A 110,901-nucleotide genomic window follows, 5' to 3' on the forward strand; every position below is an offset into this window, starting at 1 on the left:
CGACACCACCACCAGCCATACAGTCCAGGCAGCAGACGCAGGTACCACTCAGCAAATACCACTCAGGTACTAGTGTACCACGCAGCCAGCCAGTACCACTCAGCAAATACCACTCAGGTACCGTACCAGTGTACCACGCAGTTACCACTAAGAAAATACCATGCAGGTACCACTCAGCAAATACCATGCAGGTACCACTAAGCAAATACCACACATACAGTGCCTTGCAAAAGTATTCGGCCCCCTTGAACTTTTCAACCTTTTGCCACATTTCAGGCTTCAAACATAAAGATATAAAACTGTATTTTTTGTGAAGAATCAACAACAAGTGGGACACTGTAACGCCGAGTGCTCCGGGTCCCGTGGCTTCCCCGGAGCACCCAAGGCGTCCTGCGGGCTGCAGCGCTCCGGTCGGCGTCCCCGACCGTGAGCGCTGTTCCCCCGCATCAGCGGCACTCACCCGCTGGGTCCTCTCTGCTCAGACTCCCGGCGCACGCCGGGTTCCTTCCTCCTCCCGGCACGCGCGGCCCCACACTCTAGGGCGCGCGCGCGCCGCTGCATTAAAATTTAAAGGGCCAGTGCGCCACTAATTGGTGCCTAGTCCAATCAGTCCAAATCCCATAAAAACCCACTTCCCCTTCCTGTCCTTGCCGGATCTTGTTGCCTTTTGTGCCTTGAGAAAGCTTTTGGTGTATCGTTCCCTGCCTGTGTATCTGACCTTCTGCTGTTGCCCCTGACTACGAACCTTGCCGCCTGCCTTGACCTTTTGCTCCGTCTGACCTTGCATTTGCCTTGTCCTTCTGTACCGCGCCTGAATCAGCTGTCTTTGAGGTTGAGCCGTTACCGGAGGATACGACCTGGTTGCTACCGCCCAGGGGCGGACTGACCATTCGGGCATTTCGGTCACTGCCCGAGGGCCCGCGGTCAGGGGGGGCCCGGCAGAGCTGTCTTTCTGCATGGGCATGCTGGGAAGTTGTCCAGGGGGCCCCACGCAGGGTAGCAATTTTCCCCATCTGATCCCTCAGGACGCTGCAGTAGCAACTTTAGTGTGTGCTAGACTGGTTGCTAGGCTGGCCAGCCGCCTAGCATCTAGCAACCAGTGACGTGCGAGGAGAGGACCCAGAATGCAGAGCGAGGAGGATCTTCCTCGTTCTGCTCTGTGCCTAATATGGAATGTGTGGCTCCACCCACCTCCCTCCCTTCCTCTTCACTGTGCGGCCGAAGAAACTGCCTGACTGCCATCAGGAGACCTCAGAGCAGGACCGAGGCAAACTGCTGCATGAGGTGATATAATCTGTCATTCTATATCTTGCTTATACTTCTCTCTGAGGTAAATGTGGCTGTGTTCCAAAATGCATGTAGCAAAACGATTGTATTTTATCTAAAGACAAACATCTTCCCTCTGAGATAAGAAGGGACATGTTTACATCTACTTACTATGACTGTTCTATCACACGTGCACAGCCTTATCATTCCCCATCCCCACAGCAAATGTCAGAGATGGCACTGTTCAGTGTTCACAAAAAACTACACTGTGTATGGCTAGAATAAGATTTCTATATTTCTAAAATATTCATATACAACAATGTGACAAAAGTTCTTCAACTACTTTGCTTTTTTTTTTTTCCCAAAAACTACTTTGCTTTCTAACAGACACTTCGTTTTTTACCTAGAGGGCAAGAAGTGTATTTTCAGTGAACCATATACAGTACAGTATGTTGAATTATTTTTGTAATGTTTCATTTTTAATGTGACCTTCACAATTTGATATGCTTGCATTTCCACAATTGTGCCAATGTATTAATTGCAGAGATTTGTAGATGAGCCACTAGATCTATCTCTCCCCCTCCCTCCTTCCTTCCCACCCCCCTCTCTCTCTCTCTCTCTCTCTCTCTCTCTCTCCTTCCTTCTTTCTTTCCACCCCCCCTCTCTCTCTCTCTCTCTCTCTCTCTCTCTCTCTCTCTCTCTCTCTCTCTCTCTCTCTCTCTCTCCTTCCTTCTTTCTTTCCACCCCCCTCTCTCTCTCTCCTTCCCTCTTTCTTTCCACCCCCCCTCTCTCTCTCTCTCTCTCCTTCCCTCTTTCTTCCCAGCCCTCCTTCTCTCTCTTTCTCTCCTTCCCTCTTTCTCTCATTCTTTCCACCCCTCCTTCTTTCTCTCTCTCCTTCCCTCTTTCTTTCCACCCCCTCCCTCTCTCTCTCTCTCTCTCTCCTTCCCTCTTTCTTTCTCTCATTCCCTTTTTTTTTCTCTCCTTCCCTCTTTCTCTCTTTCTTTCCACCCCTCCTTCTCTCTCTCTCTCTCCTTCCCTCTTTCTTTCCACCCCTCCTTCTCTCTCTCTCTCTCCTTCCCTCTTTCTTTCCACCCCTCCTTCTCTCTCTCTCTCTCTCTCCTTCCCCCTTTCTTTCCACCCCCTCCTTTTCTCTCTCCCCTGTCCCTCTTTCTTTCCACCCACTCTCTCTCTCTCTCTCTATCCTTCCCTCTTTCTTTCCACCCCCTCTTTCTCTCTCTCTCTCTCCCCTGTCCCTCTTTCTTTCCACCCCTCCTTCTCTCTCTCTCTCGTTCCCTCTTTCTTTCCACCCCTCCTTCTCTCTCTCTCCTTCCCTCTTTCTTTCCACCCCTCCTTCTCTCTCTCCTTCCCTCTTTCTTTCCACCCCCTCCTTTTCTCTCTCCCACGTCCCTCTTTATTTCCACCCCCTCTCTCTCCTTCCCTCTTTCTTTCCACCCCCTCCTCCTCTCTCTCTCTCTCCCCTGTCCCTCTTTCTTTCCACCCCTCCTTCTCTCTCTCTCTCGTTCCCTCTTTCTTTCCACCCCCCTTCTCTCTCTCTCCTTCCCTCTTTCTTTCCACCCCTCCTCTCTCTCTCTCCCCCCTCCCCCTTTCTTTCCACCCTTCTTTCTCTCCGTCCCTCTTTCTTTCTACCCCCTCCTTCTCTCTCTCTCTCTCCTTCCCTCTTTCTCTCTCTCTCTCTCTTCTTCAAATTGCACAACATAAAATCCTAACACTAGATTCAAGAGCTGTGCCTAATGCCTATATTGTTCTCTCCCTCCATCCCTCTTTCTTCATCTCTTTTTCTTCTCTTGCCCTCCATCCCTCTTTCTTTGTATCTCCCTCCATCCCTCTTCCTTCATCCCTTTTTTTTTCTCGTTCTCTCTCTCCATTCTTTTTTTTATTTTTCTCTTCCTCCATCCCTTTTTCTTTCTTTCTCTCTCTCTCTCACCCTCCATCTCACACAGTAAGGACTTGATTACATTTGCAGATTGGAGTCGGTAAAACCCCATAGTTGAGCCCTGTTTTTACCACCCCCAACCGCACCCCCCTTTAACTGCAGTGGCCAGGGGTGTACACATGCCACAGCAGGAATTATTCGCCCTGTCACACTTAACAGGTGTAGCACCTGCAAAGTGTGACCCATTATAGTGAGTGGGGCTGCTCTGCAAGCGCTCTGCAACCTTGTGCAGTACAGTGAAAGAGAGGGTAAAGGAGGTGGTGAGGAGGAGTTTTATCACCTCCACACCAACTGCTTTACCTCTTTGGATCCAACGCTAGCATGCAGAAACTGCATGCATTGCACACAGTTGCAGGGCCTTTGCAGAGTGGCCCCATTCACTTGATTAGGTCACACTTGGCAGGCGCTACACCTGTGTGACAGTGTGTATAATCCCTGCTGCGACTGCGACATATGTACACTCCTGGCCACTGAAGTTAAAGAGGGTGTGGTGGGGGAGTTAAAATAGGGATCAAATATGGGGTTTTACTGCCCCCAAACTGCAAATGTGTATACCTCTGGCCAGTGGGTGAATTTAGGGGAATGGCAAGTGGGCAGGCCCTAGGGAAAGTCGGCGGTCAGGCCCAGGGGGCAGGCCTAAAGCTGTGTAAGGGCCCTCAAAATGTCTGAAGGCTGGCCTGATCACACAGTTTAGTGTGTGTCTATAATTACCAGCCAGGCTGAATGAGTGTTCCTTCTTGCCCAGTGCCACTCATGGCCACAGTGGAAAGAATGTCCCTTACATTGGAGGTCAGTGGGAAGAATGCTCCTTACATTGGTGGTCAGTGGGAAGAATGGCCCTTAGATTGGTGGTCAGTGGGAAGAATGGCCCTTACATTGGTGGTCAGCGGGAAGAATGCTCCTTACATTGGTGGACAGTAGGAAGAATGTTCCTTATATTGGTGGTCAGTGAGAGGAATGCTCCTTATATTGGTGGTCAGTGAGAAGAATGCTCCTTACATTGGTGGTCAGTGAGAAGAATGCTCCTTACATTGGTGGTCAGTGAGAAGAATGCCCCTTACATTGGTGAGCAGTGAGAAGAATGCTCCTTACATTGGTGGTCAGCGGGAAGAATGCTCCTTACATTGGTGGACAGTAGGAAGAATGCTCCTTACATTGGTGGTCAGTGGGAAGAATGCTCCTTACATTGGTGGTCAGTGAGAAGAATGCTCCTTACATTGGGGGTCAGTGGGAAGAATGCTCCTTACATTGGTGGTCAGTGGGAAGAATGCTCCTTACATTGGTGGTCAGCCGGAAGAATGCTCCTTACATTGGTGGACAGTAGGAAGAATGTTCCTTATATTGGTGGTCAGTGAGAGGAATGCTCCTTATATTGGTGGTCAGTGAGAAGAATGCTCCTTACATTGGTGGTCAGTGGGAAGAATGGCCCTTAGATTGGTGGTCAGTGGGAAGAATGGCCCTTACATTGGTGGTCAGCGGGAAGAATGCTCCTTACATTGGTGGACAGTAGGAAGAATGTTCCTTATATTGGTGGTCAGTGAGAGGAATGCTCCTTATATTGGTGGTCAGTGAGAAGAATGCTCCTTACATTGGTGGTCAGTGGGAAGAATGTCCCTTACATTGGTAGTCAGTGAGAAGAATGCCCCTTACATTGGTGAGCAGTGAGAAGAATGTCCCTTACATTGGTGGTCAGTGGGAAGAATGCTCCTTACATTGGTGGTCAGTGAGAAGAATGCTCCTTACATTGGGGGTCAGTGAGAAGAATGTCCCTTACATTGGTGGTCAGTGAGAAGAATGTCCCTTACATTGGTGGTCAGTGGGAAGAATGTCCCTTACATTGGTGGTCAGTGGGAAGAATGTTCCTTCCATTGAGGGTCAGTGGTAAGAATGTCCCTTACATTGGTGGTCAGTGGTAAGAATGTCCCTTACATTGGTGGTCAGTGGGAAGAATGCTCCTTACATTGGTGGTCAGTGAGAAGAATGCTCCTTACATTGGGGGTCAGTGAGAAGAATGTCCCTTACATTGGTGGTCAGTGAGAAGAATGTCCCTTACATTGGTGGTCAGTGGGAAGAATGTCCCTTACATTGGTGGTCAGTGGGAAGAATGTTCCTTCCATTGAGGGTCAGTGGTAAGAATGTCCCTTACATTGGTGGTCAGTGGGAAGAATGTCCCTTACATTGGTGGTCAGTGGGAAGAATGTCCCCTACATTGGTGGTCAGTGGGAAGAATGCCCCTTACATTGGTGGTCAGTGAGAAGAATGCTCCTTACATTGGTGGTCAGTGGTAAGAATGTTCCTTACAATGGTGGTCGATGGGAGGAATGGCCCCCTTACATTGGTGGTCAGTGGAAATTATATAAAATAAATAAAAATTGTTAAAAAAGACTGTAAAGAACATTCAGGTAGGGTGTTATGTAGGACGAGCACGCGCATGAAAACAATAATGGCGGCACATATGTATGGTATCGTCAGGAACGTCGGAGTGAGAGCAATTCTAGGGCCATAATTTTGTAACATGCTGGTCAGCGCTTTTTATTTTTTTTGTATCTTTTTTTATTAAACTGTTCAGCTAAGAACACATTTGTTACACCTGTTATATTGTGTTAATTCATGAAAACCTTATTTTTGGAAATGTACCATTGTTGCACTTTTTTAATGTAAGTTTATTTTTCTTTTTTTCTATAATAAACATTTATTTGAACATAGTGTAGAGAAATTCTGTGACGAACAAATGTAATGTGGGCAGTGCAAGATGTAGGCGGGGTTTGTGTGGGTGTGGCTTGAGTGTGGGCAGGGACACAGGGGGCCCATGATCTCTTATTGCCCGGGGGCCCCATGAGTTGTCAGTCCGCCCCTGCTACCGCCGCAGCAAGTCCATCCCGCCTTGCGGCGGGCTCTGGTGAAAACCGGTAGTAACTTAGAACCGGTCCCCTGGTACGGTCCACGCCAATCCCTCACTGACACAGAGGATCCACCTCCAGTGCAGTCACCTGCCGCTAGTCCGGACCCTGACAGACACAATCATTAAGTGGAACAAAATTTATTGGATATTTCAAACTTTTTTAACAAATAAAAAACTGAAAAATTGGGCGTGCAAAATTATTCAGCCCCCTTAACCGGTTGCCGACCGCCGCACGACTATATACTGCGGCGGTCAGCCCCGGCCAGGCAGAGTGACGTATCGGTACGTCACTCGCCTGTCACTGACTTGCGAGCCTATAGCGAGCGGGCGCGCGCCCGCCGAGGCGCGCGCCCGCCGCGGCTCGTTCACAGGCAAGTCAGTGCGTGTGACCGGCGGACTCGATGTCCGCCAGTCACACTGCGATCGCTCCTGTGAAGGGAGAAAGACAGAGCGGCTTGTGTAAACAAGCTGCCTGTCAGTTCTCCCTGTGTAAAAGTAAAGATCTGACCGTTCTACTATGTAGAACGGTTGATCTTTGCTTTTACACCAATAGCCATGTCCCTACACAGTAGAAAGCACGCCCCTAGGACACACTTAACCCCTCCCTGTCCAATAAAGTTAACCCCTTCCCTGCCAGTGTCATTTTTGCAGTAACAGTGCATATGTATAGCACTGATTACTGCAGTAATGTCACTGGTAACCCCAAAAGTGTCAAAAATGTCAGTCAAGGGTCCGATCTGTCCGCCGCAATGTCGCAGTACCGAAAAAAAAATCGCAGATCGCCGCCATTACGCGTTAAAAAAAAAACACCAAAAATGACAAAAATCTTTCTCTTTGTTAGTAAACGCGATAACTTTTGCGCAAACCAATCAAAATACGCTTTTTGCGATTTTTTTTACCAAACATAGGTAGCATAAAACAAATTGGCCGAAAAATGTTAAAAAATTTTGATTTTTACTTTTTTTTTTGGGGAATTTCATATAAAAAAATGTGAAAAATATTGTTATTTTTGCAAAATTTACGCTCTTTTTTTGTTTATAGCGCGTGATCAAAAAATCGCACAGGTGATCAAATACCACCAAAAGAAAGCTCTGTTTGTGGGAAAAAAAGGACGTCAAATTCGTTTAGGTACAGCGTCGCACGACCGCGCAATTGTCCGTTAAAGTCACGCAGTAAAAAATCGCAAAAAAACCCCTGGTCCTTTAGCAGCCAAATCCTCCGGGGCTTAAGTGGTTAAGTTAATACTTTGTAGCGCCATCTTTTGCTGCGATTACAGCTGTAAGTCGCTTGGGGTATGTCTCTATCAGTTTTACACATCGAGAGACTGAAATGTTTGCCCATTCCTCCTTGCAAAACAGCTCAAGCTCAGTGAGGTTGGATGGAGAGCGTTGGTGAACAGCAGTTTTCAGTTCTTTCCACAGATTCTCGATTGGATTCAGGTCTGGACTTTGACTTGGCCATTCTAACACCTGGATATGTTTATTTGTGAACCATTCCATTGTAGATTTTGCTTTATGTTTTGGATCATTATCTTGTTGGAAGAATAATCTCCGTCCCAGTCTCAGGTCTTTTGCAGACTCCATCAGGTTTTCTTCCAGAATGGTCCTGTATCCTCCAGCCATCTTCCCATCAATTTTATCCATCTTCCCTGTTCCTGCTGAAGAAAAGCAGGCCCAAACCATGATGCTGCCACCACCATGTTTGACAGTGGGGATGGTGTGTTCAGGGTGATGAGCTGTGTTGCTTTTACGCCAAACATAACATTTTGCATTGTTGCCAAAAAGTTTGATTTTGGTTTCATCTGACCAGAGCACCTTCTTCCACATGTTTGGTGTGTCTCCCAGGTGGCTTATGGCAAACTTTAAACGACACTTTTTATGGATATCTTTAAGAAATGGCTTTCTTCTTGCCTCTCTTCCATAAAGGCCAGATTTGTGCAGTATACAACTGATTGTTGTCCTATGGACAGAGTCTCCCACCTCAGCTGTAGATCTCTGCAGTTCATCCAGAGTGATCATGGGCCTCTTGGCTGCATCTCTGATCAGTCTTCTCCTTGTATGAGCTGAAAGTTTAGAGGGACGGCCAGGTCTTCGTAGATTTGCAGTGGTCTGATACTCCTTCCATTTCAATATTATCGCTTGCACAGTGCTCCTTGGGATGTTTAAAGCTTGGGAAATCTTTTTGTATCCAAATCCGGCTTTAAACTTGTCCACAACAGTATCTTGGACCTGCCTTGTGTGTTCCTTGTTCTTCATGATGCTCTCTGAGACTATCACAGTGCAGGTGCATTTATACGGAGACTTGATTACACACAGGTGGATTCTATTTATCATCATTAGTCATTTAGGTCAACATTGGATCATTCAGAGATCCTCCCTGAACTTCTGGAGAGAGTTTGCTGCACTGAAAGTAAAGGGGCTGAATAATTTTGCACGCCCAATTTTTCAGTTTTTTATTTGTTAAAAAAGTTTGAAATATCCAATAAATTTCGTTCGACTTCATGATTGTGTCCCACTTGTTGTTGATTCTTCACAAAAAATTACAGTTTTATATCTTTATGTTTGAAGCCTGAAATGTGGCAAAAGGTCGAAAAGTTCAAGGGGGCCGAATACTTTTGCAAGGCACTGTACAAGGGGCATACACGTTATTTGACATATTTGATTAATTTTATAAAGTAACGCGATAGTTACTTTCCCTGGTAATTGAGTTACATCAGTAAACTAGAAGTAACTATAACGAATTACTTTTTTTAAGTTACATGACCAACACTGCCCTGAACACACCATGAAACATGGTGGTGGCAGCATCATGTTGTGCTTTTCTACAGCAGGGACAGGGAAGCTGGTCAGAGTTGATGGGAAGGTGGATGGAGCCAAATACAGAGCAATCTTAGAAGAAAACCTTTTAGAGTCTGCAAAAGTCTTGAGACTGGGGCGGAGGTTCACCTTCCAGCAGGACAATGACCCTAAACATACAGCCAGAGCTACAATAGAATCGTTTAGATCAGGGATATGAAAACTGTGGCCCTCCAGATGTTGCAGAACTAAAAGTCCCATGAGACATAGCAAGACTTTGACAGCCACAAGCATGAAATCCAGAGGCAGAGGCATGATGGGACTTTTGCAACAGCTGGAGGTCCACAGTTTGCATATCCCTGGTTTAGATCAAGGCATATTCATGTGTTAGAATGGCCCAGTCAAAGTCCAGTCCTAAAGCCAATTGAGAATCTGTGGCAAGACTTGAGAATTGCTGTTCACAGACACTCTCCATCCAATCTTACAGAGCTTGAGCTGTTTTGCAAAGAAGAATGGGCACAGATTTTACTCTCTAGGTGTGCAAAGCTGGTAGAGACATACCCAAAAAGACTTGCAGCAAAAGGTTGTTCTACAAAGTTTTGATTCAGGGGGGTTGAATACAAATGCACACCACACTTTTCAGATATTTCTTTGTAAAAAAAATGTAAAACCATTTATCATTTTCCTTCCAATTCACAATTATGTGCCACTTTGTGTTGGTCTATCACATGAAATCTCAGCAAAATACATTTACATTTTTGCTTGTAACATGACAAAATGTGAAAAATTTCAAGGGGGATGAATACTTTTTCAAGGCACTGTAGAGCCATATGAATGCAGTACAGGATACGGAGAGGCCTCTGCTCCGACTCACAAAATGTCAGTATTTGCTTTCAACGCTTTAGGGGTCCGATGTTGTCTTTTTTTTTTCGGGAGTTTACTCCAATAACAATGGATATTGAGCTAGCTGAGCAAAATGTTGCTAGGTAAATATCTGATGAAATCTGATGCTTTAGAAACTAGAAAGGCTGAAGTTAAGCGTCTGTCACTTGTGATTCTTTAGCAGGACTTCATACAAGGTGAATTCACCAGAAATGTCTCCTTTCATTACATAATCGGAGATAAAAAAAAATCTTCATATAATAAATGACCTTCACTAAGTCTATAACTAGTTCACTCCTGTCTTTCATAATTATTGGATATGGCCAATGCTGAATTGTCCTAATGTGTCTGTAAAGGCATCCACCCCTCTGTTTATCCTGGTGATCATCGTCATCGAGACAGAACTTGAAGTGAAATCCAACATTTCTGAGTTGTACTCAGAGCAGAATTGAGGGTGAACATCCAATGAGAACAAGTGTTTTGTTGTCTTAACCAATTGCCGACCGGTCACGTTGACCGCACTGTGGCAAAGTGGCTCGCTCCCGTCCAGCAACGTAGACCTACGTCGCTGGACTCCTCCCCTTGTGGGCGGCGCGCGTGCGCCGCCGGAGGCTCGCATCCTCTCTTGCTGAATGTAACAGTCATACACTTCCTTGAGCGGCTCTGTGAGACAGCGGGTGATTTCACGGCTCCTCCCTTCCGCACGCGTGACGTCCCATAAGGGAAGGGACTTCCTCAGCGGCTTGTGTAGGAGCCTATTTTAACCACTTTACCCCCAGCCACTGTGCTGCTACTGCGGCACAGTGGCTCGTTCCCATCGTCGCTGGACTCCTCCCCCTGTAGGCGGCGCTCGCGCCGCCGGAGGCGCGCTCCCGCTGTTTTCATTCACAGCGGGAGTCGGGCCAGGGGAGGAGCGGCGGTGATCACCGCTGCTCCGGGGAATCAAGTCTGGAGATCCGCCCACTTGTGTAAACAAAGCGGGCGGATCTCCTAAGTGACAGACAGGGTCAGATTGCAGGGTTCAGCATAGCTGAACCTGCGATCTATCCCTGTGTCACTCAGTCACCTCCCCCCACACACGTCAGTAAGCACCAGGCATACATTAACCCCTCCCTCTCCAATAAAATTAACCCCTTCCCTGCCAGTGTCATTTTTAGAGTAATAGTGCATATTTATAGCACTGATTACTGTAGTAATGTCACTGATACCCCCAAAAGTATCAAAAATGTCAGTCAAGGGTCCGATCTGTCCGCCGCAATGTCGCAGTCCCGCAAAAAAAAAAACGCAGATTGCCGCCATTACTCGTTAAAAAAAACCCACCAAAAATGACAGAAATCTTTTCCTTAGTTAGTAAACGCAATAACTTTTGCGCAAACCAATCAAAATACGCTTATTGTGATTTTTTTTACCAAGCATAGGTAGCAGAAAACAAATTGGCCAAAAATTTAAAAAAATTTTGATTTTTACATTTTTTTGGGGGGGAATTTCATATAAAAAATGTGAAAAATATTGTTATTTTTTCCAAATTTACGCTCTTTTTTTGTTTCTAGTGCAAAAAGTAAAAATTGCACAGGTGATCAAATACCACCAAAAGAAAGCTCTGTTTGTGGGAAAAAAAGGATGTAAATTTCGTTTGGGTACGGCGTTGCACGACCGCGCAATTGTCAGTTAAAGTTGCACAGTGCCGAATCGCAAAAAGTGGCCTGGACGTAAGATAGCAAAATCCTCCGGTGGTAAAGTGGTTAAATGGGAAGTTCCCATACTATTGGGAGATTTCCTCTAATTTCCTGTTGCACCTCTACCAGGGACATCCTCTGTCCTTTCCTCCTCAGGTGTCCCTCTTTTTATGTCCAATTCATAGACCTTTATAAAAAAACATACTATTTAACTGATGTGTTATACTGGATTAATATCTGAGCTCTAGGGAAAGGAAAAATGTTCCTTTGCATTGGGGCACTGCTTCCACACAGCAAGGGAAGAATGCTAGTTTAGGTCTACATGACTGCAAAAAGCACTTACTTACACAATCCTACACTCCCCTGGCAGCCAGCGCTCTCCTCTACTCTCCTATGTCTGGCAGTGGACTGTCTTTTGGCGCCCCCATGTCCAATAAAGGCTCTACATTGAACTTCATGATGTCAAAGGACCTTTGATTGCTACAGGCATCGGTCTTACAGCCTGGAAAGAGTCTGCGAGAGCAGAGGATAGGGTAAATAAAACAGAATTTTTTTGACCCCCTAAATCTAAATGAGCATTTAGCCCAGGGTTTCATGGAACCCTAGAGTTCCTCCAGAGGTTGCTAGTAGTTCCTTGAACAATGAGCCAATTCTGCCTCTCAGATAAGTTCCCAGTGACACCATTGATCTTTTTAGCAATCTGTAAGGGGGTAATTCTTCCCAATGACCACAAGTGTGTGGAGAATTCTTCCCACTGACCATTACACTATTGCACATGTGTCAAACACAAGGCTTGTGGGCCTAATCTGGTTGCCAGGCCTTTTTGTGTGGTCCTCACACCTCTCCAGCTGCAGAACCCCTTTTGTCTCCACCCACACCTTGTCTCAGCAGTCGGCAACAGAAAGGAGGACAGGATTCCTCTGCCAGATCCTGTGCCCCTGCAGCCACAGCACCCCCTTGTCTCTGCCTCCCCTGGTCTCAGCATTCAGCAGAATCTGGCGGCTGACTCCAGCCCTCCTCTGGTCCTCCTCCAGATTCTGCACGTTATGCTTCCCAGCTTCATCCCGGCAGTAGCACAAGGGGGGGTGCACTGTGAATGTAAGCGAGTGTGGGGGAATCATGACTTTGGATGATGGGGAGGCTCTTGGCATCTGATGTAGGGGGAGGGGTGTGTGCTCTGGACATCTAGCCTTGCAGATACCTTTAAAGGCAACCATAATGCTGATGCGGCCCGCAATGAGATTGAGCTTCACACCCCTGCACTAATGTATCATGAAAAAAGTATTTTTTTAGCAGAGGTTTCCTGAGACCGAAATGGTATTTCAATGGTTCCTCTGTGTTGAAAAGGTTGCGAAAGGCTGATTTAGCCTTTGTAGTGTCAAGGCAGCCTCACTGCAAGGATGTATTTTCCTTTCCCTGGAGTTCAGCTTCATTTATATGTGGGTGTAAGAGAACGTTTGCTGTACAAAGACATGTTCCTGTCAGAAACCGGACAATGGCCAATGCGCATGCGCGAACTCGCGCAACCGCGCACGCACGTCCGCAAGTACACGAACGTGCATTGTGCACGCATGTTCGCGGGTACGCGAACGTACGTTAGACATTGGTGCCAAAGGGACTATTTAAACCCAGCCATTGCACTGCTCTAGTGCTGCTTTGTCTTCAGCCTTGGATACCTGTTACCGGTTTACCTGCATCTTGTTCCTAGTTCCAGACCCGGCTTGTCCTGACGATTCTCTGATCTCCACCTGCACCAACCTTGGCTTGTCCCGTGACCTCTCTTCCTGTCTGCTCCTACTGGCTTCTACGTTACCGATTGGCTCCTGACCTGGCTTGTCTTACCACGCTTCTGTCATTCCCAGATCCATCCATCCTGCATAGGAAGCTCCTCCTGTTACCCAGGAACCCCTGCTCCAGCACCTGCTGCCTGCTCAACACCCTGCTCATCGGACTTCCCTGGCAACCTGCACCAGTAGCCATCGTCCGCTCCAAGCAAGTCTCCAGGCGCTCGTGCTACTCTACACACCGGTGTCCCCTGTCTGCACTATCAGGGGTTCCGAGTCGGAGGCGCAAGGGAGGCCTTCCTCACAGTGTCAGGCTCATCTCCAGGTACGTGATAGTGGGGTAAAAAAATATCACAACAGGTAAAGTACACCTGATAAAACCCAGCTGTGCGCCCCATTGTCCAAGTCTATATTCTGTCTTTTTTGTTCTTTTTGTCTCAATATGAGGATTTTGAAAAGGATCAGAAATTCTTGTTGCTGTATATTTTATAAGAAAAACAACAAATGATGAATTGATTAAAAAATTGAGGTCAGACGATTTGCATTTTCCCCCCTCTTCTCATAATGTGGAAATAATTGTGACCATAGCCACAAAAATGTAAACAAAAAATTAGTCTAGCAATCAAAGCTAAAATCTGAAAGCAATTTTTACATACTCTAAAAAGCTTCTCTTGCAAATTCCTTCCAGGCTGTAAGACCGGGCCCTGTAGCCTCTTCCTCACTATGCTCTGGCAGTTGCAGGTCATTTTGTCATCAATTCCAATGCAGGGCCTATAGGCCAGCATTGGACATAAGGGCGCTGAGGGTCAGTCCACTAATAAGGGGAGCAATAGAGAGCACCGTCTGCCACTGCCCCTGAAAAGGAGCTTTTTTTCTTTCCCTGGAGATAGGCTTTAACCTTTTATCCAACCTTTAAATGATTATGTTTGTTATTTTGAAAAGCCAGCATAAAGGAAAACTAGTAGTGAAAAAAGCATACACCAGTGGTCTTCAAACTATGGCCCTCCAGCTGTTCAGGAACTACAATTCCCATCATGCCTAGTCATGTCTGTGAATGTCAGAGTTTTACAATGCCTCATGGGATGTGTAGTTCTGTAACAGCTGGAGGGCCATAGATTGAGGATCCCTGGCATACACTATATTACCAAAAGTATTGGAACGCCTGCCTTTACAAGCACATGAACTTTAGTGGCATCCCAGTCTTAGCCCATAGGTTTCAATATTGAGTTGGCCCACCCTTTCCAGCTATAACAGCTTCAACTCTTCTGGGAAGGATGTCCACAAGGTTTAGGAGTGTGTCTATGGGAATGTTTGACCATTCTTCCAGAAGAGCATTTGTGAGGTCAGGCACTAATGTTGGACAAGAAGGCCTCACTCTAATTCATCCCAAAGGTGTTCTATTGGGTTGAGGTCAGGACAGTCAAGTTCCTCCGCCCCAAACTCACTAATCCATGTCTTTATGGTCCTTGCTTTGTGCACTGGTCCAAATTATTTGGTGGAGGGGGGATTATAGTGTGAGGTTGTTCTTTTTAGGGGTTGGGCTTGGCCCCTTAGTTCAAGTAAAGGGAACTCTTAAGGCGTCAGCATATCAAGACATTTTGGACAATTTCAGGCTCCCAACTTTGTGGGAACAGTTCGGGGATGGCCCCTTCCTGTTCCAACATGACTGCACACCAGTACACAAAGCAAAGTCCATAAAGACATGGATGTTCATGTGTGTGTAAAGGCAGGTGTCCCAATACTTTTGACATTATAATGTATGTAGCTATAGACAGAGTTTGACAAGTTACAGGATTGGGTTATGCGGTCAGTGTGTGATGGACTTTCCGTGTCATGACTTTCTAGAAGCTTTGGCATTTAAAGCTCTAATAAGAAAATGTAGCTTTGTCAACATTGACACAGAATCATCTTATGCTGGAAAGGGCAACCCCACAGCTTAACTGAAGCAGAACTATTTAATACCACTGCAGTGACTGCAACATCACAAACCCCGTTACAAACAGAACCCTATGCTGATCATAGGTATAGTGTCCGAAAACTGGAAATAAACTAAACAGCCTAGTGCCTTTCCTTACCATGAGTGCCAAAGTGGCATCCCGCTCCCCAAGAATGCCGCTTAGGAACATAAACATTATACTGCACAAAGGCTTCCTGGGTAACTTGGGACTGTTCATCAATAAAGCTGTGGCAAACCGACATTCTCCAAAAGAGCAAGTGGATAACTTGTCAGAAAGCTGGAGTCTCCATTATATTACAATAATTGTGAACACGTTGCCTAATAGAAGCCCGAGCCCACCATCATAGATAACACTCCAATCTGACCTTAAAAACCCCAATCAGCATTCAAATTAATAAACCAGCAGTTCCTATTTTAAATGTCATGGCTCCAAAGAGCAGGGGTTCTTTTTACTAAAGCTCAGGTGTCCATCATTCCACTTTTTTTATGCTTCACGTATAAGGCCCCTTTCACACATGCTGTCCGTTTTTCATCCATCCGTTGACGGATGAAAAACGAACATCAATGTATCTCTATGTAAAAACGGATGACAACGGATGATTATCAGTTAACATCCGTTTTCATCCGCTTCCGTCAATGTCCGTTTTTTTGAACGGATGAATGCCCTATTTTTCATCCGTCAAAAAAACGGTTTGGGCTAAAAACAGATGACAACGGATGAAAAACGGATGACAATGGATGAAAAACGGATAACAACTGACGAAAAACAGATGAAAAACGGATAACAACTGACAAAAAACGGATGAAAAACAGATGAAAAATGGATGGAAAACTGATACATTTGACGTGACTGAACTGATGAACTGAACAGACCGTATGTGTGAAAGGGGCCTAATTGGTTTAGGCAGTGATTGCCACTCACAGCTCTCTATAGGTAGGTCTTTGTAGAGTTTACTTCCTGATTGCCATGGACCTGCATTATGGAACATGCAGAAAAGGCAGGGGTTTAAAAAATTAGAAAGGAAGTCCTGCATACAATAAAGACATCGGCAATATATCATAGGACTGGGTTATTTCGAACCCTAGCTATAAGGTCACTTCTGTTGTGGGTTCTCCAATACTTATTTAAACAGAGGCAAGATGAAAACCCATAGACCCATAAGCCCAGAGAGCATTGTAATGGATGATGTAGGTCCAACTTTCTAAAATAGAAAAGAGGAACACCTTATAGCTTTGTTTCTGAACCAGGGTTCTGCGGAACCTGTAAGGGAAATCACCTTTAGACCACAAACTGATAAAAGGAAAGATTTATTTCTCATATATGAGGAGACAAGTACAGGAGATTTTCAGATATTCACCCACCGGTTCTAGCTGCCTGTGACACGTGGTATAGGGCACCATACACAGTAGCTAGCCTAGTTGGCTTCTTATCTGAGACTTGTCTGCCTTCTTAAACTAGCTGGCACATATATATACAGTTAAACGTCCTGACTTCACCCTTCCCCCAGGACAATGAGGAATGTCTGTTTTATTGCCATTTCCTTAAAGGGGAAGAAACTTCATCTTACAAACTCTGAAATCTAGCCATTACCATATATAGTATAGGGCATTTAAAACCAGTTAGATTGTATTCAAGCAGAACAAAATGGAGTCACAGTCAGCCTTATACATAAATGATTATAAAAACATTCTTAATTTCTCTAACAAACCCTAGGGTTCCTTCAGAGGTTGCTAGGAGTTCCTTGAGCAATGGGCAATTTCTCCCTCTCAGATAAGTTCCCCTTGACACTATTGATCTTTATAGCTATCTGCAAGAAGGTAATTCTTCCCAGTGTCCACAAGTGTAAGGAGTATTCATCCCACTGACCATCACACTAATGTATCAGGGTTGTAAATATAGTCATTTTTAGCAGGGGTTCCCTGAGACCTGAAAATTATGTCAAGGGTTTCCTCTGTGTTGAAAAGGTTGAGAAAGGCTTATAGCATTTGGGTTTTTTAAGCCATATTCCTGGTCACAAGTACTCTGGAGCCGAAAAGGCTTAGACGCACTGTAAGCATCGGTCTACATAAACTTTATGGAAACCATAAAAAAAAACACATAAACCACATAAAAAACAGAAACTGTAAAAATACATACCCAGCAATAAAAAAGTTAGGCATACCAACCAAATTCCAGCATATTTTACAATAGGAAAATTAAACCAAGTATTACCCACCAAGGGGGTACACATCTCCAGTTTTTCTTCTTGCATTTGAAAAAAAGCAACAATAACAATTTACAATCAGTTAATAGCAATGTAAACTATTTTCATAGTCATGTAAAACATTTACAACGACTGATACATAAAAGAGGGACATGGACCTAATGAAAGGGCTATCATTCCAAGTGAGGGATTGCTGGGAGGTAGGTAGATGGGGTTTAGGACACATTTATCGCTGGCTTTTTGAGAAGTCAGGACTGTTTGGGTCCAGCTATGATGAGGGAAAGATTGGGAGTGTTGTGTTACAATCAGTGCTAACGTTGCTTCGTCAGCACACGCACAGGCCCGGAAGGCAGGGAGCTGTCTCTACTCACCCAGGTGTGTCTCACATGCCAAGAGTCAGTTAGTAAAAGGGAGGAGGCCTAAATTCAAATGTAACTGTGAAACTTCTCTCTAATAACACACAACAGTCTGTCAATGTGTAACCAGACAGTGGTATGACTGACAAGGGAGAATACTCTGCGACTTAAATATTTCTCATACTTACACCGTGGGCGGGTTTCAATTACATTGCCTGTCTTTGAAGAAAGGGAATACTGTGGCATACATGGTTTGAAACTAAAGACTGCCTAAGAGCAAACACCAGAGGATCCACCAGCTATTACCTTGATTTATACCAATGTTTCCTAACCAGGCTGCTGTGGCACCCTGGAGTGCCGTCTGGGTTCTCCCAGGATGCCATGAGCACTAGTGTGCCCTTGATCAACATCATGAGTTGTCTGTTTTCAGGCAGGCATATGAGGAGGATTATTGTTGTTGAGGTTGTTTTTTGAGGGTCATGAATGGGCATCATGACCTATGAATGGCACATACTTTAAACCATTCATAGGCCTGCCTCCATATATGTACAGTGGATTGCCTGGAAACACATTACCCGGCTTCGTGCGATTTTGTTCCCCATTGTCCAGAAAGGTGGACTCCATGGTTGAGTCAGGACAAGTGAGTCCGTATGGGATTGAAATAAACTATAGCACATGAGCCTGGTTATTCTATTCCTCTAGAACTATAAACCAGGAAGGAGTAATAAACTTTCACTAAGGACAAGATGGAATAACTGCCACTGATATATGGGGGTTCCTCACTTTCTTACATAAGAGAGCAGTATAGACAGAATTCAACACCCACAACCATTATCTAACTTCAGGGATTGTGACTCTCCCTACCTGTCATGTAATCGTCATTTACAGCAAGAAATATCGGTATTGCTCGGTCTCTCTGGCCCTGACGAAGCCTGATGCGAAACGCGTTAGCTCATTGGGACCCACAAACCGAATATCATCTAAGACTTCATGCACCAACATCAGCTTGAAGCATGTATTGTTCCCAATAGGGAAATATTTCTGTGCTGTGGTTTTTAATGTATGTTTTGCATATAAGGGATGTTCTAGATGTACCATTATACATCCCTATATGTATACCTATTCTGTTTTAATACATTTAATATATGAATTTGAATTTTATTGTGTTGGTTCTCTGGTCTTCCTTCTCCCTACTAGCCTGGAAACCCCTACTTTATCTTTAAGACAGTTGTGATTATATTTTTTGGGGCATGGGCCTACCTACAAGGTAATTTCTCCAATCATGAGTTGTCATGGTGTGCGTGAGGCAGCCGCCAGCACCATACCAGCCAATGATGCTCTGTGTCAGAATGCGCAGTGTCATTCATTGCTATGGCATTAGTAGTCCACCTGGGCACAGCAAGTGGCATGCAGGGCCACCCCCAGCACACCTGCCTCACTTCCTACCTTCTGCCTTGCTACTGGAGCCAAAAGCTAGGACTCTGATATGAAAAGAGGACTGTGTGATTTAGGAAGGGGGTGCTATGATTGGGTGTGAAGGGGAACTGTGTAATTGGGGGGCTCTGTGATAAGGGGACTGTGATGTGATGGAGGGACTCTGATGCATTGGGGGTATTCGGTCATGTTGGTATTCTGGTGAGATGGGAGGCTGTCATGCGTAGAGGGTCTCTGATATATAGGGGACTCTGATGTGATGGGGGAACTCTGATGTAAAAAGTGGGCTTCTGAAGTTATTTCATTAAACTGGATCCCCTCAAGCCTGAAAATACAGATGACCAACCACAGCACCTGGTCAGTAGCCTTTTTGCGCTGTCCCATTCTTGCAAAGTACTGACAAGGCCGCTTCCTCAAGGTTGGTTAGCTCTGTGGAAGAGGGCTCAAAATGTGTCAGAACTTTGTACAATTGTGGGAGCACAGAGTGTAAAGTGCACCAGTCTGTCAAAGGTTTTCATGAAGGCAGGAAGCCTGGCTAGTAAAGTAATATTGTGGTCCACCAAACTCCTCCTGCTCTTCTGTTTTAGCCTACAGAGAGGAGCTAATGAAAGTCCTGCATTGCCAGGCTATGGAACACTTGTTTAGAGGCCAAATTCTAACAAGAACTAACTTGTAGTTATAGCCGTTTGCTTAATTGCACGTCTGAAGCGTAGGGTTACCACTTTACAGCTTCAGCAGAACCAGTCCTCCCAAGGTAGAGGTGCCATGGTTGGTTCTCAGAACATGCTGTGGAAAAGTTGGTTTGGTTTAAAGTGAACAGTAGTTATGTAGAAATCTTTAAAATAGTGTAATTTAGACTTAAAGGACATCCTAAAATAGGAGATACATTCTTGTGTATTGAAATGAACCTGGTGCAGAAATTCAGGTCATAAGGCCAAGAGCTTTTACACATTTACCATGACACTCCCAACAAGCTATAAATTCAGCCATACATGTTGAAATATTATAGTGCAATATACAATTCCTTTGGGTTTACCAAAATGCTTTATTGTCAGGGTTTGCCTTAAAGAACTGATTCAGTTTGTATCCAATCAGATGGGACCTCATGGCTCTTAAGGCTATGTTTACATCTTGGCATTGCTATTTTTACAGGCGTATTTGCAGTGTTTTTGTGCTGGCGATCCCTGGTCCCAATGGTCATGTAATGTTGGTGGAGTAATGTAATTTACCATATACAGTAACCCAACATCCCAGGACCTTTGATTTACTTATAGATGTCTCTTATGGAAAAATAAGCCTACCTGTTCACAAGATTTCATTTTTTTTGATGGCATGTTTTAAGGGTAAGGAACTTAGGACATAAATCCATGGAAGTCCACCTTTGGGTATCAGGAACTGCGCCAAAGTTGAAGACTTTTATTACGAAACATGTTCAGTGTTGCTTCAGCCAAGCAACAAATGGGCCTAACATCAGTTCAATAATGTGCATACATTCGAGGAGTCAAGCAGGACAACACCTGCCCTCTCGACCACCAATGTAGGCTATAGATGTAATAATGAAATTATAGCAAACTCAGTGACAGTGTTTTGAATGTTAACCACTTGCCTATTGGGCACGTTTACCCCCTTCCCGCCCAGGCCAATTTTCAGCTTTCAGCGCTGTCACACTTTGAATGACAATTGCGCAGTCATGCAACCCTGTACCCATATGAAATTTGTTATAATTTATATCACGCAAATAGAACTTTCTTTTGGTGGTATTTAATCACCACTGACTTTTTTTATTTTTTGGTAAACAAATGAAAAAAAGACCGAAAATTTTGAAAAGAAAAAAAGAATTTCATAGTTTGTTATAAAATTTTGCAAACAGATAATTTTTCTCCTTCCCTGATGTACACTGATGAAGCTGCACTGATGGGCACTGATAGGTGCACTGATGAGTAGGCACTAATGAGGTGGTGCTGATGAAGCTGCACTGAGAGGTGGCACTGATAGATAAGGAGGCTCTTCCCAACGTGTTTCGTCAAAGTGACATTGTATATTGGTGTTTACACTTGTATTATAAAGGAGATTACAAAAAAGGGTAGGTGTATTGTAGCACCACACTGATACATGCTTTATCTACAGCATGCCTTGAATGTAATTGTTTTGGGAAACTGTTAAATCGATGGGTTTATTTTCACTTTAAAGTCCATTTAAAACTACGCATTTATTCAAAGTTTAGGCTTGTTTGAAACTTGTGTACTTTTATATACTTTTTTAGTAAAGTTTATGGGCAAAAAACATGCAATGTCCAACACCAAAAAAAACTTTTTTCCCCAAACCCCATGCAAGAGAAACACACAAGTGTGAATGAACTCCTTACAAAATAATGGTAATTCTCTTGTCATGCATCGGTCAACAGATCTACCAGCAGGATCAAGCAGTCGGGGGAAGGGGGGTTACAAATTTAAAACAAACATGGCTGAGTTAATAATAATGACAGGTTGCATCACATATGCCTTTTTTATTTTCCTTATAGTTCCATCACATTAAAGAAGGTTAAAAAAATCTTGCATTAGGGTCAGAGGTGACCCCTCGGGGTTATGGGCTGGGTTCTCATGTTGCTATTATATTGGTTGTTTTTCCGTGAACCTTCTGTTTTTTTCTCATTTTTATCACTTATTTCCTTTTCTCCCCTTAACTAAAACCAAACGCATGGAGCCTTGTCATTACAAACATCAGCATTTTGTGTCGGTAATCCCGGCTTGTGTTATGACTACACAGTGACAGATTTCCAGTGAAACTCCACTACTGGTTACTGGTGTCTACTTGCATTTCACTGCTAGGCGTAGGAAGCCAGTGAATACTATGACCTAGCTTGAAAGTGATAAAAGTGATAAGCAGTAAACATGACTCACTCTGTTCCACATACACAACCGGCGTCATCTATTTTATGACTTCTCACAACAGAACTCCATCAATAGACCCTCCGGGGCCTCTACCGAATCCAAAGGAGGTGAAAACAAGTGGAATTCCCATTTTTGTTTTTTAGTTCACTGCAAGTTATGCCCTCCATACATGTTACAATGTGACTGTATTCGTTTTAGTAGATCTAAAGTTATGTAAATTATGAGCCTACTTAACCTGTTCCTGTTGGTCAGATGCCAGATCTATGGGCTGTAATGTACAAAAAAATGGAAACCACCCCAACTTATAACCAGCCTTTGCAGCAAGGTGCATATGGAAGGGCAATGTAATGGCCATAAGGGCCAGCTGCCAAAAATACAGAGCCTTGAAAAAGTATTCATACCCCTTGAAATGTTCCACATTTTGTCATGTTCCAACCAAAAACAAAAATGTATTATATTGGGATTTTATGTGATAGACCAAAACAAAGTGGCACATAATTGTAAAGTGGAAGGAAAATAATAAATGTTTTTTACATTTTTTTACAAAGAAATATCTGAAAAGTGTGGAGTGCATTTGTATTCAGCCCCCCTGAGTTAATACTTTGTAGAACCACCTTTCACTGCAATTACAGCTGGAAGTCTTTTTGGGGATGTCTCTACCAGCTATGCACATCTAGAGATTGAGATGGTTGCCCATTCTTCTCTGCAAAATAGCTCAAGCTCTGTCAGATTGGATGGAGAGCGTCTGAACAGCAATTTTCAAGTCTTGCCACAGATTCTCAATTGGATTTAGATCTGGATTTTGACTGGGCCATTCTAACACATGAATATGTTTTGATCTAAACCATTCCATTGTGGCATTGGCTGTATGTTTACTGTCGTTGTCCTGCTGGAAGGTAAGCCTCCGCCCCAGTCTCATGTCTTTTGCGGACTCTAACAGGTCTTCTTCTAAGATTGCCCTGTATTTGGCTCCATCCATCTTCCCATCAACTCTGACCAGCTTCCCTGTCCCTGCTGAAGAAAAGCATCCCCACAACATGATGCTGCCACCACCATGTTTCACAGTGGGGATGGTGTGTTCAGGGTGATGTGCAGTGTTAGTTTTCTGTCACAAAGCATTTTGCTTTTAGGCCAAAAAGTTACATTTTGGTCTCATCTGACCAGAGCATCTTCTTCCACATGTTTGCTGTGTCCCCCGCATGGCTTCTCGAAAACTGCAAACGGAACTTCTTACAGCTTTCTTTCAACAACTGCTTTCTTCTTGCCACTCTTCCATAAAGGCCAGATTTGTGGAGTGCATGACTAATAGTTGTCCTGTGGACATATTCTCCCACCTGAGCTGTGGATCTCTGCAGCTCCTCCAGAGTTACCATGGGCCTCTTTGATGCTTCTCTGATTAATGCTCTCCTTGCCCAGCCTGTCAGTTTAGGTGGACGGCTATGTCTTGGTAGGTTTGCAGTTGTGCCATACTCTTTCCATTTTTGGGTGATGGATTAAACAGTGCTCCGTGAGATGTTCAAAGCTTGAGGTAACAGTAAAAATCCGGTCACGATGCTGTAGTGGTTGTGGCTTCCCCTGAAGCCTGTCTGTAGTCCGAAATCCCAGCTGAGTGATGCGGTACCTCGCCTGGCTGGGAGGAGGGAGAGGTGTCAGCCGGGTGGGTGAGCGATGTGGTCAAACTCCGAAGCCTAAAGGGGGCTCTTCAATTAGGCAAATTATTTGGCCGTAATGCCTAAGGAGATCCACTAATGTTGCTAATTAAAGGCTTGCCTTTGCCGCCCCTCTCAAAGTGCCACTTGGGACAATGGACCCAGCAGTACCCATGGCAGGGATGGTCCTGCACAGCTGCACCAGATTTTAGCCAAGTGGCTCTCAAAGTGCCACTTGGGACAATGGACCCAGCAGTACCCATGGCAGGGATGGTCCTGCACAGCTGCACCAGATTTTATGTGCTCCAGTTTTAGTAACTCTCTCCATGGTCACCTACATTTCAAGTTTCTTCAGTTTTTCTTCATGGATTATGGCCAGCAGAAAAATTTGAAAAAACCCTTCAGATCACTAGAGATGTTGCATTGGTGGATATATGTTGTATCAGTGGTGGTTGGAAGATTACATGTAATATTCAGCATTATTCAACCTGGAAGACTGAGGCCATCCTGTGAGTGCAAAGGATCCATTCCTGAGATGGCATCATCATGGTGGGATTGTGCACTGACATACAACGAGAACAGCATGGACATTGGCACTTCAGCACACTCCCTCTATAACTGAGAACCACCCATCTCTAGAGAGGAGCCAAACCGAAAAAGGACCCAGGGCATCAAAATAGAAAATCTTTACACTTTCTTCTCTCCTCCATCCCTGCTGATGTTTGGCAGAAATGTCCAGCCCCCAAGGATCTGCTATTTCACTGGCATTACCAAGCAGCGTTCACCTTCCTTGATGACATCAGAGCCTGACTTTGAAAAGTTATTGGTTTTAGCTGCATTGAAATGGTTAGGTAAATTTGGCTTTTCTATAGCATGTTATATTTTAAATAAAAATTTGCTTTATTTTATGCATTTTTTCCCAATACCTTGATTTATAAAAAATATATATATGTGCCCCAATCCATAAAAGGAATACTATTCTCTATATAATCAGGTGGATTTCCCATTACACGGGACATTCAATTATATTGCTTTGTTTGAGATATTTATGCCAATGTCACATACCTGGTGACATCCTGACGTGGAGAAGCAGGCGATCTCTTACACCTCCAAATCCTGGTAAAGTAACAGGAGGCACAAGAGGCCGGAGTGGCACCAGTGGCTGGCAGTTCTGGTGATGGCGGCTGCAGATTAGAGGTCTGTGCGCCCTTGGATGCAGGCTGGATCGTGACGCTTAGCAGCAGGAGCAGCAGGCTGGAAGACAGACAGCAACTTGACGGCTGGCAGTTCACAGGCAGCAAGCACTTGGCAGGCCGGCAGGTAGCACAGAGCACCCTGTCTGCTACAGGGTCTCCTAACCCCTCCAGAAATATCATGCCCTATAGGGTTACCAAATCTGCTGACCCCTCCAGAAACCTCATTCCCTATAGGGCCACCAAGTCTGCTGCAGGGTCCCCTGATCCCTCCAGAAATCTCACCCCCTACAGGGCCACCAAGTCTGCAACTGGGTCTCCTGACCCCTCCAGAAACCTTATTACCTATAGGGCCACCAAGTCTGCTACTGGGTCTCCTGACCCCTCCAGAAACCTTATTACCTATAGGGCTACCAAGTCTGCTACAGGGTCCCCTGACCCCTCCAAAAACTTCATTCCCTACAGGGCCACCAAGTCTGCTACTGTAGACTTGGCCCCTCCAGAAACCTCATCCCCAAAAAATGTCATCCCCTACAGGGCCACCAAGTCTGCTACAGGGTCTCTTGGCCCCTCCAGAAACCTCATCCCCTATAGGGCTACCAAGTCTGCTATAGGGTCCTCTGACCCTTCCAGAAACATCATTCCCTATAGGGGCACCAAGTCTACTACAGGGTCTCCTGACCCCTCCAGAAACTGAATCCCCTATAGGACTACCAATCTGCTACAGGGTCCCTTGACCCCTCCAGAAACCCCATCCCCTATAGGCCAAGTCTGCTACAGGGTCTCCTGACCCCTCCAGAAACCGAATCCCCTATAGGACTACCAATCTGCTACAGGGTCCCTTGACCCCTCCAGAAACCTCATTCCCTATAGGGCCACCAAGTCTGCTGCAGGGTCCCCTGATCCCTCCAAAAACTTCATTCCCTACAGGGCCACCAAGTCTGCTACTGTAGACTTGGCCCCTCCAGAAACCTCATCCCCAAAAAATGTCATCCCCTACAGGGCCACCAAGTCTGCTACAGGGTCTCTTGGCCCCTCCAGAAACCTCATCCCCTATAGGGCTACCAAGTCTGCTATAGGGTCCTCTGACCCTTCCAGAAACATCATTCCCTATAGGGGCACCAAGTCTACTACAGGGTCTCCTGACCCCTCCAGAAACTGAATCCCCTATAGGACTACCAATCTGCTACAGGGTCCCTTGACCCCTCCAGAAACCCCATCCCCTATAGGCCAAGTCTGCTACAGGGTCTCCTGACCCCTCCAGAAACCGAATCCCCTATAGGACTACCAATCTGCTACAGGGTCCCTTGACCCCTCCAGAAACCTCATTCCCTATAGGGCCACCAAGTCTGCTGCAGGGTCCCCTGATCCCTCCAGAAATCTCCTCCCCTACAGGGGCACCAAGTCTGCAACTGGGTCTCCTGACCCCTCCAGAAACCTTATTACCTATAGGGCCACCAAGTCTGCTACTGGGTCTCCTGACCCCTCCAGAAACCTTATTACCTATAGGGCTACTAAGTCTGCTACAGGGTCCCCTGACCCCTCCAAAAATGTCATCCCCTACAGGGCCACCAAGTCTGCTACAGGGTCTCTTGGCCCCTCCAGAAACCCCATCCCCTATAGGGCTACCAAGTCTGCTATAGGGTCCTCTGACCCCTCCAGAAACATCATTCCCTATAGGGGCACCAAGTCTACCACAGGGTCTCCTGACCCCTCGACAAACCAAATCCCCTATAGGACTACCAATCTGCTACAGGGTCCCTTGACCCCTCCAGAAACCTCATCACCTATAGGCCAAGTCTGCTACAGGGTCTCCTGACCCCTTCAGAAACCGAATCCCCTATAGGACTACCAATCTGCTACAGGGTCCCTTGACCCCTCCAGAAACCTCATCCCCTACAGGGCCACCATGTCTGCTACAGGGTTTCCTGACCCCTTCAGAAACCTTATTCCCTATAGGCCAAGTCTGCTACGGGGTCTCCTGACCCCTCCAGAAACCTCATCCCCTATAGGGCTACCAAGTTCCCTTCAGAAACCCGATCCCCTACAGGGCCACCGAGTTTGCTACAGGGTCTCTTGACCCCTCCAGAAACCTCCTCCCCTGTAGAGCTACCAAGTCTGCTACAGGGTCCCTGACGCCTCCAGAAACCACATCCCCTACAGGGCCACCAAGTCTGCTACAGGGTCTCCTGACCCCTCCAGAAACGTCATCCCCTACAGGGCCACCAAGTCTGCTACAGGGTCCCCTGACGCCTCCAGAAACCGTATCCCATACAGGGCCACCAAGTCTGCTACAGGGTCTCCTGACCCCTCCAGAAACGTCATCCCCTACAGGGCCACCATGTCTGCTACAGGGTCTCCTGACCCCTCCAGAAACCCTATTTCTGATGTCTACAGACTTCCAGCTTTTTAATACCTATTTTGCATTCCCACACTTTTTATTTTTTGTGTTTGAGTGTAAACTTTTTTATACTGTTGGGGCATGGAAGGGTTTGAAAGAATTTATCGAGCCCTGGTCTCAATGAGGTTGAGAACCTCTGGCATACATTGTATGATCTTAAAGTAGCCTGTTCGCTGCTTTATTTTTTTTGGAGTTCCTGTGCTATATTGCCATCTAGTGGCCATTATAAAGAATTGCATCTTTAAAAATTGAATAAAAAGTAATAACCGCGCTAATGGTACAGGAGAACAGCAGCAACTTCAAGTGTGACCACACCCCAAGCAATATTTCTATAAAAAGTCGCGCTAACTTGAATAATGGAAAATAAAGTCCATAAAGTCCATATAAATCAGGAACACAGTATCCAAACAGGCTCCCTATGGGTATACGCTTACCAGAGCTGGTAAATCAAAAGGCAGGTTCTCAGAAGCTAATCTCGTCTCTTTGATAGTAGACTGGAACCAATATCTCGCGTAGACTCAAAAAATTGGAGGAAAAATAAAAACGCAATAGCATAAAACCCAACAAAAACGGATGAAAAAATATATACACCAGAGTGAGTGACTAACAACTGGATGAATAGTGTGAACTCCGCCAGTGTATGGAAATCAGAAAAAGGAAAAAGAGAAATGCTCTATTAGGGACACCCTTACCAAAGATAGCTGAAAAACATGCAATCATATAAGTGCAATCCTGTGACAGCCGGAGTCGCCTCTTACCACAGTGTAAAGATATGTTTGCCAATGTGAATAGAAAATCCTAAATGGGTGTCTTCTATGTAGATAACCACCACCACTCGCCTCTTACCAGATAGAAATCAGATTGAGCCAAATAGAGCAAGAGAGTCAAGTATGACAGGACGCCAGCCTTCACCAGTAGGATTTGCCTCTTACCCTAAGGGGATGGTAAATGAGCCTATAGGAATGATGAGCTTCACGGAACCTGCAGTGGACTCCAGGGCAAGTGACTCCAATACGAGTGACTCCAATAAAGCCAGGGTAATCACCACCAAATGAAAGAAAAGACCTCCATAGTGTAAAACCATACGATTTATTGAAGAAAAAGAGAATAAAACTTACAGAAACGAGGAAATGGGGAGCATGTATATCAAGGCCGCCGGCCGGACGGTCTCCGCTCGTCCGCACTTCCCGATCGCGACCAGGAAGTGCGGACGAGCGGAGACCGTCCGGCCGGCGGCCTTGATATACATGCTCCCCATTTCCTCGTTTCTGTAAGTTTTATTCTCTTTTTCTTCAATAAATCGTATGGTTTTACACTATGGAGGTCTTTTCTTTCATTTGGTGGTGATTACCCTGGCTTTATTGGAGTCACTCGTATTGGAGTCACTTGCCCTGGAGTCCACTGCAGGTTCCGTGAAGCTCATCATTCCTATAGGCTCATTTACCATCCCCTTAGGGTAAGAGGCAAATCCTACTGGTGAAGGCTGGCGTCCTGTCATACTTGACTCTCTTGCTCTATTTGGCTCAATCTGATTTCTATCTGGTAAGAGGCGAGTGGTGGTGGTTATCTACATAGAAGACACCCATTTAGGATTTTCTATTCACATTGGCAAACATATCTTTACACTGTGGTAAGAGGCGACTCCGGCTGTCACAGGATTGCACTTATATGATTGCATGTTTTTCAGCTATCTTTGGTAAGGGGTACCTTAGGTGTCCCTAATAGAGCATTTCTCTTTTTCCTTTTTCTGATTTCCATACACTGGCGGAGTTCACACTATTCATCCAGTTGTTAGTCACTCACTCTGGTGTATATATTTTTTCATCCGTTTTTGTTGGGTTTTATGCTATTGCGTTTTTATTTTTCCTCCAATTTTTTGAGTCTACGCGAGATATTGGTTCCAGTCTACTATCAAAGAGACGAGATTAGCTTCTGAGAACCTGCCTTTTGATTTACCAGCTCTGGTAAGCGTATACCCATAGGGAGCCTGTTTGGATACTGTGTTCCTGATTTATATGGACTTTATGGACTTTATTTTCCATTATTCAAGTTAGCGCGACTTTTTATAGAAAGAAATCTTTAAAAATTGAAAAGGATGTTAACAAAAGTAACAAATCAGAACATCTAATCTGCTTACATGTCCTAAGCCAGTGAATTGTAAAATGTTGCGACCATTGGCTCAGCATGCAAATTAGGGCACTGATATGTTTTGGAAGGAGAGGTCAGCAATAACAGCCTTGTTTCTGTCTGAGCCAGAAGTCAACCCTGTGTAACTTCCCCAGGAGGAGACAGCAAGCTGTATAGAGATCCATTATCATCCTGCTGCAGTTCAGACCACCTACCACTGACCCACTATGTTAGTGCAATACTTAGTCTATAAGAAAGGTTCCTCGTATACAACACTATTCCTGGGCATCGATTCATTTTCTGGATCTCCTTCTTGGTTTTCTGCAGATGCAAGCCATAGTCATTGTTGGTATTACTCATTAACTTATCATTTATTGATGATTATTATCATTCATTAAATTATTGTTTATTAAATCAGCAGCTATTTGTATCTGAGCCCTTTTACTCTTAGGGTGACCTTCCAATATCCTTGATGGTAGCAGCCTCTGACCAGTGGTAGGCATTATTTTATTTTACATACCATACAGATCTACAGTATGTGTTCCACCCATTTATTTTCAACATGGTATGAATGCAAAATAATTGTCATACAGTACAACAAAAAAGAATGGCCAATCCAAAACTGATATTTAGGCTTTCGGCAGATGCTGGAAAAGTTGCTCTACATATTTGTTATGAACATTATGAGGGGTTCTTGTTCACCCTCCTGGTATTTCTTTTTTTTATTAGGAAGAATGTGACCTGAGACACACACAAAGGTGGGAAGAACTACCCAAAACCTGCCAGGTGGACAGGAAGACAAATTATAACAGGGAGATCTTGCTATTGCGGTATTGAAGATAAGAAGCCAGAGACCTTATCAGCCTATTAGGCTTCATCCATGAATAAAGCATCACGCTTGGGTAAACATGTTGACTGGATGGTACAGCTATATTTATGGGATGCTTTTAACCCCTTGGCACCAGTTATCACTGGCCCTTCAAGGGGGATGGGCTTCCTAATCATGTGATCACTATCATTGGCTGTCACTGTAGCACAACACAGTGGCGGCTGTATGCATATATTGTATGCAGCTCATTATTAAAGCCCAACGCTGTGCTGCCACATATATCCGTAAGGCCGGAGTCAATTGGTTAAGGTGTATATGCAAAATAACCACGAGTGCCGCTATATTATACTTGTGATTTAAAATTGCACCTGCTATCTATTGCTCTCTGGTTTGAATGCAAACAATATACACTCACCGGCCATTTTATTAGATACATAATAAATATTGCTGCGCCAAGTGAATTAATCAAAATGATAAATAAATATGCATATAAAAATCATAATATGAAAGCAAACCAATGCTTATATAAATAAAAACATGCAGCAATCCGAGTGCTATAAATCAAGTGATAAATAAAAGTCCCAATGGTGCAAAACTTATATAATAAGTGGGCAAAAAGATCAAATAAAGAGCTATATCTTCATCTGTGATCTAACAGTGCAAAAAGTGCTCCACGCTTCACTCAGGTGCTCAAGGTGATTGGTGCAGGATTAGCAGCTCACCTTAGGGATAGACTCAAAGGAGTCATACACGCCTAAAGATGTTATGGATACACAGCCTGGTCACCCCTCTCCTTCTGCTCCAGCTGACCCTCCAAGTACGCCAGGAACTCAGCAAAAAATAAATAGAAGAAGGGATCTAGTGCTCTCTGTTTCTAATGCTTTATTCAATCCAATGTAAAAATATCCACTTACATATTTCAGCACTTAAAGCGGTTGTAAACCCAAAGTTCAAAAAAAAAAAAAAAAAAAAAACCTGCAAGACAAAGGCATAATGAGCTAGTATGCATCGCATACTAGCTCATTATGTATTACTTACCTTAGAACGAAGCCCCGACACGGACCCCCGGACATCGCTGCGGGCGCTGCCATGATCCCTCGCCGTCTCTTCCGGGTTCGGCGGCTCCGGCGCGGTGATTGGCTGGAAGAGACGGCTCCGGCGCGATGATTGGCCGGAGCCGCGATGACGTCACTCCCTTCACTTCACTTCACTTCAAATAGATTGAAGGTCCCCCCCGGACCTTCAGAGCGCATGCGCCGCTCGCGCGAGCGGCTGCATGCACTGTAAATATCTCCTAAACCATGCCGGTTTAGGAGATATTATTTGTACCTACAGGTAAGCCTTATTATAGGCTTACCTGTAGGTAAAAGTGTAAAAAAGCGGGATACTACCGCTTTAAGCAGTGCGGGCTTCCAGCGTCAGACAGTAAACAATCTCTGAACCTCCGAGGAGCCTACTCGCAGCACGTCGGTCCTTGGAGGTTCAAAGATTGTTTACTGTCTGACGCTGGAAGCCCGCACTGCTTAAGTGCTGAAATATGTAAGTGGATATTTTTACATTGGATTGAATAAAGCATTAGAAACAGAGAGCACTAGATCCCTTCTTCTATTTATTTTATGCTGAGTTCCTGGCGTACTTGGAGGGTCAACTGGAGCAGAAGGAGAGGGGTGACCAGGCTGTGTATCCATAACATCTTTAGGCGTGTATGACTCCTTTGAGTCTATCCCTAAGGTGAGCTGCTAATCCTGCACCAATCACCGGGAGCACCTGAGTGAAGCGTGGAGCACTTTTTGCACTGTTAGATCACAGATGAAGATATACAGTGCCTTGCAAAAGTATTCAGCCCCCTTGAACTTTGCGACCTTTTGTCACATTTCAGGCTTCAAACATAAAGATATAAAACTGTGATTTTTTGTGAAGAATCAACAACAAGTGGGACACAATCATGAAGTGGAATGAAATTTATTGGATATTTCAAACTTTGTTAACAAATAAAAAACTGAAAAATTGGGCGTGCAAAATTATTCAGCCCCTTTACTTTCAGTGCAGCAAACTCTCTCCAGAGGTTCAGTGAGGATCTCTGAATGATCCAATGTTGACCTAAATGACTAATGATGATAAATAGAATCCACCTGTGTGTAATCAAGTCTCCGTATAAATGCACCTGCACTGTGATAGTCTCAGAGGTCCGTTTAAAGCGCAGAGAGCATCATGAAGAACAAGGAACACACCAGGCAGGTCCGAGATACTGTTGTGGAGAAGTTTAAAGCCGGATTTGGATACAAAAAGATTTCCCAAGCTTTAAACATCCCAAGGAGCACTGTGCAAGCGATCAGGGCAGCCATCAGGGGGGTACAGCCAATACTACTGTATGGGGCCCCGGCACATAGGGGGGCCCTGACAGCAGGAAGATCGGTAGGATGACAGCATACTTCCCAACCTGGGCAGGACTGTCCCGCTGTGCAGAGGCTTTGTCTGGCATAATTCTAGTGATAAATGTTACCTTCTAGCTCAGAAGGACCGGCAGCAGTGGGAACATTTAGAACAGCCAGGGATTGGCTAAAAAAACAGCTGGGTGTGCACTATGCAGCCACAATGAGAGACTGCACCTGTCAAATTCATGCTGTGATGTCGGTAATGGGCGGGACTGCTACTCAGACCCGCCCCCTGTGCATAGGGAAGAAGGAGAAGGAAGCTATGGCAGCCAGCAACAGAAATGTAATCATGTGGAAGATGGGGGACATTTGGGGAAGATAAGGGCAGAGGAGAGGTGTATGTGTTGCAGAGGTTGTAGCACCTGGGAAAAGGTGCAGTACAGAGACATTTACGTACATTTGCTACTATGTACAGCTTGGTATGGCACTACTCCCGATTTTTAACATTGGCCTCAATGGAGAATCTTGGTCAACTTGGTACGGCACTGCTCCCTGTCTAACATTTGTATCTATGGGAAATCTTGGTCAGCTTAGTAAGGCACTACTCCCTATCTAGCACTCTCCTGAACCCTGTGCATAATGCACTCCAGAACCCTGCATTCTGTATCTAACATTCTCCTGAACCCTGTGCATAATGCACTCCAGAACCCTGCATTCTGTATCTAGCACTCTCCTGAACCCTGTGCATAATGCACTCCAGAACCCTGCATTCTGTATCTAGCATTCTCCTGAATGTATTCCTGACCCCTGCACTCTGTACGGGGATGGGGTTGTGAATTTGTGGAGGAATTTGGGGGGTTGCGCTGTGAGGGGTCATTGGGAGGAATTTCTGCTAGGATTGGGGGAGGGGTGATAATATAATTTTGATATTTTCGGTGGAAAGGGGGGGGGGGGCCCTGTCAAGTAGGCTGTATGGGGCCCCAGGATTTCTAGCGGCAGCCCTGCAAGCGATAATATTGAAATGGAAGGAGTATCAGACCACTGCAAATCTACGAAGACCTGGCCGTCCCTCTAAACTTTCAGCTCATACAAGGAGAAGACTGATCAGAGATGCAGCCAAGAGGCCCATGATCACTCTGGATGAACTGCAGAGATCTACAGCTGAGGTGGGAGACTCTGTCCATAGGACAACAATCAGTCGTATACTGCACAAATCTGGCCTTTATGGAAGAGTGGCAAGAAGAAAGCCATTTCTTAAAGATATCCATAAAAAGTGTCGTTTAAAGTTTGCCACAAACCACCTGGGAGACACCAAACATGTGGAAGAAGGTGCTCTGGTCAGATGAAACCAAAATCAAACTTTTTGGCAACAATGCAAAACGTTATGTTGGGCGTAAAAGCAACACAGCTTATCACCCTGAACACACCATCCCCACTGTCAAACATGGTGGTGGCAGCATCATGGTTTGGGCCTGCTTTTCTTCAGCAGGGACAGGGAAGATGGTTAAAATTGATGGGAAGATGGATGGAGCCAAATACAGGCCCATTCTGCAAGGAAACCTGATGGAGTCTGCAAAAGATCTGAGACTGGGACGGAGATTTGTCTTCCAACAAGACAATGATCCAAAACATAAAGCAAAATCTACAATGGAATGGTTCACAAATAAACATATACAGGTGTTAGAATGGCCAAGTCAAAGTCCAGACCTGAATCCAATTGAGAATCTGTGGAAAGAACTGAAAACTGCTGTTCACAAACGCTCTCCATCCAACCTCACTGAGCTCGAGCTGTTTTGCAAGGAGGAATGGGCAAAAATTTCAGTCTCTCGATGTGCAAAACTGATAGAGACATACCCCAAGCGACTTACAGCTGTAATCGCAGCAAAAGGTGGCGCTACAAAGTATTAACTTAAGGGGGCTGAATAATTTTGCACGCCCAATTTTTCGTTTTTTTATTTGTTAAAAATGGATTTTTGTAAGATCTTACCGTAAAATCCTTTTCTCTTAAGCTCATTGACAGACGTAGTCTTCTTGATTCTCAAGAGCTGGGTTATGTTGTCTCCGCAGGAGTAGGACTAGGCAGAAAGACAAAACGTTCTGGCTCCACCTTAGGGGCAGTCCCTGAGGGTATATCCTCCCTCTCTCTGCTACAGGGAATCAGTTCTGTTTTAAAGCAGTACAGAGAATTTAACCCAACCCAACTCAATGATAGAGGGGCGGGTACTACGTCTGTCAATGAGCTTAAGAGAAAAGGATTTTACGGTAAGATCTTACAAAAATCCATTTTTCTCTATCGCTCATTGACAGACGTAGTCTTCTTGATTCTCAAGAGCTGGGACATCCAGAAGCAGTGCCACAAATGAGGGGTGGGATTGACAAAATCAAATCCAATCTAGAAGGCCCAACTGGTGCCAAACTAGAAGTTTTAAAGGCTCATTATAAACAAAGAATGAGACTAAAGAAAAATTTTCCAACGGAAAAAACCCTCGAGGTAGACCACTGGTCTCCTCAAATTGCGGCCTGCAAAACCTTGCGGCCAAACGAGGCATCAGACGATGCCATTACATCAACTTTATAATGTTTAGTAAAGGTATGCACCAACGACCAGGTAGCCGCCTTGCACACCTGGACCACTGACGCCTGATGGCGAAAGGCCCATGACGCACTAAATGCCCGAGTGGAGTGCGCCTTAACAGGGAACGGGGGCTCCCGACCCTTAATAGAATAAGCCTGTACTACCGTCTGTCTGATCCATCTGGAAATGGTCGCGGCAGATGCAGGCAACCCCTTTTTGGGTCCATCTGGGATCACAAAAAGTGAATCCGTCTTGCGAAACGAGTCTGTCGTTTTCAAGTATACCCTGATCGCCCGGACCACATCCAAGGAGTGTAAAGCAAACTCCCGAGGATGACTGGGCTTAGGACACAGGGAAGGTAATACAATTTCTTCATTCAGATGAAATTCTGAAACCACTTTTGGTAGGAAGGATGGATTCGGACGAAGAACCACCTTATCTCTATGAACCACCAGATATGGTGAACGACAAGATAATGCGGCCAGTTCTGACACCCTGCGTGCAGAAGTAATAGCCACCAAGAAGGCCACCTTCTGGGACAACGTGGGTAGAGGAATCTCCCTAATATCTTCAAAGGGAGGTTTCTGAAGAACCGACAACACTAAATTAAGATCCCAGGGGGGTAACGGCGCGTGCACTGGCGGAGCCAGATGTCGCACCCCCTGGATGAAGTTCCGCACCAAGGAATGAGTAGCCAAAGGCTTCTGAAAGAAGATGGCTAATGCTGAGACCTGACCCTTGAAAGTACTCAAGGCCAGTTTCTGCTCAACCCCTTGTTGCAGAAAAGCCAATATTCGACTAATCGAATAAGACCGAGGATGGAACCCCAAAGGTTCACACCATGCAATGTAGGACTTCCATGTGCGATGATAAATCTTTCTGGAAGTCGCTTTCCTTGCTTTAACTAGAGTAGGAATAACTGAAGCTGACAAACCTTTGTCCTTCAGCACCTGGGTCTCAATAGCCAGGCCGTTAAAGCCAGCGATCGTAAAGCAGGATGGAAGATCGGTCCCTGAGACAGTAGATCCTCCCTGAGAGGAAGTCTCCACGGGACGTCCGCCACCAGTCTGACCATGTCGGCGTACCAAGCTCGACGAGGCCAGTCCGGAGCTACCAGGATTACTGGGATTCCTTCCTCCTCTATCCTGCGAAGAAGTCTTGGCAGTAACGCGAGAGGAGGGAAGGCATATATTAGCTGGTATTGCCCCCACGGGGCGATCAGTGCGTCTGCGGTTTCTGCTAGAGGATCGCGGGAGCGAGCCACGAATCTCTGAACTTTCCTGTTGAATCGTGATGCCAACAGATCCACATCCGGGGTGCCCCACCGTAGGCACAACTGGTGGAAAACGTCTGGATGGAGGGACCATTCCCCCTGATCCAGGGTCTGACGGCTGAGATAATCTGCCTGCCAATTCTCCACCCCCGGAATGAACACCGCAGAGATTGCTGGAACAAATCGTTCCGCCCAGTGAAGAATGCAAGCCACTTCTTTGGCCGCTCGGACACTCTTGGTGCCCCCCTGGTGATTGACATAAGCCACGGCCGTGGCATTGTCCGACTGGATCCGAACCGGGCTGCCCTGGAGCTGCTCGGTCCAGTGAATCAGACAAAGTCTGATCGCTCTCAGTTCCAATACATTTATCGGTAACCTGGATTCTTCCGGGGACCAAAGTCCCTGGACAGATAACTGACCGAGAATTCCTCCCCATCCGGATAGACTGGCATCCGTGGTCACTATCGTCCAATATATTGGCAGAAATGACTTTCCCTGGCTGAGCATCGGAGACCGAAGCCACCAGACCAGAGACTCTCTGGTCTGTTTGCTCAATCGGATCTGATTGTCCAGGGATTCCGGATTCCGATTCCATCTGAGAGGAATCTCTTGCTGAAGAATTCGGGTATGGGACTGGGCAAATGGGACTGCTTCGAAGGAAGCCACCATCAACCCCAGACCCCTCATGCAAGTCCGAAGGGAAGACCAGCTGTTGGTGGACTGCTGATTGAATCTTTCGGAGTTTCCCTACCGGAAGAAAAACTCTTGTCCTGACTGTGTCTAGAATTAGACCCAGATATTCGAGCCTCTGGGTGGGAACCAGAAATGACTTTTGCTGGTTCACCAGCCACCCGAATTCCTGTAAAGAAATCATAGTAATTTCTATGTTTTGTAGCAAGGTCTGAGGAGACTCTGCATGAAGCAGAAGATCGTCTAGGTAACCTAGAATCGATATGTCTCTTTGGCGCAGAAGTGCCAACATTGGGGCCAACACCTTCGTGAAGACCAGCGGAGCCGTGGCGAGACCGAAAGGTAACGCCACAAACTGATAGTGGTTCTCTTCTACGGAAAAACGTAGAAACCGCTGATGTCCTGCGAAAATGGGAATGTGAAGATATGCGTCCTAGATGTCTATGGACGCTAGGACATCCCCTGGATGCAGAAAGGCTGCTACTGTGCGAATGGACTCCATTCTGAATCTTCTTATGTAGACAAAAGAATTGAGTGCCCTTAAGTCCAGAATTGGACGCACTTTGCCCTCTTTCCTGGGTATTGTAAATAGGTTTGAATAAAAACCCCTGAAAGCGTTCTGTCCAAGGAACGTGGACTACCACTCCTTGTTGTAGTAAATCTGTGACTGCTCTCCACAGATCGTCTAAACGATCCGGGGATAGTCGGCTATTGGAAGGGAAGAATCGCGCCGGTGGGAGAGATCGAAACTCGATCTTGTACCCTGACCTTATGACTTCGCAACCCCATCTGTCCGGGATTCTGGAAAGCCATGGATCCGGGAACCGGCGAAGACGTCCCCCCACCCCAGTTATGGGTGGGGGGGCGCACCTTCAGGCTTTGGACGGTTTATCTTCAGGTCTAGAGGGGGCGGGCTTTTGCTTGCCCGACCAACGACCCCTGACGCCTCCTGCAGGAGCTTTGGAGGACTTAATTTTTTCACCCGCGGGACGAAAAAAACCTCTTGTGAGCAGAAAAAGAAGGCCCTCGTCTTTGACGAGTTCCTTTACCTTTAAAATTTTGCGGTAAAAAGGTGCTCTTTCCACCCGTGAGATCCTTAATGATCTCATCTAAGTTGGCTCCAAATAGACGCTCTCCTAAAAAGGGGAAATTAGCCAATGCTTTTTTGGAACCTTGGTCGGCTAACCAACCTTTTAGCCACAGTGTACGCTTGAGAACCACCGCTGAGACAGATGCTCGTGCCAATAATGAAGTGGCGTCTAACGCCGCATCACACACAAACTGTAACCCCTGTATCATCTGTTCCAACAAATCTGATACCGCCTGAGGGACCTCTTCTAGGTCCCGGCGTAACCACTTGGTCCATACAGTTACAGCCTGCGAAACCAGACCAATAGCAATTATTGGTCTGAAAGCTGATCCAATCAAGGTAAACCTGGTGCGAGACATAGCTTCTATCTTGCGATCCACTGGATCTTTAAAAGACGGAGCGTCTTCTAGAGGAATAACCGTGGCTTTATTCAATCTAGCAATTGGTGAATCCACCACAGGTGGTTCTGTCCATTTCTTAATGAGGGTTTCCTCAAACGGATAACGCCTGTTAATGCGTTTAGAAATAGTAGAAATGCGTTTTGGCAGACTCCATTCTTCTTTGATTGGATTGCCAAAACATTTGGGCAATGGAAAAAACCTTCGCCACTAGATGCGTTTTTAGTCCCAAAAGGGATTTCAGTTTCAGCTATTTCTGACGGAATACCCTGTAATCTTAAGGTCTCTTGAACAGATACCATGAGTGCGTTTACCAACGCTTCCTCTCTGGCTATGGCTGATGCCGAAATATCCTCCTCACTGTCTGAAAAGACAGTACACGAGACACCAATACCAGATGAAGTACCTGCAACTGCAGAAATAGGCTCAGAGTCTGAATCCGAGGTTTCAGATAATAAGGGGTTAGGCGGGGGTCGCTTACTTGCGCCCTGTCCCTGACAAGCCACTTCCACCCGGGACACAAGCTTCCATAATAGCGGACAATGATTTAATCGTCAGTGGGGTGCTGGAGGATCCCGCAGACCCCTCGAGGGGATCTGGAGGAGATACATGAGTGGCAGGGTCCATGATAATTCAGGACACCTTTGCCAGAAAACACAAAAAAACTTTTTTTTTTTTTTTTTTTAAATAAAAAATACCTCTTTTTTTTTTTTAAATTTTTTTTTTTTTTTTTTAATGTGTCTCCCCCTAGCGCAATAGCGCCCCTCAGAGTACCTGCTTCTCGATCCCACAGAGAGAGAGAGGGACCCCCAAGGCTCACCAACCGATGCAGTGAAGTTTCCAACCAACTGCAGTCAGCGTCTGTCTTTACAGACTGGAAGGAGCTGTTGCTTTTTCCCGGGTAGAAGGACGTGGCTCCGCCCCCTGTGTACGCCTTCCGGCGTTCCCAGCTCTCCACGAGGTAGCTGGGCTCATGAAACATGGCCGCCCCCATATAGGAGACATTAGACTCCAAAAACATGGCGGCCGGCGTGACCTGAGGACATGCATGCACCTGGTCTACGGCAAAATGGCGGCGGACCGCCGAAATCGTTTTTCCCAGCACATCCACCTGCATCTCTGCTGAGTGGCGATTGATAGATCTACAGGAGATACACTACAAATAAGGTAGGATTATACCTCCTATGTCTGCTGTAATGCTACAGTCTGCTGGGTAGAGTGTTAGCTCTCAAACCAAGTCCACTTCCCACAAACACATGCTGTATTTACAAGGGGGACTTTTAGTGTCAGATATATACTGACCATGTATGGAGGGGCCCATAATACATACTGCCTCATAACGAGGAAAGAAAAAAGGGAACGTTTACTCACCATACCGAACCGACAGGCACCCTCTCTTCACAATACCCTCTCCACCGGGGTGGGGGTTTGTGGACCACTCCGGACGCCTCGACTCTCTGGTTCCTGGCGTCCAAGCGAGACTTTTAACTCGCAAGGTCAGTCCCTCCACTGGGACTCCGTCGCGGCCGACCCAGCGCGGAGCTCTGGTCTGCACGCGCTCGTAGGCAGAAACCGGGGTGACCACTGGATCTCAACATCCAGCCCGTCGCCCGGCCCCGCATACTTACTTGAATGTGTCGCGGCCGACCAAGCGCAATGCAATGGTCTGCGCGCGCTCGTAGGCCGGCTGGGGTGACCACTAGTGTCGCCCAGTCCGGCGTTTTTTGCTTGAAGATCTCACAGGAAAAACACTGGAGAAAAAAACTACCTAAAAAATATTTCTTCTAAAGAAAAAATCTTGCCAGGACCAAAAAGATCCCAGCAAGGAGCTTAGGTCCTTACTCCTGACTAGACAGAAAAAAACTGATTCCCTGTAGCAGAGAGAGGGAGGATATACCCTCAGGGACTGCCCCTAAGGTGGAGCCAGAACGTTTTGTCTTTCTGCCTAGTCCTACTCCTGCGGAGACAACATAACCCAGCTCTTGAGAATCAAGAAGACTACGTCTGTCAATGAGCGATAGAGAAAAAAGTTTGAAATATCCAATAAATTTCGTTCCACTTCATGATTGTATCCCACTTGTTGTTGATTCTTCACAAAAAATTACAGTTTTATATCTTTATGTTTAAAGCCTGAAATGTGGCAAAAGGTCAAAAAGTTCAAGGGGGCCGAATACTTTCGCAAGGCACTGTAGCTCTTTATTTGATCTTTTTGCCCACTTATTATATACGTTTTGCACCATTGGGGCTTTTATTTATCACTTGATTTATAGCACTCGGATTGCTGAATGTTTTTATTTATATAAGCATTGGTTTGCTTTCATATTATGATTTTTATATGCATATTTATTTATCATTTTGATTAATTCACTTAGCGCAGCAATATTTATTTACTCACTGGTGTTTTGTGTTTAACACTGATTGTTGGCGGCCTTGTGTGTGTATTTACTATGTTTTATTATATTTTTTTTCGTATATGGTTTGCGCTGATTATATCACCATTAATATTTTATTAGATACACCTTGCTAGTAACTGGTTGGACCCCTTTATTCTTTGTGACATAAATTCAAGCAAGGTGTTGGAAACATTCCTAAGAGATTTTGGTTCAAATAGACATCACACAGTTGCTCCTGTTCCACCACATCCCAAAGGCTCTCTATTGGATTAAGATCTGGTGAGTGTGGAGGTCATTGGAGCACAGTGACCTCATTGTCTTGTTCAAGAATCCAGTGGTGAGACGATTTGAGCTTTGTGACATGGTACATTATCCTCCTGGAAGGAGCCATCAGAAGATGGGTACACTGTAGTCATAAAGGGATGGACATGGTCAGCAACAATACTCAGGTAGGCCGTGGCGTTTAAACCATGCTCAATAGGTACAAAGGGGCCCAAAGTGTGGCAAGAAAATATCCCCCACACCATTACACCACCACCACCAGCCTGAACCGTTGATGGAAGGCAGGATGGATTCATGCTTTCATGTTGTTTACACCAAATTCTGACCCTACCATCTGAATGTCGCAGATAAAATCGAGACTCATCAGACCAGGCAACATTTTTCCTATCTTCTATTCTACAATTTTGGTGAGCCTGCGCCAATTGTAGCCTCAGTTTCCTTAGTTGACTGGTGTAGCACCGTTGTGGTCTTTTGTTGCTGTAGCCCATCTGCTTCAAAGTTCGATGTGTATTTTGTTCATAGATAATATTCTGTATTCTATACTTTGGTTGTAATAAGTTGTTATTTGAGTTACTGTTGCCTTTCTATCATTTCAAACCAGTCTGCCCATTCTCCTCTGACCTCAACAAGGCATTTTTGTCCACACAAACCCCGCTCACTGGATATTTTCTCTGTTTCGGACCAGTCTCTGTAAACCCTAGAGATGGTTTTGTGTAAAAATCCCAGTAGATCAGCAGTTTTTGAAATACTCAGACCAGGCCATCTGGCACCAACAACCATGCCATATTTAAAGTCACTTAAATCCCCTTTCTTCCCCATTCTGATGCTCAATTTGAACTTCAGCAAGTCATCTTCACCACGTCTAGATGCCTAAATGCAAATAAGCTGCTGCAATGTGAGTGGCTGATTAGCCAAATTCCACATTACTAGTAGTTCTTCCACAGTTCCCCACTCGAAAAGTCTCCCCCATATCATTCCCAGACAATGCTTAGACCTCTTATGATACTCTTATCTACACTATTCACTGTCCCTAGCATGTAGATTAACTCCTTCTGGAAGAGATGAAGAGGAAAAATTGAGGATTTGGTGACTTTAGCTTATTTTCTATCTCATAATAGAAACACTCTTATAAATTATGGCCCTTTTGCAACCTCAAAGCTCTTTCTTGGCACCACTGAGAGCCTGGGACTGCCAACTTTACGCACCCATTAGTGTCAACTTCTGTACTCGTCATATAATGTACTGATTTGTTAATCTTGTTAAAATTCTTCAGTAAGAATTATTTGGATAGAAATTATTGTTATATGATTGGATGTTAGTGATTGGGTTTAGTTCTACTTTAAACAGCTGTGGCGGCAATTAGATAATAAGCTCTTGGTCCTGTTCTGCTTACGTTTCTTGTTCCTTTCTTTATCACCAAAGTAGACAGGGGAGACTTCATTAATTTTTTTAATATTTCATTCTTAGCTTTTTTTTTTTTAATATTTGCCTTACCAACCCAACAATAAGAGATGCAACATATCATGTAACTCTTTAGAAAAGACATAATAAAAATGTACCAACGATTGATGGAATACTGTCGACGTATATTAGCAAAGAGCAGGATATTTTGGACGACAGAAAAAAAAAAAAACAAGATGTTGATTTCATTTTGCAATTCCTTTTATTACTCCTTAAACATCCGGAAATGGTGCCACTGTTTACTCCATTTAAAGGGGTATAGTAGGACGTCTCATAAGAGGATGCCACTGGAGCTGACGGTCCAAGGTCCAAGGTCCAAGGATGAGGTCCAAGGTAAGAAAACAAAGAATGGTATTCTATCTTCCAGCTTGCCTGTAAATCACTCAGTGATAGGCTTCTTAACGGGAAGCAATTTTCAAGCCATTACAACCAAGTTTGACCAATAGTTGATCACAAAATCAACTGAATGCAACTAGGTGCCAGTAGTTTCCATTGAAAAGGAAACTAACATCTTTTAGTATGTGGTTTATCCCTTTGTAAGCCAATAAAGATGGAAGCATGTGCCTGCAAGAAGTGAGACTTGACCAATAAGGACCACTTCTGAGAGGACTTGAAGGATAAGACACAACACTGAACACTTTTTATAGAGTCAATATGTTTACACTGTCCTCATGTAGGCATCATGATGAAAATTGTTTTCTACAAATTGTGGAATGGTTGGAATTTTCTAGCATTGGAATGTTACTTGAATTATGTACACTGGGCACCTTGTGTTGTCCTTGGTGTGGATCGTACAAGTCCATCTGTAGACCAGAAGCTTTAGGTTGAGCTTGGCTTGTCAGCCAGGTCTCCTTTTGACTTTGGTTCTGCCCACCATTCAGCAAAAATCCCTTCCTCGTAATCTCCTTCCCCTTCAAATTCTGTATCAGTTGGGGGTGGTTCTGTGTCCTGGACTGCTCCGACTTCAATCTGTAATATAAAAGTGTACACATTTAGTATATTGCTATATGCATTAGGATGCAAGGGAAACTATTACTGGGAAGAATGGAAGGGGAGACATGTGCCTAAGGGGTCGTGTAGAAAGCCTTTTAATAGGCTGTGCACAGTGCAAAATCATCTTAATGTTCCCTGGCAAATTACCAAGTTCAGAAATTGATCATATAGTTTAATAATACGTATAAGCAAACTGTTATACAAATGTGATAAGTACAGCTTGCTGCACATGGGAATTGGCTGATATTTCAAACAGCCTTCAACACCAACCCGTAAAGGACTAGTTAACTTTCCAAAAAAAAACCAACCTACACTCTCTAGCCCCCCCCCCCCTAACTTAATCTACCACAGAACAGTGATGGCTTTCTCTGGTCCTCAGGCCCAAAAATTCTCAAGGTACATCTTCACAATGACTCTTCATAGACCTGAATGGGGCAGTACCCTGACACTGGAGACAATTGCGGGGGTTAGACAAAAATATGGAAACACTAAATGATTTGCAGGTGTGAAAGCGACAACATGTTTCACATTGAAAGCGGAAGTGATGTAACATTCTTTTGCCTCCGCTGTGTGATGAGACACCTAGCTAGCAGTTGGGAAGCCTCACTTTCATCATTCACTGCGTGTGCTGCTGGTAATTCGGAGTAATGTCAGAGCTCATGGAGCTTCAAAGAGAGCAAATTCTTGGTGCCCGCTTAGCTGGTGCCTCTGTGACTGAGGTTGCCAATTTATTTGCGGTGTTGCGAGGTACAGTATCCAAGGTTATGACGGCATATACAGTTTCTGGGAAAACGTCATTGGACAAGCATAAGCATGGTAACATTGTAATGATCATGCATACTGGGTTCACGGATAGCCGTCTGGGTAGCAGCCATTTTGTACATGTTCAGCCATTACCTTTTGTTTTGTCATTCGCTTCTCTGTTTGAAAACCAAAGATCCAGCAGTTCTGTTAGTCCCCCCCCCCCCTCCCAGAACATAGCTATAGTTCAAAGGGTCCTTTGAGTACACAAGTGCTTGGGGCTTCAAGCAAACCTATCTCCACTTAGGCCTTTACAGAGCTGTAGAGCTAATTGAGTTCTGGCAGGATGTCTGTTAAATTCTGCTGAACCAGACTGATCATTGAACTATGACCAAATCCATTAGGAATACATAGCATGCCATAAAAGGATACCCAGAACTAATGGGGATTGTAAAAAGCATTCAGGGCCAAAAGATGACCCTTCAGAGATCTTTACCCAATTCAAAACTTAACAAATCCACACACGATTCCTAACATCAGACAGAAACATGACGCATTAATAATAAGTATATATTTTAATGGGAAATATCATATGGAACATATCCAAGTCATACATGACTAAGCTAGCACCTACAGAAGGGAAGATGGCAGTCAGAAACCTCCTGGGTGACAGGTTTATCTGAGCTACCCTGTGTTTAGTATCCCTGGACACGAAATTCAATGCTGAACAATAATCTATCAATCAGTTTTAAGAATGCAACCAGTACATATTAGGAGATATAAATAGTGGTAGAAAACTGTGTGTAAGGCAGGGCCATGATACTGTCATAAAAAACGATGGCCACTCCTCAGACGCTTAATTGGTCTGATGGCCTCTGTCAACACTCCTTTGATCCCAGAGAAAAAGGGGGTTGTCTAGGCAGTTGACAGTTCTCATGTACCATCAAACCAGGAACATCTGTCAAGTTTGAGAACCGATAACACTTGGCATCAACTGAACTCTGCTAAACCCAAGGACATTGTAAGTATTCTCCTTCTTAACTCTGATTCCTCTGTTGTTGTATTATTTCTTTCTTTCTTTCTTTCTTTGAAACAACCTTTTTTTCTGTAAATATTTTTCTGCAAAAATAATTTATTTTCAGACCTTTTCATTATTAAAACCTAATTCTGAAAAGTGTTAAAACTGTCTTTAATGCTCTTTTCATGCAAGTTAACGCATCCCTGTCTCTTGAAGAGCGCTACTGTATACAGTAAATCTCTGAAATATACCTGTCGGTGGTGACAGTGTGTGTACAGACGTTTATTTTTCAGAATTGTTCTTGTTAATATTGTGAAGGGTTGATAGGCCCAAAAACTATTTGGTGGCAGTTTGGAGTTTAAAGGGTTAATTGCCTAATTAATGAACCCAGTGACAATCGCTCACAGGCTGCTGCCACCTAGATTGTGGTCCCGCAACCTGGAAAATCTTTGTGCAGGGGGCAGCTTAGAGTGGCATTGTTACGTATGTGACGGCGCGGTGTGAGATTGGCCAATCCCTTGTCACTAGTTAGTGAGGAGGGCAGGGATCTGATACCGCATCCGTCATAGACATGGTCAACTGACAGAAAGAGACAGACAGACATTGCGCAGTATTGTGATCTGGAATAGGAAAACAACTGCTGCAAAAGTGACTGCAGAGCTCAAACTCAGTCTGCCAAAGCCCATGTCCACAAAAACTGCGTGGAGGGAACTCAAAGTCGTAGGAAACCGCTGTGTGAGTGGGTTTTTTTTGCAACGTGAAAGGTAAAGCCATAATGTGCTAGTATGCATCGCATACTAGCACATTATGTGAAACATATTTTAAAGGAGATATTTAAGTACCTATAGGTAAACCTTATTTAATCCCACTTTAATAAGCAAAAACTTGACTGGAAAGCTGCAATTGCCAAACCACTAATGACTGATATTAATGTTCAGAAGAGGTGAGAGTGGTGCAACACCTATAAATCGTGGACTATTGATTAACCGAAAACTGAAATATGGTCCAATAAATCGAGCTACACACTGTTCCCAACCACCGGATGTGTTTACATGTGGCGAATACCGTCCCAAGCTTATGACCAGGACTGTCTTGTGCCAATGGTAAAGCATAGTGGTGGCGCAATCATGGTTTGGGCAGCCATATCTTGGTATTCTGCATGTCTTATCATCACTTTTAAGGGTAGAATCACTGCCAGCGACTATGTACAAATTTTGGCTGATCATGTGCACCCCATGGTACAGACATTGTTTCCCGAATACAGTGCCATTTACCAAGACGATAATGTTCTAATTCACACAGCTGGTGTTGTCAAATCGTGGTTCTCACACATTCTCACACCTTCCCTGAGCGCGGCAGTCATTTGACCTTAATATCATAGAGCCACTATAGTCAATTTTGAAGAACAAGGTTCGGGCTCATTTTCCACCTCCGGCATCTCTGTGAGAACTGGAACGATTTTTGCATTACAGAGGAAGTAAAGCTTCCTCTGTAACTTGTACCTATAGTTAAGCCTGTGATAAGGCTTACCTATAGGTACTGTAAATATCTCCTAAAATGCACCGTTTAGGAGATATTTACTTTGCATGCAGCCAGTGACATCACTGGCGCATGCGCTCTGAAGGAACAGCCGCCCGTGCCTCTCCTTCAGAGCCCTGTGCCATGAACGGCGGCTCCCCCGTGCAATCAAATGGCCGGAGGATGTGCACTCGGAAGGAAGACGGGTGAACAAGTCGGCTGTGTCAGCGATGTGTGGGCGCTGCTGTGGGGGCTTCGTTCTAAGGAAAGTATTTTAAAATGAGCTAGTATGCGATGCATACTAGCTCCATATGCCTTTGTCTTTCAGGTTTTTATTTTTTATATTTTTTATTTTGGAGATTTACAACCTCTTTAAGAGTGGTATCAGATTCCATTATCCACCATCAAAGACTTATAATTCAGGCCGTCTTGGAAGCCAAAGGCAGTCCAACACCATATTAGGTAACGATTTTGTTCTTTTACCTGGTGTTTCCATATATTTGTACAACCCCTGTAGAGTACAACCTTTTTAAAGTATATGGAAAGTCACTGTGCAGATGCAGCAGTTTTCGGGCTGAGAATGTTAACACCAGAGACAGCCACAGTCAGTCCTTGAGAGTCTTCTTGGTTGGAAACTATCTAGGCTAGATTAGGATAGAGGGTTAAGGAAGGTGTGCTGTTTTTTTTAATTTGCAAATTTTCAATAGTGTGGAAGGGTTAGAACCTATGCCAGATTTTTTAAAGCCCAAATGAAATCTCCCCAAATCCTACCTTTGACAGTTGACACCATAATGGAAGTTATCCCTCTACTCCTGTTGCAGTGACAACTACTGTATAACATTTCCGATTTCCCAGCACAAAACCAAAAGCTCCAAAGACAGTGGTCAACAGGACAAATAGATAGGGTTGGGCTTCCCATTGGGGACAAAAATAGTAGGTTCTAACCCTTCCCTGCACTGACCAAAGTTTGAACTGAAGTAACATACAACAGAGATCACAAGATCAGTTGTCAATGAGCATTGTTTGCATACACTTGAGAGGCCCTTTGAGTATATTTAAATTTAAAAGGGGTTGATTCATTAAAACTGGAAAGTGCAGAGGCTTGTGCAATTCTGCATAGAAACCAATAGGCTTCCAGTTTTTTTTTTTTTATCAAAGCTTAATTGAACAAGCTGAAGTTAGAATCTGATTAGCTACCATGCACAGCTGCATCAGATTTCACACTCTCCAATTTAAAGGGTAACTCCACTCTAATGGGAAAAAAATACCAACTAAAAAAAATAATATAAAATAGCATTTACATATGTGACACAAACCATATTGTAATTGAATGTTATTAAAAATGACCTTTCCTTTTCAATCTGCAGCTCTGTAATTTTCTGTAAGGTGCAATGCAATATGGCTACCTGGAAGTGTTTGATTTTTGGCATCCCCTGGTAAGATACTCCCAATAGGAAATAACATCTTTCCTCATTAGAGCTCCGATTCTGCAGCGGCTGGTTAACCGCTTCCATACAGAGCAGTTAGACCCTTTTCCTGCCCAGACCAATTTTCAGCTTTCAGCACTCTCACACTTTGAATGACAATTGCTCAGTCATGCTACACTGTAACCAAACAAAAATTTTATCATTTTTTTCACACAAATAGAGCTTTCTTTTGGTGGTATTTGATCACAACTGGGGTTTTTTTTTTTTTCGTGATATAAGCAAAAAAAGAGCAAAAAATTTGCAAAAAAAACACTTTTTTTAGTTTCTATTATAAAATTTTGCAAAAAATTAATTTTTCTTCATACATTTGGGCCAACATTTATACTGCTACATATCTCTGGTAAAACTAACCCAAATTAGTGTATATTATTTAGTCTGTGTGAAAGTTATTGAGTCTAGAAGCTATGGTACCAATTACTGAAAATTGATCACACCAGATGTACTGATGGCCTATCTCCTTTCTTGAGGCCCTGAAATGTCAGGACAGTACAAATACCCCCCAAATGACCCCTTTTTGTAAAGTAGAGAGTCCAAGGTATTTAGTAAGAGGCATGGTGAGTTTTTTGAAGTTATAATTTTTTCCCACAATTCTTGGGAAAATGAAGAAAAAAATTTTTTTTTCTTTTTTTTCCCAAAACGTTGTCAATTTATAAGCTATTTCTAACACATAGCATGTACACAGCAAAAATGACACCCCAAAATTCATTCTGCTACTCCTTCTGAGTATGGTGATACCACATGTGTGAGACTTTTACACAGCCTGGCCACAAAAAGAGACTCCACATCCAAGTAGCACCATAAGGTGTTTTAGGAGCATAAATACACATAAAACTTTCTTTTCTCTATCGCTCATTGACAGACGTAGTCTTCTTGATTCTCAAGAGCTGGGTTATGTTGTCTCCGCAGGAGTAGGACTAGGCAGAATGACAAAACGTTCTGGCTCCACCCTAGGGGGCAGTCCCTGAGGGTATATCCTCCCTCTCTCTGCTACAGGGAATCAGTTTTTTTCTGTCTAGACAGGAGTAAGGACCTAAGTTCCTTGCTGGGATCTTTTGGTCCTGGCAAGACTTTTTTTCTTTAAGAAAAAGACATTTTTTAGGTAGTTTTCTCCAGTGTTTTTTTCCTGTGAGATCTTCAAGCAAAAATGCCGGACTGGGCGACACTTGTGGTCACCCCAGCCGGCCTACGAGCGCGTGCAGACCAGGCATTGCGCTTGGTCGGCCGCGACATATTCAAGTAAGTATGCGGGGCCGGGCGACGGGCTGGATGTGAGATCCAGTGGTCACCCCGGTTTCTGCCTAAAAGCGCGTGCAGACCAGTGCGCTGAGTCGGCCGCGACGGAGTCCCAGTAAAGGGACTGACTTTGCGAGTTAAAAGCTCGCTTGGACGCCAGGACCAGAGAGTCGAGGCGTCCACAAACCCCCACCTGAGTGGAGAGGGTATTATGAAGAGAGGGTGCCTGTCGGTTCGGTATGGTGAGTAAAACGTTCCCTTTTTTCCTCATTTATGAGGCAGTATATATTATGGGCCCCTCCAGATATGGTCAGTATATATCTGACACTTACAAGTCCCCCTTGTAATACAGCATGTGTTTGTGGGAAGTGGACTTGGTTCAAGAGCTAACACTCTACCCAGCAGACTGTAACATTACAGCAAACATAGGAGGTATAATCCTACCTTATGTGCAGTGTATCTCGGTAGATCCATATGTCACCTCTCAGGAGTGCAGGTGGATGTGCTGGGAAGACGATATCGGCGGTCCGCCGCCATTTTGCCGTAGACCGAATGCATGTATGTCCTCAGGTCACGCCGGCCGCCATGTTTTTGGAGTCTTATGTCTCTTCTATGGGGGCGGCCATGTTTTGTGAGCCCAGCTTCCTCGTGGAGGGCTGGGAACGCCGGAAGGCGTACACAGGGGGCGGAGCCACGCCTTCTGCCCGGGAAAAAGCAAACAGCTCCTTCCAGTCTGTGTAAGACAGACGCTGGCTGCAGTTTGTTGGAAACTGCACTGCATCGGTTGGTGAGCCTTGGGGGTCCCTCTCTCTCTCTCTGGGATCGAGAAGCAGGTACTCTGAGGGGCGCTATTGCGCTAGGGGGAGACACACAAAAAAAAAAAAAAAAAAAGGTTTTTTTGTTTATTGCTGGCAAAAGTGTCCTGTATTAACATGGACCCTGCCACTCATGTATCTCCTCCGGATCCCCTCGAGGGGTCTGCGGGATCCTCCAGCACCCCATTGACAATTGTATCTTTGTCAGCCATTATGGAAACTTTTGTGTCCCGGGTGGAAGTGGCTTGTCAGGGACAGGGCGCAAGAAAGCGACCCCCGCCTAACCCCTTATTATCTGAAACCTCGGATTCAGACTCTGAGCCTATTTCTGCAGTTGCAGGTACTTCATCTGGTATTGGTGTCTCGGGTCCTGTCTCTTCAGACAGTGAGGAGGATGTTTCGGCATCTGCCATAGCCCGAGAGGAAGCGTTGGTAAACGCACTCATTGTATCTGTTCAAGAGACTTTAAGGTTACAGGGTATTCCATCAGAAATAGCTGAAACTGAGATCCCTTTTGGGACTAAAAAGCGCATCAAAGTGGCAAAGGTTTTTCCATTGCCCAAATGTTTTGGCAATCCAATCGATGAAGAATGGCGTCTGCCAAAACGCACTTTTAATATTTCCAAACGCATTGACAGGCGTTATCCGTTTGAGGAAACCCTTATTAAGAAATGGACAGAACCACCTGTGGTGGATTCACCAATTGCTAGATTGAATAAAGCCACGGTTATTCCTTTAGAAGACGCTCCGTCTTTTAAAGATCCAGTGGATCGCAAGATAGAAGCTATGTCTCGCACCATGTTTTCCTTGATTGGATCAGCTTTCAGGCCAATAATTGCTATTGGTCTGGTTTCGCAGGCTGTAACTGAATGGACCAAGTGGTTACGCCGGGACTTAGAAGAGGTCCCTCAGGCGGTATCAGATTTGTTGGAGCAAATGATACAGGGGTTACAGTTTGTATGTGATGCGGCGTTAGACGCCACTCCATTAATGGCGCGAGCATCAGTCTCAGCAGTGGTTCTCAGGCGTACACTGTGGCTAAAAGGTTGGATAGCCGACCAAGGTTCCAAAAAAGCATTGGCTAATATCCCCTTTTCAGGAGAGCGTCTATTTGGAGCCAACTTAGATGAGATCATTAAGGATCTCACCGGTGGAAAAAGCACCTTTTTACCGCAAAATTTTAAAGGTAGAGGAACTCGTCAAAGACGAGGGCCTTCTTTTTCTGCTCACAAGAGGTTTTTTCGTCCAGCGGGTGAAAAAACTAAGTCCTCCAAGGTTCCTACAGGAGGCATCAGGGGTCGTTGGTCGGGCAAGCAAAAGCCCGCCCCCTCCAGACCTGAAGATAAACCATCCAAAGCCTGAAGGTGCGCCCCCACCCATAACTGGGGTGGGGGGACGTCTTCGCCGGTTCCCGGATCCATGGCTTTCCAGAATCCCGGACAAATGGGTTTGCGAAGTCATAAAGTCAGGGTACAAGATCGAGTTTCGATCTCTCCCACCGGCGCGATTCTTCCCTTCCAATATCCGACTATCTCCGGATCGTCTAGAAGATCTGCGGAGAGCAGTCACAGATCTACTACAACAAGGAGTGGTAGTCCACGTTCCTTGGACAGAACGGTTTCAAGGGTTTTATTCAAACCTGTTTACAATACCCAGGAAAGAGGGCAAAGTGCGTCCAATTCTGGACTTAAGAGCACTCAATTCTTTCGTCAACATAAGAAGATTCAGAATGGAGTCCATTCGCACGGTAGCAGCCTTCCTGCATCCAGGGGATGTCCTAGCGTCCATAGACATCAAGGACGCCTATCTTCACATTCCCATTTTCGCAGGACATCAGCGTTTTCTACGCTTTTCCGTAGAGGAGAACCACTATCAGTTTGTGGCGTTACCTTTCGGTCTCGCCACGGCTCCGCGGGTCTTCACAAAAGTGTTGGCCCCAATGTTGGCACTTCTGCGCCAAAGAGGTATATCGATTCTAGGTTACCTAGACGATCTTCTGCTTCATGCAGAGTCTCCTCAGACCTTGCTACAAAACATAGAAATTACTATGATTTCTTTACAGGAATTCGGGTGGCTGGTGAACCAGCAAAAGTCTTTTCTGGTTCCCACCCAGAGGCTCGAATATCTGGGTCTAATTCTAGACACAGTCAGGACAAGAGTGTTTCTTCCGGTAGGGAAACTTCGAAAGATTCAATCAGCAGTCCAGTTGTTACTGTCCAACAGCTGGTCTTCCCTTCGGACTTGCATGAGGGTTCTGGGGTTGATGGTGGCTTCATTCGAAGCAGTCCCATTTGCCCAGTCCCATACCCGAATTCTTCAGCAAGAGATTCTCCTCAGATGGAATCGGAATCCGGAATCCCTGGACAATCAGATACGATTGAGCAAACAGACCAGAGAGTCTCTGGTTTGGTGGCTTCGGTCTCCAATGCTCAGCCAGGGAAAGTCATTTCTGCCAATATATTGGACGATAGTGACCACGGATGCCAGTCTATCCGGATGGGGAGGAATTCTCGGTCAATTATCTGCCCAGGGACTTTGGTCCCCGGAAGAATCCAGATTACCGATAAATGTATTGGAACTGAGAGCGATCAGACTTTGTCTGATTCACTGGACCGAGCAGCTCCAGGGCAGCCCGGTTCGGATCCAGTCGGACAATGCCACGGCCGTGGCTTATGTCAATCACCAGGGGGGCACCAAGAGTGTCCGAGCGGCCAAAGAAGTGGCTTGCATTCTTCGCTGGGCGGAACGATTTGTTCCAGCAATCTCTGCGGTGTTCATTCCGGGGGTGGAGAATTGGCAGGCAGATTATCTCAGCCGTCAGACCCTGGATCAGGGGGAATGGTCCCTCCATCCAGACGTTTTCCACCAGTTGTGCCTACGGTGGGGCACCCCGGATGTGGATCTGTTGGCATCACGATTCAACAGGAAAGTTCAGAGATTCGTGGCTCGCTCCCGCGATCCTCTAGCAGAAACCGCAGACGCATTGATCGCCCCGTGGGGGCAATACCAGCTAATATATGCCTTCCCTCCTCTCGCGTTACTGCCAAAGACTTCTTCGCAGGGTAGAGGAGGAAGGAATCCCAGTAATCCTGGTAGCTCCGGACTGGCCTCGTCGAGCTTGGTACGCCGACATGGTCAGACTGGTGGCGGACGTCCCGTGGAGACTTCCTCTCAGAGAGGATCTACTGTCTCAGGGACCGATCCTCCATCCTGCTTTACGATCGCTGGCTTTAACGGCCTGGCTATTGAGACCCAGGTGCTGAAGGACAAAGGTTTGTCAGCTTCAGTTATTCCTACTCTAGTTGAAGCAAGGAAAGCGACTTCCAGAAAGATTTATCATCGCACATGGAAGTCCTACATTGCATGGTGTGAACCTTTGGGGTTCCGTCCTCGGTCTTATTCGATTAGTCGAATATTGGCTTTTCTGCAACAAGGGGTTGAGCAGAAACTGGCCTTGAGTACTATCAAGGGTCAGGTCTCAGCATTAGCCATCTTCTTTCAGAAGCCTTTGGCTACTCATTCCTTGGTGCGGAATTTCATCCAGGGGGTGCGACATCTGGCTCCGCCAGTGCACGCGCCGTTACCCCCCTGGGATCTTAATTTAGTGTTGTCGGTTCTTCAGAAACCTCCCTTTGAAGATATTAGGGAGATTCCTCTACCCACGTTGTCCCAGAAGGTGGCCTTCTTGGTGGCTATTACTTCTGCACGCAGGGTGTCAGAACTGGCCGCATTATCTTGTCGTTCACCATATCTGGTGGTTCATAGAGATAAGGTGGTTCTTCGTCCGAATCCATCCTTCCTACCAAAAGTAGTTTCAGAATTTCATCTGAATGAAGAAATTGTATTACCTTCCCTGTGTCCTAAGCCCAGTCATCCTCGGGAATTTGCTTTGCACTCCTTGGATGTGGTCCGGGCGATCAGGGTATACTTGAAAACGACAGACTCGTTTCGCAAGACGGATTCACTTTTTGTGATCCCGGATGGACCCAAAAAGGGGTTGCCTGCATCTGCCGCGACCATTTCCAGATGGATCAGACAGACGGTAGTGCAGGCTTATTCTATTAAGGGTCGGGAGCCCCCGTTCCCTGTTAAGGCGCACTCCACTCGGGCACTTAGTGCGTCATGGGCCTTTCGCCATCAGGCGTCAGTGGTCCAGGTGTGCAAGGCGGCTACCTGGTCGTCGGTGCATACCTTCTCTAAACATTATAAAGTTGATGTAATGGCATCGTCTGATGCCTCATTTGGCCGCAAGGTTTTGCAGGCCGCAATTTGAGGAGACCAGTGGTCTACCTCGAGGGTTTTTTTCCATTGGAAAATTTTTTCTTTAGTCTCATTCTTTGTTTATAATGAGCCTTTAAAACTTCTAGTTTGGCACCGGTTGGGCCTACTAGATTGGATTTGATTTTGTCAATCCCACCCCTCATTTGTGGCACTGCTTCTGGATGTCCCAGCTCTTGAGAATCAAGAAGACTACGTCTGTCAATGAGCGATAGAGAAAAATGGATTTTTGTAAGAACTTACCGTAAAATCCTTTTCTCTTAAGCTCATTGACAGACGTAGTACCCGCCCCTCTATCATTGAGTGGGTTGGGTTAATTTCTCTGTACTGCTTTAAACAGAACTGATTCCCTGTAGCAGAGAGAGGGAGGATATACCCTCAGGGACTGCCCCCTAGGGTGGAGCCAGAACGTTTTGTCATTCTGCCTAGTCCTACTCCTGCGGAGACAACATAACCCAGCTCTTGAGAATCAAGAAGACTACGTCTGTCAATGAGCTTAAGAGAAAAGGATTTTACGGTAAGTTCTTACAAAAATCCATTTACTACCTATCACACTTTTCAAGGCCCTAGAGCACCAATACAATGGAAAAGTCCACAAAATGACCCCATTTTGGAAAGCAAACACTCCAACGTATATTCTATGAGGCATTATGGGTCCTTTGAACATGTCATTTTTTTCCACAAGTTTTTGGAAAATGTGGGAAAAAAATAAAAACTTTTTTTTTTACACAAAGTTGTCAATTTATAGGATATTCCTAACACATAGCATGTACATAGCAAAAATGACACCCCAAAATACATTCTGCCACTCCTCCTGAGTATGGCAATACCACATGTGTGAGACTTTTTCACAGCCTAGCCATATAGAGGGGCCCAACATCCAAGGAGCATCATCATGCATCCTAGCCACTTGCCTAGGCCTATTTTTGACATTTGGTGTTTACAAGCTAAAATCAGTTGTTTTTGCTAGAAAACTACTTAGAACCCCAAAACATTATATATTTTTTTTAGCAGAGACCATAGAGAATAAAATGGAGATTATTGCAATATTTTTTATCACACCGTATTTGCGCAGCGGTCTTCCAAACGCAATTTTTTGGGAAAAAATTCACTTTTTTGAATTAAAAAATAAGAAACCAGTAAAGTTAGCCCAATTATTTTCCATAATGTGAAAGATAATGTTACGCCGAGTAAATAGATACCCAACATGTCATGCTTCAAAATTGCGCACGCTCACAGAATGGTGACAAACTTTGGTACTTAAAAATCCCCATAGGCGACATTTTAAAAATGTCTACAGGTTGCTATCTTAGAGTTACAGAGGAGTTCTAGGGCTCAAATTATTGCTCTTGCTCTAACGATCGCGGCGATACCTCACATGTGTAGTTTGAACACTGTTTACATATGTGAGCGGGGTTTCCGTATGCGTTCGCTTCTGCGCGCGAGCTCGCGGGGACAGGGCGCTTTAATTTTTTTTTTTTTACTATTTATTTTATTTATTATTTTTTATTTTTACACTGTTTTTAAAAAAAAATTGATCGTTTTTATTTCTATTACAAGAAATGTAAACATTACTTGTAATAGAAAAAGGCACGACAGGACCTCTTTTTTGTGAGATCTGGGGTCAAAAAGTCCTCAGATCTCACGAGTACACTAAAAGATAGAAATAATAAAAAAAAAAAATAAAAAAAAAATTAAATAAAATGAAAAAAAAAAAAAGGGACCTTTAAACTGGTTGCTAGGCAACAACGTTTGCCGTAGCTCCGGTCCTCCAAGACCATAGAGTCGAGTGAGGGCAAGCTTGCCCTCACTCGACATCCTGTCTGTGAGGATCTGGGACCGGATCGTTTTCCCCGCTGCTGGCGGGTCCGGTAAGCGGGGAAAAGGACCAGAATGCGGCGGGAGGGGCACCTCTTCTGCCACCCCGGAAGGGTGATCCCGCGGCGAATCCGCCGCTGGGACCACCTTTATCGGAAAGCCAACCGTCCACCGTTTAAAAAAATACCAGGGTTATGGCAGCTATCTGCTGCCATAACACCGGTATTTAGGTTTAAACGGAGGACGTATATAAACCTTTTTGGACTTAGACATGGTGGCTGTATGAAGGGTGACAGGTACTCGGGTACTTTGCTGGGCAGGTGACAGGTACTCTGGTACTGATGAGCAAGTGGCAGGTACTCGAGTACTCCGATAGGCAGGTGACAGGTACTCGGGTACTCTTATGGGCAGGTGACAGGCAGGTGATAGGTACTGATGAGTAGTACTGATACTGATAGGTGATACTGATACTGTACTGATGGGTACGGATGATTAGTACTGATACTGATAGGTGATAGGTACTGATGGGTACTGATGAGTAGTGATTGGTACTGATGAGCAGGTGGCAAGTACTCGGGTACTTCAGGTGTCAGGTACTCTGATGAGCAGGTGGAAGGTACTCGGGGTACTCTGATGGGTAGGTGACAGGTACTCGGGTACTCTGATGGGTAGGTGACAGGTACTCGGGTACTCCGATGACGGGTACTCAAAGTACCAGAGTACCTGTCATCAGAGTACCTGAGTACCTGTCATCAGAGTACCCGAGTACCCGTCATCAGAGTACCCGAGTACCCGTCATCAGAGTACCCGAGTATCCGAGTACCTGTCATCAGAGTACCCAAGTACCTGTCATCAGGGTACCCGAGTACCTATCATCAGAGTACTCGAGTACCTGTCATCGGAGTACCCGAGTACCTGTCATCAGAGTACCCGAGTACCTGTCATCAGAGTACCCGAGTACCTGTCATCAGAGTACCCGAGTACCCATCATCAGAGTACCCGAGTACCTGTCACCAGCCCATCAGAGTACCTGTCATCAGCCCATCAGAGTACCCGAGTACCTGTCATCAGAGTACCTGATGGGCTGGTGACAGGTACTCGGGTACTTTGATGAGCTAGTGACAGGTGCTTTTTATTGGGGGGGGGGGGGGCAATCAGTGTGGTTGGGGTGCACTGTATTTGGTAACTAGCTGTTACCACAATCTCCTCCTCACACAGGATCAGTGTGTGAGGAGGAGAACACGGTGACAGCTAGTTACCGTGTTCTCTGATGACATTTGTGACTGGCTGTGATTGTACACAGCCGGTCACGTGGTAAAGAGCCAATTTCATTGGCTCTTTACCTAGATCGGGGATGGGCTCTGTCCGAGGGACGAGCCTCGTCCCCGATCGCCGCGCGCATTAAGGAAGGAACGAGCGGCTCGCGCTGGAGCCGCTCATGTGATCGGCTGTGATTGACACAGCCGATCATGTGGTAAACAGCCAATTTCTATTGGCTGTTTACCTTGATCAGGGATGGGCTATGTCCGAGGGACGAGCCTCATCCCTGATCGCGCCGCTGCACGCCGCCGGGGGCGAGCGCTGGCAGCTAGAACGGGCCGACGTCATATGACGGCGGTCCGGATCGGTAAAGCCATCCTGCCGACGTCATATTACTATGACTCGGTATGGAAGTGGTTAATAATTATGAAACCACTCCCATTAGACTCACTCAGCACCGGGGCACAGAGGAACAAACAGGGATTCCTTAAGAATAACAAAGGATATGAATGTGCAACAAAGATTGTTAAAATCCCTGCAATGTACATAGATCATCCAGAGGGGAATATTTTTTCGCAACAAAAGTGGAGTTAAGCTTTAAGTAAATCAACCCCAAAGTACTATAGCATATTTGAGTCTAAAGAGAGAAAATAGAGCACCACTTTAAGCCAAAGGGAAGGGGCTGGAGAACTTATGGATTTACGTCTTCTTTAACAACCAGGCCATAATAAACAACATATTAGTCACTATAATGCTATCCTTAGTGACAAGGAAACATATAGTATTATCTTAGATGGATAAGGCCAGGTTCATGGACTCCGATAAGCCTCTATTCTTTGCTCCTGACTGTAAAAAATAGCAGCCGTAACTATGTCAACAACACGCAATTACTTAGTTTGAAATGCTAAAACAAAAAATTACAAATCCAATATATGGCCAACATTTTGGGACCCCCCTCTTTTAATGATGAGTTTGGTGTGGAAGAACTGAAGTGGCCAGCAGTAAACTATGACCTTAACCCTCATCTCTGGGATTGAATTAAAAAGTCCATTGCAAGACAGGATTTCTCCTTAAACATCAGAACCTGACCTCACAAATGCTCTTGTGGATGAATGGGCAGACATTTCCATGGACACACTCCAAAATCTTGCGGGAAGCCTTCCATGAAGAGTTGGGGTGGTTGCAGATGCAAAAAGGGGGGGACGGGGACAACTCCAGTGTTTTGCTGAGGGGCACATGCATGCCTTGAGATTCCATGCATGGGCAGATATTGCGCTACTTAAGCCCCGTACACACGCACAGATTGTTGGCCGTAAATTGTTGGCCAACGTCCGATCTGCCGATTGTAGGCTTGTTAGTATGATGCTTCCGACAGCCAACTGCGAATTTTCGGCCGAAAAAAATCTGGTGTGCATGCTATAAAATTTTTGTTGGCCAACAAAGAACGGCCGATTGTTCCTCAGTCAGTACAGATTTCGGCAGACAAAAATCAGATGAGCAAGACTGGGCATGCTCAAAGAAGAAAAAACACACTGAAAGTCAACCATCACATGACATCACTTCTGAAGTTGGTTTTTGTTGGCCAACAAAAGTCCAGTGCAAGTCTAGAGCACATTTCAACCAACAAACAACACTGGACAAAAGTTGGCCGATCAGTTGGCCAACAATCTGTGCGTGTGTACGGGGCTTTACTCTCTCCCAGGTATTTGGAAATGGTCAGAGATTTGCAGCATGTCTGCATACGCACAGGGAATTCCTGTGCATACACACACATATAGTGGGTATCTACAAGGTCCCAAGTACCAGAGCCCAGCGGCATGTGTGCGCAAATGTGCCACAGGTCTCTCCTAGGTCATAAAGATATGTGGCACATCTGTGCACAAACAAACAGCATATGTTAGAAGGTGGCACAGAAGAGGAGCAGCAAGACAAGAGCGTACTGGAAATAAAATGCCATCTTCCTGCAAACAGTATGCCGCCTAGAAGTTATAAAATGGAAGTTTCCATCATAAACTTCCAAAATAAAAATAAAGAAAAGATTTTTGAAAATGCCCCACGAGAGAACAATACTACTTATGTTTTTTTGCTGGTTAAAGAGCTGAGCTGGAAGGTCTAGTAGACTCTTCAACATGTGACACTTTCAGGTGTGTAAGATACTTGTGTCCCCAGCTGTGGTTCCACCCACTGGGTGCTACATCACTACAGCTGTGCAGGGATACAATAGTGACGTAAAGTATCTCACAAAAGTAAGTGCACCCCTCACATTTTTGTAAATATTTTATTATATCTTTTCATGTGACAACACTGATGAAATGACTCTTTGCTACAATGTAAAGTAGTGAGTGTACAGCTTGTATAACAGTGTAAATTTTCTGTCCCCTCAAAATAAATCAACACACAGCCATTAATGTCTAAACCGCTGGCAACAAAAGTGAGTACACCCCTAAGTCAAAATGTCCAAGTTGGGCCCAAAGTGTCAATAGTTTGTGTGGCCACCATTATTTTCCAGTACTGTCTTAACCCTCCATTGTCATCCGTTTATCCATAGGAATGCATTGATATCTGTTTTTCATCCGTCAACAGATGGATAAAAAACGGACAAACGGTCCGTATGTGTGAAATGGGCTTTACAGTGTAAATTTGCTGTCTTCTCAAAATAACTCAACACATAGCGATTAAACCGATGGCAACAAAAGTGAGTACACCCCTAAGTGCAAATGTCCAAATTGAGCCCAATTAGCCATTTTCCCTCCCCGGTGTCATGTGACTTGTTAGTGTTACAAGGTCTCAGGTGTGAATGGGGAGCAGGTGTGTTAAATTTCGTGTTATCGCTCTCACTCTCTCATACTGGTCACTAGAAGTTCAACATGGCACCTCATGGCAAAGAACTCTCTGATGATCTGAAAAAAGAATTGTTGCTCTACATAAAGATGGCCTAGGCTATAAGAAGATTGCCAAGACCCTGAAACTGAGCTGCAGCATGGTGGCCAAGACCATACAGCAGTTTAACATGACAGGTTCCACTCAGAACAGGCCTCGCCATGGCAAACAAAAGAAGTTGAATGCAGATGCTCAGCGTCATATCCAGAGGTCTTTGGGAAATAGACGTATAAGTGCTGCCAGCATTGCTGCAAGGTGTGGGGGGTCAGCCTGTCAGTGCTCAGACCATACGCCGCACACTGCATCAAACTGGTCTGCATGGCTTTCATCCCAGAAGGAAGCCTCTTCTAAAGATGATGCACAAGAAAGCCCACAAACAGTTTGCTAAAGACAAGCAGACTAAGGACATGGATTACTGGAACCATGTCCTGTGGTCTCATGAGACCAAGATAAACTTATTTGACTCAGATGGTGTCAAGCGTGTGTGGCGGCAACCAGGTGAGGAGTACAAAGACAAGCGTGTCTTGCCTACAGTTAAGCATGGTGGTGGGAGTGTCATGGTCTGGGACTGCATGAGTGCTGCCAGCACTGGAGAGCTACAGTCCATTGAGGGATCCATGAATGCCAGCGTGGACTGTGACATACTGAAGCAGAGCATGATCCCCTTCCTTCAGAGACTGGGCCGCAGGGCAGTATTCCAACATGATAACGACCCCAAACACACCTCCAAGACGACCACTGCCTTGCTAAAGAAGCTGAGGGTAAAGGTGATGGACTGGCCAAGCATGTCTCCAGACCTAAACCTTATTGGGCATCTGTGGGGCATCCTCAAAACCGAAGGTGGAGGAGCGCAAGGTCTCTAACATCCACCAGCTCCGTGATGTCATCATGGAGGAGTGGAAGAGGACTCCAGTGGCAACCTGTGAAGCTTTGGCTAACTCCATGCTCAAGAGGGTTTAGGCAGTGCTGGAAAATAATGGTGGCCACACAAAATATTGACACTTTGGGCCCAATTTGGACATTTTCTCTTAGGAGTGTACTCACTTTTGTTGCCAGTGGTTTTAACATTAATGACTATGTGTTGAGTTATTTGAGGGGACAGCAAATTTACACTGTTATACAAGCTGTACACTCACTACTTTACATTGTAGCAAAGTGTCACTTCTTCAGTGTTGTCACATGAAAAGATATAATAAAATGATTACAAAAATGTGAGGGGTGTACTCACTTTTGTGAGATACTGTAATAGTTGGCATGTAAAACCACAAAGCACAGCAGAAGGCGTATCTGACTCATCTGGTGTCTAAACTTGCATGGCTAGCTTTAAACTACCTAAAAGCGTCATAATCCATGGACCTTGTTAAGCTGGCTTTAAATCGGTCGATATCTGAACGAACGTTTGTATAAAAAAACACATCAGTGCATTCGATAATGCCAACAAAGATTTGGTGAATGTCGCTTAAAAGTACTTGGTTGGCATTTAACATTTATTTTGGTACGTATAGAATTTCCCGAGCGAAAATGACATATACCGTTAGAATTTTATTTAAAACAAAATTTTCATCCTTCTTCAAAATTTATCGCCACTACAGTCCAAAACGGCTTGACACCACTAAATGTTAGAATATCGAATGAATATTCTGAAAATGAACATTTTCCAATTAAATTCTACTACGTAGTGTATGGCCGGCTTTAGTGAGATTTCTCCGCTTGGGCTCCTCAGTCCTAACACCTAAACAGCAACATTGGCAGCCATTATGAGAGGTTTCCGCTTTATAATATAGAGAATATAGCAGGAGGAACTTGAATACACAAATACATCCTAAACTCCCAGGTCAGAGTGAAGAATTATGGCTGGAAAATCTCAATGCTAAAGTATCTACGAAAAATAAGAAGCCAGGCACTGACTGGGCACACCGAGATCCACCTGAGACTAATATATTGCCTTTGGATGAACTTTCTCCCTTTGAAGAATATGTATACCCAACATTTCATATTCCTGCTGTACCACGTACTTGTATGAGAAATTCTCCTGTTCTTTTTGTATTGCTTCCTTTGTATGAAATACCTGGTGTTCCTGCCAGTCCCTCTGCTTTCCAATTAAAAACTGACCACACTAGGCAGGAGAGCACACCATGGTCAGTTCTCTAGCTACGCTGGGAACTCTGCCTGCTCTCCTCTAAGGATCAGACATGTCCTGACACCCCCCGCTCAGCCTTTCACTGGGAAGATCAGTGTGCTGCTGTATCAGAAATCGGGGGCTTGTTTTACAAGGTTAGGGTTTACAATCACTTTAAACCCTCTTATGAACACAGCTTCATAGTCAAAGGTGGGCAGGCACGAGAGAGTTGGTAGTGGGGCATACAGTGCATCTAATTGCCAATCTTCTTCTGTGATCAGCGTTGTTTCCCCTTTACCCACCTGGGATGTTTTACTGAAGCTGAACAGTATCCTCCCTACATTTACAATGGCCACTCAGTTATGTTGATTGCTCATAATTAAACCATTCCTTGCTCAGTGAGTCCATCAACTCTAGCACCGTCTTTACGAACCATAAAAATCATACAGTGTAATTATGGGTAATGAGGATTGCTTCTCTCACAAGGCTAACCTATTTGTGGTCTTGTAAATGAAATGAAGAATTAAAGAACCACAAGAGCATCAAACATTCTAAATGCAACTATGATGTCACTGAACCCTGTCTGATGAAAATTTGTTCTGTTAGAAACCTTATTTGTAGGTTGTCATCTACTCAAATGAGACTAAGCCATTTTATATTTTTACTAGTCTTACTAGCTGTTGAGTGGCTGGGTGTCAGGGCTGCAGTCCCTGGCACAGAGCATGTGCATCTATGTCACATCTAGGTCACATCTAGGTCACATCTAGGTCACATCTAGGTCACATCTATGTCACATCTAGGTCACATCTAGGTCACATCTAGGACACATCTAGGTCACATCTATGTCACATCTAGGTCACATCTAGGTCACATCTAGGTCACATCTAGGACACATCTAGGACATCTAAGTCACATCTAGGTCACATGTGTCAAACACAAGGCCCGTGGGCTAAATCTGGCTCCCCCAGGCCTTTTTATGTGGCCCTCAGACCTCTCCTGCAGCTCCCCCTTGTTTCCGCCCCCACCCTGTCTCAGTAGTTGGCAGCAGAGAAAAGGACAGCACTTGTTCGCTAGATCCTGCCCTTCTCCATGGAACCACAGAGAGGCTGGTCTCTGCCCCTCTGCCTCAGCAGCAGATGGGAGGACAGAACTCCTCCTACAGATCCTGTGCCTCTCTGTGCAGTCGTAGTGACACCTTGTCTCTGCCTCCCCTGGTGTCAGCATTCAGCAGACTCTGATAGCTGACTCCAACCCTCCTCTGATCCTCCTGCAGACCCTGCACTTTCTGCTTTCCAGCCCTCCCCCAAGCTTATTACCAGGAGCAGCACAATGAAAAGGGGTGCACTGTGACGTAAGGGATGGTGGGGGATTCTTGACATCTGATGTAAGGGATGGGGTGCTCTGGACATCTGCTTATAATTATTATGAGAATAATAAAATTCTATGCATTTTGAAAAGAAGGGTCGGACACCGCTGGTATCATCCACAAGAAACTTTATTGGATACTGCTCAGGCAGAAAACCATGGCAGAGCCATGTTCTATCTGAGAGGTCTCCAGTAAAGTTTCTTGTGGATGACCCTCCTTTTCAGACTGAAAGCAAGAAGAGACCCCAGCCAGATCTGTAAGTAAAAGCAGCACACATACACTTGCATACACCTGTGAACCCCTTGATTGCCCTCCTGATCACTCCTGTCCCCCAGGACAATATTATCACTGATCACTGCATTAGTGTCACTATTGACGTCAGTTTCAGTTAGTTTCCCTCCCAGCCAGTGTTAATATGCGCCTGCACTATCATAGTCACAGGATACATTTCTGATTACCGCCATTAACCACTTCAGTCCCGGAAGGTTTTACCCCCTTCCTGACCAGGCCCTATTTTGCGATTCGGCACTGCGTTATTTTAACGGACAATTGCACGGTTTTGCAACGCTGTACCCAAACTAAATTGATGTCCTTTTTTTCCCCACAAATAGAGCTTTCTTTTGGTGGTATTTGATCACCTCTGCGATTTTTATTTTTTGCGCTACCCTATTGGCTTACAAGCCTTGAGTAGAAAGTCCTGTGTAAGCTCGATGCCGGTCTATGTCATAGCTTACACAAGACCAACGACCTTCTCTTCCCACTTCACTTCCACATGACAGTGCTTGGGACTGGCAACTGGCAGCCCGGACATCCAGCATTTCATAATGGAAGAATAAAGATAAAATAATCCCCATAGTTGGAGTACCAAGTGTTTCCAAAACCCAAAAATGGCAAAGTGTGGCTGACCGATCCAGTAACCCTATAGCTCTGCACTGAATGGTTATTATAACAAAATTAATTTTAATGTTATTTTCCAGATTTTACCTCGTCATCGTCCCGACGGAGAAAATCGTGAGCAAACTGCAACAGCTCCTTGTGGCGCACAGTCTGGTTGTGATAAATCAGGGCTTCCTGTAGGGAAGACAAACAGCGTCATCAAAAAAATAAATAAATAAAAAAAAAAAAAATCTGATATGAAAGCTAGCTCCAAGTCAGAGATTACAATCATTGAATTATCAGGACAGCCAGGTATCTAGCATTTTCAGATAGAAAGATAAGCAGCAGCAGTTTACAGATTTCTCTTAGTCTAGGTTTCTTTTAAAGCAGAGCTCCTTGCATCAGCTAAACAATTGACTTACTGTACATACACCGTATTTTACTATTGAAAGGACTATTCTCTTCAGCCAGTTTTGTGATTCACACTTAGCTTCCACTTTGCATAGCGAGGAATCCCTAACTTTAATTTCAGTTTAACAGCTTCCTTTGTCACCTGCTAACTGGATAATGAATGAGCCCTGTCCAACTATTTTTGAATTGTTCAGCAAGTAGACATTTAACACAGAAAACTGCAAGGCTGAAACAGGAAATAGTAATGGTAACTGCCTGGCCATGTGAAGTAGCAGAAGTGCATAAATCGCAAGACTGGCTAAACAGATTTACAAATCCTTTTGAAGATAAATAGTTTATTTATGTATTTCTACTGTGTATTTTGCGGTTTCTTCTCATTTCTTTTGTAACATACAGAACACTATCTCTCTAAGGCTCGGTTCACACTACGTCACTCCGACTTAGGGGGCGACCTGTGACGTCACGTGCAGCGCGACTTCGGCACGACTTGCTCAGACTTCATAAAATGAATGTCTATGCAAGTCGCCTCCAGGTCACCCCGAAGTAGTACAGGACCCTTTTTCTAAGTCGGTGCGACTTGTGTCGCTCCTATTAGAATGGCTCCTGTACTACTCAATGGGAGCGTGAAGGACCGCGACTTGTCAGGCTGACAAGTCGCGGTCCAAGTCGGATCAGTGTGAACTGACACTAATTGTAAGCCCCCAAATTGTTATCAATATGTACAAATATATTAAAAATCTTGCTTTTATGTACTGTAAAATAGAAGGAGATTTTCCACACAGTCCCATGCCAGGCAAGTGTATTTAATTGCTGGCTAAGCAATGAATACCAGCAAGTATCACAAAGCTTACATCCTTTATAATATGAATATTATGAATATATATATATATATATATATATATACTGTACATACATATATACAGGCAGGTCCATAAATATTGGGACATCAACACAATTCTAATATTTTTAGCTCTATACACCACCACAATGGATTTGAAATGAAACTGCAGACTTCCCGCTTTAATTTGAGGGTATTTACATCCAAATCAGGTGAAAGGTGTAGGAATTACAGCAGTTTGTATATGTGCCTCCCACTTTTTAACCACATACCGCAAAGTGACCTACCCGTACGTCGGCAGACTTTGCGAGGTTATACCGGGATGATACCTCACGGTACCGTGGTTTGAAGCCGACGGTTGGCTTTCCGTCGGTAATGACCGTGTCAGGATCTGTGTCATTACATGGGTCACCTGCTGGTGGCACTGTTGTTCCTGTAACTGAGGGGCGCAGTTCCAGGGCCCACCAGCGGGTGTCTCCCAGCAGCTGGACTGTTCTTTTAATTAAGCTGCACCTGAGGAGGACTGCTGAGGGAATATAAGCCCGCCCTTCACTGAGGCTCAGTGCTTCAGTATTTTCTCTGCTAGCCGTGTCCCTGTCTGAACCTGTATCCTGATCCTGAGTCCTGTTCCCTGCATCCTGCTTCCTGTACCTGGCTCCCTGCTTTCCTTGTCTCCTGTCCCTGTCCTGTCCTGCTATTGTTTGCTCCATCCCTTTGTATATAGTTTGTTAGGTTCTATTGGGGTTTTGTACTGTTATCATTTATATTTTGTTTACTTGTTTATGGTCACTGGTGTTGGTATTGGAGTGTGTCATTTTGCTTAATAAACTTATTTACATCTTTATCCATATGGGTCCCGATTCCTTGGTGCAGCCAACTGATCTGATCACCCTTGCTGGATGCCTGCATGTGGTATCCCTGACAGAATACTGAAGCCACTAACGATCAGATCGGTTGCACCTGGGAATTAGGAATTTTCTGGTTGTTGCAAGATGCAGTCAGAGGAGGTCTTTTATTTTTATTTGCTTGTAACAGAAGACAGGGAATATTGTCACCAAATTTTGAAAACTTACACTAGCGAGCAGTTGTTGGAATGCATCCGTCTGGCCCACTCGTTTGTTGACAAAGGCAGAGTTTTGTTCAAAGAGATTCAGCCACTTATTCAGCTCTGTGCAGAGTTGGCTTTATCTAATACCCCTAAGGGTGGTGATGATTATTCTCCTCCTTTTAGTGTCTCTCAGGTGGTATCTCTTGTGTGGCTCTTGGAAGATGATAAACCCTATTTTATTGAACATTATTCAGTGTATTCTCCAGAGGCCCTGTTGGATTGCATGAATGCTGTATATTCTCTAATCAGACAAGGGGGTTGTAAATTGAGTTTTGTTCAGGCCTTATTGCAAACCTGGTCAGATCTTTCCAATTTAGCATCAGCTAACTCACACCAATCCACTTCTGCCTCTGGACACCAGTTTTCTCAAAGTTTATCCTCTCCGTTACCCGTATCAACCACAGCTGCAGTTAGGTATGGTTTGCTTTCCACTGCTTGTTCATATCCTGGCTTAACGAGTTGCACTTTTCCTGCATTTAACTCTGTGAAAACTTCCTCTACTACTCTGTTGCCTCTGGCAACCTCTCAGAAATTCTCCTCTGTAACTGTCTCTCCTTTTCCACCATCTCCCAATACTGCCATTTCGCTTCCATCTACTTCACAATCTATTCATAGCCCTGCAACCACTAGCAAGATTTCTGTATCTAAACCTAAAAAGAAAAGGAGATTTTTCCCAACACATACAATTATACCTGTTACCCAGCCTGCTGATCCAGTGCCCACTGATCTGGTGCCTCCTACTGAGCCTGTTGATCCAGTGCCCACTGATCCGGTGCCTCCTACTGAGCCTGCTGATCCAGTGCCCGCTGTTCTGATGCCTGTTGTTCCAGTGCCTGCTGATCCAGTGCCCACTGATCCGGTGCCTCCTACTGAGCCTGCTGATCCAGTGCCCACTGTTCTGATGCCTGCTGTTCCAGTGCCCGCTGATCTGGTGCCTCCTACTGAGCCCGCTGATCCAGTACCTGCTGTTCCGGTGCCCGCTGATCCGGTGCCTCCTACTGAGCCTGCTGATCCAGTGCCCACTGATCCGTTGCCTTCTACTGAGCCTGCTGATCCAGTGCCCGCTGTTCTGATGCCTGTTGTTCCAGTGCCCGCTGATCCAGTGCCCACTGATCTGGTGCCTCCTACTGAGCCTGCTGATCCAGTGCCCACTGTTCTGATGCCTGCTGTTACAGTGCCCGCTGATCTGGTGCCTCCTACTGAGCCTGCTGATCCAGTGCCTGCTGTTCTGATGCCTTCTGATCCAGTGCCCGCTGATCTGGTGCCTCTTACTGAGCCTGTTGATCCAGTGCCTGCTGTTCTGATGCCTGCTGATCCAGTGCCCGCTGATCTGGTGCCTCTTACTGAGCCTGTTGATCCAGTGCCCACTGATCCGGTGCCTCCTACTGAGCCTGCTGATCCAGTGCCCGCTGTTCTGATGCCTGTTGTTCCAGTGCCTGCTGATCCAGTGCCCACTGATCCGGTGCCTCCTACTGAGCCTGCTGATCCAGTGCCCACTGTTCTGATGCCTGCTGTTCCAGTGCCCGCTGATCTGGTGCCTCCTACTGAGCCCGCTGATCCAGTGCCTGCTGTTCCGGTGCCCGCTGATCCAGTGCCTCCTACTGAGCCTGCTGACCCAGTGCCCACTGATCCGGTACCTTCTACTGAGCCTGCTGATCCAGTGCCTGCTGTTCTGACGCCTGTTGTTCCAGTGCCCTCTGATCCGGTGCCTCCTACTGAGCCTGCTGATCCAGTGCCCACTGTTCTGATGCCTGCTGTTACAGTGCCCGCTTGTCTGGTGCCTCCGACTGAGCCTGCTGATCCAGTGCCTGCTGTTCTGATGCCTGCTGATCCAGTGCCCGCTGATCTGGTGCCTCTTAATGAGCCTGTTGATCCAGTGCCCACTGATCCGGTGCCTCCTACTGAGCCTGCTGATCCAGTGCTCGCTGTTCTGATGCCTGTTGTTCCAGTGCCCGCTGATCCAGTGCCCACTGATCCGGTGCCTCCTACTGAGCCTGCTGATCCAGTGCCCACTGTTCTGATGCCTGCTGTTCCAGTGCCCGCTGATCTGGTGCCTCCTACTGAGCCCGCTGATCCAGTGCCTTCTATTCCGGTGCCCTCTGATCCAGTGCCTCCTACTGAGCCTGCTGATCCAGTGCCCTTTGATCCGGTGCCTTTTACTGAGCCTGCTGATCCAGTGCCCGCTGTTCTGATGCCTGTTGTTCCAGTGCCCACTGATCCGGTGCCTCCTACTGAGCCTGCTGATCCAGTGCCTGCTGTTTCATTGCCCGCTGATCTGGTGCCTTCTACTGAGCCTGCTGATCCAGTGCCCACTGATCCGGTGCCTCCTACTGAGCCTGCTGATCCAGTGCCTGCTGTTCTAATGCCTGCTGGTCCAGTGCCCGCTGATCCGGTGCCTCCTACTGAGCCTGCTGATCCAGTGCCCGCTGTTCTGGTGCCCGCTGTTCTGGTGACCACTACCCAGTCTGCTGACCCAGTGCTTGCTTTTCCAGTGCCCGCTGACCCAGTGCCTGCTGTTCCGGTGCCTGCTGATCCGGTGTCTCTTACTCAGCCCGCTGATCCGGTGCCAGCTGATCCCGTGCCCGCTGTTCTGGTGACCACTACTGTGCCTGCTGATCCTGTGCCTGCTGATCATGTGTCTGCTGATCCTGTGCCTGCTGATCCTTTGCCTGCTGACCCAGTGCTTGCTGTTCCAGTGCCCGCTGACCCAGTGCTTGCTGTTCCGGTGCCTGCTGACCCAGTGTTTGCTGATCCAGTGCCTGCTGAGCCACGGTCTGCCGCCCTGTTTGATGTGCCACTGTCTGTTGCCCAGCCTGGTGTGCCACTGCCGGATATCCTGCATGCCGCTGGCGCTCCCCTGCTTGATGTCCAGCTTGCCTTCAGTCCCAGTGTTGGGACATGTGTTGCAATGAGGGCAGGTGTATCCCTAATGTTACGCCTCTTCAGGAACTTGACCTGTGGGGTGCCAAGACGGCTTCCAGACCCTGGTGGTGGGGCGCATGATCAATTGCTGGACTCTGGTGGCACGCCTTCCGGCAAGTTAAAGGACTTTGGCCTAGAGAGTGCTAGAAGACCCGCAGACATGGAGGGGAGACCTTTTTGGACTTTTGGGGTAGAAGCACAATGGAGCGTCCGGAGGCCGCTCCTTAAAGGGGGGGAACTGTCAGGATCTGTGTCATTACATGGGTCACCTGCTGGTGGCACTGTTGTTCCTGGAACTGAGGGGCGCAGTTCCAGGGCCCACCAGCGGGTGTCTCCCAGCAGCTGGACTGTTCTTTTAATTAAGCTGCACCTGAGGAGGACTGCTGAGGGAATATAAGCCCGCCCTTCACTGAGGCTCAGTGCTTCAGTATTTTCTCTGCTAGCCGTGTCCCTGTCTGAAACCTGTATCCTGAAACCTGTATCCTGATCCTGAGTCCTGTTCCCTGCATCCTGCTTCCTGTACCTGGCTCCCTGCTTTCCTTGTCTCCTGTCCCTGTCCTGTCCTGCTATTGTTTGCTCCATCCCTTTGTATATAGTTTGTTAGGTTCTATTGGGGTTTTGTACTGTTATCATTTATATTTTGTTTACTTGTTTATGGTCACTGGTGTTGGTATTGGAGTGTGTCATTTTGCTTAATAAACTTATTTACATCTTTATCCATCTGGGTCCTGATTCCTTGGTGCAGCCAACTGATCTGATCACCCTTGCTGGATGCCTGCATGTGGTATCCCTGACAGACCGATGCGGCTCGGGAGTCGCTCGATCATTACCCGGGTGAGCGGGAGGGGACGTCCCCCCCCTCCCGCCGCTTTCCGTGGCTTTGCTCGGAGCTCCCGTCCCACCGGGAGCCCCGAGCACCCAGCCGGCACGTCCGCCGGCTGGATGGAGTCCCGATCAATGCCGGAAACGGCTTTGATCGGGTCTCCGATGACGTAACCCGGAGGCGGCGTCCATGACGTCACTTCCGGGTTATTATGCTGCAAAAGGCTGCAAATTTAAAAAACGGCTATATGCAAAAACGCAGTTTTTGCGGTGTTTTGCATACATGGAAGTGTAGTGGAGGGGTCTAGGGTCTTTTAGATCCTCGATCCCTCCATAAAGAGTACCTGTCACTACATATTGGTGTCACAAGGGATGTTTACATTGCTTGTGACAGCAATAAAAGTGATCAGATTTTTTATTTTTTTTTTTAAAAACCTGTAATAAAGTTAAAAAAAATTAATAATAAATAGGAAAAAAAAAAAATTTTAGCCGCCCCCGTCACCATTAGCTCGCGCACAAAAAAAAAACGTATACAGAAGTCGAGCCGCAAATGAAATCGCTGTTCAAACCACACATGTGAGGTATCGCCACGATTGCCAGAGTGTGGGCAATAATTGAAAAAAAAGAGCTACACTCTAACTCTAAACTGGTAACCGTTAAAAAAATTTTAAGCGTCGCCTATTGAGATCTCAATTGACCGTATCGTTTGTCGCCATGCCATGGGGGGGCGCAATTTTAAACTGTAACATGTTTACTCGGCGTGACATCATCTTTCACAATATACAAAAAAAATCGGCTAACTTTACTGTTTAGTATTTTTTAAATGCAGTGAAATGTGATTTTTCAAATTTTTTACAAAAAAATGGCGTTTTAAAGACCGCTGCGCAAATAACGCGTGACAAAAAATTTTGCAATGACCGCCATTTTATTCTCCAGAGTCTTTGCTAAAAAAATATATATAATGTTTGGGGGTTCTAAGTAGTTTTCGAGGAAAAAATACTGGTTTTAACTTGTAAACAAAAAGTGTCCGAAATAGGGCTGGGGCTTAAGTGGTTAAGGGACCAAAAGTAATGGGACAATTGGCTGCTCAGCTGTTCCATGGCCAGGTGTGTGTTATTCCCTCATTATCCCTTTTATAAGGAGCAGATAAAAGGTCCAGAGTTCATTTCAAGTGTGCTATTTGCATTTGGAATCTGTTTGCTGTCAACTCTCAATATGAGATCCAAAGAGCTGTCACTATCAGTGAAGCAAGCCATCATTAGGCTGAAAAAACAAAACAAACCCATCAGAGAGATAGCAAAAACATTAGGTGTGGCCAAATCAACTGTTTGGAACATTCTTAAAAAAAAAGAACGCACCGTTGAGCTCAGCAACACCAAAAGACCCGGAAGACCATGGAAAACAACTGTGGTGGATGACCGAATAATTATTTCCCTGGTAAAGAAAACACCATTCACAACAGTTGGCCAGATCAAGAACACTCTCCAGGAGGTAGGTGTATGTGTGTCAAAGTCAACAATCAAGAGAAGACTTCACCAGAGTGAATACAGAGGGATCACCACAAGATGTAAACCATTGGTGAGCCTCAGAAACAGGAAGGCCAGATTAGAGTTTGCCAAACATCATCTAAAAAGCCTTCACAGTTCTGGAACATCCTATGGACAGATGAGACCAAGATCAACTTGTACCAGAGTGATGGGAAGAGAAGAGTATGGAGAAGGAAAGGAACTGCTCATGATCCAAAGCATACCACCTCATCAGTGAAGCATGGTGGTGGTAGTGTCATGGGGTGGGCATGTATGGATGCCAATGGAACTGGTTCTCTTGTATTTATTGATGATGTGACTGCTGACAAAAGCAGCAGGATGAATTCTGAAGTGTTTCGGGCAATATTATCTGCTCATATTCAGCCAAATGCTTCAGAACTCATTGGACGGCGCTTCACAGTACAGATGGACAATGACCCGAAGCATACTGCGAAAGCAACCAAAGAGTTTTTTAAGGGAAAGAAGTGGAATGTTATGCAATGGCCAAGTCAATCACCTGACCTGAATCCGATTGAGCATGCATTTCACTTGCTGAAGACAAAACTGAAGGGAAAATGCCCCAAGACCAAGCAGGAACTGAAGACAGTTGCAGTAGAGGCCTGGCAGAGCATCACCAGGGATGAAACCCAGCGTCTGGTGATGTCTATGCGTTCCAGAATTGAGGCTGTAATTGACTGCAAATGATTTGCAACCAAGTATTAAAAAGTGAAAGTTTGATTTATGATTTTTAATCTGTCCCTTTTATCCCTTAAAAAGTAGGAGGCACATAAACAAACTCTTGTAATTCCTACACCGTTCACCTGATTTGGATGTAAATACCCTCAAATTAAAGCTGAAAGTCTGCAGGCAAAGCACATCTTGTTTGTTTCATTTCAAATCCACTGTGGTGGTGTATAGAGCCAAAAAGATTAGAACTGTGTCGATGTCCCAATATTTATGGACCTGACTGTACATACCTACGCACACAGTATCTCACAAAAGTGAGTACACCCCTCACATTTTTGTAAATATTTTATTATATCTTTTCATGTGACAACACTGAAGAAATGACACTTTGCTACAATGTAAAGTAGTGAGTGTACAGCTTGTATAACAGTGTAAATTTGCTGTCCCCTCAAAATAGCTCAACACACAGCCATTAATGTCTACACCGATGACAACAAAAGTCCGTACACTCCTAAGTGGAAATGTCCAAAATTGGGCCCAAAGTGTCAATATTTTGTGTGGCCACCATTATTTTACAGCACTGCTTTAACCCTCTTGGGCATGGAGTTCACCAGAGCTTCACAGGTTGCCACTGGAGTCCTCTTCTACTCCTCCATGACGACATCACAGAGCTGGTGGATGTTAGATACCTTGTGCTCCTCCGCCTTCCATTTGAGGATGCCCCTCAGATGCTTGATAGAGTTTAGGTCTGGAAACATGCTTGGCCAGTCCATCACCTTTACCCTCAGTGGTCGTCTTGGAGGTCTGTTTGGGGTCGTAATCATATTGCAATACTGCCCAGTGGCCCAGTCTCTGAAGGAAGGGGATCATGCTCTGCTTCAGTATGTCACAGTACATGTTGGCATTCATGGTTCCCTAAATGAACTGTAGCTCCCCAGTGCCGGCAGCACTCATGCAGTCCCAGGACATGGTTCCACTAATCCATGTCCTTAGTCTGCTTGTCTTCAGCAAACTGTTTGCGGGCTTTCTTGTGCATCATCTTTAAAAGAGACTTCCTTCTGAGACGACAGCCATGCAGACCAATTTGATGCAGTGTGCGGCGTATGGTCTGAGCACTGACAGGCTGACCTCCCACCCCTTCAACCTCTGCAGCAATGCTGGCAGCACTCATACGTCTATTTCCCCAAAGACTATCTCTGGATATGATGCTGAGCACGTGTACTCAACTACTTTGGTCGACCATGGCGAGGCCTGTTCTGAGTGGAACTTGTCCCGTTAAACCGCTGTATGGTCTTAGCCAACGTGCTGCAGCTCAGTTTCAGGGTCTTGGAAATCTTCTTATAGCCTTGGCCATCTTTATGTAGAGCAACAACTCTTTTTTTCAGATCCTCAGAGAGTTCTTTGCCATGAGGTGCCATGTTGAACTTCCAGTGATGAGTATGAGAGAGTGAGAGCGATAACACCAAATTTAACACACCTGCTCCCCATTCACACCTTGTAACACTAATGAGTCACTGGACACCAGGGAGGGAAAATGGCTATTTGGGCTCAATTTGGACATTTTCACTGAGGGTGTACTCACTTTTGTGAGATACTGTATATACACACACATGCACATGGGGGGGGGACAATATAATTGGGGAGCTAAGTTTCCTGCTTTGTAGTGCTGCACAATGGTTGTGCTTTACGGCACCCTCTCACAATCAAAGACTTTGGGAGTCCAGTTATAAAAAAACTTGGTGTACCAATGTCTCAGCATTTTGCACAGCCCTCACGAATAATCCCAGTAATGTGTCTAATATGTTTTTTCTATGATAAAATACCTTCATCCATAAAATACCGCATTATAACCACAGGAAAAATGAAAAAAAAAACACATTAAAAAATCCCACACATTTATGTTTATATAATTGAGGGTTACCTCTCTAGGATTGAAATCGGAGTCCTCGAGGTCCCACTTCTCCTTGTAGAACTTGTAATATGCCAGGTTTTGTTGCATAACTGTATCTGTAGGGTCAAACAGCATGTAGCTGGACACACACTGAACCGCGTTCTTCACGTCATTAACTGAAAAAAAAAAAAAAAATTGTGTGATCTTAAACATGAAATCAGCATTAAAGGGATAGGCTCTAAATTCAAGTTATTGTTAAATCTGGACATACGCAATTGAATTGGGTCAAATCTGTTTTTGAACATAGTGATAAGAAATTGATTTTGATTGGAAGGAGCAGGATGAAAAGCTAACTTGTCATATTTACACACTCTCCCGAAGGCTGCTTCTGCTGGGAGTGTGTGTAAACCCCCCCCCCCCCCCAGCTGGTGGGGATGTTTACATGGTGTGCCCGCGATGCTTTGCGCCCACAGCAAAGTTGACCTGACCTGTAGAGATTGGCGGATGGCAAGCCTGCCGAACGCTACACATTCAAATCAATGAGGAAACGCCACAAATGTTTGTCGGCAAAAATGGGGTTAAAACAGGTGGTGATGAGGCATCGCATTGCTTCTTTACTGCCTGTCAGGAGCCTCTGGAGCATGATCTAAACCTGGATTGGGCCTCAGAGGTAAGTGACATTTAGACGCATGTCTAAATCTACAGATTAAAAATAAATAAATAAACCATCCATACCTTTCTTCCTGAGGCCTTTGGTCCAGTAACGTCACAGGTCCTCTTTACCCTATTCTTCCTGGGCAGATCCCAAATACTACAGAGATCGGCACCCTTTAATAATGGGGAGTTGCTCTCTGAAGCCCCCCAGAGACGCAGCCCTATAGCTGTATCTTAGGAGCTGACATGATGCTTTGCCCATCTTTCAGCTATTACTGGTAACTGGGTTTGAAGGACGCAGTAAAATATATTGTATTAATATAGATCATTTTATGGAATTTTAATGGCGCTTCTTTCTTTGAAGTTGCTTTTTTACAACATGGGCAATCTCGATTGATAAATTAGATTGAGAGGGATATTTTGCAAGCATATTTACCATTACGGCTGATGCACATGGCCACTCACCATCCAGATCAGCGTAATTCTGTGGCGTGTAATTAAATCAATGACAGGCTGACACCATCTGGGGCTGTGTGCATGTATGAATATATATACAGTATCTCACAAAAGTGAGTACACCCCTTAGGCTCCATTCACACCTGAGCGTATTGTTTTCAGGCGTTTTTTTGGGCGTTTATTCAGGCATTTTTCAGGTGTTTTTTTCAGGCGTTTTTGGAGGCAGGCATTGACATCTAACAAAAACGCTGGTAATCAGCCCAAAAAGAAGCTCCTGTACTTTTTTCAGCTACATTCGTTTTGCTTCAGGGGATGTGAACAGGGGCCATTGAAATGAATGGGATTTTGATTGTTGGGCGTTTTGGATTTTCACAGATGAGCGTTTTATGAGCTGGAAAAACGCTCAGGTGTGAACAGGGCCTTACAGTTTTGTAAATATTTTATTATATCTTTTCATATGGGCCCTTTCACACGGGCGCTCCGTATGTCCGCAAATCATCCTATTTTTTTGCGGATGATTTGCGGACATAATGTAAGTCTATGGCATTGCGGATGTCAGCGGAATACCATCCGCTGACATCCGATTTTCCTCCTGTCAGTTCTGTTCCGTTTTTTGGAACAGAAAAAATCCTATTTTTGTTCCGTTCAAAAAACGGAAAGGAAGGAAAATCGGATGTCAGCGGTGTCATCCGCTGACATCCGCAATCCCCATAGACTTACATTAGGTCCGCATATCATCCGCAAACGGATGGGATGATATGCGGACCTACGGAGCGGATGACAGAAATGTCATCCGCTCCGTGAAAAAAAAAAAAAAAAAAGTCCCGCAGCGGCCCTTTCACACGGAAAGCCCATGTGAAAGAGCCCTATGACAACACTGAAGAAATTACACTTTGCTACAATGTAGTAGTACGTGTACAGATTGTATAACATTGTAAATTTGCTGTCCCCTCAAAATAACTCAACACACAGCCACATTAAAGAGGAAGTAAACCCTCTTCTGACACTTGTACCTATAGGTAAGCCTATAATAAGGCTTACCTATAGGTACTGTAAATATCTCCTAAACATGTACTGTTTAGGAGATATTTACCTTACATGCAGCCAGTGACGTCACTGGCGCATGCACTCTGAAGGAACGGCCGATCGTGCTGTTCCTTCAGAGCCCCGTGCCGTGACTGTCGGCTCCCGCGCGCGTGCGCGGGAGTGACGTCACCGCGGCTCCGGCCAATCAGATGGCCGGATGCCGCGATCCCGGAAGACGGGCGACTGGACATGTCGCCCGTCATAGAGGTAAGCGAGCGGCGTGGCGGGGGCTCGTTCTAAGGTAAGTATTTGATAATGAGCTAGTATGCGATGCATACTAGCTCATTATGACTTTCTCTTTCAGGATGGAAAGATGGAAATTTTGTTTCGGTTTACAACCTCTTTAATGTCTAAACCTCTGGCAACAAAAGTGAGTACACCCCTAAGTCATAATGTCCAAATTGTCAATAGTTTGTGTGGCCACCATTAATTTCCAGCACTGCCTTAACCCTCTTGGGCATGAAGTTCACCAGAGCTTCACAGGTTGCCACTGGAGTCCTCTTCCACTCCTCCATAACAACATCACGGAGCTGGTGGATGTTAGAGACCTTGCGACCTACTTCTTCCTCCGGTCCTCCTCCGACGATGTCTCCGGTGATTATGCCGACTCCGTTCTATGCAGCTTGTTATATAGCCATTATGGGCGTGGCCTCCCGGTGACATCACCCAGAGACCCCGCCCATTATGTCACCACAGGTGATAACATAAGGGGGCGGGGTCTCCGGGTGACGTCACCAGGAGGCCACACTCCTAATGGCTATATAACAAGCTGCATAGACCGGATCCGGCATAATCACCGGAGACATCGTCGGAGGAGGACCGGAGGAAGAAGAAGACCAGAGGGGAGAAGACCAGAGGAAGAAGACCGGAGGAAGAAGACCAGAGGGCAGAAGACCAAAGGAAGAAGACCAGAGGGGGAGAAGACCAGAGGGGAGAAGACCAGAGGGGAGAAGACCAGAGGGGAGAAGACCAGAGGAAGATTTTTAATAAAGGACTTCTCAAAACGTCTCCTGCCATTATTTACATACACTGCCTTTTATGGGGTGAATGGGTAGGGGTACAATGTACCCCATACCCATTCACATAGGGAGGGGGTCCAGGATCTGGGTGGCCCCCTTGTTACAGGGGACATCCAGATTCTGTTAAGCCCCCTGCCCGCAGACCCCTACAACCACCGCCCAGGGTTGTCGGGAAGAGCCCCTTGTCCTCATCAACATGGGGACAAGGTGCTTTGGGGTGGGGGGGTGCAGACCCACCCCCCCCCCATGTTGATGGCGTGTGGCCTGGTATGGTCCATAGGGCCGCTCGCTCATCCCCTCCCCTTTCCTGACCTGCCGGGCTGCATGCTCGGATAAGGGTCTGGTATGGATTTTGGGGGGGACCCCACGCCTTTTTTTTCGGCATGGGGCTCCCCTCAAAATCCATATCAGACCCAAAGGGCCTGGTTTGGAACCTGGAAGGGACCCCAACGCCGTTTTTTTCCCATTTTGGCGTGGAGTTCCCCCTCAAGATCCTCAGAGTGCAAGTCGCACCACAAGTTGGATCATTCTGAGCCGACTTCTGATGCGACTTCCATTCAAATCAATTGGCTGAAAGCCGTATCAAAGACGGCTCCTAGGCAACCAATGATTTTGAATGGAGGCAGAAAAACGCTGCTAAAAGCTAACGTGGCCAAACGTGCAATAAGACCAATGGAAAAAGCTACTAAAAGCACCCTTTTTGCTTTTTCCTGGCGTTAGAAGTGACTCTGCAGCTCATTTTTCTGACGCCGCGTGTGCATGGGGCCTAAATGTAGAGTATTTGAATGTTAGGCTGGCTGCTTCTGCATACCATAATCACCTTGGGTTGTGGTAGGGAAGATTAATTAGGAATTAAAGTGCCACCACTTAATATTCAAGTCCAAACACAACCTATTTGCAATAGTGAAATGTTTTTAAAGCCAACGCATTTCAGAGGTTGTAGCTCCCCCTCTGAAACACAGGTTGGCTTTGGAAATATTTTACCATTGGAAATAACTTGTATTTAGCCTTGAATATAACGGTGTGGCCCTTCAATTCCTAATTACTCATCTTCTATCCATGCCCAGTTTTAGCCTTTCTCACAGCGAACGGTCAGTCGTCATTACTTACGTTTGTAATAGGCAAACTGCAGATAGTGATACATGGTGGCCACAAACTTCTGAACCAAATATCCTCCAACATTGGGGGTCAGGTTAGGCTCACACTGCACTTTACATTCTAGGACATCAGTTAGATGATCTGAATGGAGGAGGACAAAAAAGAAAGACACACATTTTATAGTTCAGTAATGGTTAGAACGCCATCAAGCTTACCCACTGCACCAGTTTTAAGCAGTGGCTTGAATGTTATCATCTACTAATCTTTAGAAATTGATTTTTGCTGTATTAAATGGGGCTGTATGTCTAGAGTTCCTACTTTTTCCTTAATCATTGTGGCTTCACAGCTGTGATGCGTTAGGAGAAACAAGGCATAATGGGTACACCCAACATAAATAGCAGCGATGTGCATAGTTCAGTTATAGTTAGCGCCCCATCAAACTTATGCCCCGTACACACGCGTCGAAAATTGGCAGGGAATTTTCGGCCAACGTCCGATCGGCCGATTTTCGGCTTGTTAGTATGATGCTTCCGACAACCGACTCCGACTTTTCGGCTGAAAAAAATCTGGTGTGCATGCTATAAAATTTTTGTTGGTCGTCAACACAACGGCCGATTTTCGTGCAGTCAGTACAGATTTCGACAGGGAAAAATCTGATGAGCAAGTCTGGGCATGCTCAGAGAAGAAAAAACACAAAAAAAGCAAACAACACATGACATCACTTCTGAAGTAGATTTTTGTTGGCCGAGAAAATTTGTGTGCAGTCTAGGCACATTCCAACCAACAAAACACAACTCTGGACAAAAGACGGACGATCGGTCGGCCGATAATCGTTGCGTGTGTACAGGGCTTTACTCAATGAACCAGTTTTAAGTAGTAGCTTGGATGTTCATTTACTAATCTTTAGAAATTGCTTTTTGCTGTATTAAGTGGGTTATTATGTTTAAAATTGTTAGTTTCTCCTTGAAAATAGTGCTTCACAGCCGTGACGTGGGTGTCGAAACAAGACATAACAGCTACGCCCAATGTCAAGAGCAGTGATATGCATAGTTCAGTAATCGTAGCACCCCATCAAGCATACCCGCTGCACCAGTTTTAAGTAGTAGCTTGTATGTTATCATCTACTAAACTTTAGAAATTGTTTCTTAAAGTAGAACTTAATCTTTTGACATATTTTACATAGATGATGTATGTCCCACACTAACATGTGAGGCAGCTGGATGTGTGGTATGAACTGTTTGTAGCTGCTGTTCCAGATTCAAGGCCAAAACTTCCTGTCTCATACAGAGAACCCAGAAGAGTCTATCACAACGGCGCTCACTCATTCAGAGAAAGCAAAGTATTCTATCAAGGAATACAAAGCTTCTTCTGAGTGGCTGATTCAGAAAGGCGGGCTGATGATGTCACAACCTCTGACTTCATTGATAGAATACATTGCTCCCTCTGAATGGCTGAGCACCGCTGTGATAGACTCTATTGTGTTCTGGATATGAGACTGAAAGTCTCAGCTCGAACACAGTGCGGTATGCTGTATGTAGCCTCAGTTATGTAGCCGTGACATGGAAACAAAATACATTGGACGTACCTGGTATGCCTTCATACCAGGTACGTCCAATGTATTTTGGTAAAGGTTTTTAGGGCATACGTCTTACATCCTAGGCTATGATCCTAGTTCTGTTGGAGCTAGAAATGTAACAATAAGTAACTCCATTGGGGGAAAAGGGGTAAACATGTAATGGGAAGAGAGCAGAGATAAGCTGAAGAGCAGAGGAAGAGCCTCACATGTCAGAATGGACCACTGACAAGCTCATGACAAATACACATTAGCCAGACTGGACACACATACACTATATTACTAAAAGAATTGGGATGCCTGCCTTTACACACACATATTGGCAACCTAGTCTTAGGCCCCTTTCACACTTGTACGACCTGAAAGTCACACGACTTGAAGCAACGCCTGTGTAATCTTGAGGTCTGTGCACCTCAAGTCGCATCAAAGTCGGACCAAAGTCGTGCAGGGACGACTTTGAAGTCACACAGATATAAACTGCACTCATTGGAAATCATAGGGTACGACTTGTCATGCGAATTTGCAGTCCCAAGTCACAGGACGTGTCGCACAAGTGTGAAAGGGGCCTTAATCCGTAGGGTTCAATATCGAGTTGGCCCACCCTTTGAAGTTATAATAGCTTCAACTCTTCTGGGAAGGCTGTCCATGAGGTTTAGGAGTGTGTCTTTGGGAATGTTTGACCATTTTTCCAGAAGCACATTTGTGAGGTCAGGCACCAATGTTGGACGAAAAGACCTGGCTCGCTCTAATTCATCCCAAAGGTGTTCTATCGGGTTAAAATCAGGACTCTGTGTAGGCCAGTCATGATCCTCCACCCCAAACTCGCTCATCCATATCTTTATGGACCTTGCTTTGTGCACTTAAGAGTTCCCTTCACTGGAACTAAGGGACCAAGCTCAACTCCTGAAAAACCCCACACCATAATCCCCCCTCCACCAAAATGATTTGGACCACTGCACTACGCAAGGTCCATAAAGACATGGATGAGTGAGTTTGGGGTGGAAAAACTTGACTGACCTGCACAGAGTCCTGACCCAGGGCCATCTTACCGAATGGGCACACTGGACAGTCTCCCAGGGGCCCCACCTGCCCAGCGACCCAGCCCCAGCCATGCATTAGTCCCAATTCCCGTGTGCATCCCGGCGCCAAGCTTAGCAGGTGGTAAGCGCCCGTCGGCCCTGTGCTGCTGTCAGGCCACTTGGGCAGTGGAAGGTGAGCCCACAACTGCAGGAATGCCTGTCTGCCTCCACAGGAACAGACACACACAGGACAGTCGAGTCTGACTACCGTCCGTGTGTGTGTGTGTTCACCGGACCTAGCCGACGAACTTGAAAGCTGTCATTAGCCTGGCACTGCTGTACCAATAAATATAGCCTTATCGATACAGTAATTTGCATTTTTATTCTTGTGGGTGATTGTGTAGGCAGAGCCCCAGTACACTGCATTGCCCGAGGGCCTTTAATGCTCTTAAGATAGCACTGTCCTGACCTCAACCCAATAGAACACCAGTGGAAACTACAAGCCAGATCTTCTCATCCACATCAGTGCCTGACCTCACAAATGCACTTCTGGAAGAATGGTCAAACATTCCCATAGACACACTCCTAAACCTTGTGGACAGCCTTCCCAGAAGAGTTGAATCTGTTATAGCTGCAAAGGGTGGGCCAACTCAATATTGAACCCTACGGACTAAGACTGGGATGCCATTAAAGTTCATGTGGGTGTAAAGGCAGGCGTCCCAATACTTTTGGTAATATAGTGTACATTGAGCAGCAGTGATGTAAAAAACAAAAATGACACATTACCTGCAACGGCTGGGTAGAAGTCTTTGAACTCCTTAATTTCATACACCCCCTCGCAGCCTGTCAAGCAGTTATTGTATGCTTTGTAATACAGAGGCAAAGCCTGCTCCATCTCTTCTGTGCTGTGCCTGAAGTCTCCAGCGTTGTACGACTTTACCGCCTTCACAAATATGCTCTGCGGACAGTTACAATGTTTCATCAAGACAAATACAGGCTTGCTTAAAGTGTATGTCCACCCACATTTTATTAAATCTGTGTGTATATACAGTATATATATATATATATATATATATATATATATATATATATATACACACACTTGATGTACTGTATATATTTTTTATATTTTGCCTTCCCTGGTCCCCCCTTTCCCCCCTCATTGACCTGCTGATGACATTTTTAAATAAAACCTTTGCGTTTTTATTACATATCTTTATTTTAGTCTTGTATTGTAATTACGAGGTCTCTATATTATCTATGCACTGCAGGCAGAACCTGATTGGTGGTAGAGTCTGGTAAGGTGCTGTACATAGTAGTGATCGACTAGCTGATATATCGGAATCGGCCCCTGAGGTTACCGATATTGCCGATATTTCGGAAAGTGCTGTACCGGAGTGATGCCTGCAGCTAGAGGGATCAATTACAGCATGTTGTTGCCCTTCTATATCCACTTAAACGCCAGAAAATGTCATGACCAGGCTATTTTTTGCTTTTTGGCACTGCGTTACTTTAACTGACAATTGCGCGGTCATGCAACGCTGTAAATATATGAAATTTAGGTCATTCTTTTCCAACAAATAAAGATTTCTTTTGGTGGTAGTTGATCACCTCTGTGGTTTTTATTTTTTGCCCTATAAACAAAAATTTCGGAAAAAAAACACCAATATTTTTTACTTTCTGCTATAAAACATATCTAATAAGAAAATGTAAAAAATATAATTTCTTGTATTTTCATACGTTTAGGACAATATGTATTCTGCTACGTATTTTTTGCGCAAAAAAGGTATTCAAAATATGGGATACAGTATCTCACAAAAGTGAGTACACCCCTCACATTTTTGTAAATATTTTATTATATTTTTTCATGTGACAACACTGAAGAAATGACACTTTGCTACAATGTAAAGTAGTGAGTGTACAGCTTGTATAACAGTGTAAATTTGTTGTCCCCTCAAAATAACTCAACACACAGCCATTGATGTCTAAACCGCTGGCAACAAAAGTGAGTACACCCCTAAGTGAAAATGTCCAAATTGGGCCCAAAGTGTCAAAATTTTGTGTGGCCACCATTATTTCCAGGCACTGCCTTAACCCTCTTGGGCATGGAGTTCACCAGAGCTTTACAGGTTGGCACTGGAGTCCTCTTACACTCCTCCATGATGACATCACAGAGCTGGTGGATGTTAGAGACCTTGTGCTCCTCCACCTTCCGTTTGAGGATGCCCCACAGAGGCTCGATAGGGTTTAGGTCTGGACACATGCTTGGCCAGTCTATCACCTTTGGGCACCGGTCCTCAGGAAGGATGTGCTGGAAATGGAGAGAGTCCAGAGAAGGGCAACAAAAATAATTAGGGGAATGGAGGACATCAGCTATGAGGAAAGACTACAAGCATTGAACCTATTCTACTGGAGAAGAGATGCTTGAGAGGGGATATGATATCAATGTACAAATACTGTACTGGTGTCCATAGCATAAGGAACAAACTTTTCAGAGAAAGGGAATACAATAAAACACATGGCCACTCACTAGAACTAGAAGAAAACCGGTTTAACCTTAAAATACGTAAGGTGTTCTTTACTGTCAGAGCAGTAAGGATGTGGAATTCTATTCCACAAGCAGTCGTATCAGCAGGGAGCATTGATAGTTTCCAAAACCTATTAGATGGGCACCTTAAAGACCACAACATACAGGGGTATACGATGAACGGTTAACAGCAAACACACACACATCATAGGTTGAACTGGATGGACTGATGACTTTTTTCAGCCTCACAAACTATGTAACTATGTAACCTTTACCCTCAGCTTTTTTAGCAAGGCAATGGTTGTCTTGGAGATGTGATATCATGTTTGAATACTGCCCTGTGGCCCAGTCCCTGAAGGGAGGGAATCATGCTCTGCCTCAGTATGTCACAGTACATGTTGGCATTTATGGTTCCCTCAATGAACTGTAGCTCCCCAGTGTCGGTGTTCCGTGAGAATTACCTACCCGTGAGAAAAACCTACCTTCGTCACTTCCGGTTGCACGGCACTGTATGTCATTCGGCGTTTACATTAAAACAGCTGTGCTGCAATACGAGTGATCTCCACTCCTGTCCCTGTCACTTCCCTCATCTCGGCTAGTAAATATAAAAGCGGCGGCGGGTGTATGAGAACATAAATCACGAGCCGAGACCCGCTTTTATATTTACTAGCTAAGATCAGGGGAGTGACAGGGACAGGAGCGGAGATGACTTATATTGCAGCACACTTGTTTTAATGTAAGCGTGGCGTGGGTAGGTTTTTTTCACGGACGCCGTGATAATTTCCTACTAGTGCGCATGCGCACTAGTCATGTCCTCAGCTCTTTCATTAGGTATCCAGGGCTGTGAACATGCGCACTGCTGCGCTGCTCAGCTGTTCCTGGCCGGAAGTGACGAGGGTAGGTTTTTCTCACGGGGTAGGTAATTCTCACGGAACACCGGCAGCACTCATGCAGCCCCACACAATGACACTCCCACCACCATGCTTGACTGTAGGCAAAACACACTTGTCTTTGTACTCCTCACCTGGTTGCCACCACACACGCTTGACACCATCTGAACCAAATAAGTTTATCTTGGTCTCATCAGACCACAGGACATGGTTCCAGTAATCCATGCCCTTAGTCTGCTTGTCTTCAGCAAACTGTTTGCGGGCTCTCTTGTGCATCATCTCTAGAAGAGACTTCCTTCTGGGATGACAGCTATGCAGACCAATTTCATGCAGGGTGTGGCGTATGGTCTGAGCATTGATAGGCTGACCCCCGTCCCCCTCCACCCCTTCAACCTCTGCAGCAATACTGGCAGCACTCATACGTCTATTTCCCAAAGACAACCTCTGGATATGACGCTGAGCATGTGCACTAAAATTCTTTGGTCGACCATGGCGAGGCCTGTTCTGAGTGGAACCTGACCTGTTAAACCACTGTATGGTCTTGGCCACCGTGCTGCAGCTCAGTTTCAGGGTCTGGCCAATCTTTTTATAGCCTAGGCCATCTTTATGTGGAGCATCAATTCTTTTTTTCAGATCCTCAGAGAGTTCTTTGCCATGAGGTGCCATTTTGAACTTCCAGTGACCAGTATGAGAAAGTGAGAGCGATAACACCAAATTTAACATACCTGCTCCCCATTCACACCTGAGACCTTGTAACACTAATGAGTCACATGACACCGGGGAGGGAAAATGACTAATTAGGCCCAATTTGGACATTTTCACTTAGGGGTGTACTCACTTTTAATGCCAGTGGTTTAGACATTAATGGCTGTGTGTTGAGTTATTTTGAGGGGACAGAAAAGTTACACTGTTATACAAGCTGTACACTCACTACTTTACATTGTAGCAAAGTCTCATTTCTTCAGTGTTGTCACATGAAAAGATAGAATAAAATATTTACAAAAATGTGAGGGGTGTACTCATTTTTGTGAGATATTGTATATACTGGAATTCTTTTTTTTTTTATATTAGTAATGGTGGTGATCAGTGACTTAAACCGGGACTGCGATATTGCGGTAGACAATCTGACACTAACTGACACTTTGTGGGAACTCGTGGCACTAATACAGTCATCAGTGCTAAAAATAAGCACGGTCACTGTGCAAATGACACTGGCAGGGAAGGGGTTAACATCAGGGGCAATCAAAGGATTAACTGTGTGCCTAGCCTGTGTTTTTTATGTATACAGTGTGCTGACTTTACTAAGGGAGGTGTTGAATTTTATTCCTTTCTTTGCAGGGAAACCAAATCCAGCACATCCCCGCTGACAGGAAGGAGCTCTGTATTGTTTACACATGGAGAGCTCCATCCTCACCAATCATCGGGTGCCAGTGATCATCCATTAGCTGGCACCCGCTGATCGGCTTCTGCTGTGGCTAATCACAGCAGAAGCCGCGGACGTCCCCTACCTGGAGGAGCAGAACCTATACATGATTCTGCGCAGAACGGCTGCCCTGTAGCATTAGATCTACAATGGGACGGTCCGCAAGTGGATATGCTGAGTCTTAGAGACTTATAGCGGACTCACCTCGAAGGGCTGAGCCTCTAAATCGATGAGGAATTCCTCCACTTCCAGCAGGGTCTTGTAATAATTCATGTACCGTAGCGTCATCTCATGGGTGGGGTTCTTCTGCAGAAACGTATGGGCAGCCGACACCGCTTTCTCCAACTCGTTGATCTAGAAGACATGGCAGAACGTTATTTCCTCCTTAACTTAAAGAGTTCTGTATTTTTTAGAAAATTACTTAGAACCTCCAAAGATTATATATATTTTTAGCAAAGACCCTAGAGAATAAAAATGGCGGTCGTTCCAATATTTTATGTCACACAATATTTGTGCAGCGTCTTTCAAACTGGGAAAAAAAATACACTTCACTGAATTAAAAAAAACTAAACCATAAAGTTAGCAATTTTTTTGTATATTGTGAAAGATGATGTCACGCCGAGTAAATAGATACCTAACATGTTACACTTTAAAACTGCACACACTCGTGGAATGGTGACAAACTACGGTCAATAAAAATCTCCATAGGCGACGCTTTCACATTTTTTTATCGGTTACCAGTTTAGAGCTACAGAGTAGATCTTTTTTATTGTTCTCGCTCTGGCGATCGCGGCGATACCTCACATGTGTGGTTTGAACACCGATTTCATTTGCGGGCATGACTTAAGTCTGTGTTTTCTTTTGTGCACGCGTTCACGGCGAGGGAGGGGCCTTTAAAATTTTTATTTTTTTCCTATTTATTTTATTCAATTTTTTTTCAGGACGGTTTTTAAAAAAAATGTAAATCTGATCGCTTTTATTGCTGTCACAAGGAATGTAAACATCCCTTGTGACAGTAATAGGCAGTGACAGGTATTCTTTATGGAGGGATCGGGGGTCTAAAAGACCCCAAACGCCTCCTCTGCACTTCAATGTATTCAAAATGCCAACGTTTTTTAAATTCGGCGCCATTAGCCGCTGAGTAAACTGGAAGTGGCGTCATGACGTCGCTTCCGGGTTAATACATCAGAGATCCGATCAAAGCAGAATCCGGCTTTGTATGGGACTCCAACCAGCTGGTTGCTCTGGTCTCCCGGTGGGACGGGAAACCCGGGCAGAGCCACGGAAGGTGACGGGAGGTGGGGGGACGTCCCCTTCAGCTCGCTGGGCTCCCGAACCGCATTGGCTGTTATCTTCTGAAAGTAGACCGCCGGCTCTAAAGAATGACGCCGGGATGATCCTGCAGCTGCATATCATCCCGGTACATGTTGATTCGCTGGAAGTGGTTAAAGTAGCATCAATGTGAACCAGGGCTCAAAGCGGTATTAAACCCAAAACCAAAAATATAATATATTGCAGATTACCAATCATTAGATGTGGTGGTTGCATTTGCTTTCTTTTTAGGCTTTTTTTCCCAATCTGTTTTCACCTGGTGATCTGACCAGTAACAAACCTCCTGTATTAGGGGTCATGCACACTGCAACTTAAAAAAAAAAAAGGCATTTGAGCTTTTATTTCAGCCTGAAGGAGCTTTTGTGCACGTTTTTATTAACCACTTGCCGACCGCCGCAAGTACATATACTGCGGCGGTCAGCCCCTCACAGGCAAAGTGACGTATGGGTACGTCAATAGCCTGTGAGGCTCTGGGGAGCGAGCGCGTGCCGCCGGAGGCGCGCTCCCGCGTGGTCACGGACCCCCCCGCGCGTGTGACCGGCGGACCCGAAAGTTCCACCCAAAAGTGGAACTTTCACTCATCTGCTTCCTCCTCCCTCCGGTGCCACATTTGGGGGGAGGGGGGAATGGGTACCTGTTTTTGACAGGTATCCTTCCCCACTTCCGGGAGACAGCACTGTGGCACCTCCCCTCGGAAGTTCCACCCCTCTTCTCCTTCCCCTGCTGCTGAGCCAATTCGAATGTGCAGCGCGCTTCGCGCATGCGCAGTAGGGGACCGGCTGTGAAGCCGAAAGGCCATACACGGCTTCCGCGCGCATGCGTGAGAGTGATGTAATCGCGCCTTCGGCCAATCAGATGGCCGGAGGACGTGAACCAGGAAGCAGGACAGCCGAACATGTCAGCCATTCTGTCGCTGTGCGGGCGGCACTGCGGGGGCTTCGTTCTGAGGTAAGTATTTCATAATGAGCTAGAATGTGATGCATACTAGCTCATTATGCCTTTGTCTTACAGGTTTTTTTTTTTGTTCTCATTTTTTTGTGTAGGGTTTACTTCCTCTTTAAAAGACATGGATAAGTGAGTTTGGGGAGGAGGAACTTGACTGGCCTGCACAGAGTCCTGACCTCAACCCGATAGAACACCTTTGGAGTGAATAGTTTATATTCCCATCGCACACCTTCCTGGATGTAGGCACATCTGTTGTGGGTGCTGCAGCGATCACCAGCTGGACACTGGATCTATCACAGATACATACATAATCGCCAGCACACCATGGATCATGCACAGCAGTACGAAGAAACTTTTAATTGCAAAAGGATCACATCAGGATTGGTGGAACATTTCTGAGTCATGCAGGACCCCTTCGTCAGAAATGTGTCACATGCCTGACGAAGGGGTCCTGCGTAACTCAGAAATGTTCCACCAATCCTGATGTGATCCTTTTGCAATTAAAAGTTTCTTCGGACTGCTGTGCTTGATCCATGGTGTGCTGGCGAACATGTATTTACCTTTGGGATAAATTAGAGCGGAGCCTGCGAGCCAGGCCTTCTCGTCCAACATCAGTGCCTGACCTCATAAATGTGTTTCTGGAAGAATTGTCAAACATTCCCATAGATACACTCCTAAACCTTGTGCACAGCCTTCCTGGAAGAGCTGAAGCTGTTATAGCTGCAAAGGGCGGTCCAAATCAATATTGAACCCTACAGACTAAGACTGGCCATACACTATGGGAAAAATTGTTCAAACTTATTTTCGAAAAATGAACACTCGGCCGTGAGAGCAGACCATCGTTCCATCATATAATGACCCAATTTTGAAGGATAAATCATTCAATGGACATAAATTAATCAGTTTTTCGTTCAGTTTGTCACATATGCCTAGTGCAAACGGTTCAGGCGAGAAACACATTAACCTTTCAATTTATCGTTCATTCTGCAGAATTTTCCAAACTGTTCCTTTGATATTTCAGTTTTGAAAAGTTAAAACCGATTTTCTATTTGTGCCCATTAACTGGACGAAAAAGGAACGAACGGACCAAATTAAAGATTTTTTTATCGATTTTCTGGCTAGTGTATGGCCAGCATTAGACTGGGATGCCATTAAAGTTTATGTGCGTGTAAAGGCGGGCGTCCCAATACTTTTCATAATATCATTTACTTTTAGGAAAAATACACTAAATTGCATTCTAAAGCAGTTGTAAACCGCGAATGTTGCAAAAAAAAAAAACAAAAAACAAACCTGCAAGGCAATGGCATAATGTGCTAGTATGCATCGTAAAAGCGGGCGTCCCAAGACTTTTCATAATATCGTTTAATTTTAGGAAAAATACACTAAGTGCCGATTCACATTTATTCGATGTGGGAACGCTGCGAATATATCTGCGCGTTCCCGCATCGCATCCGCAGCACTGCCATATGCGATACGCTGGGGGTGTCAATTAAAAGTTAACGACACCCCCAGATCAGATCGCATATCGCAGTGCGATCTGAGTGTTGTACAGAAGCAGATCGCACTAGTGTGAACCACCATGCGATCCGATTCTGCTGCGGACCAAAAAAAGGGTCCTGTGCATGTAAAGTGCGATTTCAGCCATACAAACTGTATGGCTCAATTTGCAACGCACAGAGATCGCATGTAATTTTAGGAGCAGTGCACTCCGAATTACATGCGATCTCTGGGATCGCATAAATGTGAACCGGCACTAAATTGCATTCTAAAGCAGTTGTAAACCACGAATGTTGCAAAAAATAAATAAATAAATAATAAAAAACTGCAAGGCAATGGCATAATCTGCTAGTATGCATCATGTGCGTGTAAAGGCGGGCGTCCCAAGACTTTTGACAATATAGTGTATGTATATTTTTAAATATATTGGAAATATATTTCTCTTCCATGTGGGATATAGCAGAAAAAATGGGTAGAATATTGTGTTTGTGTTTAAATTTAATTTAGTGTATTCTTCCTAAAACGGTGTGTTTGATTAAGATCTGTGCATATATTGTGCATACATAAAAAAATAGCATCTGCCACTATTTTATTTTATTATTATATTTTACTATTATAATTTTACTATTTTATTTTACTATTATATTTTACTATTATATTTTACTATTATATTGTACTATTTTATTTTACTATTATATTTTACTATTTTATTTTACTATTTTATTTTACTATTATATTTTACTATTATATTTTACTATTTTATTTTACTATTTTATTTTACTATTTTATTTTACTATTATATTTTACTATTTTATTTACTATTATATTTTACTATTTTATTTTACTATTATATTTTACTATTATATTGTACTATTTTATTTTACTATTCTATTTTACTATTCTATTTTACTATTCTATTTTACTATTATATTTTACTATTTCATTTTACTACTTTATTTTACTATTTTATTTTACTATTATATTTTACTATTATATTTTACTATTATATTTTACTATTTTATTTTACTATTATATTTTACTATTTTATTTTACTATTTTATTTTACTATTATATTTTACCATTATATTTTACTATTTTATTTTACTATTATATTTTACTATTTTATTTTACTACTTTATTTTACTATTTTATTTTACTATTATATTTTACTATTATATTTTACTATTTTATTTTATTATTATATTTTACTATTATAATTTTACTATTTTATTTTACTATTATATTTTACTATTATATTTTACTATTATATTGTACTATTTTATTTTACTATTCTATTTTACTATTCTATTTTACTATTCTATTTTACTATTATATTTTACTACTTTATTTTACTATTTTATTTTACTATTATATTTTACTATTATATTTTACTATTATATTTTACTATTTTATTTTACTATTATATTTTACTATTATATTTTACTATTTTATTTTACTATTATATTTTACCATTATATTTTACTATTTTATTTTACTATTATATTTTACTATTATATTTTACTATTTTATTTTACTATTATATTTTACCATTATATTTTACTATTCTATTTTACTATTCTATTTTACTATTATATTTTACTACTTTATTTTACTATTTTATTTTACTATTATATTTTACTATTATATTTTACTATTATATTTTACTATTTTATTTTACTATTATATTTTACTATTATATTTTACTATTTTATTTTACTATTTTATTTTACTATTATATTTTACCATTATATTTTACTAGTTTATTTTACTATTATATTTTACTATTTTATTTTACTATTATAATTTTACTATTTTATTTTACTATTATATTTTACTATTATATTTTACTATTTTATTTTACTATTATATTTTACTATTATATTTTACAATTATATTTTACAATTATATTTTACTATTTTATTTTACTATTATATTTTACTATTATATTTTACAATTATATTTTACAATTATATTTTACTATTTTATTTTAAGCTGATCTATTTATGCATGGATCTAAAAATCGCTGAAAAAAGCGATCAGTTAAGCTGATAAATGTGTCCCAGAATGCTTAGCTGTAATGTGTAGTCCAGATGGATGAATGAGTTGGGGGGGGGGGGGGGGATAGCTCAGGTCTGTGTCTGGATAGTACACTGTAGAAATACTTGTAGGGGGGGGGGGGGGTGAAGTTAGTTGCAGGCAGTCATTGCATGTCTGGGGACGTGGCAGCTCCCCCCGCCCCCCCCCATCTCCACTGTGAAATCTGAACTCTTCAGCCACAATACAATGAATGATTGAGAGTGAGGAGTCAGGACCAGGCACTCTCACTGGGCTCAGAAACTAGAAAAAATAAACAACATACTCTAAAAACTTTCCTGATCCTAAATGGCATACAAATAATAAAAAACAGACTTCCATTCATAAAAACGGACAGTTCTGTGACTGTTATTATAATAGAACATTTATTATTCGATTTTTTTTTTGTGGCTGTTAAAGCGAAGTTTAGATTTGAGTCCAAACCCTTGCGCCTCTGAAAAGCGATTTGCGTTTGGATCTCAGAAGCGTAAAACAAGAGGCGAGGAGCTGATCTGATGCCTCCTTACCACGTGTAAAACCCCACAATTGCCACACCAATGCTACAACCGCGTGCATTGCAAAAGAGATTTCTATCTATATAAATGGATGGTTTGCTGTGACTGTTATGATGATTATGAGTATTATTATATTTTTCCTGACTTATAGGCAAAAGTCAGACTTGAGGCTAAACTCCTGGGCCCAGGGTGGATAAAAATCTTCTTTTTTTTTTTTAAAGAACTGATTTATTTTTATTCAAATCGGATATTTTTTCATTTAAATCGGATTTTTCTTCATTTAAATCAGATTTTTCTTCATTTAAATCAGATTTTCTTTTATTTAAATCAGATTTTTTTTCATTTAAATCAGATTTTTCTTCATTTAAATCAGATTTTTCTTCATTTGAATCAGATTTTTCATTTAAGTCAAATTTTTTTTCATTTAAAATCTTAATTTATTATAAAATTTTTGGCTGTGAGTCTTATTACAATATATACAATCTTAATTGTTATATTATTTTTGGCTGTGAGTCTTATTATATTATATAAATAATAAATATATATTATATAAAATCTTCATTTATTATAATATTTTTTTTACTGTGAGTTTTCTTATATTATATAAATCTTCACTTATTATAATATTTTTTTCTGAAAGTGTTATTATATTATATAAAATCTTTATTTATTATAATATTTTTTTTCTACAAGTTTTATTATATAAAATCTTTATTTATTATAATATTTTTTCTACAAGTTTTATTATATTATATAAAATCTTTATTTATTGTAATATTTTTTTCTACAAGTTTTATTATATTATATAAAATCTTTATTTATTGTAATATTTATTTCTGCAAGTTTTATTATATTTTTTAAAACCTTCATTAGAATATTTTTTTTTCTGCAAGTTTTATTATATTATATAAAATCTTCATTTCTTATAGTATTTTTTTTTTGTGAGTTTTATTATATTCTATCAAATATAATATTTTTGCTGTGAGTCTTATTACAATATATATGATATCTTAAATGTTATATTATTTTTGGCTGTGAGTCTTATTATATTATATAAAATATTAATTTATTATAATATTTTTTTGCTGGTACTCTTATTACTTTATTAAATATTTTTTTGGCTGGGAGTCGTATTCTATTATATAAAATCTTCATGTGATTTTTTAATAACATCTTAATTTGTTTAAATATTTTTGTTGGCTGTTTTTGGTATTATTCTCAACATGTATTTATAAAATAAAAGAATTTGCAAATTTTCAAACACAACTAAAAATAAAAAGGGCTTTCTCACATTGGCAGCTAGGAGGAGGTAAAAAAAACAGGCTGCTGAGCCACGGTTTTTCTACTCACCAGAGTTGCACACATGCCATGGGTGCGGCATGGGTGCGGCATAACTACAGGCATCAGGAGGCGGCAGTACCACCTCCTGAACAACTGTCAGAGGCTGCTATGTTGCCCTCTGAAAAGCAATCCACTATGGATCACTTTTCAGAGGGCAAAAAACATTAAAGGAACACAAAATGTGACGAATGTGATACAACCACCAGATGGGAATGACAGCTGGGGACATATTTGCATGACTTGAAGGGAATTCACTGTCCTTGCATGAGCATACACGTGCAGTGATTCACTGTTCTTGCATGAGCATACACGTGCAGTGATTCACTGTTCTTGCATGAGCCTACACGTGCAGGAATTCACTGTCCTTGCATGAGCATACATGTGAAGGGATTCACTGTCCTTGCATGAGCATACAAGTGCAGTGATTCGCTGTCCTTGCATGAGTATACACGGGCAGTGATTCACTGTCCTTGCATGAGCATACACATGCAGGGATTCACTGTCCTTGCATGAGCATACACGTGCAGGGATTCACTGCCCTTGCATGAGCATACACGTGCAGGGATTCACTGTCCTTGCATGAGCATACACGTGCAGGGATTCACTGCCCTTGCATGAGCATACACGTGCAGGGATTCACTGCCCTTGCATGAGCATACACGTGCAGGGATTCACTGCCCTTGCATGAACATACACATGCAGGGATTCACTGCCCTTGCATGAGCATACACGTGTAGGGATTCACTGTCCTTGCATGAGCATACACGTGCAGGGATTCACTGTCCTTGCATGAGCATATATGTGAAGGGATTCACTGTCCTTGCATGAGCATACACGTGTAGGGATTCACTGTCCTTGCATGAGCATACATGTGAAGGGATTCACTGTCCTTGCATGAGCATATACGTGCAGGGATTCACTGTCTTTGCATGAGCATACACGTGCAGGGATTCACTGTCCTTGCATGAGCATATACGTGCAGGGATTCACTGTCCTTGCATGAGCATACATGTGCAGGGATTCACTGTCCTTGCATGAGCCTACACGTGCAGGGATTCACTGTCCTTGCATGAGCATACATGTGCAGGGATTCACTGTCCTTGCATGAGCCTAGACGTGCAGGGATTCACTGCCCTTGCATGAGCATACACGTGTAGGGATTCACTGTCCGTGCATGAGCCTACACGTGCAGGGATTCACTGTCCTTGCATGAGCATACATGTGCAGGGATTCACTGTCCTTGCATGAGCCTACACGTGCAGGGATTCACTGTCCTTGCATGAGCATACACGTGTAGGGATTCACTGTCCTTGCATGAGCATACACGTGCAGGGATTCACTGTCCTTGCATGAGCATACACGAGCAGGGATTCACTGTCCGTACATGAGCATATACGTGCAGGGATTCACTGTCTTTGCATGAGCATACACGTGCAGGGATTCACTGACCTTGCATGAGCCTACACGTGCAGGGATTCACTGTCCTTGCATGAGCATACACGTGCAGGGATTCACTGTCCTTGCATGAGCATACACATGCAGGGGTTCACTGGCCTTACATGTGCAGGGATCCGTGGCTATCCCCACCCGATGCTGGCAGAGTACAATGAAGCATCGCTTACGATTATCTGGGCTAAACTGCATCCTGAAATATTGAATACCTCCAGCAGTCAAAGGTGAACTAAAAGCACAGGTAAGTTTTTCTTTCTGCATTGGAAGTATCTTGATTTGGAGGACTAGATTGCTTTAGTTGTAAGCCGTCCAAAGACAGACAGATTTCTGTCCACCAAAAATATAGGAGGACGAGACATCCACCATCCTTTTACAACCTATGACCTCAGGGTCCTGCTTGTTAAAAAACATGCTGGACCAGGCTGTATCTAAACCACTTCCTTTAATGACACATTGCATTTTAGCCTGTTCCAACATGCGTGTTCAAATATAAAGGTGTGAAGGTGGCTTTAAGAGTCTCCAGTTTCCTCTATAGGCTTTTGCCGTACATCAACATAAGGCCTTTTGGGGGCAGCCTAGGTAAGAAACGGCCCAATAGTCACAAACGGCACTTGAGGTTAGGAGCCTCTCTTGTGTCTATTGGCAATGCCAGGGAAAAGCAGGGTTTTGCAGATCCACCTCTAGGTAGATGTCCATGTCACCATCTAAATCTTCCAGCTGGAAGCTCCTTAGATGGGGTCAAGTCAGGTGACAGAAATAAGCAAATCAGCATTCATCTGAATGACATTGCGCTGGCTTACGCAGTGCATGCGAGTCTCATCCAGAACATCTAACGCAAGGGTGTCAAACACCATTTCATTGTGGGCCGCGTCAGCATTATGGTAGTCCGCAAAGGGCCGGATGATTCTGAAGGACTAGATGTCCAGAGCAGCGCACCCCCTCTTAAATCAGATGTCAATAGTCCCTCACCCTCCCTTACACCACAGTGCACCAAACTTACCTGCTTCCTGTAAGAAACTGGAAAGCAGAAAGTGCAGGATCTGGAGGAGGACCAAGGGAGGACTGGAATCAACTGCCTGAGTCTGCTGAATGCTGAGACCAAGGGAGACAGAGGTGAGGGGGTGCTGTGCCTGCATAGAGAGGTGCAGGATCTGTGGGAGTTCTGTCCTCCTCTCAGCTGCTGACTGCTGAGACAAGTTGAGGGTGGAGATGAAGGGAGTGCCACAGCTACAGGAGAGGTGAGAGGGCCACATGAATTGCCCTGGAGGGCTGGATTCGGCCCACGGGCCTTGTGTTTGACACATGTGATCTAAAGTATTTGGTTTGACCTTGGGATTAATGGAGGGAGGGTCTTTTTTATCAATTTAATAAATGTTAAATTTGTTTCCATCATGGGGAGTCTGGATGTGGTCTACAGCAACAGATCACATCTAACAGTGATATTTCTGGATGCAATCAGCCAGCAATAGACCACTATCCCAGTGATCTATTGCAGCAGAAAGAGCTTTAGTTCTGGCCGAGCCTCTGCACTGACAGAAGTGATGTGATGTCACTCCACTTTTTCTTCATGGGGGGGGATCTAGATCTGGTTCATAGAGACCTGATCCCCCCCCCCCCCCCCACCCATGTAGCTCTACAGCAACAGCGATATTTCTGGATGCAATCGGCCAGCAATAGATCACTAACGCAGTGATCTATTGCAGCATGGGAGCTTCTGTTCTGCCCAAGCCTCCATATTGACAGAAGTGCTGTGTTGTCACTTCACTTTTTCTTCATGGTGGGGCTGGATCTGGTCAGAGACCTGATCCAGCCCCCTACTACACAGCTCTACAGCAACAGATCACATCTAACAGCAGTACTGCTGAATGCAATCAGCTACTATCACTATAGCAGTGATTTATTGCAGCAGGAAGAGCTTCTGTTCTGCCCATACCTCCGTATTGACAGAATTGCGTGATGTCACTTCACTTGCAATGTGGAATTGTTCAGCATTGTGTTTACAGCGCTTACTACCAGTACTCCTATGTAACACACTGTAGGGCAGAGATCCTCAAACTACGGCCCTCCACCTGTTGCAGAACTACACTTCCCATGAGGCATTGTAAAACTCTGACATTCACAGACAAGGCTAGGCATGATGTGAATTGTAGTTCCTCAACAACTGGAGGGCCATAGTTTGAAGACCCCTGCTGTAGCGGGAGCAGAAGCCCAGGAGCTCAATTTAGCTCCTTGACTTACTGCTGGGCCACGGCTGTGGGCTATCAATCCCATAGGAGCTGCTGTCACTCTGCATGCAGCCGGTTGTTCCCTAGACCCAGGTATGAAACAGAGTAGGCCACACACTGAGTGTTGGAGGACCACATGCCACCCAGGGGATGGCGTACAGCCGCGGGCAGCAGCCTGGACAAATCAATGACAGGCTGAAAGACGATGTGGCTGCACATTCTGGTTGATCAATGCATACAGGGATAGGTCTTGTATCCAGGGCTGCTCATCCGTCCCTGTATGCTGATAATCCCACGGACGTGCGATTATATCCATCTATAGCCGCAGCGCCTGTCAGCTGGTAATATCTGTCATGCTGTATCTCTGCTGGGGGGGCTTCACCCTAAGCACCAGTTCATACAGATCCAAATCGCATGACAAGTCGCACACTATTGTCAATGGAACTGTTCAAATCGGTGCAATGCCGCACAATGATGTCGCACTGACATGCTGCTTTGAAATTGTGCGATTCCAAGTGAAGTCGCATGATTTTAAAGCTGCATTCAGTGTGAGCGAGGGCTAAATCCACTATTTTGAGCTGTCACTAGATCAGCAATAGAGGAAAAAATCTAGATCTGGTGACAACTGTCTAGGATTTCCCTTCCTTTGGAGCGATCTCCTCTCACTTCCTGTTGAGTCTTCAGACAGGAAGTGGAGGAAAATCTACCCAAAGGGGACATAGACTGCAAAAAAAAATGAAATAAGATTGAAAAAAGTTTTGGCTTTAGGTATACTTTAAAGAAAACCTGTCACCTTCCAATACATGGATATCCAATCCACACGTTTGTCCATACACTTAAAACAAGTCTCCCAGTTTGCCCATTTTATTGATGACTGATCCATTTTCGTTAAATCTACCAACAATGATTGTAGTGCAAGGACTTGCCTGCTGGATACAGACTGAGTGGATCGTTTGAAAAGGCCCTTATATTTCATAGTTTTGGTAAATCTAAAGTAGATTGTACAAAGATTGCAAAGTGTATGGTGACCCTAAATAGATGACCTGACTATCGAATCTGTATTGAACAACCCCCCCCCACTATCAATCTACTCCCAGGGGACATCACACAAGACATTGAGTGATCAATTATTTTTGCTCTTACATCAGCTGACGCAACCTTGTGCACATTCTCTTCCATCCAAATAGGCACCTGACCTGACCAGAGAGGATATACTGAGCGTATACAGGCCCAAAGGCATCATCAGCCAGTTGGGTATACTCCTTTTATGGAATGCCTTCCTTCACTGTACAAGTGGCCATACTTTATACAATTTGATTGTACAATCTCATTCAGATTTATCAAAACTATATAATATGAGGACAAAAAGAAACCACACAATCAATTCCCGACCCACATAGAAACACACTGCTCTTTAGCATACACGCAGGCTTGCCTAGGATTGGTTGATGTGTATGCATGTGCGTTTGTGCGCATGTTGCCTGTAGAGCAGCCTTTTCATTCAGTGGGCTACCCTACCTGTAAGAAACGTCCAGAAAGAAGTCCCCCAACTTTTTTAAATGCACCACTTTTGCTTTCCTTTCTTAAAGGTGCCAAGAACGTTCAATTTTACGCCCTACACTACAAGAGATTGTACAACTGAATTGTATCATCAGCTTTATGGACACTTGGTATAGGTTAGTGCAGTGGTCTCCAAACTGCAGCGGGGGGGGGGGGGGTCTGTACTATTTCTGCCACTGACACCAATGATGGGGCACTATTCCTCCCACTGACACCAATGATGGGGCACCATTCCTCCCACTGACACCAAGGATGGGGCACAATTCCTCCTACTGATACCAATGATGGGGCACTATTCCTCCTACTGACACCAATGAAGGGGCACTATTCCTCCCACTGACACCAATGATGGGGCACTATTCCTCCCACTGACACCAATGATGGGGCACTATTCCTCCCACTATCACCAATGATGGGGCACTATTCCTCCCACTGACACCAATGATGGAGCACTATTCCTCCCACTGACACCAAGGATGGGGCACTATTCCTCCTACTGATACCAATGATGGGGCACTATTCCTCGCACTGACACCAATGATGGGACACTATTCCTCCCACTGACACCAATGATGGGGCACTATTCCCCTCACTGACACCAATGATGGGGCACTATTCCTCCCACTGACACCAATGATGGGGCACTATTCCTCCTACTGATACCAATGATGGGGCACTATTCCTCCCACTGACACCAAGGATGGGGCACTATTCCTCCTACTGATACCAATGATGGGACACTATTCCTCCCACTGACACCAATGATGGGGCACTATTCCTCCCACTGACACCAATGATGGGGCACTATTCCTCCTACTGATACCAATGATGGGGCACTATTCCTCCCACTGACACCAAGGATGGGGCACTATTCCTCCTACTGATACCAATGATGGGACACTATTCCTCCCACTGACACCAATGATGGGACACTATTCCTCCCACTGACACCAATGATGGGGCACTATTCCTCCCACTGACACCAAGGATGGGGCACTATTCCTCCCACTGACACCAATGATGGAGCACTATTCCTCCCACTGACACCAATGACGGGCACTATTCCTCCCACTGACACCAATGATGGGGCACTATTCCTCCCACTGACACCAATGATGGGGCACTATTCCTCCCACTGACACCAATGATGGAGCACTATTCCTCCCACTGACACCAATGATGGGGCACTATTCCTCCCACTGACACCAATGATGGGACACTATTCCTCCCACTGACACCAATGATGGGGCATTGTTTATTCCCATTAATGATAGGGCATTGGGGGTGGGGGGGGCACAGTCCGGCCCCCTAAAGGACAGTAAATCAGCCCTTTGTTTAGAACTTTTGGAGGTCCCTGGGTTAGTGCATTGCATTGGTCAGTACCCCCTAGCTCAGGGGTGTCCACACTATGGCCCTCCAGCTGTTCAGGAACTACAATTCCCATGAGGCATTGTAAATCTCTGACATTGACAGACATAACTAGGCATGATGGGAATTGTAGTTCGGGAACAGCTGGAGGGCCATAGTTTGGACATAGCTAGCTCCTCACCTTGAAGTAGGTGTAATGCAGGTACTGGTAAGGGTCTCTTCTCTGGAAGGCTTGGAGGGTCTCCTTGTCTGGGTAGGGTTGCTGGAAGACTGGAAGGGTGGCCTTACACTTCCTTAGGCACACAGCCTTGGACAGGACTCTTCCGAACAGCCTGAGCTCCATCCTCCAGTCCTGCTTGGCCTCCAGTCCCCCCCCGTCCTCCTCATCTTCCAGCCCAGGGATGGAGGTCTCCTTGGAGCAGCTGTGTCCGCAGAACTCCTCGCTGTCCTGGAGGAGTCGGTGAAGCCTCAGACTGGCCTCCAGCGCCTTGGTGGCCTCCTTCCAGGACTGAGCCTCGTAGAGATTCATGGCTTGGCCATAGGTGGTCTGCAGAGGTCGCAGCTCGGATCGGGGGAAGCCTCGGAAGCTGTACTGTTCATACTGAGCCCGACACAGGGGAAGGGAGCTCCAGAGGAGGAGCAGCAGCATGGCAGAGGCCATCAGACAACTTCTCCAAACTTCTATGAGGATCGCTGGAGGACAGAGACTAATGAGAGGAGGGAGGGCTCGGGGCTCTGCTCACTGCCAGCCTCAACATACAAGGACTTCTTCCAGGGACACCTCTGGGCTGGGACAACATCAGGACATTCTCCTGGCGTCACATCAGCCTGAGATCAGATCCAGCTTCGTCCACTTTCATGGTCTGCACCCTTCAGGGGGTCATCTTCTGCCCAGAAAGAAGGGTGATCAGTACCTGGGTGCTGGCTGAGCTGTATGGAGACTTGTGCCCACCCTCTACACAAATCCCTGCTGGATCTCACTGGGTCCTAAAATCCCAAACTTCACAATCACAGCATAGAGAAAGTTTATTCTATGTCACTGGTGACCGACTTTATAGAGTTTATGTTCTGCCCAGAACTGGGGTGACCCCTGCCTGGGTGCTGGGTGAGCTGTATGGGGACTTGTGCCCACCCTCTCCAGAACTCCTCTCTAGCTCTCACTGGGTCCTAAAATCCCCAAAATTCCACAATCATGGCATATAGGTTTAGTCTATGTCAGTAGTGATCAACTTTCAAGACTTCTTCCGCCCAGAAATGGGGTAACCATCACCTGGGTGCTGGGTGAGCTGTATGTGGACTTGTGCCCAGAACTCCTTTCTAGCTCTCACTGGGTCCTAAAATCTCCAAAATTCCACAATCATGGCATATAGGTTTAAGCCCCGTACACACGATCAGATTATCGAACGATCTGTCGTCCGTTTTTTGTGGCATGCTAGTCTGATGTGGAAAGTGAAGAGGTTATTTTCATACGAATTTTCCCGTACGACAGAATTCTACTTCAGAAGTGATGTTATGTGTTGGATTGCTTTCTTTGTGTTCTTTCCTCTCTGAGCATGCCTAGTCTTGCTCATAAGATTTTTCCCCGTTGAAATCTGTGCTAATGAGACGAAAATCGGACGTTGTATTACGGAGGACAAAAATTTTATAGCCTGTACATCAGGATTTTGTCAGCCGAAAAGTTGGAGTCGGCTGTGAAAGCATCATACTAACAATCCGAAAATCGGCAGATCGGTCGTCGGACGAAATTTCCCTTCCGAATTTCTTATCGTGTGTACGGGGCTTTAGTCTATGTCAGTGGTGATCAACTTTCAAGACTTCTTCTGCCCAGAAATGGGGTGACCATCACCTGGGTGCTGGGTGAGCTGTATGTGGACTTGTGCCCACCCTCTCCAGAACTCCTTTCCAGCTCTCACTGGGTCCTAAAATTCCACAATCATGGCATATAGGTTTAGTCTATGTCAGTGGTGGTCAACTTTCAAGACTTCTGCCCAGAAATGGGGTGACCATCACCTGGGTGCTGGGTGAGCTGTATGGGGATTGTACCCACCCTCCCTAGAACTCCTTTCTAGCTCTCACTGGGTCCTAAAATTCCACAATCATGGCATATAGGTTTAGTCTATGTCAGTGGTGGTCAACTTTCAAGACTTCTTCTGCCCAGAAATGTGGTGACCATCACTTGGGTGCTGGGTGAGTTGTATGGGGACTTGTGCCCACCCTCTCCAGCAGTGCCCGAACAAGAGGCTTATTTAGAGACCAGGGCGAACATACTAAACTGCGCCCCCCCCCCCCCAAAAAAAAAAAAAGCATGTATGAGCATTATGTGTCAGCAAACCCCTGAAACTGAGCACTAGTCTGCATATTTACCACCATATTTACTATATTTACCACCTAAACATAAATTCCCCCTTCTCCCAGTACAAATCCACCTCCCTGCTGTAATCCCCCCTCTGAGCACAAATCATTGCACCCTATACCCGCAGCACAAATGCCCCCTCCCCCCCAAAAAATCAACCCTTCCAGCGCAAATCCTCTACCCCTAAATTTTCCCCTTAGAGTATACATCTTCTCCCATTTCACTCCAACACCCCCACCCCCCCAGCACAAATCTTCCCCACATCCCTCCTTCGATCACAAATCCCCCCTAAATCACTACTTTTAGCACCCCCCCCCCCCAAATTCCCCCTCCTAGAACAATACTCCATTGCCACCCTCCAAATTTCCCCTTCTAACACTAATCACATACTCTTTAATCTCCTTATGGTGCCCCCCAAACCTCACGTGATACCACAGTGCTGCCCACCCCTTGTCCTTGCCCTGCTCTCCAGAACTCCTTTCTAGCTCTCACTGGGTACTAAAATCCCCAAAATTCCACAATCATGGCATATAGGTTTTGTCTATGTCAGTGGTGGTCAACTTTCAAGACTTCTTCCACCCAGAAATGGGGTAACCATCACCTGGGTGCTGGGTGAGCTGTATGTGGACTTGTGCCCATCTGCTTCTGAATACCCTGCTAGATTTCACTGGGTCCTAAAATGTCACAATCACAGCACAGAGGTTTACTCCATGTCATTGGTGGTCATCCTTTAAGACTTCAACGTCTGCCCAGAAATGGGGTGAGCAGTACCCGGTTGCTGGGTGAGCTGTATGTGGACTTGTGCCCACGCTCTCCAAACCTCCGTGCTTGGTTTTACTGGGTCTTAAAAGCTCCAAACTTCACAATGACAGCATAGAGGTATAGTCTATGTCAATGTTGGTCAACTTTCAAGACTTCTTCTTCAGCCCAGAAATGGGGTGACCAGTATCTGGGTGCTGAGTGAGCTGTATGTGGACTTGTGTCAATCCATGCTCCTTGCTAGGACTTGCTGGGTCCTAAAATCTCAGAATCTTAGTACAGAGGTTTACTCTATGTCACAGGTGTCAAACACAAGGCCCGCGGGCAGAATCCGGCCCTCTAGGCCATTTTATGTGGCCCTCGCACCTCTCCTGTAGCTGCAGGAGAGCTCCAGTCCTCCTCCAGACCTTATACTTTCTGCTTTCAAGCAATGCCTCCAGCTTCTTCCTAGTAGCACCACAAGGTAAGGGAGGTGCACTGTGATGTAAGAGAGGGTGGGGGACTCAACTTTTGATGGTGGAGAGGCTCTTGACGTCTTATGTAAGGGTAGGGGATGCTCTTGACATCTAGTCTTACAGATACAACCGGCCCTTTTGAGGGCAATCATAATGCTGATGCGGTCCGCGATTAAATTGAGTTTGACACCCCTGCTCTATGTCATTGGGGAACATCCTTTAAAACTTCACCTTCTGCCCACCAATGGGTGGTGAGCAGTCCCTGGGTGCTGGGTGAGCTGTATGTGGACTTGTGCCCACCCTCTGCAGAACTCCTTGCCAGATTTCACTGGGTCCTAAAAGCCCAGAACTTCACAATCACAGCTTAGAGGGTTAATCTATGTCAGTGGTGGTCAACTTTCAGGACCTCATCGTCTGCCCTGAAATGGGGTGACCCCTACCTGGGTGCTTATGAGCAGTGAACTTGTGTCCACCCTGTCAAAAAAAAACCTTTCCAGATCTCATTGGGTTCTAAAATCCCAAAACTTCGCAATCACAACGTAAAGATTTACTAGGTGGTCAACTTTCAGGACCTCATGTTCTGCCCAGCAGTGGGGTGTCCTGTAGCTGGGTGAGCTTTATGTGTCCACCATTTCCAGAAAACCCAGCTAGATTTTACTGGGTCCTAATCCTAAAACTTCACAATCATGGCAATTAGGGGAAAAAAGAAGCATAATGCATTATTCTATAGAATGTATCGTGAGTGCATGGCTGGTGAATACATGGTAGGAGAAGTCATGATTAGGCCCTCAGGGGCCCAGAGGCATATGACGTGTCTTCACCCCCTGGAGCTTCTTGGTAAATGAGTTAAAGAAATCATGTCTGCTCTGGCTTCCTCCCATGTAGATGTCACTTCACGCTTAGCAGTGGGTAGGATGTCTGTGTCAATAGACTCTCTCCTACAATACCCTGGATATTGACTGTCATTATTGGCTCAGGCCACCCATAAGATTTACTTACCAGATTGGGACAGCCAGGGATAATTCCACAACGTAGGGTCAATTCACATCCAGGTGACCAAACATGATAAAAGGTTGTTGCATGGTACCAGATGTTATACAGACATCTAAGGCTCTGACCATATAATCTCTGTACAATCAAATTTAGATCTATCAAAACATGAGGACCTACCTAAAGTATCCAATCAATTTGTATGTAATCTGGCAGGCCCTTGCACTACACACTTGGTAGACCTAAAGTAGATTGCACAATCAGATTGTACTGGGTATTGGGCTATTATCTGTCCGATTATTTGGGATAAGTTGGGTTTGGTAGCCACAACAAGTAATGAGGAGACCACCCAACATGACCCCGTTCACACTGGGGCGACCCAACTTTGTCGGGCGACCTGTGAAGTCGCGGTGCGCAGCTCGCACCGCGACCTCGGAGCGGCCGGCACAGACTTCATATCATTGAAGTCAATGCAGGTCGCCCCAAAGAAGCTCCGGACCCTTTTTCTAAGTCGGAGCGACTTGTGTCGCTCCTATTAGAACGGGTCCTGTGCTGCTCTATGGCAGGCGACCCGCGGCGACTTGTCAGGCGTCCAGGTCGCCCCAGTGTGAACGGGGTAAAGGTTTGGATGGTAATGTTTCTCTCATACAGTCCTGCAGGCAGAATGAGAACTATTGCTTGCTTTAGGTTTAGAAGTGCGGCTAATTGTTGCACCTTTGAAAATCGATCTGAATAAGGAGTTTAACAGGCGGTGAGGAGGGATATGATGCCTCCTCACTACCCGTTTAGCCCTGTAAATTCTGCACCTGCATTCTGCATTGCACGCTGTTGCGAAGCATTTGCGGCATATCTCCATTCGCTTGCATGGGTCATGTTTGGCAGCTGAACTGCCCACCGAACACAGTAGGGGGATCATTTTTGCCGTGAGCGCAAACTAAGTCTTTTCGGACAATTCAGCAGCAATCAGACAAAATGTAAACTTATGTATGGCCAGCTTCAAACACATGGGGAATGGTGTGACAGTGCTGCAGCAGTTGTGTAGGGGATCAGGATACAATGGGCGCTACTTTGCTCATTGAGTCATGGTGGATAATTTGTGTACAATTGGTGATGCTGATAGGCTCCGTTCCCAGCCTGTTTTTGCACATTTTGGTGAGTTGTGTTTAGGGAAGCCTGTTTATTTTAGTGGGATGCCCTGTTGCACAAAAAAAGTGCAAGCACCTTTTCTTTTACAAAAATTGCACCTCACCAAAATGCATGGTACTTTGTTTCTTGCGTGTTAGCAAGGGTGCCATTAAAGGGTTAGTTCACCATTACCAAAAAACTATGCAGATAAAGGGCACCTGTAGATAAAAACAAACTGTTCATCTCTGACTAAAATTGAATAATGGCCTTGCTATAGGTGTAGGCCATTTTCGTACCGCATGAAACCTAAATAGAATACTCCCAAGGTGTTGCTAATTGAGGCCTAGTTGTTACTGCTCACCTCCACCATCACAAAAATTAGCTTTTTCTATGATTCAAACCTACTCATGTGCTAAGTAATGACTAGGGCATTTATGTATCCTATGAAACTTGACTGGAATACTCCCAAGACTTTGCTAAGCATGTGAGGAGGTTTGAATCAGAGAAAGAGCTCACTCCTATGATGGTGGAGGTGAGAGGTAACAGCTAGGCCTCACTTAGCAATGTCTTGGGAGTATTCCAATCAGGTTGCATAGGATACGTAAATGGCCTAGTCGTTACTGAACATGTGAGAGGATTTGAATCAGAGAAAAAGCTTATTCTTGGGATGGTGAGGTGAAAAGTAACCACTAGGTCTCAATTAGCAATGTGCTGGGAGTATTCCAGTCAGGCTTCATGAAGTATATATATGGCCTGCGCCTATAGCAGGAGGCTCATTATTCAACTTTAGTAAGAGCAGCACCCGTTTGTTTTCATCTACAGATGTCCCTTATCTGGAAGTTTTTTTGTTAAGGTGAGCTAAACCTTTAACATTTTCTAACCCTGCTGCAAGCCTGAAAAAAACAGATGTGCGATCTTTCTTATGCACTGCGAGGACGCACATGATTTTGTGTGCTTTCCTGCATCGCACAAATGTCAACTTTGCCTCATGGTGAGGCAAGCAGTTTCCTTTGTTGTTTTTAGATACATTTATTGGATTCCGGGGTAACGTATTATTTCCCCCTTCTTTTTTTTTTTTTTTTTATTCTTTTTATTGTAGATGCTACCACAGTTTTGGTTGGAGCATAGAAGGGCTAAACCTTTTGTCAGTTTAAATTACAGTTCCCATCAAGGAGCTGTTTCTTCTTCCTGTTGTGTCGTGTTTTCTAATTTTACTATTAAAAAAAGCTCCTATTGAAATACCAAAGGTGATTTGGGAAATTGTGCTAGGTCTCCTGCCCACAGGCATTAGGGGCCATATGATGTAATATGCCGGTACTTTTTGTAAACACTTGCGTGACTATGGATGGATGCTGGACGCATACAGCCACATTCTATAAGGCTCAATTCATACTAGTGCGAGTTGTGCGTTGCGGGTATCGCATTGATACCCTCATCGCACTGCTCTTGTGAAATGCATGAGGCTGCCATTCATTCTGAATGGCCCTACAGATCCCAGCCTGCAGCGCGGGTAAAAAGAACATGCGATTTTCCCTGCGGCCGTGTGTTTAAAAAGGTGAATGCACCATTTTTGTGCCGCTGACCCGAAACCGCAGCCCATTCAAACAAATGTGCTGCCATACCCGAGCAAACTTGGGACGCACAACCTGCACTAATGTGACCTGAGCCTCTGGCTTGGTTCACACCTATGCAGTTTACTTTTGATATTTTTCTGCAGTGTTTTTGCAGGGGATTTTTGCACATGTATGTTGACCCATTTTTTGCACGTTTTTGATGCGTAATAAGGCGATGCGTTTTTTTTTTTTTTTTTTGGCCAATTTGTTGTTTGGTGGATTATAAGACACAGAAGCAAATCATGGCAAAATTGCGGCAAAAACCCTTTACATGCTTTTCTGCAGCTTCTCCATCGAAGTCTATTGAACCAAAAATGCACCATTTTGCTAGGGCTGCATTCACACATGGGCATTTTGAATCGTGGGCAGCATATTCTGCCCACTGTTAGAACGCCCAGGTGTGAATGACAAATCGCGCAACGCACATTTCAGATGCCAATCATTTGAATGCCACCTACAAAAGCAGTGTGGTTCTGGCATGATTGTAGCGTGATAAATTGTGTTGCAATCACGGCAAACCTCATCGTGTAAAGCTTGTCGCCTTCGCCCAAAAAAGTTTCAGGACTTCTTTTGGGTGACATGCTTCAGGCGATGCGGTTTGCCTCAATTGTAGCACGGGTTTATCACGCCAGAACCGCACCACATTTTTAGATGCCATTCAAATGAATGGCATCTGAAATGTGCCTTGTTCGATTTGACATTCACACCTGGGCGTTTTGAAATCGTGGGCAGAATCGCGGCTATTCTGCCCACGTTTTAAAGCGCCCACGTGTTAATGTAGTGACCCTTTCCAAAAAATGCAGTGGCTGAAAAAAGCACAGATGTGAACGTGTCCCATTGGAAAACATGTTAAATGGACTGTAATGTGTTTCTGCAAAAAGCAATAAAAAACACATAGGTGTGAACTGAGCCGAAGTGTGTGCCCAGCATAGAAACCTCGGTCCCCTGGACGCACCCTGCGTCCACGCATATGCGTCACATGGTTTTCAAGAGGTTAACCAATATAAACTGAAGCCATGGTTACTAATCTGAACATGGGCAAAATAAGTAAATGTGTGGAAAATAATTTATATAAAAGGAAATCAAAATACACCTTTTTCTGCATCCTTTAGCGCTCTGGTAGGTTGGATGTATAGCGACGTGCAGAATCTTTAACATGCGGTCACACCCCTGTAGCACATGAATCAGATGTGTTATCAATATGGAACCTATAGCGGTCCAAGAACTGATCTCTTACTTCCATTTCTGTCGCATAGCGTAGGTCAGCGGCCATGATGCATTCAAGCTTGAGCTGAGCGCCGTTCGCCATTTAAGGCTGGGTTCACTCAGGTCCGACTGCAATTTTCAGTCCAGTGTCCTGTACGTTTGTGTTCACCAGTTCTGGTGCAATTTTTTTCCCTGAATTCACTCGTGAACCGGTCCCAAAAATGCACAGGACCCATTTTAAATTTGTACCGCAGCCGCCCCAGACATGTACATGAACTCGCTCCATTGAATGCCGGTCACACTCATGTGTTATGCCAATTGGATGCGGTGTAAAATGCATCCAATTCGCATATATATGAACCCAGCCTAAGGCCTCAACTTGTGGTTGGGGAGTAGTAAAAAAAAAAAAAAAAACAGTTGATCTGCATTTTTATTGCACTCCCTTAAGCAGCAAGGGGGGCGGGGGGGGGGGGGTGTAAAATAATTGCCGCTGTCCTATTCCGCGTGCCGTACCGCCAACTAAACGAGAACCATTCAATTGAATGGGGTGCCTCACAGCTGCATTCTATGAGGTTTATGGTGTTAAAACCGGCATCCCCGAGGTGATGTAAAGCCTCCTCACTGCCTGTCAAATGCCCTTTGAATAGTGGTTCAGTGTGGATCGTTCTTCAGTAGGTAACACAAGTGTAAATGAGGCCTTATAGGCTTGCTTTTTATTTAAATTTTTTTTTTTTGATTCTTTATTTTTTGTGTTTCTATGGCCATTTTGAGCGTTTTTGCAGGCATCTCAGACTTGGGTGTTCTTTTTTTTTTTTTTTTCAATTAAAAGCCAGTGTTGGGGGGGCCAAAAATTCTTGAAGATTTAAGCGACGTTAGGCTTAGGTGTGCATGGACACAACTGAA

At 44.8% G+C, this 110,901-nt stretch overlaps 1 protein-coding gene across 1 annotated transcript; it reads right to left on the minus strand.

The window, feature by feature from the left end:
- Positions 1–43,515: 43,515 nt before the first annotated feature.
- Positions 43,516–102,448, minus strand: P3H4 (prolyl 3-hydroxylase family member 4 (inactive)). The gene is made up of 7 exons (XM_082273019.1): positions 101,679–102,448; positions 87,394–87,543; positions 83,136–83,307; positions 79,770–79,898; positions 75,475–75,620; positions 65,348–65,434; positions 43,516–43,806 (listed from the first exon to the last, which is right to left on the minus strand). The coding sequence occupies exons 1-7, from the start codon at positions 102,156–102,158 to the stop codon at positions 43,657–43,659; spliced, it is 1,314 nt and encodes a 437-aa protein (XP_082129145.1). The 5' UTR covers positions 102,159–102,448; the 3' UTR covers positions 43,516–43,656.
- Between the last annotated feature and the right edge of the window lie 8,453 nt (positions 102,449–110,901).

The sequence above is a fragment of the Pelophylax lessonae genome, assembly GCF_965119305.1.
Source record: "Pelophylax lessonae genome assembly, chromosome: 11".
In the NCBI taxonomy this organism is placed as follows: Eukaryota; Metazoa; Chordata; class Amphibia; order Anura; family Ranidae; genus Pelophylax; species Pelophylax lessonae.

Coding starts and splice junctions, on each gene's coding strand:
- P3H4 (XM_082273019.1), bottom strand. CDS start 102,158: ATGGCCTCTGCCATGCTGCTGCTCCTCCTCTGGAGCTCCCTTCCCCTG. Junction 79,899..83,135: donor CTTCTACCCAGCCGTTGCAG/GTAATGTGTCAT, acceptor TCCTCCATTCAG/ATCATCTAACTGATGTCCTA. Junction 65,435..75,474: donor CCGATTTCAATCCTAGAGAG/GTAACCCTCAAT, acceptor TCTTCCCTACAG/GAAGCCCTGATTTATCACAA.